Source organism: Cavia porcellus, unplaced genomic scaffold, assembly GCF_034190915.1.
Source record: "Cavia porcellus strain 051 isolate PalLab524CR breed Dunkin Hartley unplaced genomic scaffold, mCavPor4.1 scaffold_13, whole genome shotgun sequence".
Classification (NCBI taxonomy): Eukaryota; Metazoa; Chordata; class Mammalia; order Rodentia; family Caviidae; genus Cavia; species Cavia porcellus.
This window is the reverse complement of record NW_026947496.1, coordinates 5505610-5636951: the sequence shown is the minus strand read 5'-3', so window position 1 is coordinate 5636951 and position 131342 is coordinate 5505610. Positions and strand designations below refer to the sequence as shown.

The following is a 131342-nucleotide window of genomic DNA, read 5'->3' as shown; positions in this document are numbered from 1 at the left end:
AAGTATTTATAAATATTCATCTTTAGAGAGGAATTTGAAAGAATTTATGTAAGAATGGCACATTACAAATATGCAATGACCTATAAGAACTAATTTTAATCCAATGGAAGAATAATACAAAAGTAAAAATTTTGAAAGAGCAGTGGAAACTAATTTGGTGTTGTATACATAAATATTTAGAAAACCGAAAGAGAAACCAGAAATTTTGAGAGAAACTGGTAAATTAATGCCTAGTAGGTAAAATTTAACAGAATACATTTTGGGTTGGGGGGGGTTAGGTTTTTTTTTTAATTTAAAGACAAAGAACAAAAAGATACATGGAGAAAAAAAGGGTAGAAATAATACAGAATTACAGAAAAATGAACGGTAAGAAATCACCAGTTGATAAGTTACGTATTTTCATCTTAGAAATAGCTGTTCAGGTTACAAAATTAGAGTATGTAAAGTGACATTCAGTGACACTGCCAACAGTTCTGCTCAATGATCTAACAAAAACTTAGTGATATGGTTATCACTCCTACACACTTGTTTTTTATCTTAAAGAGGGTAAGATTAAGCATATCAAAACAGAACAAAACATTTCAAAAAGAAACAATTTAAAGAAATACAGATTTCAAAGCAAGTCCACTGAAAATCTTCACTGTTTATCTAATTGTGTCTAGTTTCTTCCAAATAGTTGTCCCCATCTTCACACACATTAAACACTTACTACATATTATAGAACTAATCAAATCATTACAGGATGATGAAGGCTTTTTAGGTCTTTAAGATCTGACATTTGGGAAGACAATAATAACTACCATAGTGTCTCTCATTCTCTTCGTAGTAGCTGTCCTTATCTTTACGTATGCTGAAACCGAACTTAAGAGACTGGACTAATGTGACTCTGAACAGTGAATAATATTATTGCTAGATTTTATGTCATAATGCTACAGAATTAGCATTGGGTTTTTAGTGTCTCTTCTTCAGAGTATCTTGTTCATTACACCTTACATTATATAATCTGTTCCCGTAAATGGTTTAAAAAATCTTCCAATGTGTGAATTTCTACATGTATATCTATCCTCTCTGTATTATAGGGAAAAACAAGTCATAACAAGACAGCAAAACAAATTCCTAGAAAAACATGCAATGAAATAGACACATAAGACCACAATATTAGTTGATCTACTGTAGTTACTATGCTTTCTCTTGTTATTATCAATAGACTTGTCCACATCATCAGGATTATGGTATGGATATCTTTTACATCTTGTCATCTTCAGAGTAGTTGCCTCTACTTTTAGGGTTGATTCTATCAAGCATACCAAATTCAAATAAAATCAGCCAAGGCAAAACCGCAGTCTAATGAATCAGATCCAAATAAAATCAGTCATAGTAAAACAATATAAGTAGTACAGGGTTTCACTTTAAGTTCATAGGAAATTAAGGATAGTTACCATGGTATAACCTGCCATTTTTGGGTCAGATGTCTGTGCCCCCAAATCTGATATGAGTGGAAAGACCGGAAAAAAATAAATTCAGACTAAACAGAGTGATAAGACTACTGTGACTTTTAAATCCTGATACACTATTAACAATGACCGCTGCTTTTTTTTAACAGTGTATCGAAGTTACCTATACTAAAGATTATAGCTTACTATCTCTTCCTAATGTCTGGTACTCCACTTTACTGCTATAATTTGTCCACCTTCTATAATTTGTCCACCTCATTCCACTGTCTGCCCCGTTCATTGAGGCCTCTCTGCCACTGTTGCCAGAATCCTCGTATCTGCCTACCTCAGATATCAGCAAATTGGGGAGGGTAGCAAAATCTCAAGTCAGCATGCTTCGGAAAGGCCCTAAGCAATAGGAGAGGGCCAGAGACCCCCAGGACACTCCAGTCTGAAAGAAACCAGAAAAATTACAAGAGCTAGAAATAAAAAAAAAATTCTCCAGCTGCTGAACATGAGAAAATAAGCCCAGGAGAAGTAAACACAGAAGAGAACCAGAACAGTAACCATCCAATACTTGATACAGCATCAGCCGAAATAAAGAAATACCTTCATGACCTCATAGACGAATTTAAAACTGTACTTCTGAACCAAGTGAGGCAAGATATAAAGAGATTAATTAAAGAAATGATTATCCCTGCCCAAGAGAACACAGAGGGAAGAACGGAGGAAATCAAAAAAGAAACAGAGACGTCTGATGAAGAATTTAAACATAACCTAGAATACATGAAACGATGTAGGGACAGTGCAGGCTAGCCTCCAGGCTCTGTGCCAGTCAATCCACAAGTTAGGCTGGACTTTGTGGATGTCCCAGAGTTGTGATTATTTTGTATCTGCTTATTGGGTCTCAACCAGAGGTGTGGTTCAGCCCCAGCAGATCCTGCCAGTTGTCTCTGTACCAGAAGTTGCTGACTAATGTCACCATGGTGCAGGGCTCTGCCCAAATCCCAGCTGTCCTCTACCAGACCTCTCTGCATCACTGACGCCATCACGGCACTGGGCTCTGCCCAACTCCAAGATGTCCTCCACCAGTCCTCTCTGTGTCACTGATGCCACCATGATGGTGGGCTCTGCCCAGTTCCAAGCTGTCCACCAGCCAGTAACAGCAGCCATGGGACCCAGTCCCTAGGACTCACCAGGACTCAATGCAGATCTTCCTCTTGGGTTCACTGCATGCTGCGCTGCTTGTCTTCACTGCATTCCCAGCACAGCATGGATCAGTCAGAAAACTGCACGGTGTCCGTCTTCGGAGCTCTGGAGCTTCTCGCAGTCTCCTCAGGTGCAGCCAGGTGGCTTTGGCTGCTTCACGGCGTCCCAGGTCCCAATTTCCAGCAGTCGCTAAGAGCCAATACAGCTTTTCCTCTTGGATCCAGTGCTCACCATGCCGCTTTAAGGGTGCAGGATTTGCAGACTCCGGTTATTGGCAGGCAGCCGCAGTCTCAGCACGACCTTAAATCTGCTGGGCCCACCTAGTACAGCATGGAACAGGGCTCAGTGAGTACATCGGGCTTCAGCTCTCCATCCGCGCTTTTCCTTCCTTTTCCTAGTTTTATTTTTCCCTTTGGTTACCACTTTGGTTAATAAGAATTGTTATCCATTCATCTGGCCCTCTCCATGTTGTCATATTCTAGCATCTAATCTGATTTCTCCACAGAGACTCTCCACCCACCACCCTAGCAAGCCGCCATTTCTGAAAATCTCTGAACAGAATACATTTTGCATTTCTCTGTTTTTAAACATATGAGCTCTGTGCTTTGCACAATTAAAAACTGAATAAAACTTCACACAATTTGTGGCTCATTTGTCAAAGTGATATATATCTATTTCACCTCAAGGAGTTGCAAAGAAGCAGATTCTATGTACACTGAGTGAAAAATTTAGTTTTTAAAAGCTTAGGCAGCCTACATGAATGTGTTAATAAGATACCCAATGAGTATTTGAAAATGCTTAAGTGTATTTCACATAGAGGCTGAACACAGAATGTCAGACCTGACAGATAGGCCAGCACCCCACACTGTAAATATTCTTCCACCTCCTTACGGTTGTGGCAGACTTTTAGGTTCACCACTGCTTCACTTCACCAAGGCGCATGACTACTTTTTGGGCAGTGCATGTACCATTTACAGTTTCCAAGTTGGTTTCCTGTGTTATGATACACTTCTGTGACTTGTTAGCGACTGTCTCCCTAATATAACAGAGGCTTGCATGACTGCAGGTGCTGTACTGCTTATCTTGAAGCCACAGGAGTGTTCCATGTGTGGAAGCCCTTTCCTCATCTCCGGCACAAGAACAAAACGCAGACAGCAATTGCTGCCCCAATCACTACAGTTAGACTGAACCAGGAAGAAACAGGAACCTGGCAGGGCAGCACAGGCCATGTTCCTCCCTTTCCTGACATGGAGGGGCCCGAGGTCACTGCACAGAATCATCCATAAAACAGAAAAGGACAACACCAAAATGTGGTGTGCAGCTCCACTAATGAAGACCCAACACATTCACTTAAACCCCAACAAGAACTGTAGAATTTGAGTGCTCAGAGGCAACTAGTGCTCACTAGAGAAATTTTACAAGAAAGAGACCCACAGGGAAAGATATCATGCATGAACATCTCACTGAGCTGCAGGAACTGACTCGGCACCAGCAGCACCCACAGGGGTAAACAGCCTACTCCTTCTCCATAGAGAGCCAAGGACCCAGGTTCCAAAGACCACACATCAAGGGCACTTGTGATTGTGTCACTTGAGAACCATTTTTATCAAAAGAGCATATATTTTGAAAATATACAAAGAGTCTTCTTGGTGAAGCAGATGAGGCTAGAATGTAGATGGAGATGGAGCAGAAGAAGACTTTCTCCTCCATGAGCTTCAAAATCATCTGACTCTACATTAAATGAAGAAGTTAGTTCTTAATTTCTAAACCAAAAGTCACAAAGAAGAGATTACTAAATACTAAGAAGCCAGGTATGGTGATGCACACTGTTAATCTTAGCACTTGGGAGACTGAGGCAGCAGGAGCCCCACAAATTCCAGGCCAGCCTGGGTTACACAGTGAGCTCCAGGCCAGTCTGAACTACATAGTGAGACCTTGCCTGACAAAATAAAAGATTAAAAAAAAGTATTTTCAAGATTCATTACGATCATCTCATGGCCTTGTTGACTCATCTCAGGAGAGTATGAATGGATTCTTATTATCCCGGCCTCTGTACTAGTGAAATACTGGGAGATTTTTGAGCAAGTCTGGCAGCAAGGCTGGCTGTGGACATTTTGGATGCTGAGCTGGGAGGGGATCTGGCTTCACTGTAGTTGGTCTAGTGCTTCAGTCAGATTTCTGTTCACCAGGTCTGCGAGATTTTCTCTGTATAAATCAAAGAAGATATTGCTCAACTGTTACTTATACAGATGCTAAACATTGTGATTAAAAACAATCAGTGCCAAAATCTCCATGATTCAGGCCATGTTGATTATTGACAGTTTTGAAATTCACTTTATTATGGAGATAAAAATCCCAATACTTTTTCATGTCATATTGGAATCCAATAATCATGTGCGTGTAAAGATAACATTCAATAGGGAAGAGACTTTCTAGGATTGTGGGACCACCCTCATGAGGGTATCTGTCACATACAATATGCAAACTGGGTCTGGATGAGCAGATTTTACACGAGCTATCAAATGAAGAATTTAGTACTCCAGCACTCTGGGTAATTTCCTTCAGGGTACACAACTGCATTCGGTACAGGCTAATTTGGTTCGATCTACTCAACAAATATGTGGCTATTTCTGTACCACAGAGGTACAATAGTGAAACCATCTATGTTCAGTGTTCTCATATCAATCATTGTGGCCTGAGTGAACTTCTTGTTCCTTTCACAGATGTCTGATCCACTCCCACCCACGTGTCTCCAGCTATAATCACAGGAAGTCTAGCCCCAGTGTGGGAGAGCACTGATTCCCCCTGTCTCTTCTCAGTCTGTGTTCTTCCCTCCCTGTGTGGGGATATTTTTATACTTCTTATTTCTAGTGCTCTTTGTCCTTTCGAGATGTGATGCTCTTGCCTTCTTTATGATTGCTGCATTCATTCTCAGGTCTGCCATTCCTAAGCAGAAATCTAAGACCCTACATTTACATTGAGGTGGGGAAACAGACAGGAGGACACCATGACACTGACCGCTTGGTCTTTCACACGTGCTGGGCATTTCCACAAGCTCTGCATCCCTCAGCCCTCTGAGTTCTCAGGATCTCCCTGCACAGCACAGCATCCCTAGTCTGGAGAGGAGGACATCTAGAATCCGGGGCCTCGGGCATGCTCAGTATCAGACAGGCAGGAATGGCGGAGGCCATGGATTCAAATCCAAAGTGACTGTTTTTAACTTGCTAAGATGAATAATAATCACTAAATTTTTCTGAAAGATGTAAACTTGGCCAGTACTTCCCACAGAAACCCATTAGTTGAATAGATTCACAGAGAGTACTTTTTAAAATATTTTTACATACCAAGGTCAAGGAAACAGTGAAGCCTTGTTCTTATTAAAACACACAATAATAGTCTCTCTCCAACAGCCCCCACAGTAACTGTCAGTGTGTAGATTTCTCAGCAAAGGTGTGACATCCTCAGGAAAGCAACAACATTTTCTTTTCCGTGATCTCTCATTGTTTTCTGAGAGAACAGAGAGCAATCACAGAAAAAAAGAATGATATAATAAGCACACCAGTAAGCAATGTGCTTTGAAAAGTAACCACAATTTATATCTCTTAAAGCACAGAACTGGTGGAAGAGTGGAAAGAAGCGGGGTTCACCCAACTGTCACATTCCTAAGGAGACAGATCTCCCCAGGGTCTCTCACGCTGCCTTCTGGTCTCGTCTCCCTGACCCTTCCACAGCATTACAACCCAAAATCCCATAGATCCATCTCCTCATGAACTGACATGCAGCATTTAAAGCAGGCTGTGGAGGGTGGCGTGGACACCAGATGGAGAGATGCATCACGAAGGTGTTCTCACTGTGCAGTAGAGGGAGGGACAGAATGCAGGCAGCAGGGTGGTGCACTTAGGGAAAGAGGGAGGGAAAACCCTGGAAGGATCTGTGAGTGAAGGACACAGCTAGCCACGCATGGTGGAGGTAGGCGAAAGGCCAACTGGGAAGCTTTTCTGGCAGAGTAAGTGTCCCTGCTACCCCACATGGAGGAGGTGAAAGTAACTCAGATGTCAGCTTGGTGCAGAGGATCCAAAGCGGTGCCTGACAAAACTAAGATTGAAATGTTCACTCTATGATTTTAAAGAAGGAGCACATTCTCACGTAATACAGAAGGAGATAAGACAGGAAAGAGGTGACATTCATAAAGCAATTGTAGGGATCACAACATGAGACCTCAGGGAGGCCTGACCTACAGGGCGGGCACTGGGATTGAGAAAGCCACTGGATTTCACCAAGTCCAGAAGACACAGAGAGGAAGACGTCTCTGATGTCCACAGAACCAGAACCAAAGGAGAAAGCTGTGTCTCTGTCTTAGGGTGGAATTGATGTCAGCAGAAATGCAGAAGGAGAGCTGTGTGATCTCAGGACCCCATGTGCAAGTTCAGGAACAGTTTTAGCCTAGACGTAGTTCCACTCTGAGGCAGGGTTAGAGATTTCTCCCCCTCTACCTGCCAGTCTTCTGTGTCACATGTGGGCCCTGATCCCCATTCAAGGAAGGGGAGAGGGGTCAGCTACCTGCCCTCTGCCCTGGCCAAGCACAGTTTTTTGAAGAAGCTGGCTTCATTGTCAGCTCAGCGCTGTGAGGGATGAGCATGTTGCAGTAGTAAAGAGGATCTGGGGCCAGTACAGAGAAACCCACAAAAGGAGGTGAAGCCCCCCACATGTGGAGCTGAACCAGAGGGAGGCCTGGAAGTGAGCTGATATCAAGGTGCTTTGCACTGTGGCTTCACTCTGGCCTCCCTGGTGTGATTGGCAGGTTCTGACCAAGTGTGCACTGCTTGACACCCTGATGGGTCTGTCTGTGTGGCTGTGGAAGGGGTCTGCTGGTGGATCTGTAGGTGTGGTGTAGGTGGCAGTATCTGAGGTGGGTCCCGAGATCCCCCTCCAGCCTGACCGCACTGAGGGACCAGAAGGCAGGGGAAGGTGCTCAGCACCATCTGCTCAGCACTGAAGGCAGAAGGTGAGAAAAGGCAAAGAGTGAGATCAGGCTCCTGCTGAAATCTCCTGAGCTTCACTGTCCTCAGAAACGGTTTCTCTTTAATGTCTCAAAACAAAGCCCAGACCTGAAGTACACTATCTTTGCTTCTTTGTGCTTTTCCAAAGGTTTTTCTATGGTTTTTCTATGGATCTATGCAGTTGGAAGATGACTAACCTCATCCAGGGAACAATTTCTTTTCTTATTGGACCTGGTGTTGATACGCTCATATTTGAGTGTACGCAAAACTTGTCATGGGCCCTGAGGGAAAACCCACAGATGTGAGCTCACGCACCTGGATTTTCAATGCAAACACTGTTCCCAGCACAGGGCTCTGAGGTACAGTCATGGTCTTCTCTTTACTAATTTGTATCTGGGCATGGAATGCATGTGGGCACTGCTGTGTGCCACAGTGAAAGGCTTCTCTGAGTTCTCTCACTCTGGTGAGCTGTTGCTGTTTCATTCTTTCACTTCCTCCTTTAAAGTAGTTTCCCTCTTGACCCCTAATGCCACAGTGCTGAGTATGAGCCCGCTTTCTCCCCTGGGCGGTCCATCTGAGGTGCTGCCTCTGGTCAGCAGAATCGTCCACCCAGCGCTGTGAAGCTGGGAAATTGGCCCCCAAGATTAACTCCTCCACAAGTCAAGGTTTACCATTTTTTATATGTTTACTCAGGAAAAATATAGTCCAGCACCACCAGCAGGGTCCCTTAAGAATGCACTCCGGGTAAGAGACCTTGAGAAGCAAAACCAAGACCCTGTGGGGTGCTTTAAGGTGAGCAGCTGTGAGGACAAAGGAGCTTGAGAGGGCCTCGCAGCCCCATTCAGTGACCCCAATGAGGGACAGAGAGGGCAGCAGGTACACACAGGACACAGTGCAGTGTGAGCCGAGTTACACCCGGGGGGCCTGGAGCTCAGGGCGGCCTGGACAGGAGCTTTCTCCATCATGTCACCAGTTCCTATGCTCCATGAGCTTCAAGGTAATCTACTTCTACATTAATGAAAAATTTGGTTATTAATTTCTAAACCTAAAGTCATGAAGAAGAGATTACTAAACACTAAGAATGGAGGGAGGCCAGGTGTGGTGGTGCACCCTGTTAATCTCAGCACTTGGGAGACTGAGGCAGCACGAACCCCACAAATTCCAGGCCAGCCTGCGTTACACAGTGAGCTCCAGGCCAGTCTGAATTACATAGTGAGGCCTTGCCTGACAAAATAAAAAATAAAAATGAAAATAAAACAAGTATTTTCAGGATTCATTAGAGTCATCTCATGGTCTTGTTGACTCATCTCAGAAAAATGTGAATGGATTTTTATTCTCTATGCATCTGTGCTAGTGAGGGTATTTTTGTGCAAGTCTGGCAGCAAGGCTGGCTGTGGAGATTTTGGATGCTGACCTGGGAGGGGATCTGGTTTCACTGTGGTTGAAGGTCTAGTGCTTCAGTCAGATTTCTATTCACCAGGTCTGGGGGGTTTTCTCTGTATAAATCAAAGAAGATATTGCTCAACTGTCAGTTCTACAGCGGCCAAACATTGTGATTTAAAACAATCAGTGCAAAATCTCCATGATTCAGGCCATGTTGATTATTGGCAATTTTGAAATATACCTTGTTTATGGAGATAAAATCTCATTGCTTTTCCATGTCGCCCCGGAATCCAATAATCACATGCATGTAAAGATGACATTCCATAGGAAAGAGTCTTTCTAGGATTGTGACACTATCCTCATGAGGGCTTCTGTCACATCCAATGTGCAATCTGGGTCTGGATGAGCAGATTTTATGAGCTATCAGCTGAAAAATTCAGTACCCCAGCACTCTGGTTAATTTCCTTCAGGGAACACAACTGCATTCAGTACGGCCTAATTTGGGTCAAACTACTCAACAAATATGTGGCTATTTCTGCACCACAGAGGTACAATACTGAAATCACCTGTGTTCAGCGTTCCCACATCAAGCACTGTCACCTGAGTGAACTTCTTCCTTTCACAGATGTCTGATTCACACCAACTGACGGGTCTCCAGCTGGAATCACAGGAAGTCTGGAACTTTTTCTGAACCATTATCTGCAGTGAACAAGATCTATTTCTAGAGTCTATCTTGCTCAAAAACCAATTCCAGGATTTCCATGTGTGAATAGAAGCTCATAGGATTCCGTAGTCCTCAGTTTCCAACCGTTCCTCTGCACACACATCAGCCACCATCAGGGATGCTTCCTGCTTGTAGCCAGCTCAGGTCCAGGAAGCAGAAGGCAGCCCAACCCCAGCTCACACAATGGCCACCACAGGATACCTGTAGCCAGCACTGGCCAGGGGAAGCAAACAGGCACACTTCAGAGAAGTTGTAGCCAACACGGGAAGTCCCTAGGATCCCACTACCCACTGGTCTGGAGAAACCCAGGAAAGTGTCAAGACAAAGAAGCAAAAGACAGTCTCTAGCCTCCAACCCATGCAGAGCAAGTCCAGGAGATATAAATACGGACGAGATTAGGAGCTGCACCCCTCAAGTTTCTGAAGTGATAGCAACTGAAGTAAAGAAACAATTTCATGTGGGGCTATAAAAGAAATGAGAACAGAAATACTATCTCAGGTAAAAGGGAAAAACAAAAAACATAATAAAAGAGTTGCTAAACATCTCTAAAGAAGACACTGAAAAGAAAGAGAGGAGCATAGGAAAGTGAGGTTAACGTTGAATGAACAATGTAAGGAAGATTATAAGGAATGAAACAGATTCAAAGAGTTATCCAGGAAATCAAAAGTTCTATTTAAAGCTGATAGGATCACTTCAAAAAACTGAAGGTAGACCTTCGGGCCTTAAAGACAGGTTTGCAACAAGCAGTTGCAAAAAGAAAGATCTCTTAAACATACCAAAGGACCAGGAAATAACAATTCAATGGTTGCAAAATGACGCAAAGAAAAATAATTTATGAATAATAGCTGTAAGCAAAAAAGCAGGGGTCAACACAAATGACATAAAAAGTCTATTTATGAAAGTAATCACAGTAAACATCCCAAGCATGGGAAAAGAATATGACATGCACACAAGTGAGGCAGACAGACCTCCAGCCAGCCATAACCAAAATAAATAAACACACGGACATATAATAATGAAGATCCCAAAATTTCAGCAAAAGAGCAGAATATTAAAAACTTAGAGAATAGAAACAGATTACCTATAAAGGAAATCCCATCAGAATCATGACAAACTTCTCAACACAAACCATCAACTCAAGAACATGTTGGAGTGAAGTATCTCAAGTCCTGAAAGAAAATAATTTCCAAACCCAGATTGATGTACCCTAAAAAACTATCTTTCAAAATTAATGGAGAAAACAAAATATTTCCATGACAAAGAACAATTGAAGGAATTCATCACCAGTGAACAAACCCTACAAAGAATACTGGAGAACATTCTAAAGAAAGATAAAAATGACCACAGTTCCAGGAGCACAGGCAGAGGGGGATCACCAAGCAGGGAAGACACCTGAATGGAGGGGAAAGTGGGCAGCGAATGGTAGGAAATTACCATGGCAGAGACGAGCCAGTGCATGTTGGGCAGAACCGTGAATGTAGATGGCCTCACTTCACCAATGAAAAGAAACACAGGGAGAGTGGATCAGGAGACAGGACCCATCAGTATGTCCTACACAAGAAGCACATACATCTTGAAAGGAAATTCAAGCCTGAAAGTCAAGGGAGAGAAAACAATGCTCTATTTGACAGGGAACCAGAAAGATACAGAATTTTACACAAAGGAAAGCTACACAACTATAAAGGAAGATAACCACGAGGCTCTTGTAGGTGAGTGGGTACAAACTGAGATCATGCTCATGGGAAAAATTGTTCATAATCACAGGGGTGAACATCCTGTTGTCTCTCTAGAGTAAAAAACTAAAAGGGTTGGTGGGATCCAAAATGCACACTACATATTTTGAAAGGAAAAAGGGAGCAAATGTGAAAACAGGGAAGGCAGTGGCCATTGTTAATCTATTATTGTGCTTTGAATCCCTGTATTTTTTACTGTTCTGTTTAATTTGCTTTTATTCTATTTTGTTTTGTTGATTTTATTATGTCTGATGGTATAGGCAACTAGTTTGAAGGTAACAAAAGGCATTACAGTAGCCATTGTTGTTTTCCTATTACCTTGCTCTGAAGTCCTGTATTGCTTTCATTGTTTTGTTTGGTTGGTTTTGTTCTGTTCTACATTGTTTAATTTTATTATGTCTGATGGCATGGGCAGTTATTTTGAAGATAACAAGGAGGCATTATGGTAGCCGTTATTGATTTCCTTTTATCTTGTTTTAAAGTCCTGTATCACATGCATTATTTTGTTTTAATTGAATCTATTCTGTTTTATTTCACTTGGTTTTATTCTCTTCAAAATAAAAAAAATAAATGCCATAGACCTTCTAGTTACTGTTGGATGAGCCATTCATACTTTGTCTTGGTTACTTTTCTCTCATTGCTAGAACAGAACACCCTACACCCAAAATAAAGGGAGGAAAAGTTTATTTCCCTCACTGTGGGTGGAGATTTGAGTCTATAATCTGATGGCTCAAAGGCATGGTGTCCTGGCACAGGGGCAACACTTCAAGACAGCAGCCAGAGCAAAACAGGGGAGAACAAGCCCCTTCCACTCTCTTGTGTTGTACACAGGTAACCAGACCCCTCAAGGGTGGGCGTAGCTCTCACAAAATCTCTGTTCCTTCCTCTTGCACACGATGAGGATATTTACAAAGTAAAGATCCTGGCTGCTGCTAGTCTCTCAGTTAAACTTCTAAGCTTCTCAAGTTGGCACAGTGAATCAACCACAACAAACTTCTTAGTAGAAAATTTGGACCTGGTCAAAATCAAACTGTCCTAATTAAGCTTATCTATCCTATAAAACTGTGGACTTATAAGAAATACAAAGGAAAGCAACATGTTTAGTGACCATATGACCACAGACAAAATTTAGGCATAAAAATTACCACAAATGTCCTCATTTCTTCAAGAAATAAATGGAATAGAATTTTAAAAACTGAATAAAAATTTTAAAAATGTAGAGAAAACTAAGATACACTAGCAAAAACAATAATGTGTGGCTTTATTGAAGTCTTGTTGCTAATAAGTTATAGGCAAATAAGATAATCATAGAAATTTGGACAGATGTTACTGAAAAATTGCTGTGAATTGGACACCATTAAAGAGTCATTCTCACTGTAGGCTGTGGTGTTTGCTCAGTTTTCATGCTTTATGGTTTCCATTAGTCATACTTAATAAAGGAAGGAAGTGACATATTAGGTTTAGTTTAGTTCCAACTACTCTGCTGCATGGGGGTAAAGGAGAGAAGATACCTGACAGTCTCCCATCAGCTCAGAGATGGAGGCTGACTGTGGATCGGCTCGTTGGGATCACTTTCTTCATGTCACATGTTCCATAATGATCATAGAAGGCTTAAGAACTGTGTCCTGGAACCTGAGGCTGAAACAGACTCTACAGCCCCCCAGCACCAATCCCCCTGCAAGAAGTAGCTGCTGAATTCACTTGAGGATCTGTAGGTAAACCAAGTTGTACCATAGGGATAAGTACGTAATACTTGATAGAGAAGCAGAAATCCTGACTTAACTGCAGCTGCTTTGCTCGGAAAGCTGAGGCCTTGTGTTCTCTGCCTCTGAACTCAGCTGAATCACAGAATTTGTCACTGAACTGAAACTTTTGTGAATGTGCTTAAATGACTTTCCTACATACAGCTGTGCTCACCACAGGTACCCACTATACCTGGCCTTCAGCTAAAGCTTATCTCCTTCTGGTAATTTCTGTTCACCAATCTGGAAGATGACAAACCCGTTGTAAACCTCATCTCAGACTTTGGAGATCAGTCCTTTGTGTTCTACTCATGTCAGAAAAATTCCTTTCTTCTCCTGAGCTCCTGCTACTGTTGACTCAGTTTCCCCACAACCATACAGTGCTTGGTCTTGCTTCCTGACTAGCACAAGACTGCAGAGAAATGGGTAGAACAAGGTTCATTTGTGGAAATGATGCTAGTGGAACATGGAATGTGATGGGAGGACACAAGGCCTCGGACCGGGTGTCTTTGGGCCCAGAGCACACTGCTCACATCACCACAGGACAATGCAGCCTTGTGTCATCGCCATGAAAAATGATTCTATAAGAGGGGCTGTCACTGTCTCTGAGGAAAACCCTGGCTTCCCATGAACACGTTTTGTTTTACTGAAGACAACTCTCACACAGGGTCCCATGCTCAGATTTCCTTTCTCCTTCATGCAAAATTCTGTCTCTTCGTGGTAAAAGCCAAAGAATACACACAAAGATGCACACCACACACACACACACACACACACACACACAAAGGAAACCACTGTAAAGTAGATGAAGTTTTTTTATAAGTTGGCCCAACTTTATTGTAATCTGTTACAAAAGACAATTTAAATAAGAACCAGTTTCATTCATTTTAAGGTCATTAGAAATCTGAGTTAAATCTTACTACAGAAGAATAAAAATTACGTTAGATAAAACTGCAGAATGGAAACAAACAGTTCCTGTTAATCAATTGGGTTTTTATGACTACTTCTGAGTCTGTTGCAGTCAGAGGTGACTTGCCCACAGAGCTGGTAGCTGGCACACAGAAAATATAAATCTCCATGCCAGCAGTCACAGCAGAGACCTAGTCTGCGACACTCCTATGGCAAGACAAGGCCACAGCTGAGGACATTTGACTCTCTCTCCAATTCCAGGGCAGTAACTGCCAGCCCCAGAGATAAGAACTTCTGTTAATCATTAAGATTTACTGTCTAGAATGTCTTTGTTCTCACTTCTCAAGGCCTTTCTCAGTTTTGCACCTTCTAGGCTTAGCTCCTCTCTAGGCTTCTCTGCTCATTCCCCTCTCCCAGTAAACACTCACGATTCAGAGAACTCTTTGTCTTACCTCCAAGAGAGTTCTGACCATCCTAAATCTCCAAATCCATATAAGTTTTCTGTTCTTTTTCACCCTTCATCCATGCATTTGTTTTAGGAAATTTGAAGCCTGATCGGTTCCCGACATATCTAAATACAGTGAGCCTGAGAGGTTTGCAAGAGGGAGCTATGCTGGGAGAATGCAGGTAGTAGTGATATGTTTCAGTTTCCTAACCATGAAGTAGGCTCCCTAAAAGGTAACTTGGAAAAATGGACAGGGAGAAGGCTCATGAGAACGCAGCCAGTGGATGGGATTGTTAACCCTCTCCAGTAAACTCTGGAAAAATTTTAACATCATCTCGATTCATTTGTAGGAAAATGTGCATTGAAAGCTTAATACAAAATGAGTTAAAGCAGCAACATGCGTTCATATATAGCATAATTTTTCTTCCCAAGACGTAAATAAGTTAAAAAGCAAATAAAAGAGGGCACTGAGAAAGCTCTTTTGCAAATGGAAAGGAAGCCATGAGGTGGAGAGGGAGGGAGGGAACACAGGGGAAGAATTAAATTGTGTTTTGTACAAAATCCCACTCCCAGCGATGGAAGGAATCATGATGTATGGAAAACAAGTACTAGTAAAAATAATAGTTTCAAAATAGAAAAAGAGGGCCGGAGACAGCTCAGCAGCACAGCACCCTTTCAAAAGCGAGGTCGTGGGTTTGATTTCCAGAACCAAAAAAGAAAGAAAGAAGCACAGTAACAAAGAAGAGAGGACAGGAGACTAGGAGACAGAGGAGGCCTTCTGTTCCAGAAATTATACTAGGAGGAGGGTGAGAGACAAGGTAGCCAGGATGAAAACATGCACCCAGCCCGCACCCTACCTGGAGTTCCCAGTGCGCGCTATGTGAAGCAACCCAGAGATCACAGTGTGGCTGCGGGTGCAGCTCCGTGGCCGGTGCCTGTACAGCACGCGGGAGCCCTGAGTTCCATCCCCAGCAGCACCCACTCACAGCCCACCCCTGACACCGCTGCCCTGTGGCGACGTCGTGCAAAGACGCAGGACGTGAGGGTGACGATGTGGGGAAAGACACCTTCATAAGGGCTGAGGGAGTACGAAGTAACAGCCCGCATGGGAAACTGCAAGGAGAGCCAAAAAGCGCACAGAGCAGCCACGTGAGCCAGCAACGCCCCTAGCGGTGCAGACCAAAGGACCTGGAGCAGGAGTCCTGCAGGATGCCTCCATGCCCATGACCACTGACACACTAAGCACAGCGGCCCAGTGTGCACAAGCCTGAGTGTCAGCTGGCGACTGAGCAAAGCCTCGCACAGTGAGTGCGGTCTGTCCCTGGAAAGGGACCCTGACCACAGAGCAGAGGACAAAGCTGGACGGTGGAGACCAAAGACTGGAGAATGCCCTTCATGCATCTCGGGTTGCGGATCACAGAGAAGCAGCCAGCACAGCCCCACAGCGGACCCCGGGCAGCAGGAGGTGTGGGAGGCGCAGACTGCTGTGAGGACTCTAGAGCCGAGAGCCAGAGCGCAGCGCCGGCCAAAACCACACAGCGCTGGGAGCCAGGAGCCTGGAGCCAGGAGCTGCGAGCTTGTAGCTGTAAGCTGGGAGGGATCAGAGCCCTCGCCACCTCCTTCCCTGCCTCTGGGCGGGAGGCTGTGTCAGCCAGCGCACAGGAGCTCCCTGCCACGCCTGCGAGGGTCACTGCCCTTGGCACGAGCGCCTGTGTAACCAGCTTGCACGCGGAGAAGCTTCAGTGCACATCGTTTTTATTCGCGAAAATGCGAATGAATCCTCCAAGAGCAAAGACAAACTGCTCCCGCCCCGCGCAGCCGCTTCAGGCGCCCCAGAGCCGCCCCGCCCTGAGCTTGCACCAAATGCGCGGTTTACCCCGGCTCTGAGACGCCAGGCTGCCCAGGGGCTCTGGGACTGTGCGGCCGGGGACCCGGAGGACTCATTAGAGCAGCCCTGTCCTCCGTACCTCGGCACCGCTGTGTAGATGGTTGGGCGCAGAGCATGGCTCGGCTTCCACAAAGCGCCCACCGGACTCTTTCCACAACTTCCTCACCGCCTAGCTGCGGCTCCGCGCTGCAGATCCGGCCCTGCCTCTAAGCCAGGTTCTCTGTGCCTGCTGCAAAGTGAGCTGGCAGCCAGGAGCGCTGAGATGCCTGCTGTGACAAGCCACCATTCCCTCGCTGGCGCCTACTCTGGAGGCGTCCACGTGTGTTCCAACAAGCTGGGTGGAGGGCGTCTTCAGACTGGGTCCCTATGGGTCCATCATGGACCCAGGCAGCCGTCGCCCGGAGCCCTGGGAATGCAGCCCTGCATCCAGGACGCCATGATCCCTGAGCCACTGTCACCAGAGCACAGCGATCCCTATGATAAAAGGGGATCCGTGTGGTAAGTGTCAGCTGCAGGGCAGCCAGGGGCGTGAGCTTGGTACTTAACAGGGCAGTGTCGGTGCCAGGGCGGCCAGTCTGGAGCGTCTTTGGTAGAGCAAACCAGGTACCCTCAACCGCAGCAAAACCTCCTCCCTGGCTCTTCTTGTGGGTTGACCCTACTTCACCAGCTCAGGTGTTAGGTAGGAGTTCTCTAGGGACACAGCTGAGCCGGTTGCAGAGGAGTCGCTTTTGCGTGGTGTTTCCACTCCGTCCTGTGAGCCTTGGCACGCTCTTTCTCAGGCCGCCCTTCCCCGCATTTTTGCCAGGGAGCCACCCCAGCGCCCACCTCGCAGACTTAGGCCGGTGCCTTCTCTGCCTTGGTGTAAACAGAGCCCGGTGGAGGGGGCGCAAAGCTTGGAGACTGTCCTGAGCTGCCCAAGGATTAAACCTGTGGCTTGGGGAAAAAATAAAAAGAACCCTGATACAACAGCACGGCCTCCAGGGCTTTGCCCTGAGCAAGAAGACAAAAGCAAGAAGATGGGGCTGGCAGAATGGGAGGCTCCTGGGAATGTGTCTCTGACCTTCCTAGGACATCAGGACCACCCTCAGTCTGCCAAGTATTAGGCTTTAAAAAAAGAAAGAAAGAAAAGAAATATACCTGAGTGAGACTTGGTTTCCTAATGTTCTGACGCATTGGGGCAAAGCAGTTCCTAGTGTGTATTACACCTTCAGCTCCAGAGCAGGAGGCTTAGAGGTGGCTTCCCACACTTCTCAGTGAGCATTCTGGGCCTTCGCCCCACACCCATCCCTGCTCCTCAGCACAAAGGGACTGAGGACCGCATAACCAAGTTCTAGAAAGAATTTAACATAGAGGAGTGCAACTCCATGGGCCACCATGAACCCTAGGTAGAAGGAGAACATGAAATCTGTCCAAAAAAAGAAAAGGAAACAGGTCATGAGGACAAGAATATTTACAGTAGCTCTGATTTCTGGACTGGAACTCACCACCAACCTGGAGCTGTGCAGATAAAGCACACGCTTGTGATGCTCATACAGGCGGAAAGCCATGTGCCCGCTGCTCCAGCCCATGACACCCTGGAAGAGGACATCCCGCAGAGCCATGAGACAGAGGAAAAGCCACCGGACTGTGTGTCTGGATGCCAGCAAAAAACAGTGCCCACCATATGCTCGGCTTGTAGATCTGTTCACCCCACCAAGTGCTGTGACATAGAACAGCAAGTTGGAGCTTATGGGAAGATTAATGACCCAGCAGAGGAGAAGATAGGGAAGAACTTGCCATGCAGTCCATGGCTTGAGCTTTCCCCACAGGGTGGTGCTGGGACTGATGGTCATGGCCTGGACCACGCTGAGGAGACAGGTGCTGCAGATGGACAGGCCCCGGGCCACCCTCCCCAGGTAAACCACAGTTTTACAGCCAGCACTACCTAGGAAGTTTCTGAAACGGAAAACTGGGGCTATATCTCTAATCCCTGTGCTACAAATAATGATTGCATTTGAAAAAACCAGGTGAATGATGATAAAATCTATGGGTTTTTTCTCAGGACTCATTACAAAAGTATATACATATCTCACAAATAGAAAAGTGTTCCCCCAAATCCCAAGTCCAGTAAGAGAAAAGAAGATTATTCTCTGCAAGAGGTCAATGCAAAGCATTACTCCCTTCACCAAAAGGGATCAGAAAAACCATTTGAAGAAGCAGATAAGTAAAAGTGACATCTTTCACATGTGTAAGTTTTCTCTATTTAGTTAGGAGAACAATTCTGAGATGTTTAAATGTGTGTGGTTCTTCCGAGCAGGCGACAGGTCTCCTTCCTTGTTTTATCTTCCTTTATGGTGATAGCTGGAACTTAAACATAGATCCCATGCTAATTCATCTGCCGGCCTTTCCAAAAGGCTTTCTCGGTATTCCTCATCTCAAAAACTTACACAGTTCTTTTATTTCAAGAAGATCTAAGGAAAGAGAAAATCACATAATTTCTAAGCCATGACCTGAGTAACAGCTTGCATATCTTGTTTTTCCCTCTTCTCCCACAATCATCAGTCATCACACGGCTGAAGGACACATTCCCACAGAAGGTGACAGGAGACTGCAGCGGGTGAGTGCTCCCCTACATCCATCCAGAAACGCCACTGAGGCCCAGGACTCCTCTTCCTCCCTCTCCACTAACTAAGGAGCTCTGAGCACAGTGCATCAGATGCAGGGTTCTAGGGCGCTCCCCGGTACACAGTGAGAAAGAGGGCTCGAGGTGACACCTGCCAAAGGATGAGTCCTCTTCTCCCTGTGTCCTGCCTCTTCCACAGCAGCCAGGGCTCTCAGCCTGGTCTCTCCAGCTCCTGTCCCTGCCCAGCCCTGCCTCCAGCAGCTCCCCTTCCTCAGCTAAGGCAGCTGCATGCCTCAGAGTCAGGAACGCTCATCTGTGCAGTCTGTGCTGCAGGCTCAGGGTGAAGTCTGCAGAGCAGTGAGGCCAGGCCCTGGTTTTCCCTCTTGAGTCCCAGGGCTCCTGGCCCACTCTCTGTGCTGTCAAGATGTCAGCGTCCCAAGCCTGTGCTTCACCAGAGGAAAGGGCTCATTCTCCTCCATCTCCATCCCTGGGGCTCTGCCTGCTCCCTGTTGCCTCTGAGTTGTTGAGCCCAGAAACTTTTTGATGTTAATTATAATAAATTTACAGTAGTGTGTGGGAGGCACCATAATAGTGCAGAGTTGACTGAGGTCTCCAAACACCATGGAACTTGGTAGCCTCATTCCTTTCCATCCAGGCATCATCAAACCGAGGAACCATTTAGGAGGAAACATTTGGAGTCATAGTTTAATTCCTGAACATTTTCCAAATATGTTCTACATAGACCATAAAACATCCAGTTCTGCCATCATGGCTGCCTGTGGGGTGCAGGTCTGGAGCACGGCAGCTGGGGACTCCCTGGGAGCTGGGGTAGTGTGTCCACACCTGGCTGCTGGCTGTGAACGTTGTTCAGTGCATGCACCTCAAAAGGGTTCACATGGGGTTTCTGTACTTCCTCACCCTCATCTTCAGTCCACTGTTCAGCACTATAAGACGTGGGGCTAACAAAGAGCACTACAAATAATAACTGGACCAATTCTTTGATAATGTCAATTTCTAGCAGTTCTTATGTCGAGCTGTCCATATTGTCTTCTTACTATTGGCTGCCTATAATTTACTGAAAACAAGAACTCAACAAAATCCAAAAAGTGCTCTTTTCTAATGCATCTCTGTTCTCCTAAAAATCACAAGCCTTTTTTTAAAAACCTCATTCCTTAATTTGTAACTATTAAGCTCCTTCTTCAATTTGATCTTTAAATTCTAAATTTTATTCATTCCCATGTGGCCACTAAATATGCTGTTATTTCTCATATTTCAAAACAAAATACATAGGATTTTTAAGCTTGATTGAATTAGGTGTGACACTTCCCTCTGGATGTATTGTAATACAAACATTTTAATATCATAATCCAAATATTGTAATCCCTTTTCTGCATGCCTCATAATCTCAAAAGTTATATTTGTAGCCCCATAGAAAGATTATTGGAGTCTCAGATCATTAATTCTAATCTGCCATCTGCAGTGCAACCCATGGTGAAAGACACCAAGATATATTCACACTTATGGGCAGGCAAGGGGTACTAAGTCCAATCCAAGTGGGGATATACCGACAAAAGCCTTGACCCAAGATCACTCCCTGAATTTACTATCTCGTGAAGAAGGGAGTGGTTTGAGGATGAGTGACAGTGAGGATGGTGGGAATTGTGTGAGCAAGGGGAGCTGAGCTGGACAGACAGAGAGCAAGCACCTCTGTGATCTGCAGGGAGAAGGATATGCAGAGAGACCTGCGTGCATGACTCCATTGGGATAGCACATAATGAATTTAGGAGGCTGTTGCTTTAGTTTATGATGTGTAAATTTTTGTACCCTCAGAGGTCATGGCCCTTTATTTTGAGGCTCTTCCCAGTTGACATTCCTGGAGCTGACTGGCTCTGCCATCCTACTTTGTCCAAGATGATGTGATGAAGCAGGAAACTGTCAGGTGGCCTTAAAGATTACTTATAGTACCTCAGCCTTATTTGCATTGCTTAGAGCCCATTGAAGGGAAAGGAAACAGCACAGCCACCCCTGCACACATCAGTACATGGAGACGGTGTAAATAATGCAGAAGCAGCAGTTCTGCATTCAAAGAGAGCTGTCTACTTGGTCTTCTAAACGGATGCACTTGAAATTTTCCACTAGTGGCATATGAAGCAGGTCATCCAGTTATCAAGACTCTGGGACATTCTGTACATTCTATGGAGATGAGAAAATCCTGGAATCAATTTTAGAGAAAGGTAAGATTTAGAGATAATTCAGAGAGAGTTCCTAGATTGCTTGTGAATCTAAATAAATACGTAAGTAAATGTTATTGAAATCTCAGATAATTAATATGATGCAATGGGTTAGGATGCAAAATGAACAAACAGGTTAACATGGAAACATTAACCTGAGATTATGATTTCAAACCTTCATTTGAAGGGCTGAAAATTTCCAAGTTCCACCAGCTGGTCCTACAGCAGAAAATTCTCCCCCATCCCCATCTCCAGCCAGTATTACTTCAGTGTGTGTTAATTGTCCAGGTAGCCTCCAGTTTACTTCTGTTCCTGTTAAAGTTCCTCTTGCTTCTGGTCACTGTGATGCACAGCTGGTCACTGTGACACTCATTGTAAGAGCCAGTCAATAACCACCCAATATCCTGCTTCTGTATGTTCTGCTTGCCTGCCCCCTAGAAGCCTCAGACCACCAAGGATCAGGGCCTGCCAATTTTTTCTTGAACGAGACCCCAACATTACATAAACCTACCTGAAATCCTAGGTGAGGGGTCAGAGTTTCCATTTGCAGTTTCATCCTGACCCAAATTGGCCTGTACTTAAGTAAACTGAAGTGTCTGGCCTCCACAGTGAGGCTACAGGAAATTATTCAAACCCTGAAAAACCAGGGAATGAAGGAGACAGTTTCCCATGTGAAACCTGATCCTTCTTATCAGCACAAGGAGCAGCTGCCTTTCACCTGAGCTGGGGAAACCCCCACCCCCAGAGAGGTTTTGCACCTGGAAGGGCTGTCTTTCAGAGCTTCCCTACAGCAACTGGAACCCTAAATGTGTGGCAGAACTTGGCTAGAGGTAACCCAGAACAAGCTGCAGGATTCAAACCCCACAGACACGCTGCTATGGACCAGGTCACAGCCCGCCAGGAGCAAGGCCCGGCCCGTAGAAACCTCCCATCTTCACCTGGGGACCACCTAGTCTGGTGTCTGTGGAACTGAAACAGAGGAGTGCTGTGGAAGCCCCGCCATCCTCCTGCATAAGGAGAAGAGTGCAGATCCAAGGAACAGAAGTCTGACCGAAGCACCTGAACTGATCCTCTCTCAGGACCCTGGTCCGAGCCAATGCACCGTCCCCTAACCAGTCCTGCAGGGAGCCAAGATACCCTGTGGGTGCAGCCACCCAGGCCGCAGATGCTGGAGATGTGCAGCCACACACTAGGCCATGTGCAAGGACGTGGGGACCAGCTCTGAGCACAAGTGCTGCAGGGCTGCGAGATCCCTGTGCTCCCTGTCAGCAGAGGGGTGCTCGGTGGATCTGGGGAGCCTCCTTGGGGCTCACTGGAAACTCAACCTTATTTCAGACCTTTGTTCCCTTAGTGATCCGTCCCACGGATCAGTCCGTGGGCCTTTGCCTGGAGAGGGGAACGGTGATGAAGGGCAGGGCAAGAGAAAAGAGAGACGGAGGCTTGGTGGGATTCCATTCAAGCCTCGTTTATTTTAAAATGGCTACAACTTATATAGGGTGCAGGCAGGCCAATGGGGCAGGAAGAGGGCCCAGAGTGTTATCTGATAGGTCATCGTCACATCTGGATATATGACGTAAGCAGGAGAGGATTATGGGTAATTGACTTAGTTACTTTTTACTCATTGCTGAGACAAAATATCTGAAGCCCAAAGTTGGGAAAGGAAAGGTTTATTTCTTACAGTTTTTGGAGGTTTTAGTCCACACGCAGTTGGCTCCAAGACAGGCGGGCATGGCTGGACTGCCGTTCATGGCAGCTGCAAATGGCAAGCTAAAACCAGCAAAGAGAAAGACACACCTTCGTCCTTTCATTACATCACATCCTGGCTCCACCCCTATGTGGGTGGAGCACTGACACAATCAACCCAAGCACTAGACAATGAACGAATAACAAATGCACAATTCAAACTCTTGAGGGCTGGGGGACACAGACATAAACCATGGCATTCCACCTCTGGCCCCCAGGACTCATGTACATCCTTTATACAAAAGACATTCAGTCCACCTCCAAGAATTGCCAAAGTCCTAACAGCTTTAGCATTTCCCAACAGTCCAAGTCCCAAGTCTCCTCCAAGGTCTATGGCAAACTCTTAACTGTAGCCCCTTTACAAATGAAACAAGGTTAAACATTTCTGAAATGCAAATGCACAAGATAAACATTACCATTCCAAAAGTTATGAACAGGGAAATATAAAGCATTGGAAACAAGGCAAGTCCAACATCCAGCAGGACAAACATTAAGTCCTAGAGTTCCATCCTCAGCATCTGAAGCAATCTGGTTGCAAGCTCCAAAAGGCTTGGGTGATTCCAACCCCATGGCATTTCTGGTGATTTCAACTCCCGCAGCTTTCCTCTTAAATCTTCTCTGCTTGCTTTTTGCAGATTCCCTTTGATAATCCACATTCCTGGCTTTTCCAAACTTCTGGGGTCTCCACTGCACCTTCAGCTTCACACTCATATCTTCACAAATTGCCCTCTCAGGGGCACACTGCTTGGCCTCCCAGGCCCTTTGCAATTGAGGTGGAATCCTTCTTACCCTGAGAATTTGTGCATTTTTCTTGCACCTAAAATCAGCACCTTGTGGATGCTGCCAAGGCTTGCTGCTAGCTGAAGCAGTGGCCAGGCTTTTCTCTCTCTTGGCTGTAGGGGTCAGTTGCCTGGATTGCAGGGCTCTGTTTACCTGATTGTGATGAAAAGCTTCTCTGTGTTGCCGCCATTCTGGAACCTCACGTGGCCTCTGCCCCCATTCAGGAGCATGGCACTCTGCAGCTTTTTCCTCTGAGCAAAATTTTTCATCTTTGCTATGAGGCTGCACAGGGTGGGGACCTGCTTCCTGGGATGCCCCAGGGCCATCTTTCTTATCTCTCTCTTTCTCCTCAGGAATCGAAATCTCAACTCTGTCTTTATAATCCACACCCTTCCTGGAATCTTCCTTTGGACCAAACTCACAGTATTGGAAATTATCCTGCTGGGCTCTTTGCTCCTGATTTGAAACATAAAGCTGGCTAAAAGCCCCCAACAATAGCCATGTCACAGCCTCAACATTCAATTGCTTTTTAATTTCTTTTTCAAGATTAATCAGTTCATTGCCCTTTGTCTCAGTCTCAGGCAAAGTCTCTGGGCAGGAGCAAAATGCAGACAAACTTTCTGCCAAGCCATAACACACATCATGTGGAGTCCAACAATCAATGCAGTCCTTTCCAGCAGAAATCTCCCAAGCCTTGTCTTTACCATGAGGCTTTCTATCATCAGCCTTCTGGTCTCCTGAGCTCTGACCAGAATCTCCTCTACAGAACAGCCTAAGCTGCTCCAGCTGTATGCATCCAGGCAACATGTCCAAACCATTTCAAACTCGGCCCAAAAGCCATTTCCAAAGCCTCTCAAAAAACATGGTCAGGTATAGTCACAGCAAACAACCCCACTCCTCGGTACCAAATTCTGTCTTAGTTACATTTTACTCATTGCTGAGACAAAATACCTGAAGCCCAAAGTTGGGAAAGGAAAGGTTTATTTCTTACAGTTTTGGGGGGTTTCAGTCCACACTCAGTTGGCTCCAAGACAGGCAGGCATGGCTGGACCACCATAAGTGGCAGCTGCAAATGGCAAGCTCGAACAAGCAAAGAGAAAGACACACCTTCTTCCTGCCATTACATCACATCCTGGCTCCACCCCTATGTAGGTGGAGCACTGACACAATCAACCCAAGCACCAAACAATGAACAAATAACAAATGCACAATTCAAACTCTTGAGGGCTGGGGGACACAGACGTAAACCATGACAGTAATGTAGGCAGACATGAGGATCATGGGAAATGTAGGCTGAAGCAGGAAGTTGCTTATGTCATGCACATTGTAGGCAAGGGGAGGATCATGGGAAATGTAGGCTGACACACAAAGTCCCTCAGGTGGGAGGGACAGGGAAGCAGCAGCCATTCTGAGCCACTCCCTACACCTTAGTGGATCAGTTGTGTTTTGTGCGACACTTACAAGATGTTTTCTTTGGTTTTAACTTTGGTATCTGTTTGGGACACCTCTGCATTGGACAGTGTGTGTGTGTGTGTGTGTGTGTGTGTGTGTGTGTGTGTGTTTTCACTTCTTGAGGCTATGTGCCCCTCTTTACCTGGAAGCTTCCATCACAAAATGTGAAGCCAGCTGTGTTTCCTCCAATCTCAGTAAGGTTTCCCTGTTACAGAAGGGTACCTTCCTGCTCCTGTTTTACCGGTTTGAGAAAAATTGGGGATTTGAGGTACAAGAGAGGCAAAGACAGGTGAAGGTCACCCCAGCAGCTTCCCAAGGACTGAAGTCCCTTGTCTCTGGTGTGTTGACCTCCCACCCAAATGTGTGGCCTAGAAGTACTATAATTATAGATTCCTTTATTGTGAATTATTTCCCGATGATGCTTTTAGCTTCATTTTAAATTCTCTCAACTGGATCCTGGTTTGTTTTGTTTTTCTTTAAAGAAGCCCACAGGAGCTCTTTAGATAACTCACATTTCAGAATATCTTTAGTTGCTTTTTGCCAAAAATCATAAATTTTCTATCTATTCCTGATGCTCAGCAAACACTATGTTTTCATCATTTTTCTTTCAGTACTGGGACTAACCCAATACCTTTGGGCTAAGCTGCATTTCTAGCCCTTTTTGTAAAAGTCTAAACGTGTCTCAGTCACCAAATTGTGCATGGTGACCTCACACTTGCTATCTCCTGTCTTAGTCTCCCACAGTGCTGGGAATACAGCAAGCACCCTACACCTGCCTCATGATTACATTTCACACACCATCCCTGATTCCATTTCCAGGAGCTTTCATGTCCTCTGTCAGGGTCTGGGCTAGAACTCCAGTCTCCCAAACGAATGTATGGAGAAGGCTTAAATAAATAGAGACAAGTGGTATGATTTTAGGGCTCAAGGAGGATAAAAATCCTCTGCAGAGTTCTTGACTCTTTAGCTAAGATGAGGACTAACATAAAGGGCCTCTCTGGACTGCCCATATTTATTAGGTATTCAAACAAAGAGAGAGGATACTGCAGAAAGTTCGGGAAATGAGCATGACTTGGGAGTCTCCTCAAAAACTTCTCCAAATAGTAAATCATGCCAATCTAGGAGAATAGTCTTAGCTCCATGATGACAACATAAGGTTGATAGGGAAAAATGAAAAAGAAGGGGACAACATAAAGGATGTCAAGAGGATATTTAGAAAAGTAATAGCTGAAAATTTCCTAAACATGAGATAAGAAACTGATATCAAGATAAATGAAGCATACAGAACTCCAAATAGCCATAACCAAAATAAATCTACACCCAGACATATAATAATGAACATCCCAGAAATTGAACAAAAAAATAGAATTTTAAAAGCTGTCAGAGAGAAAGACAGATCACCTATAAAGGAAAACCTATCAGAATCACAGCAGACTTCTCAGCACAAACAATAAAGTCAAGAAGAGCATGGAGAGGAGTATTCCAGATCCTAAAGCAAAATGATTTCCAACCTAGACTGATGTACCTTGCAAAACTGTCCTTCAAAATCGATGGAGAAATTAGATACTTCCATGACAAAGAACAGCTGAAAAACTTCATGATCACCAAGCCAACCCTGCAAAGAATACTGAAAGACAGCCTAGATACACTTAGGAAAAAAACCACTAAACAAAGCAGACAATTAAACAGCGGAAAGATAAAGTTCCAAAAGCAAAAAGATAACATGTCAACAACAAACCAATATATAACAGTTATAACCGTTAATGTAAATGGTCTCAATGCACCAAATAAAAGAAACAGACTGGCAGAATGGATCAAGAAACAGAACCCAACCATATGCTCTCTACAAGAAACTCATCTAACCCAAAAGGATACTCACAGACTCAAAGTCAAAGGATGGAAAACAATACTTCATGCAACAGGAACTCAAAAAAAAAAAGCGGGGGTAGCTATTCTGTTTGCAGATAACCTGAATTTCAAACCAATAATGATCAGAAAGGATAAAGAAGGACACTACATACGGGTTAGGGGAAAACTTCAAGAGGAAGAGATAACTATCTTAAATATATATGCACCAAACTCCAGAGCACCATGTTATATAAAACAAGTACTAACAGAAATGAGAAACCAAATTAGCAGTAACACAATTCTAACAAGAGATCTTAACACACCATTGACACCAATGGACAGATCAACCAGACAGAAAATCAACAAAGAAATAAAAGAACTGACTCGCACCTGTGAACAAATGGACACATACAGAGTATATCACCCAACAACAACAGAATACACATTCTTCTCAGGAGTACATGGGTCCTTCTCTAAAATAGACAATATATTAATTCACAGAACATATTTAAATAAATACAAAAGGGTCAAAATTATCCCTTGCATGCTATCAGACCATAGTGCTGTGAAATTAGAAATTAATGATAAAAGATACGGCAAAAATCCCAAAAACACATGGAAACTGAATAACACACTCTCGAATAATCAGTGGTCACCAAGAAAATTAAAGAAGAAATTTAAAAATACCTACAAACAAATGAAAACACAAATACAACTTACCGGAATCTGTGGGATGCAATGAAAGCTGTCCTCAGACGAAAATTTATTGCACTGAGTTCCCACATCAGGAAAACAGAGCAAATACAAATAAATAACCCTGATGCTACACTTCAAACATCTACAAAAAGAAGATCAAGTCAAGCCCAAAGCCAAAAGAAAAGAAGAAATTATAAAAATCAGAGCAGAAATCAATGCAATAGAGACCAAAAAAACAAAAAATGAACGAATCAAAGAGCTGATTCTTTGAAAGAATAAATAAAATCAACAAGCCCCTAGCCAACCTTATTTAAAAAAGAGAAGAAAAAGCTCATATTGATGCAATAAGGAGTGAAAGAGATGACATTACTACAGACCCTATAAAAATACAGAAGTTCATCAACACTTATTTGGAAACCTCTACTCTCAAAGGTTTGATAACACAGAGGAAATGGACAGATTCATAGAAGCATACGAAGTATCAAAGCTAGGTCATGAAGATGTAAAACTATTGAATAACCCAATTTCTATTAATGAAATTGAAAACGTAATTAAATCTTTACCTACAAAGAAGAGCCCAGGCCCAGACAGATACACTGCAGAATTTTACAAGAAATACAAAGATGACCTAATGCCAACACTCCTCAAACTCTTCAATGAAATTGAAAGGGAAGCAATCCTTCCTAAATCATTCCTAGAAGCAATATTACTCTAGTACCAAAACCAGAGAAGCACCCAACTGAAAAAGAGAACTGCAGACCAATCTCCCTAATGAACACAGATGAAAAAATCCTCAATAAAATATTAGTAAACAGGATGCAGCAAATCATCAAGAAGATCATACACCAGACCAAGTGGGATTCATCCCAGGCATGCAGGGATGGTTCAACATACATAAATCAATAAATGTAATCCACCATATCAATAAAACCAAAAGTAAGAGTCACATGATCATTTCTATAGATGCAGAAAAAGCCTTTGATAAGGTCCAACATTCATTAATGATTAGAACCTTACAGCAAATTGGAATAGATAGTCTTTACCTCAATATAATTAAGGCCATCTATGACAAACCAACAGCCAATATCATACTAAATGGCCAAAATCTGAAGGCCTTTACTTTAAAATCAGGCACAAGACAAGGATGTCCCTTATCACCACTCCTATTTAATATAATACTGGAAATACTGGCCAGAGCCAATTAGACAAGAGAGATAAATAAAAGGCATAAAGATAGGAAAAGAAGAAGTTAAATTATCATTATTTGCAGATGACATTATACTTTATATAGAAGATCCCCAAAATTCCATTGAAAGACTCCTAGATATAATAAATAAATTCAGCAATGTAGCTGGATACAGAATCAATACTCAAAAATCAATAGCATTCCTATACACTAACAACTAAGTCTCAGAGACAGAAATAAGAGAGGCAACACCCTTCACACTAGCAACCAAAAAAATGAAATATTTAGGAATTACTCTCACAAAAGAAGTGAAAGACCTATATAGGGAAAATTACAATACACTGAAAAATGAAATTGAAGATGATCTCAGAAAATGGAAAAACATCCCTTGCTCATGAATAGGAAGAATAAATATTGTGAAAATGGCCATTCTCCCAAAACTTTTATACAGATTCAATGCAATCCCAATAAAAATACCATCAACATACCTCATAGAACTCGAGAAATCACTCCTAAAATTCATCTGGAACTAGAAGAGACCTAGAATAGCAAAGACAGTTCTAAGCCACAAAGGCAAGGCAGGAGGCATCACAATCCCTGACTTGAAGTTATACTACAAAGCAACTGTAGTAAAATCAACATGGTACTGGAATAAAAACAGAGCCGAAGATCAGTGGAATAGATTAGAAGATACAACTACAACTACAAACACACTCAACCACCTTATCTTTGATAAAGAGGCCAAACATGTTCACTGGAAGAACGACAGTCTCTTTAATAAATGGTGTTGGAAAAACTGGCTCTCCATATGCCAAAATCTAAAACTAGACCCATGCCTATCATCGTGTACTAAAATAAAATCTAAATGGATCAAAGATCTGAATATTAAAACAGAAATCTATGGGAAGAAATCTATTGGAAGACAAATTGGGTAAAAACCTTGAAGACATAGGGGTAGGTAGAGAATTCCCGAACAGGAATCAGATCTCACGGGAAATCAGTAACCGGGATCACCTCTTATTAAAAAGTTTCTGCATGTCAAAAGAGATCTCCAGCATAGTGAAAAGAAAACCCACAAACTGGGGAAAAATCTTAGTGAACTGTTCCTCAGACAAACGACTTCTGTCTAAAACATACAAAAATTAAAAAATCAGACCCCCAAAATTCAAAGATCCAATCCAAATATGGGCATCTGAGATGAATACACACTTCTCAAATGAATAAATACAAATATCAAATAAATACATGAAAAAATGTTCATCATCATTACTCATTAGAGAAATGCAAATTAAAATCACACTGAGATTCCATCTCAGTCCTGAAAGAATGGCCTGGATCAAGAAAAACACCAACAACAAATGCTGGAGAGGCTGTGGGGGAAAAGGAACCCTCCTGCACAATTGGTGGGAGTGTAGACTGGTGCAACCATTGTGGAGGTCAGTCTGGAGATTTGTCAAAAAGCTGGCATTGGAAGTCCCATTTGTTCCAGCTATTCCACTTCTAGGCATATTCCCAGAACTGAAAGCATCGGACCACAGTGATATATGTGTATCCATGTTTATAGAAGCACAATTTGAAATCGCCAGATCTTGGAAACAACCCAAGTGTCCATCAACTGAGGAATGGATAAAAAAGATGTGGTATTTTTATACAATGGAGCAGTACTCAGCAATAAAGAAGGATCACATTGAGATGTTTATAAAGAAATGGACGCAGCTTGAGACCATCCTCACAAGCGAAATAAGTCAAACTCACATATATATATAAACACCGAATAGTTTCCCGAGTGTAAGAAATGGTAAAAATACATAAAAGTATGTGGTGATCATGATTCCCCATTATATTACTTTGAAGCCTTATAATTTTTTCATTCATTAGTTGGAATGGTTTTATTCTGGATTGTTTGATTTTATTGTCCGTGATGTCAAAACAGCTATTCTGAAGAAAACAAGACACTATAATAGCTAATGCTGATTAAATATCATCTCGTTTTGAAGTCCCACCAAGCTTTCGTTCTTCTGTCTCCATCTGTTTTATCATGTTGTATCTTATTGGATTTTATCATATATATATGATAGTATAAACAAATGTTTTATGGACAAGGAGATAATATAATAACCATTGTTCATTTTCTGTTAGTTGGTTCTGAATACCCTGTAACACTTTCCATTCTCTTAAATGGTTTTACATTGTCTTGTTACATTTGATGCTGTAGTATATGAAGGTATACTCAAGTATTTCAAGGAAAGAGACACTATGGTAACTACCGTTACATCTGGTTGTCTTGTGGTAAAACACTATGTTGCTTAAATCGTTCTGTTCTGACTCGTGTTGTTATGTCCTCTTTTATCTTAATCTTTTTTAAATAAAAAATTTTTAAAAAGCAAAGATGTCACTATAAAAAAAGGATAAGGAAATTAACAGTGTTGTAGGCAGTTTCAGTGCTCTAACAAATGATGTGTACAAACAGGCCAAAATTTTTTCAGATATAATTTATTTATACATCATCAATGGCATAACATTCCATTTATAAAGCTCAGTAAAATTGGAGAGTCACAAAACAGTACTTACTATATGATACAATCATTTGACCAGAACTTATACTTTGACTTCACTCCTCTGGTCATTTCATATTAACATGAAGTGTAATGTGCTTATGGCATTTTGAATCTATTACTCATTCACAGGCCTACTCCGCCTGAAAGTGACAACTGATATGTCTCTCTTTATGATTTCAAAAAGCTCTTTTGCCACTATTGTGCTTATGAACTAATGAACAGTGAAGAATGTCCCATACTTTTCTGAATATAAAGAATAAGCATCTCTATAAAACTGACCTACAAGTGGAAATCCTGGGCAAAAATGTGGATGCACTAATGTTTTGGATAAAATTTACCAAACTGTGGTCTTGATCCCCACAAGAACTTTGGCAGTGAAACACCAGGCTCATGCTCACACATTTGATGCCATTTGGGGAGGGGCACAGCAGAAGGACAGAGTTCTGTGTCATTCAAGTCTTCGGTGCATTGTGTCAGCTAAGGGTTGCAGTCAGCAGGCTGATAGTCTGACCACAAATCCCTATGCACCTCAGCTACTTTGACTCTATTCTGCTTTATACATGGGATTGCAGAACTAAGATTCATTTCAAATTTAGTTACAGAAAAAATCAGTAAAACAGTTCCTGTGGGTTTTGCTGTCCTCTTGACTGTGACAACATGTACCCAGCTGTTCATCTCTGTGAATCAGCACGAATGGGCTCAGCATGGCATAACCAAGACTTACATATTCTTGAATATTTAACACCACAGAATCAATATTGAGAGAGGAGCTAAACAACATGGAAAAAGCACAATCTGCCCAATAAAAGACAAGAAAACAGAGCATCAGAAAGAGAACGCTTTGAGCAGCTCTGATCTCAGGGGGAGTTTTGTAGAGGAACTTGGAGCTCTGCAGGTGGAGAACACGCTGGTGATGCCTGCAGAGAAGAAACACCAGGTAGCCACTGGACCCACCCATGATGCCCAGAAACACAGCATCCCGTAGAACCATCAGAAGGAGAAATGTCCATCTTATTATCCATCCTTCAGGTAGAAAATAGCAATACTTGTCACCTTTAGTAATTTGTGATATGTTCACACTGTTGATACTTATGATAGAAAGTGGTAAGTTCATGCTTATTAAGGAATTGAGAATCCAAAACAAGATGAATATGGAAAGCATGTGCCTTGGTGACTTCAGCTTGAGCCTCCTCCACACGGAGTCTGTGGGACTCATGGTGCCGGCTTGTGTCACTGTGAGGAGGCTGCTGGTGCAGATGGAGAGGCCCCGGGCCACCCGCTCCACATAAACAACAATCTTGCAGCCTGTGTCATGGAGGAAGAGTCCCTGCCCAAAAGCTGATACTGTCTTAGGAATCCCTTTTGCAAAAAGTATGATGATATTTGTAAAAGCCAAGTGAATGAGAATAAGTTGTACAGATTTCATCTCGGTGCCTCCAAGGAGGAGAACATAATTCACAAACACAGTAACATTCCCCAGAATGCCAAGCACAGTTGGAGAGAGGAAGATGATTCCCTTGACAAGGTTTAAAGCCATTTCTTACTCATATACAGGACAGCCTGGGGCCAATAAAGCATCAGTAATGCTTATCTATATCTGCAAAAACTGCTTCTTTCTCTAGCAGTTTTCTGAAGTACAAAGGACAGTCACAATGTCTGTAATGATACACATCTTTGGGACATGATTTCCTTTTATATGGCATTCTCTGTGGTTGATTCTATGTACTCTCAAATTCATCTTAAGGATCAGTATTCAAATGTCTAAATTTCAATGGAGACATTATTTTTTAGTTACCAGCAAAACCAATGTACTTGTGAAAAGCACTATATATCTCACCAGTGTTAAATATCAGCATGTATGCCACCCCTCCCTCACCCGAAATTCCTGTAGCGGGTGGGCAGTACCATACAGGAGCCCTTGAACTATCATCCAAGAAAGAGTGAGGAGAGTTCTGAGTTCCCCGTGAGTGACCTCAAGGACCTCTGTGTGAAGCCCAGATCCATTCTGGATGTGTTGATGTTTACTAAGGTAGACTAGAAGATGGGGAATAATCGGGCATCACCCGTGCCATGCGACGAGAGCAGCTTATGAATTAGGCTCCTCAATAATGGCTGAATGCAGCACAATATTTTGGGGAGTCGTAGCTCTGGAAACAATACTCAAAGACAGAGTTGCAATAGAATTTCCCAGCTACTGCAAGACCTTGGGAGAAACAATGATTTGCAGGAGGCATGAACTGGGTGCTTTTTCCCACCAGATAACAATGTGCTGCATTAGTCTTTATCATTCAAAAGTTTTCACGCCTTAGGCTTGGGTGGCATTGGAGTCTTTTACATATAAATGTTCCAATCTCATTTCTCACAGAAGCAGTTTGTGTCAAACTAGGGAAAGCTTCTCTAAAATGAAAGAACCCAGAATCTCTGATCTAATTCCTGGGTTTCTTTGTGGGCTACATAACGAATCTGGAATACATTCAGGCAAGCAGCCCTCTCTGGTTTTCTACCGAGTATTAAGGAATTCCCTTTGAATTCACTGTCCTGCAGGTCCATGTCAGCATGAACTGTGTAAACACAGTTTGTACTAAGGTTTGGCAACAAAGAGCATTGTGACTCTGTGGGTACTGGTTATGTGCTTTCAAGCATCCTTTTCCTAATACACAATTGCCTGCATCAGTGTATTAAGGAAAGATACACAACCCTGAATGTCTAGCACAATGAGCTGTGCTACAAGTTTTCTTAACAAGCAGAGGAGTATTAATTAATGAGCGTCAAATACAAACTGATTGAATATTTAGTTAGAGACTCGAGCCTGCTAAAATGATTATATTCAAAATGCCTCAAAGCCATGATATACTCACCAGTTCTCTTCTGGGCTCATCAAATAATTTCCTTGGTCTTTTTTTTTCCTTAGTCCAAGGAATTTCCACTTATTTCCAGTCCTGTCTTTGCCTTTCCAAATTACAAAACTCTGAATCAAATTTGGGATCTATCCCTGAGACACCTCAGCACTCACTTATTGTGTTCCTGAGAAAACAAATTGAAAAATGTCAGAGGAGCCTCTCTCTAGGTGACTTGTGAACCAGTACCACAAAGGATGATAATAACAGACTTTCCATTCAGGTTGATGCTCAGTACCCTGTCTGGATTGAAAGCCCAGAGCGTAGGCAGGGAAGGGCACCCACTCTGAGCTCAGATTTCTCAACACAAACAATGAGACTATTGCTATGACTGCCAAACACTGCAGAAAATTAAAATGAGTTACCCTAGTTTGTACTGAGTCACAACCTACTAAATTCATAGGAATTCTCAAGGAATAACTATAATTTTTACCTTTAATAAAGGTTAAAACCTTTAATAAAACCACATCAAACAGTCACATAATAAGTGTTAGTATACATAAATTTTAAGAAAATGTGTCCAAAAAAACCTTCATATTAAACACAAATGTTTGTAAAGAGTTATCAGTGTAATAAAAAAGAGAAAGCCTGTCTACTTTAGAATTACACCAATGCATCTAAAATGAGGGAAACAAATTTTATGACAGCTAGTGATACTGACAAGTTAGAATACTCTTAAAATCGAAGGCTGAAGAAAACAGAGGCTTCCTCAGCAATATAAAAAGTCCCTCACTGATCCTAACTTCTGGAAGAATGCGAGGTGAGGGCCACCCCAAGGCCACCCAGACACTCTGGTGAGCCTTGCTGCTCCAGCTTTTCTTGAGTCACAGCTCCCTGAACCCAGCGCCTAAAACTTTTGGCCTACTAAAAATCAAAAAAAGAGTTAATGTCCTGACTCTGAGACCTTTCACCAGCTCCCTTGCTTCATGAAAAAGAGGTTAAGATTTCATCTTCCGAGGGGAATGTACCTGGCACAGGTGAGTAAAGGAGGAGGGCTCAGGCCTACTCTCCTGGCAGCTGGGGTCACCTGAGCTCTGAGCTGGTCCACCTGGCAAGGTGCAGCTCCCCAAGTCATATTTGTACCTTTAGGATTGCAGAGCTCTGGGCTGCCAGCAACTGACAAATGTCAGAGTTGTGCTCTGTCGGGGAGAAGGAAACCCTCTGCTGAACCTCATTTCCCTGAGGTACAACTTTCCCTCTCCTTCCACAATTACTGCATTTGTTTGGCTCAGAAGTTGTCTTGGGCTTAACTGCTTTAATAGAAGAAAACAAGAATGAGCAATCAGCAAAGTTTCCCTGTTTAGAGTTTACAACTTCTGGAGACATCTCTGCACAGTTCCAAGCTGTCAGTCAGAGCAGGGACAACTCCTGAGGCACAGAATTACTCCCTGCACTTTGGAAGCAATCACTAAGCAAACTTTAGTGCTATCAGACAAAGTGCTGTAACAGCAAAGGACACTGACTCATCAGGCCACCATGCAAGCAAGTGTAATCCTGAGGGGCAGAGGAAGGAAAATCACAGAGAAGTATCGGGAACCACCTCGCAGTACAGGCTCAGCTGATCAAAGAGTTCCCAGAGTTGTTCAGCCATCAAAGGAGTCCGGTGACCTCTGTGAAAGCTTACTTCCCTGATGCATTTAATAACCAGCTGGGCGAGTTTGTGGGAAGCTGGGCTTCAGCAGGAATACAGCAGGGTGGTTCAGAGTATAGGACGTTCTATAGTAATCCACGGGTATAAAGGTGTACGGCTGTCAAAAGTGAGTTACTCAGATTTCACTTTTCTTTTTGTTTTTATAAAAATACGCCTACTATAGGACAGCCTTAATCTGCATCATGAGCTCCTGGAAGATTTGCAAAACACTCATCTTCAAGGTTTCCTTTCTCCCACTGCTGTCATGTGTCATTTATCTTCCCGTTTGTGCAACTACCGATCTGTGTCCATTCTGACTAGAGAGAAAAACCAGCAGGAGGAAGAAACACATGCCAGAAAAGCAAATCTGTGTCAGGACTTTCAGATTAATATTTGCACACTTTTTTATTGGTACAGTGATCCATTATTGTCACTTGTACTTGACAGGTGGGACTTGACAGATGTTTCCTGCCTCAACACAATCTGGCTTCTCTAAATTAGAAAAACAAAGTAGACAGTAGTTAGTCAGCAAGCTGTGGGGGGCTGGGCTCCTCTCTGGGGGGGACCTGGGTGTCGGGGCCTGGAGAGGCAGGGCCTGCAGAAGGAAGACTTCAAGTCATAGTGAAGGAGACACTGACACATTTTACCACCTCTAAGTACGGGTGTTTGTGTCCAAACTCTTTATATTTGAGAAATATTCAATAGACCTGATTTGAAGTGGTCCTTTAGTGAAATCCTGGATAAAATTCCATGTTTGACAGCGTACCATGGATCAAGCTGAGGGACCAAGGGCTTGGGCATGTGGTGAAGGCCTGGCCCCTAGTTCATTATGTGATTAACAATCAGGCAATAAAGTTAGTCACACACATACACTGTGGTGCTTTGTTTTGTTTCATTTCATTTTGTTTTGTTTTTTAGAAACCAATCCTAAAAAGTAATAAGAACTGTGGGAGTAATAAAACCCAAAATGTGTAAATGTTATTGTAAAAAAGAGAGGAAAAGAAAGTGCTCTAAAGGACACAACTGCAAGTGTGTTTAGGTGTGCAAGATAGATGACCATATTACTAAGTTTTTGATGGATCATTGAACACAACTGTTTGGAGTCTCACTGTTTGAATGTCCACTTTGCAGGCTTTAAGTTTGTAACTTGAACAACTATTTCTAAGATGACAATATGTAATCTATTAACTAGTGATTTCTTACTGCTTATTTATTTATTTTTTTTTTTTTTAAATTCTGTATTACTTGTACCCTTTTACTATTTTGGGTTTTTTTTCTTTAAATAAAAATTTTTTAAAGATATTTATAGTTCTTTTTATTTTAAGCCTTTATTTTATTTTTATTTTTATTTATTTATTTATCAGTACCGAGGATCGAACTCACGACCATCTGCTCGCAAAGCAGGTGCTTATGCCACTGAGCTAAATCCCCAGCCCCCATAAAATTAAAAAAAAAAAAAAAAAAAGAAATCAATCCTATTGTTGCAGTCACATCTACAGAGAAAAGTGCTTACCATTCAAAATGTGCATCTCCATCTTGCCTGTGATTTCAGTGACCACATACAAGGGAGATGCCTACTGCACTGAAACCTGGGTGAATGAGCTGGGCTGCATCCAGCATGACGGGCTGCACAGCTTGCAGAAGGGTGAGATGTGCTTAATGAGCCTGTGCTTGTTTTCCCTAAGCAGCAAATGCAGACACAGGAACACGTCTGCATATACAGTTTGGATGAAGGAAAAATGAATGACATTTCTAAAAGAGAAAACACGCAGGTGGTATTGTATGACCTGAATTGCAAATAGCAAAAGTAGGGAACACATTTTTTTACTGAATAGATTTTCAGATTAAAAAAAAATTTTAAAGAATAACTGAGGGAAACTAAAGAATTTTAAATTAAAAGTGTAGAGTACATCAGCAAATCACAATTAGATCTTCCAATAAGCTGCACAAGCAGGCCATGTGGGACCCAGGAAGAGAGAAGCCAGAAGGTGCCCCTGCACAGCTACCAGGGCGGGCTGGAAACAAAACCAGCTCCCCACCGTGCAGGCAGCTGGCTCTCTCAGAGGGCAGGCTGAGCTGACAGTGACTGAGGCATAAAGCAAGTGAATGCTTGTACTGTTCGGTTGACTTTGCAGGCCTGGGGATGGCGGTCTGAGCATCTTTGGGGAGAATAACAGTATGCAATACAGCAAATATGGGGGATTTCCTTTGATCCTGTTCTTGAAATCCAATATGGTTCTTGCTGTTTTGTTTTGTTCTGATTTATTGTTTTGTTTATACAATGTTCTGTTTTGATTGGTTTGATTCTGTTTTGTTTTACTGGACTTTATTACCCTTAAAATAAAACAAAATTTTAAAAAATGCTTGTAACATCCCAGTACTGAAAGGGAATACAGGTACACCTTTTTCAGAATAAATTTCAAAGTATAGATTAAATGGATTAATTAGATGAAAAACTCCTGACCCTCAGGTGTAATGATCTCACCAGCAAGCATTTCTATGTGGATGGTGGGGATACAGACAGCCCGTATCACAGACTCCATCTTGTTGTATTCTAAGAAAAATAACTTTGTTATATTTGTTTTATAGCAAATTACCTGTAACATGGTCATACCTTATATATGTTTTCCTTCCCCCTCTGTGACCTAATTGATACGTTAATCGATGCTCTCCTCTGTAAAGAATTGCAAAATCTTACCTAATTGATATGTTAACCATTGTTGCCCTCTACAAATAACAGATGTGGTGCCAAAATAAGATAACAAGGGTTGTTAATTACTGTTTGACTTCTCTATTCTCTGCTGAGGAAACCAGGATGTTTTCCTAATTTAAACTTGTTTGAAGGGTAACTTGCTTGTATGCAGGAAGACCTGCTTGTTAGCACAACCCTTACCTGATCTTGTTCTTCCCTCCCCCCAAAAAAAGTAATCTCACCGTATTTCTGTTCTGTAATGCGCCTCCTCTTGTTCTGTATGCGCAGAAAGGGTTAAGTTCCAAATCCTTGTAAAAACTTAAGTTTCAGCTTCTTGTAACTTTCGACCCCTTCTCACATGTTAGTGCTAACAAGCTGTCCCAAAATAATTAACTTTCTACTTTCTTCTCCGAATGTTGTTGCAGATGTGCTATTCCGAGATAATGCTTATCTGCAGGATGGGAGTAACTTGAAAGGCAACAAAGGCTCCCGATGTTATCAGAACTAAGTGGATAGCTTTAGTTTCCAGACTTGAGACAACAGCTTAACAGCTCTGAGGGTTTTTTGTTTGTTTGTTTGTTTGTTTTCTCCCTCTCCTGCTTTTAAAATCCCTTTCTTCAGTCTCTGGGGCGTGCAGCCTCCAAATTGGCTCCCGGGAATTGTGTCACCAGGCCTGGCCTAAAATAAAGCCTTTGCTCCCCAAATTTTAATGCCTTGCTTCCTTGGGTTTTATTCCAGGATCCAGGCTATCACACATCTCACAGGGACTTCATCTTCCAGAGTCACTTTTTAACTTGTAACTTAGTCCCGATCTCCTAAAAATGAAATACTCTTTCACATAACTGTGAAGCACCTACTAAAATCAGGAAATTAATATTAATCAATGCTGTAGGTCAGTAGAACGTAGTTAGACCTCATCAACTGTTTTAATGATGTTAATTATGGCAAAGGACCAGCCAAGCTGGCTTCCTGTTTGACATATCCCCAGCCTACTCACTCCGAGCTTGTTCTTTTGGACCCAAAAAGTTGGCCTAGACTCACCTTGCACAGTCCGAGGACCAATCCCAGAAAGAAAGTTGTTCTCTAAGGAGGCGCAGTCCATGTGACGGAGAAAGGTAGTGAACTGTCTGGGCTCTCTGTGAATTCTCAGCAAACAACACCTTTTCCTTGATTTATCATCAGATACAGCTCCCTAACCATCAGGACACAAAACCACCTCAGCAGTTTCACAGCAGGAGATTCAACCAGCTTCCCGTCTGCTCAGGTACTCGTACTGATAATGGACCATCGTGCTTCATCCAAGGAAGAGACGACTGCTTCTGTGGACACGACGGAGTCGGGAAGAGCCACTGGACTCATGGACTCAGTCACTAAGGAGTAAAGCTGGATGGAGGCCAGTGAAGAGGAGGTCGCAGAGCTGCACTCCCCTGAACTCACCCACCAGCTGAGCCTGCAAGTGGAGAAGAGCAGCTGTGTGGGCCTGACCAGCTCTTGGGGAATTCAGAGGGCCCTACCGGCCCTTCCTGCCCAAGAGCCCTGCCTAGGGGAGAGGGAGAGAAAAGGGCTTTCTGCAACCTTCACTATCATTCTCAAATTATCTGTCAAATTACCAGCAAAATGCCTGTTGTTTAATACTGATTGTTGCTTGTTTTAAACTTGCAACAAGGAAACAAGAAATAGTGTGGTTCTCGGCGCAGGCTTAACTGTACATCCTTCTCAGAGAGAAGGGCTCTGGCATGGACAGTGGACCTGAGTCAGAAGATGGCCCGTTTCACAGAGCATCTGTGAGGCACTCTCAGGTTAGTCAGCGTGACAGAGAATCCCACACAGCTATGAGGGCAAGGACCTGAGCCTGGGAGTGGTCAGAAGCACCGACTCCTACAGTGCCAGTGCCAAGAAACGCCTGCAGTCATCTGCACAAGCCACTGTGGCCTGTTTTTCCTTATGGTTACAGAAGATATTTTTACCTCCCCTAAGGACACTACCTAGCATTTCTTGACAATCAACCTCATTCCCTCATTAAAACTCTAAGAAAAGTCTATAGCAAATGGCTCACAACCATTGCGACCCAACCAAGAAACACAGTTGTGCAATGCAGAAGGCCCACAGTTGTGCAATGTGGAAATTACAGCCCATAGAAGTGTGCAAATCACATCCCTAGGGATGCAGCGAGAGGCAATGAGAGGACACAGAGGCTGTAGAGATGTGAGTCAAACAGGGACTGAGGAAATCACTGCTCCAAAAAAGCAAAGCAGTCTGAGAGCTGTACCCACAGGACACCTGGATAAACCACAGGCCAAAGAAGACTCGGCAGCTCATCTCAAGGGTCGATCCTCTGCGTTCTGTTCTCCATTCAGCTAATGCCTGTGTGGAAGAAAGATAATTAAAAACAGTATTGTATGCCCACCTATAGAATCTCTCCGGAGAAGTAAAGGAGAAAAAAGCAATATTCTTACTGAAAAACATTAAACCAGAATATCTGTGACAAAAGACATTCATTAAAGATACTGCAAGAAGGGGCTGGTAGCTCAGCAGCATAAGCGCATGCCTTGCAACCACGTGGTCATGAGTTCGATCCCCAGTACCAATAAATAAAAAAAAAGATACTGCAAGAAAAAAAATCAACCTTTATATCCTAAGAAATACAAGCTGGCATATACAGTTTCCCGAGACTAACTCTAACTCAATTCAAGTAAGAGAATCCAACCATGAGTTCAAACATAGTTCACCCAAACTTACCTGGAGCACAGGCTGTCCGCTTGTGTTCACTTACCAGTGAATTATCTTAATGACAAGGCATGGGATTGCATTCAGAGCAAGGTGCCCAGGAAACCGAGACTTCGTGCCCATGGAAACCGGAGGACATGGGGTGATGTAGATTCAGAAGGACTCTAGGGCCTTCAGAGAAACAATTCCGGGGCATAAATTTGCAAGAGCATCATTCAACTTTCAGAAAGCTTTCCATATCTCTCAAAAGATCAAGGAAAAAAATTTAAGTTACTGGACTTCTAAAGAAATACCCCAAGAAAAGAGAGACAAATTCCCCACTTTGCACCACAGGAAATCAGGCATCTGCTTCTTCATTTGCTTGCACCCTTCTAAGGGGCACAGGGTACCTTACTCATACGCTGTGCCTGGATTTCCTCCTTCAAAATTGTGAATGAAAATAGTAATTACATTCAAAGGCTATTCTTTCATTCATACCTCCCTTTTTAGTCCAACTGTTGTTTTGAAGTCCACTTCCAGGTGGTGAGAAGAGAAAATGCCTGAAGGCCAGTCTGTTAGCTGCCCAGCTAACAGTTCCTGTCACAGTTCCTGTTACTTCTGTCTCCTAGAAACCGCTGGTCACTGTGATGCATATTGTGAGAATCAGTCAAAGAGCGAACTGCTCTGCTCTGTGCTTCCCCTTTCACCTCCTCCCTGGGCCTGCAAGGCCGATATTTTGGAATGATTATGATCAGCACCCACTGACATAAAATAAATCTGCCTCCAAATGCTGGGTGTTCTTTTGGTGTTTCTGCTGCTGTTGCAATAGGACAGAATTAGTGTTTTAAACAGGAAGTCCAGATGCACGGACCCCTGCCAGACTGAAACAGCCAGACCCTAGCCTCTCCCGTGAATCAGCACCATTTCCAGACGAGGCTACCAAAAACAAAGGACACATCGGCGAGCAAACCCAGTCTGGGAGCCAGCACCATGTGTGGACCCCCACTGGACTGGGATGGCCAGATCCCAGCCCTTTCCAGTGTGTGGGCCGGCAAACAAGGAACAGCCACCCCACCCCTGGCAGCCATAAGCAACTGTTTTATCCGGAAAACCACAGGCTGTGATGATAGCTATGGAGGTGAAAGGCAGCTGGATGCCTGTGGTGCTTTGGAGTTTCACTACCATTACAGGTCTAAGGCCAGTGGTCTGATCATATGCTCAGCAGAGATACCCAGTGTGGCATCCAGTTGGGATCTCCTCCTGAGGGTTGTGGCCATTGTTGGTTCCCTATGGTCTTGTTTTGGAAATCCTATACCATTTCCATTGTTTTGTTGGGTTGGGTTTTATTCTCTTTTGTTTTGTTTGATTATGTCAAATCACATGGTAGGAGAAGTTATTTCAAAGATAGCAAGATATATTATGGTAGCAATTTTGGATTTACTGTTGGCTTATTGTGAAGTCCTTTATTGCACTGTCTTATTTTTATTGCTTCTATTCTGATCTGTTTGATTTTTACTATGTCTGTTCTGTTCTGTTTCATTTTTACTATGTCTGCAGCTATTTTGAAGACATCAAGAGGCATTACAGTAACTTTCATTGATTTCAACGTTTTTAGGCCTGTATCTCTTACACTGGTTTGTTTTGACTGGTTTTATTGTTTTATCTACTTTAAAATAAATAAAAATATTTAAAATAAAATAACGTGAAAGAGAAGTCCAGCTTGTTTTGCATGCCATTTGCTGCTTCATAGGCCTAGAATAAACCAGACACTGATGGTGAACTTCTGAACTGCTAGTGCACAAAGCTGGAGCAGGGCGACTTCCCCGGCCAGGCCCACGTTAGGACCTGCTCAGAAGCCGGGTCGCCAGGGTGGCTCATCACATCTCACCCCATGTTTCAAGGCTGCCTTAAAAAAAGAAGGACGCTCAGTTACTCTGTCTTGGAGGCTGGACGCCACTCTGACTCCCAGCTTGGGATGTCAGGAAAGGGAAGGCAGATCTGGAGGATGGGAAACTCTAGGTTCAGAAAATTGCCTAATTATTCACTTCCTGGCTGAACATCCACCTGCAATACACAATTCCGTGTTAGGAGCTTTTTTAGTGCTTGAAACACTTCACTCTTGCCTTTACAGTTTTGCCAGTCTTCTGGAATCCTAATGGTTTTACTTTAATAAGTGATTTTTTGCTTTTCTCTGACAGCTTTTAAGCTTCTGTCTTCCTATTGGACATCTGGGATTCTGAATATGAGATGTCCTGGGGAACTGCTCTCAGCATTGTACTTATTTGGAAAACCTAAAAACTTAAAGTGTAATAACCAAGCAATATTAATAATGAAGTGAAAATCAGAAGAAAAAAACGGAAAAAAGAAAAGCAGCCAAAGTGACCCAATTCCAACAAAGAAGCAGTAACACATAAATATATCCAAAATAAAACTACAACCAAGAATAAAAACCTCCACTCAAACCGGGCGAGGTGGTACACGCCTGTAATCCCAGCACTCGGGAGGAGGCTGAGACAGGAGGACTTGCAAGTTCGAGGTCAGCCTGGGCTACAAAGGGAGCTCAAGGCGCCTGAACTGCGTAGCAAGACCCTGTCTCAAGAAAGACCAAAAAACTCCCGAAACTCCCACTCCTTGTCAGAGCTTCAACCCTGAGCTACCCCGCAGCTCCGCCCGCATCAGCATCATGGTCTGGCTGTGAACGCAGAGCAGGGTCCACCGTGGGCCGGACAGCTGCCTGCCTGAATGGGGGTGTGGGGCCTGCTCCCACTAAATGCATGGGCTGCGGGCTGGCGCGGCCTCCTCAGGCCTCTGAGGCTCTGAGGGCTGGAGCCCACTTAGAGGTGTGGATATTACGATGTCCCCTACCGCCTCCTTGCCTAATAGATGCCAAAAAGCCACTGACCCCAGCACGGCTGTCTTTGCCCCAGCTGTTCACCTGGCCAGCCCGGCCTGCAGACCCAGCACCACCCAGGCCCCCTGAGGCCCCTGCCCAGTGCACAGCTGCGGGCTGGCCTCACGGTGTCCCAGCCTGCCCAACATGCGGGAAGGAGCAGGCCCGCATCCACTGCCTTCCAGCTCTGCCAAGTTGCTCTCTGCTTTCCCAGACGTCCCCGGCTGTTTGTCCCTCCACACTGTGTCTGTCGTAGAATCAGTGCTCTTAGTGGGAAAATACCCCTAATTTCCATAGGTAATCTAAGAGGACGATGATTGTTACACTGTGTATCATCATCAAAGTAGTTACAAGACACAAACCAAGAAGATTACTACAAAAAAAGATACCAACATAAACTTCCTCTTCAATGAGCTAAAAGTAAAGATGACTGCAAGTGGAACAAATTAACGCAGGTATTGAAACGTACCTAAAACACTGCAGGATGGGACTGCAGAAGGGGCTGACCGCCTCCCTGCTCCCTATTACCGCTCCTGTTCTGCGCTGCGCAGCTCTCCCGTCCTCTGCAGCCCACCAAGCAGGGGCCAGGGGTCCCCCGGGATGGCACCGGTGGGGTGCCGAGTGTCTGGTGTGCAGCTCTCCTGTGGTGCATGGGAGAAGTGACTTTTTATTTCTTCTGTGTCCTCCCTCAGCCCGACCCTCTCCCCGCTGGAGGGGGGCAGGTCTGGGGTGGAGGAGCGTACTGTGACCCCAGTGGTCTGCTTCCCTTCACACTCCCCAAACACCAGGCTTTAGTCCAGCTGGGTTTTCATTTATCCTCCCATATCTGACTCTCTCACCCAGGGTATCTGCTTAGCTCCAGCACCAATTCAGAAGCACTCACCTCCTAGGTGGTCATTCTCACTTCTCAAATTCTTTTTTTACAGTACCCTTGGTGACAACAAAAAATAATAATAAAATGAAGATGTCCTGTTAAAGGTCAAAGCAGGACTGAGAGAACAGTAACAGGTAATGGCTCTTTACCCCAAGGCTTCCACCAGTGAGCAGTGCAATTTGGAAAAATTACTACAGCACTCACAGTTGTCAGGAATCCCACTGTGAGGACCTGACCCTTCTGATATACATGCTTAAGAACTACAACAGCACAGGAGTATGCCTTATTATAGGGACACAATCCAACTGTCTCGCAGAAAGTGTGTTTTGTTATCGGTATGAAAATCCCGAAGGGCTGGCGGGCACCCGGGGGGAAGAGCACTTGCCTACCTGGCATAGTATGCCCACCACCAAAGAGGAAAAAAAACAACCATCGGTACCCATCCATGTAATCACTATTTGGAATTTTAGTATTTATGAAAGAACGTGTAAGTTCAAAATGTACCGATGTGAAATAAAAATCCAGGGTGTTTGGATGAACAAGTGAGAATTAATGTGAATAGAATTCAAAGTAGAAAGTAGTTATTTGTAGATTTTTACCTTCATCAACTTCGGCAAGAATAAAAAAGAAATTATAAAAGTTGTTACCTATTTTGAGAGGATACTAACAAATGGAGGCTTTCAGTATTTCCTGGTTTTTGGAAAGATGTGAATGCATTTTTTACAAAGTCTAAGTTAATTGGGAAAACAATTTATAACTTGTTTCTAGATACTCCCCATAACATTATCAACTATTTTTTCTATTAGTTATAAAAATAATTTGATTATGCATTATTTGAAGAATATCTTTCTTAACTGAACAGAACCAAAGTTCGTATTTGACTAAAATATATGTATAGTTCTCACAATAAGATAAATTGACCAAGCCATTTTAATAACTTTTATTATTTTGAAGGTAGTAAAATACAACAGAATAAGATGGAACAAAGCCAACTGAGACAGTCTAGTGAAACTGGTAGAGAACTTCACAGCAGGTTACCGGGATAACAGCAACAGGTACCACAGTATATCTCATTATCTTCATAATAGTTGTTCTTTCAATCAGATATAGCAAAATCAAACAAAATACAGAACATTACAGAACTTATCAAAACAGAATATTGAGTAGAGCAATACCATTAATCAGAACAAAGCAAAAGAGTGATAAAAATATTTGCCTTCAAAGAGATGTTAGAAGGAAATCCCCCTTATTTGCTATATTGCATATGGTCAACCTCCCAAGAGATGCTGAGATCTCTGGCTCTCACTTGCTAAGCAGGAGGGGGTGGTTTGAGTCAGCCCGCACACAGGTAGGCTCAGAGCCGCTTACCAGGGAGGTGAGCGGGCTACTTGGTTTCCCACCACCCTAAGTTCCAACATGGCGTGGATCTCAAGAGAAGCTGGTGGTTCTCACCCTCGGGCAGCCACAGCCTGCCACACCACAGCCACTTACCAGAGGGGCAAGCTGATTGGTCATCAAGCCATTTTAACAATACTGCATGCAAATCTTCACATGAGATTGTCAATTGTCTGCCTTGGGAACCACCGAGGGGATTGGTAAACTACATTTCTGGGTACGTCAGGTGGGGCGTGGAGGTCTGACCTTGGGTACCACGGGTTGTCCCCAGCTCCTTCCTCTCTAGAACTTCCCGTTCTGCTTTCAGGCTGACAGAACCAATATCTTTCCTCCAACATGATGTGTCTACCTTAGAGTAGCCAATCATAGACTGAATCTCCTGAAACCTCTTACCCTTTAATCTGTGGGTATGTGTTAATGTCTGTGCCTAGACCCCCAACTCCCCAAATGGATACACAGTGAAGGCTCAAAGGAATGAATGAGACACACATCATGGTCTTTAGGGCTGCAGTCCTTGACAGAGCTCGTAACTCTGCTAGCCGGCCGCCTGACACTGGCAGCCCATAAGGATTTGAATGGATAGTGGAGGAAACCTGAGCAGGATCTTGGGCTGGGTTCAAGGGCCCCTCAGAGCAACAGACAATGCTAATTAAGGGAAACCACCCAGAAAGTCTCCAGGTGGCCTCAGCTGTGGCCTGTCTTACCCCAAGGTGTCTCCTCGTTCTCAGTCCAGCCATGTCCCAGCCACGCCACAGCCTGCAGGTGTGCTCGGCTTCAACACTCACCAATAGGTATGGGGATGTATCTCTGTGACAGGACAGCTTACTAATACAACTCACTCACAGTAAAAACTCTTAGAGCAGTGACAGACAGACCTCTACCTCTTCCTTAAGCATCTGCTACCACATCTCTGTTACGGTTTCTGTAAATATTTGGGCTTTTGTTCTTCTGCTAAACAATAATTAAGCACTCATTTCCACTTGGATTGTACTGTTCACACAGCTTCTTTTCTTGGTGGGGGTGGGGGTGAGACTGAATCTCACTCTGCAGTCCAGGCTGGCTGCAGACTCCCTGGGGTCCTCTTGTCTTCCACAGACTTTGAAGTTATCTGTGTATCACGATGTGTGTTGGAGCTTCTCTTTCTCTATAACTGTGGCTTACATGAAGGTGAACGGTGTATTGTGTCTTAGGGTCACATCATCCCTGTGACCACCTTTTCCAGTACCGAGCATAAAGAGCAAGACTAGGTGGACATTCCTGGCGGGGGTTTCAGGAACTGACTCCTAAGAATGGACGTAACGGTCTCCCATAAAGTAAAGGACAACACTTGACCCTGAACCACAAAGAAGACACCACTGAGCTTAAGAACAGGCAGTGTCTCGGTGAGTCAGGATATGTTCAGTGATTAGTGGCACAGAACTGTTAAGAGTGCTCTGGAGTTTGGGTTTCTAAGAAAGGGGCTCTTGTCTACGGCCATACCACCCTGAACGCGCCCGATCTCGTCTGATCTCGGAAGCTAAGCAGGGTCGGGCCTGATTAGTACTTGGATGGGAGACTACCTGGGAACACCGGGTGCTGTAGGCTTTAAAAAAAAAAAAAAAAGAAAGGGGCTCTTCTGAGCTTCCCAGTGAAGAGTCAGAATCAAGTTGAGAAAATGTAAATTCAATCCAGAATCTTAAGCAGAAAATAACTGTAAAGAAGTATGTGATTAAAACTGCTCCAGACCTGAAAGGAGAGACAGACAGGGAGGAGAAAGTGTACACATTTCATTCTACAAAACACTGAGGTGGGTAAGTAATAACAACTGTCTTTCATTTCTGATGTATGGATACGTCTGTAACCAATAAAATCAAAATAGTAAGATGTATTCTGCATCATTTCTTCTCTCAACTTTTACTTAATATTTGAAGACATAATGGCTGGTTTCCCAAATATGATGAAAAACACAAACCTAAGAGCATAAATTCTACATGCCTTTATGACAGAAAAAATGAAAACTGAGGTAATGCATACATGTATCAGTCTGATGTAGCCATACATGCATGTAAATATGTACATATTTGTCAGTATTAAATAAATATAATAAAAAGAAAATGAAAAGGCAACTTGAGAATTAAAAGAACAGCACTTTTAAACCATACATCTTCTAAAGGGTTAAAAACCAAACTGTATAAGAAATTCAACAGCATAGAAATAAAATAACCTGATTAAAAATTAGGTAAAACATCTGAATGAAGGTTTTTCAAAAGAAGACATAAAATGATCAACAGATACATGGAAAACATTGAACATCACTAATCAAACACAAAATGAAAAAGCCACAGTGAGACATGGCACACCCCTGAGAATGGCTAGGCTAGCATCAGAAAGATGAAGAGCACCTGAGTTGGTGGGGGTGTGAACAGAACCCTTGGCCATGGGCAGCAGGGACATGAGTACAGCCATTAGGAAACACAGTAGCAAAGTTACTCAAAGGTTTTCAAATAGAACTACTACATGACCCAGAAATTGCCCTGCCGGACACAAATCCATGGGCAATGAAATCCACAGGTGGAGGCATCAATGCTCCCCTGATTATAGTAGCAATGGTCACAACCGTAAGACACAGAGAACAGAGACATCCACTTACAGGTAAAAAGCTGTAGCTATGTAAGATGATTAAGTCACAGACCCAATGTGAAGCACAAAATATAGTAACTGTAATATTGTGCTGTTTGCTGAAAATTTGCAAAGAGTAGATTTTAGTTGCTTTTAACACACGTTTAAAACACAGTAACCATATGAGACGATCAATGTTAAACTGCCTGACTGCAGTAACCACTCCTAAGACATTAAAACATCATGCTGTGGACCTGAGACATACACAATAAAAACATCCAATTAAGAAATACTAGGTACCTTGCCAAAAGTGTGGAAGTCATCACATTATGGTAACACCTGCAGACCCATGTTTACAGCAGCACAAGTGCTCACAGCCACACCTTGGAAGCAGCCTAAACGTTCATGAACAGATAAATGGATGAAGCAAGTATTTACCTATATTGGATGGAGTACACCTGAGTGATTCTTTAGAAATGGATGCACCTTGAGACCGTCCTGTTAAGTGAGATAAATCACACACAAACAAACATTACAGAGTTTCTATTTATGAAAAACCCAAATTATAAATAAAAAGAAAAATAAAAGACAGATAATAGGACGTAGGGAGACTGATCTTTCCCAAGCAGGAAGGAGATGGATAGATGGGAGGGAGAAGGAGGGGCAGAGGGTGTAAAAATGAACTACGATGTGTCATGGACTGCAAATACGTACTAATACATAAGAAATATTAGGTACCCTAAGTAAGAGGATTGCACCCCAAAATTAGATTACTACCATATCTGCTTCACAACGGAAATCCTTATATTTTGCTAAAACTCAACACAGAATCCTTTGATCCTCTGACAGTTAAAACAGACTCTAGAAGTCGATCCAGTATCAGCAGCAGTCTCTCAATTCCTTACAGATGATCATTCCTTGTAGCTGATAATCCTTACAAGGTTTCTCTTATGAATATGAAGGTAACACAGGATTAAGGAAATGGGACTGGGGAAGAGCGCAACCTCAAAACCACTAAGTTCAGTCCCCAAATTAGGAAACCAGTTGATTTCCGGAAGAGCAGAAATGCTCCAGGTTGTGTATCAAGGGCCTGACCCTTTGCCAGGCCTTGGGGTTCAGGCTGAGTACTTCTTAGCCACGCCAACCTAGTTTGGCAAAGAGAACAGATTTTCATGAGAGAGGAAAGCTGAGGCGGGACCACAGGCATCACCGAGTTTGAGGGCAGTGAGGAATTATTTCCACTCCTACTCACCCCACCCCAACCCCCATTTAAGAGGAACCGATCGAGATTTCTCAAAGTTTCAATGTACACAGTGGGCCGTTCGCTTCCAACAGAAAGATTTATGATTCTAGCAAGTGGGCAGAAGCAGACATATTCAGGAAAGCCCAGTAACTTTATAATCATGTGAAACCCAGGCAGTAAATTCATGTCAAAATTCAAATCAACACTGCTTTAAATCTAGTCTGCTTTTCACAAAGGACTGAGTTTCCTTCTCTCTTGTTCAAGAAAAATTACTATTTTTACTGTAGCTACAAAAAGATCCATTTCTGGTAACAGACACCCTATAAATAGTCACTGATAAACTAGAAGATTAAACTGAATAAGGGACACTTTTCAAAAAAAACTGCATCAAATTCCGTACACCAAAATGAAACTGAAAATACGCGTTAGCTCAATCTACACATTTTACCAAGGGCTTAAACTGGTTTAGATGTGTTCCCAAGGACACATCTTTTCAGCTTAGGCAGCGCTTTCAGTAACCTCCCGAGATCTGCGATACTGCTAGCTTTGTGCCCCTGAAAAGATAACGTTACGAAATCCTCACCCTGGCCCTTAGCTGAGATGGGGCGATTCCTCCAGAAGAACTTCGGGTATCCCCAGATACCCCTGGTTAGCGCAAAGGCGCAGAGGACTCGCGCAGTAACAGCACCCACTTTCCCCAGGAAGAGACGAGGCGGGAGGAACACGGCGGAACCGTAACCGCTTGCGTGGAATGGCACGATGATCGGTCCAATTCCTTCTGGCCTGCAGAAGATGAATGGGACCTACCCACGGGTGAGTCGTCTCGCAGGGCGACCCAGCCCGCAGACGGGTGCGGGTGCGACCGCGAGCTCGCCAGCGCGCAGCGCGCCAGCCCCACCCCCATTCCGGCGCGTTCCTCCGCCCACGGGGCGCGGGCCGGCAGGCCCGGCGGGCGGCTCGTTCATCTAGGGGTATGATTCTCTCCTCGGGTGCGAGAGGTCCCGGATTCAAGCCTCGAACGAGCCCGCCGCGTTTTCTCTCGAAAGTTTAAGGACTACAAAGCGTCTTCCGGGTTACCCACACCGGGAGACGGAACAAGTCTCCAGGACAGCCCCAGCGCGTGCGAACGTGCATGCGTGCGTGCTGACGTAGGCCGTACGTGTGCGCGGCGGCGTGCCGGCGGAAGACCTGAACTGCAGAGCCACCGACAGAGGCGTAATTCCCTCCTTTTACGCCGGGGGGCGCCCGGGCTTTATTTAGCACTCCCGAGGCACTCTGTCCCTGCGTTTCACCAATGCCTTGGCTGGTTTTCATTCGATAGAATCATTAGTGAATACTGAGTGCACCTCAGTGCAGGATGTGACGAAAGCAATGATGGAATAAAATTTAACATTCTACCCCATGGCACTTTTTTAACGTATGCTTACAATACATAATAGTCCGTTTGCGGGAACTGGAGCATACAATACATGTTGATAATCTCGGATCCCTGTACCACCACCGCCCCAACCTCCCAGCCCTTCCCCTTTTGCGCACCTAGCTAGTTAAGAAGCCCCCTGAGAATCGCCTAGTGTCTGCTTTTGTCGCTTAGTTAGTTGCTACAAATTTTAGTTAATGTGTCAACACCATTTTACCAGTTGTAGCTAATGTACTGCCATAATATAACCTGTAAGTAGTAGAAGGGAAAACGGGAACATTATTTTTTTCAGTAAACTGAAAATAAAATAAGCTATTAATTGAATAATAAAATATTGATGAATTAAAATAATTCTTTAAAATATAAAACATTGAAAATTGTAGAAAGCAGAGAAAACATTCTGGAAGTTTAAACTCCAAGTAAAAGAAATTCCAGAGATAGAAAAGAAAGAACAGGAAAAAAAAAGAAGAAAATCAATAACAAAAATATCAAGCTAATTTCCCAAAATAAAATCAATGATTTAGTGTAGTAAAAAAGGTTCTCAACGTAATAAATGAAAATAGAAATATATTAAAGTTTATGTTTCAGACATTTGAAAGCATCAAAGCTAAGAAGTCATGCTGAGCAAGACTGCAAACGCTAACGGCAAAAATATCAGGAATTTGACAACAATACGGAAAGCTAGAAGGGCACGGAGAGCTCCCCCTCGATCCCGAAATACATTTCCAAACCCTGCAAGAAAATATTCCCAGTCTAGCTTTCCATACACAGTCATTCTGGGAGAGTCGGAGAAGTGTCAGAGACGTTTTCTAACACAAGAATATTTAAAGTTTCTTCTCCCATAAACACTTTTCATTGTGCTCCACCACGGCGAATTGTATTCTGTCAGCGAAATCTTTGGGACGCGGCATCTGACGCAAAGGCAGGCGCAGGACTGCACGGTGGGCTGGGAGCAAGCCAGGGGCTGTGTGTGACTGCTGAGGTTTGTTTATTTATTTATTTATTGCAAAATTTTAATAGTGATTTATGGGTGGTGAATATTTTAAAAGAAGTATCCATGGTCAGAAAACTGCTGTACCCTAGCAAAAAGAGCTTCCTTATGTTTATATGACCAAAATACCTGTACCGTGGCATACTGTTCTGTATGCGTTTTTCTTCCCCCTCTGGGTGACCTAATTGATATGTGAATCAATGCTCCCCTCTGTAAAAAACTGTAAGTCCCTAAAAAACGTAGCCTAACTGATATGTTAACCATTGTTGCCCTCTACAAATAACAGATGTGGTGCTAGAATCAGCTGACAAAGGATTGTTAATTACTGCTAGACTACTCTACCCTCTGCTAAGGAAAACACAGGTCTTCCTCATTAGCAGATTTCCTGATCCACGCCCATAACCCCTTACTCTGTAAACTGTGATATGCACACAAAGGCTGCAAGTATAGAGGAACAACACACAGCTTTTGCAATCTCCAGCTGCACTGTGTCGCTGGGCCCAGAATAAATCAGCACTGCTTTTTTAAAAATATGTTTTTGCCTCATTTTTTGAACTCGAGTTTGGGGACTCGTTTGTGGATTACAAGAAAAAGAAAACATGAAAGATGTGTGAATATGTGTCCATGGTAATTAGAAGTAGTGAATTCTAATTCAATAAAAACGATGCTATATTTTGAGGACCAAAAAAAATGATTGGAAGTTCTGTATGTGGAGCTGCTCAAGGTGAGGAAAGAGGTGACTGGGAAATCTGCAGAAAACACTAAGTTTAAAAGAAATCAAAAGCAATAAAAATACATGTGTCAGAATACAATTTTGTCTTTGTGACAGAGACTCAAAGAGAACAGCAGCGTGCAGGAATCTCCGGTCTCCCGAGTGCCCAGTGACGTCCACGGGTGTCAGTGGGGCCCAGGAGGTCCGCTGCAGGGCACCTGTTGAAGTCTCCTCCCCCGGCTCCTCATCCCTGTAGCTCCTGAGCCAGTCTGCCCTTCTCTCCTCTGGTGTCGCCCTTCCCTGCAGTACAGGCAGCGGGAAGAGGAAAATGCAGGGTCATTATTTCCTCTAAAGAGCATTAGCAGGAGGCTTTCCACACCCTTTCTCTCTCATGTCTTCATGGAATTGTCACATGGCCCCTCTTACTATGCGTTGCAATTTCTCTCCGTGGGTGATGAGCTCAAGTGACTTCTGTTTCTTGGTAGCAACAGCATCAATGGACAGTGTCTTGGTTACCTTTCTATCACTTCTGGGACAAAATACCTGACAACCAAAATGAAGGAAGGAAAGGTTTATTAGCTCACTGTGGAAGTTTCAGTTCATAATCAGCTGACTCCAAGGCAGGGTGGCATGGCACGCAACATTTCAAGACGGCAGAAGACAGCAAAAGCAGCCGGAGCAAAAACGGGGAGAGCAAGCCTCTTTCCTTCCTTTACACTGTACACAGACCACCTGCCACACACCCACTCCAGGGCGGGTGCAGCCTCACAAGATCTCCAGGCCCTCCTCTTGCACGCGATAAGGGTGTTTACAAAGTTAAGATCCTGGCTCCCTGCTGAGTCTCTTAGTTAAACTTATAAACTGCTCAAGTTGACACAGTGTATCAACCATGACAGGCAGCTCCGGTGTCCACAGTGGCAATTGGAGAAGAGCGGGTACATCTTCCAGCTATGCATCCTCTGTCCAGGGAACAGCTGGCGAATGCCTGCCATTCTGCAGGCTGTGGCTTCACTTTCTACATTGCTTCCTATCCGCACAGAAGCTTCTTAGTTTGATGCGCCTGCTTGCGGATCCTTTATACTATTGCTTGTGCAGCTGGGTTTTGCTCAAAAAGCTCCCGCTCGTGCCTGTCTCCCGTTCATCTGCTTAATCTCCAGCAAGTTCCGTGCTTCTGTTCTAACGTTCACGTCTTTTCTCCATTACGCACATGGTCCAACTCCCCACGAGGTGCGTCATTGTTATGTGGACCAATAAAAACAATTCAATATTTAATTAAAAATAAGAGGTAAACTCTGAGCCAAGTATGGAAAAAAGACTCCGCCAGGTGAAAGGAAGCTGGCGCTGCCCCTGCCCCCGCCCTCTCCCCGCCCCTCCCCCGCCCCCTCCTCCGCCCCGCCCCCAGCTCTGCGCGCGGCGCCCTCCCCAGCCGCCGGCGGAGTCCCAAGCGCGCTCCGAGACGCACGTGTCCTCAGGCAAGAAGCACGAGCGCCCTCCAACGTGCTGACGAGGTGGCCGAGTGGTTAAGGCGATGGATTGCTAATCCATTGTGCTCTGCACGCGTGGGTTCGAATCCCACCCTCGTCGGTAGTGACCTTTTGATGAGCTTTCTCGCCAGTAGCACCTAACATAACTCAAGTCATTTGGCTTTGCGAAACGAAAAAGACAAAAAAAAAAAAAAGAGAGAACCTGAAGTTTTCCTGTTCCGTGGCTGTCGGTGTAATTTGCTTGGACTTTCACCTTGGCTGATTGGAAGTCAGGGTCGGTACGCAGGGAGGAACAGGTGTCCTTCCCGCAAGACGCCGAGGGGACCCACTTCTCATGAAGTTCAAAAACTTGGGTTGAGTCGTTTTTAAGTAACGACCACAAAGACCAAAAAATGTACTCTTACAAAAGTTAGGGCCTCTCTGCAGCCGGCCCGGACCACACGCCCTCGAGCACCTGCCGCACAAGCAACTGTCACTTAGATGCGGTGTCTTTGTCATTATCCCAACAACCGCAGCCGTCAGAACAGGACATGCTATGACCTGCTGCACCCTACCTCTGTTTTGGAAATGAGTTCTCTTTAGGAGATGGAATGGGTCCAGATGAATAATGATTATTTATAACATTTACATTCCTATAAATTACATTATGATATGTATTCTGGTGCATTTTGAGTCTATTTAGTAAGTACAGCAATCAGAATTTTCTCAAATTCCATTCTCTGCATATGCTTTTATTTACGATAAACTTATCAATTCTTAGGATAACTTACTGCAGATTTATTTTGCTCTTTTTAAACAAGGTATTCAGTTATTTAGTTATAAAACATTTAAAATAGGGCTGGAGAAATAGCTCAGTGGCAGAAACAACTGCCTGGCAAGTGCAAGGTCGTGAGTTCAATTATTGGTACCAAAAAAAAATTTGAAAATACACCGCTTTATTAGTGACAAGGATCAGGGTGTGTAATCGCTTCCCCCAATCACTGTCCATTCTCCTCCTCAAAAGTAACCACTAAATTGGCTTTCCCTTTCATTGCTGCTTCACATTTTATTTTGTTAATTTTTTATTCTTAAATGCTCACTTGAATCTGAACTTCATGTAAATACATTTTCCATTCTGCATTAACAGTACTCAGCAAGCGTCACTGTTGCTGTGCACGTAATTTGTCCACTCCCGCTTCCCATAGCTCCTCACCGTGACGCAGGAGGCGGAGCGAGGACAAGGGGGATCTGGCTCCGCCCACTGGTGCGAGGGGGAGTTTTACACCACGAGGCTTTTTAGAGGCAGCGTCTTGGCATCTAAGGCCACAGGGCAGGGGTCAGAACCACAGGGCAGCCAAGGCTGGACGCAGACCAGGATCAGATACTTTTGGGTTCGCACACGGCTGGGGTCCTGGGCGGCGACGTGGCCTCCACTGGCTTTATAACTTGGACATAGTCGCCTCGGCTCTGGGCCCTCCCCGGCTCCAGATCCTCCCACAGCCCCGGGCCCCAGGATCCAGCGCTGCCCCGCTTGGGCCCCCCTGCGGAGGGTGCCTCTGCTTCTTCCTTACTCCTTTTGAAAAGTAAACCTGGCTCCTCTTACTGCTTGTGAGCCTCCTGCTCAGTTCTCATTCAGGAGGCAAGAACCAGGAGGCAACTCCCTCCGGGCTCCCACACAACAGTAGCGCGAAGGGCTACAATTTACTTATGCCTTTGTGTTCATTGTGGTTGTGCAGCAAATCCCTAAAGCTTCCCTGCTTAAAACGTTTCTCTTTCGACTTCTGAGTGTCAGGGACCTGGAATAGGAGTAGCTTCCTAAACTGGCGTGATGACCCTCACAAAGCCACCACCAAGGCTTGCAGGGGCTTCCATAGCCTGGCTGCCCTGGTCCCTGGCACAGGGCTGTAGACAGGATGCTAGACTGAGCTCTGCTCGCTGCCACCTGCTGTCTGGAGCTCACTCTCTGCTCCCTTCATGTGACCCCCTCCACAGGACGGCTGGTTTCACCAAAGCAGCAGCAAGAGCCAGACATCCAGGGAGAGCTCGAGATCCATCACAACCTCATTTCAGAAGTGACCTCCGTTGGCTCGCAGCGTATTCTGTTCTAGTGGAAGTGATCTGGAGGGTCTGGCCACACTTGAGATCGTGCAGAACATAATTAACAGGAACTGGGGCTCTGCGGGGTCACAGGCCTGATTCCATGGTGATGAACCTGTCTCCCTTTTAGCTATTTCAAATTCTATTACTTAAGAACGTTCTTGTGCATTTCTTCTGGTTTATATTTTTATATGCACAATTTCTGAGTCATATATTATAGAGATTTTGATTTGGGCAAAAAAAAAAAAAAAAAGTACCGCTTTTTTCTCAAGTGCTCTGCTTGGCCTACACCCCAGCCCAGCAGCCCAGGTCCACTCCTGTTGGCCCACGTTTGGTAGAAAGAATGGTCCTGCACACCAGCCACCCAGCTTCAGAAGGCTCGCTGAGTTCATAGTACTCCTAAAACTGTGTGTCATGTGCTTCTAATAAACAAGGGTATTATGGGCGGTTACTTTTAACATTATTAGCAATGCTTCAGGTATCACCTTTTAATCAGATTAGCTCAAATTCCCCAAAATGCATTGACACCAAATGCTACTGAGGATGTGGAGCAGCAGGAACTTGGTATCTGCTGGAGGAAAGGTAGAGAAGTCCCGCCACTCTGGGAAACTTGTAGAAATAGCTTGACAGTGTTCGGGCCTGGGTGAGGCCAGGACCATGGTCGCCTGTCTCACAAAGTCTGTGTGTCCTGTTGGGTTGGGGACGGGCAAAACCGCCAAGGTGGCTGCAGTGATGTGGGGCTGAGCCCTACAAGGGGCTGCCAGCTGGGAGGAGCCTAAAGGGAAGAGTAGTGAGCTCACTCCAGCCTTCTTGTTCCTCACCCTTTTCATGTTCAAAGTATTTCACACATCAGATTTTTAAAACAGTAAGCCTGTAGGCATACCATTAATTGCTATTATTTAGTATGTAGCTCTCCAACTCGGAAATAAGACACACAATTGCAGAAGAGGGCCCGAGGGCAGCGCCAGCACTAGTGGGCTTCAAAACCAAACAGCCTGGGGCCAGTACCTGCTTGGCAGGTGTGAGGTCATGTGTTGGATCCCTGGTCCCCACCACCACCACCATCAAAACAAAGAAAACCAGCAGCCTTGGTACAGGTTTTGAAAATTTACATCCACAAAAGTATATCCCTGGGACAAGCGGTGAAAATGGCAAGGGAAAATGCTTTGGGAACAGCGCTGCAAGTCCTGCCAGCCCCTGGGTTTGGCTGCTAAGGCTAGCAGCAGGGTGGAGAAGGGAGACACTACCCAGGCATCTGCACCTCTGACCCAGCCACAGTTAGGAAGGGTCTGGAAAACAAAGGCCAATCCGTCATTAGAGACTTCTCTGCGGGAGTGTTGTGAAGAACCAAAGGAGGCCGTGAGGAGGTAAACAGTGGGGTCCCAACCTCGACAGGTCAGGAAAAACAGCTCAGGGCAGACCCGGCCAAAGCGGTGGCCTGCAGGCTACAGTCAGCCACCGGAGCAGAGTGCTCAGCAGCTCCTCTCCCACATCTGCTGATAGGCTAAGTCCCTACGCTGGAGCAGTCTTTTATTGGGGCTTCCAAATTTTTGAATGAAGTATTTTGGCAGTAATATAGGAGCTAGAAAGAAAAAGACCCACAAATTTTTATGTCTACATAGCATTGACATAGTTGGAAGAGATCTGTAATAAAATATTAACATTGACTTCTTTAGTTTTACATAGTGAGAATATTTCCCCGTTGTCAGTTGCTGCTCCTTGTTTGCTGGTATGTTTAAACACTTTAAGATTTTTTTAGTGCATGTATTTTTTAACGCTCCGAATGAAACTCAGAAACACACCAAAAGAAATCATTTTCTGTATTTTTCACTCCGCAGATGTTGACCAACCGCGGCCCTTCCTCTTGCCCTCGCTTCCCAGGGCAGTGTTTCCGTCTGTGTCCTCACAGACAGGGGAGAAGCAACAGGAGGAGGGACAGCGACACTGGCCGTTCGCAATCAAGGGAACAAGTGGCTGCCTGTTTCTTTTTCCTTATACAAACACATGCCAGACAGGCACACAGCAAGCTGCTAGTGTTGCGGCTTCTTCCAGCACCATGTCAAGGATGAACCAGCCAGTTCAGGCTCCGAGCAGTGATCTGTTTAGCAGTGGCAGATGTAACAGAGCAGTCTGAGTGGTGAGGGGGGACGTGGGGGGAGGCAAGGGTCTGGGGGCGAAACGCCACAAAAGCTAAAGTGGAAGGGGGTGTGGGCCCGTGGATCCCACCTGCCCTTAGGAGCTGGGGTCCCGTCTTTCCGCAGAGCTGGGTGACGGAAGCAGAGTGCAAATCCTTGGCGGCCTCAGCAGACTTCCTTAGGCAGGCACTCGAGAATGGAGGCTGTCAGAAATGATGCATTCGTTCAGGCTGGGGACCAGCGAGAGGGCTCAGAAGAGCTGGACTGGAGTGGGTCATGGAGAGAATCTGTCAAGTAAACTGAGAAGGTGGGTGCGGCCGGCATGGGTGGAACCACACATATTCAAATATTAAACCCAAGCAATGAAATCCAAGTCCTAATGGAAAACCAGACTAACCCACCTCAGCTGCACTACCCGCAATGGCCACGAGATGGCGATAACACCTCCCGACTGGCTATCGCGGGGGCAAGGGCCTGCAGCGCCGCCTGGTGTCACCGGAAGAACCGAGCAGCCCCGCTGGCTCCCTGCGTTCAAAAGCCTGAATTTCCCTTTAGAGGTGCCCGATTCCTTAGTGTGAGCCCTCGCTGACCAAAAGGAAAACATTCCACTAACTGCGCCTTTTTAAACCGTTTTTTTCCAAGGAAGAGGTCTGAAGCGAGGTATAGGCCGAGGCACAGGGACCACTGCACCCAGGACCCCAGCGTGGGCTGGGCTGTCACCCACAGGGGTGTCCCTCAGTCCGCACCACAGCAGGCAAGGGTGGGGCCACCATCATCTCCCTCAGGAAAGCATCCAAGGGCGCCCTAACAGTCACGGATGTGGAGATGCACGATAAAACTCCAAATCTAAGGGGGAAATTTAATGGTCCGCTACTTGCCTCACTCTTAAGACATCAATAATTAACTAGAATCTTTTTCTTACAACAATTTGGTCTGAGTACGAATCTCCTCAGTTCCATACATGGCATTTAGTTGCTATTCCTCTTAAATAGATTTTGATTCTGATCCATACCATTTACCAAAGCTCACCATGAGCTTGAGGCCAGCCTGGATTACATAAGCAACTTCAAGGCCAATCAGCACTACACAGTGAGACCCTGTCTCAAAATAAAATTTAAAACTTCAACTCTGCTTCCATGTACAGAATACAAATAACACCTTCATGCAGTGAGTGCAGACTCTACACATCCAAACTCAGAGAGAGGATGAGGGAAAGTGACACTCCAAAATTAAAATCAGTCATTCAAATCAATGAACAGTTTGCCAATATATTACTGTTTTATATATGTTTGATATCAAAAATTGAAAATAAAGCTCGAGGACACTGCACACTATGAAGCTAACTTACCCAAGACAATGGTTTGACTGAATAGACGGCGGCAAGGTATCACGATCCAGGACTCTTACTTTTCAGTGCTGTGACTACACCTCTATCCACCCAGGGTGGACAGTTGGCGGGTGTCTTGATTACAATAATAATTGCACATTTTTTTTTTTAGTATGTGTGTAGTAGAAAAACAAAGTATCATTTGATAGAGTCAGGGGAGAAAGAGTCCCTTAAAAGCAGCTGCTTGTATTTCATTCAAGGCGCGCGCTATATAGGCCTTTGGCTTGTAATCACTGGGGAGGATCTGCCATTTCCCAGAACTGTGAATGAAAAATAAAATACCTGTTTATTTTGTGATATCTACCTCCCTACCTCTCTATATAAAATATATCACAGTGTTCATTCTTTTAAAGATGTACTGTGATAGTTTAGCTTTGAATGAATTCTTTCAGAGCTAGTTAGCTCTGGGTTGAATTGACATTTAGTTTCCAAGCAAAGAATTAAAGTCTTCCGTGTGTGTGAGCTCATATGTGTGCATGCATGTGCATGTTCGTGTGTGTTCGAGATTGAAGTCTAATGCTGTACCACTGAGCTGTTCCCCAAGCTCGAACACTCTCATCCTTGAGGGGACTCTACTTGAATACAAACAACCCGAAAAGAGAATGTCTGATTTACTTACCACTTAGGTAGTTCAGTCTGCTAAGTTTTCAAAAATCGACTCTTTATAAATTGTCACCTGTGGCTGACTGGATTGCATGTCTATGAGTCTTCTGCCTGAATCCCTCTTCTCCCCCAAAGTCTGCTTTTTACTCCAATATCTTAATCCTGTAAGATAAAGAAACATCCAACCAAGCATTTAGCTCGCAAATGATCATCTGATCATCTGATCATCTGGAATAGTACCAGAGGCTCAAATGACATAACAAGTACGTGATTATATTTATGTTTATTCAATGGTCTTAATTATATCGTTAGGATATAGCTAAGGATGTCAAGTGTAGTAAGAAAAAACCTTTTGCCGTTTCCTTTTCCTCGTTTTTTCATGTCTTTATTAAGGAAAATACATACAACGTGGGCAGAGCTGGATGTACTTAAGAAATATGCAGCTGAACAGAGGGAGGGCGCTTCCAAAAGCTGAACGGGTTGTTAGAAATTCAAAATACATTTCAGCGCAGTAAGAGATTAATGGCTCTGAACAGCTGGCAAGATGTAGGTTAACAAGGGGGGAAGCACACTCCACAAAAAATTGAAGCAAATACACACTATCTAGATATTCTTCCTGTACTAACACTCATTTAGATAAAATAAGACATCAACTTAAAATTGCGGAAATATCCCTTTTAAACCAAACCCATCATGGAAGCTTCCAAACGTCTCTTAAACACAATTTTGAAGTTGTGGTCTAGAAAGAACTTGGGAGACTGGTTCTCATTTAAAACCTTCCGAAGGACGCAGAAAGTCATTTTCCCTCGGATTCCAAACAACTTAAAATGCCAACCAAAGCACTAACTTTAAAGTGGGAGCCGATTTAGTCTCTGGAGCCCGGATTTCCGCAACGCGAGCCGCGCTCCTCGTGCTCCAGCCACAAATAAAACACTGATATTTTCCACTTCTCGCCTCTGTAACAATAGGTGCGGGAGGTAACCAATCACATGCTAAAAAAGATAAAATGCGGAATGGAAAAAGGAAAGACATTCTTCACCCACAACGCTTTCCTTTACCGACTTCGCCCGCCGACCTGGGTGGGCGCGCCCTGCGTCTCCCACTTTCTAGTTAGGTGACCAATCAAGACACGGGAAGGAGAAAGGAGCGCCCAGAAAAACCCGCCGCCAATCACAAGCAGAGAAGCTGCCCGGGAAATTCAAACTAGCCACGAAAACCCGGCGGCCAGGGGATAATCCCTCAGTACCCTGTAGGTGGCCGACCACCTAGGTAACACCTACACTTACCTACATTAACTCTTACATATTTACAAGTTGTAATGAGAGCAACACAGCAACACCAAATGTCAGCACAGGAAAAAAAGCACAGCTCTCTCTTTGATAGGATGGTGGCTCTGAAAAGAGCCTTTGGGTGTAGATGTGACGCTTTTGCCAGTTTTACTTGGCGCTGGTGTACTTGGTGACAGCCTTGGTGCCTTCCGACACCGCGTGCTTGGCCAGCTCCCCGGGCAGCAGCAGACGCACGGCCGTCTGGATCTCCCGAGATGTGATGGTCGAACGCTTGTTGTAGTGCGCCAGGCGCGACGCCTCACCCGCGATGCGCTCGAAAATGTCGTTCACGAACGAGTTCATGATACCCATAGCCTTGGACGAGATGCCCGTGTCCGGGTGCACTTGCTTCAGCACCTTGTACACGTACACCGAGTAGCTCTCCTTGCGGCTGCGCTTGCGCTTCTTGCCGTCCTTCTTCTGCGCCTTGGTAACCGCCTTCTTCGACCCCTTCTTCGGGGCTGGCGCTGACTTCGCAGGTTCCGGCATCTTGCAACCACAGTGGAGGAGTACACACACTACGTGGAGACCGGCCAGGCGCTGCCTTATCTAGCCCACGGTATGCAAATGAGGCGCACAAAAATTCTTCGTCGATTGGTGAGTTCGTTCTTGTGACGTCACCCAGCAGTCCCGCCCAGCGGGGGGGAGGAAAAGTAGGCGGTTCTCATAGCCGCGTTCCATTGGTGTAAACAAAAATGAAAAGTGGCCAATCGCACGGCTTCCTTTTCGCGCCCAGAAGACGCTATAAAAGGACACTTTCTGTACTGGCAAGTCTACAGACCAGTAGGTTCACTGTGTTTCTTGTTAGGATGTCTGGACGCGGTAAGCAGGGGGGCAAGGCTCGCGCCAAGGCCAAGACGCGGTCATCCCGCGCCGGCCTGCAGTTCCCGGTGGGGCGCGTGCACCGCCTGCTGCGCAAGGGCAACTATGCCGAGCGCGTGGGCGCCGGCGCCCCTGTTTACCTGGCGGCCGTGCTAGAGTACTTGACGGCCGAGATTCTGGAGCTGGCGGGCAACGCGGCGCGCGACAACAAGAAGACCCGCATCATCCCGCGCCACCTGCAGCTGGCCATCCGCAACGACGAGGAGCTCAACAAGCTGCTGGGCAAGGTCACCATCGCTCAGGGTGGCGTGCTGCCCAACATCCAGGCCGTGCTGCTGCCCAAGAAGACCGAGAGCCACCACAAGGCCAAGGGCAAGTGAGGCTCCAAACACCGCTACGAAACCAAAGGCTCTTTTCAGAGCCACACGTTTTCAAAAAAAGAACTTGACATTTATTGGTCGCTAACCGTGGCTCAACTTAGTCACAGACATTTGAGAAACACTCGCACCTTTTCACTGTTTTTATGTGATAAAACTCCAATCCTAGTATAAATGACTATTTCGGAATGAAGACGCCATAGCAACAGTAGAGGCATTGGTACTGCCCCTCACCCCACCCCCACCCCGGTAAGCTACTAGGAACACTGACTCACTCGGTAGGGTTTTTAGAAGCTGCAACGCAGATTTTGCTCTTTAGTTCTGTCCTTGAATGTCTCCCAACTTAGTAATGTATAGTGGCTAGATGCGGGTATATTTTGCAAATATAGGTAGATTTGTTGCATAGTGCGAAAGTAATAATACAGAAAAATCGTTTTGTTAAACACCAAGCCTCTGGGAAGCTGAGGCAAGAGAGAAGCTCCCGAGTTCAAGCCCAGTGTAGCCAATTTGGCAAGACCCCACTATTAATAATGTAAGAAGCCCACCTGGAGGTGTAGCTCATTGTGAAGTCTCTGGGTTCAATTCCCAGTACCAGAAAAAAAAAAAGTCCAAATACCGTCACATTTTTAAGTCATATACTCTGTATATTTATACAAAATTAAACATTCCAGCTATTTGATGACCAAAACTAGAGTCTGACAAATTTCAGATATTCACTGTAGCAAAGAAAATTCTACCTGTATCCTCAGGGGTTTTTGTGAGTGGGCCTCAGAATTCAACTGACATAACAGATTAACAAGAGAAAACCACCGAAATGTATTTAAATTTTATGGGACACATACTCCCTAATAAATTGAAGACCTAAAGAAGTCAAAAACAGTCAATGCCATTTTAATGCGGTCAACAAAAATAGACTTGGACAAGCAACAATAACATATGGGTAGTTTAAGGGACACTAAGAATTTTGTTAGTAACAAGGTCGGTTTGTACAGAATTCTTTCCTGTTTAGTTTCTGTCCTGAGTTTTCTGTTAAGATATTGTTCTTCCAAGCCAAGGATGAAGCTCAGCAGCACAGCTCCTGCCTGGCAAGCATAAGGCCCTGAGTTTGATTCCCAATACTATATATATTCCTTTCCCTTTGGTCAAAGAGGGACTGGTGTACTGGTTTACTGACATTATCTTCTTTCCAGGAAAAATACAGAGATACCTGAGTCCATTTCTAGCACCTGCTGTCTGTGTAGTTTTTTGCTGTTGTTGTTGTTGTTTTGGTTTGGTTTGGTTTGGGGTTTTTTTTGGTACTGGGGATCAAGCTTTCGACTGCACTTGCAAGGCAGGTGCTTATGCCTCTGAACTAAATCCCCAGCCCGTGTGTGTGTGTGTGTGTGTGTGTGTGTCTGTGTGTGTGTGTGTGTCTCTGTGTGTGTGTGTGTGTGTGTGTGTGTGTGTGTGTGTGTTTTAATTGACTTCATCTCAAAATAATCTGTATATAAAACCAGTATGTTTTGGACTGGTATATTATACCAATTCATTACCACTTATTGCTACCCTTATCTTCATGAACTGCTACACAAAAACTCATGAATTCAAATGAAGGGCCTTCTGTTGGGAATTCTACCCATTTTTTAAAAAGTGGAAATGTAGGGGCCGGGGATTTAGCTCAGTGGCATAAGCACCTGCCTGGGAAACAGGAGATTGTGAGTTTGATCCCTGATACCAAAAACAAAAAGTTAAAGGTAGAAATGTGTTTCAAATGTTCTCCATTTAACACTGATGTTGTGAAAATATAATTTAAAACAAAATCTCTAAATTGAGTAAGTGTTAAACCAGAGTATGAAACATCACAGGAAATCTTTAAAGATATGAAAAGCTGCGAAATCCTGCCCCTCCAGGCGGCTACCCCCAGAGGTTTCCAACCGTCAGGCCTCTCTCCTCTTCGGCACAGGGACACGGGCCGCCTTCTGTGGTCAGTGCATTTGAGACACGGGCAGGCGGTTTCCCTGAGTTGAGAGATTGGGAAAGGCTTAGTAAGCCTTTAAAAGGATTTACATATATTTGAAAAAGCTAGGGATAGAAATTCTGATGGAGAGACAGGAAAGAGCACTGAAGGCTCTCCTATTCGCACCAGAGAATTAGTATTTTGTCTTGATTTTATCTGATTAGCCCTTGCACCTGCTCATTCCATGAACCTCTGCTACCCACTCCCTCCATGATACTGATTGGCTGCTGCTGATCGAACCTATTTAGTTTTGTTTTTCAAACAGTGTCTGGGAAGTTTTTTATTGCCATGTAACTATGGAAAAATCTTTTAAATATTTTCCCAAAAAGCCTATCTTCATTTTATTAAATCTAAATGGAGTGCTGTCTTCGGCAGCACATACATTAAATTTAAATGGAATACCTTGGAAATACTATAATTGTTACAAAAAAATTGCAGTAACACAGTCATCAAATAACAGATTGCATGTTAGGAAAAGTTATCAAAATTCTCTGAATTTAAGAAAAATAACTTTTTTAAAATCAAGCATATGCAACAAAAAACGAGGTATATAGTAATTATTTTAATAAAAGCTTTCCTAGAAAGGTAAAATATACTCTTTACTTTGCATTTCAATTTTCTACTTATTAATGAAAATTAGTTTTCTTGTAATAAATCTGTAAATTTTGCCGGGCGTGGTGGCTCACGCCTCTAATCCCAGCACTCAGAGGCTGAGGTGGGAGGATCCTTGGGAGTTCCAGACCAGCCTGGGCGACAAAGTGAGCTCAAGGCCAGCCTGAACTGCATAGCGAGACCTTCTCAAAAAAAAACCTGTGAAGTTTTAATATCCTAAAAGTTTTTTTGTAGTAACTGCTTGAGTAGCAATTTCAGTAATAAATGGTAACAAAACTTTTGAATATTTAATAGGTGTAAATTATTCTGTCAAGCACTGTCTTCAGTACCACCAATAATTATAGCATTTCAGCACTACTCATAGACTGATCAGAGAAATAACAGAAATTTTAAAAGTAATCCTAAGTGAAATTTTCGACGTGGTAAGTAAATTGATCACATCTGTGTGGATAGCAATATACTGCATTGGTTAACTTTTTTTCTTTCTTTTTCTGAGAAAAGGTCTCAGGATGTAGCTCACGCTGGCCTTGAGCTCACTATGTAGCCTATGTAGCCCAGGATCCTTTCAAGCAGTGACCCTTCTGCCTCAGCCTCTCCAGTGCTGGGATTACAGGCATCTGCCCCCCCCCCCCGCCTAGTTTTTATAAAAAAATTATTTCTCAACTGGGCGTGGTGGCTCACACCTGTAATCCAGCACTTTGGAGGCTGAGGCTTGAGGCCAGCCTGGGCTACAGAGTGAGCTCAAGGCCAGCCTGACCTATATTTAATGGGACTGTCCCAAAGAAAAAAAAAATTTTTTTAATTAACTCTATGCAAAAAATCAGATGTAAATTATTAGGTTTTTTTAAACGGTTGTACCCTGCATTAGTAAAGCTGAAGGTCTGAAAGGAAGTGCTACTGGAAGAAAAAGACTTATCATTCGTGTAAGAGAATTTAGCAGTATACCTCACAGATCTTCAAAATTCGCATTTATATATCCACCTTGTTTCTAGAAAGTCAGCATATTTCCGCCGTATACTAAGGAGAAAGCAGGAACCAGAAGCATAGACCTATTCCAATACCACTAAAAAAAACACGAGCACATATGCAGAAGTAAAAAGAGAATATTTTACTTCTTGGATTTTATGTATGTTCAATAATGTGAAATCTTCGCTGTTTAATGAACACAGGGTGGAACCCATTAATGAAAGGAAAACTGCAGATGATTAAAAGTGAACAGGAACACGCAAGCGCGCTCGCTGCCCTCCCCGGACGGGGGCGGGCTTCCCGCCTCGCGCCGCAGTCCTCATGCAGGTCCGCACGGGTTTGAAAGGGGCGGGGCTCCGCCGAGCGGGTCGGGCGGCCTGGCTTCCTCTGCGGAGCTCGCTTCTACATGCGGAGCTGTGGGCTCTGTGGAGCGCACCGCTGATGCCGTGGCGCGGCGCGGTCGTGACCAGGGAGCCGACGATTCTCTCCCGTTGCCGCGCTGTTACGCCCGCAGACGTGCGTACCCTGACTTCATCTCGCGTCCGCTCTTAGGCATCTTACAAAAATGAGTATTTCGAGACATTCTGAGCTTGCTTTAGAGGTGACCGGTGTTGGAATATGTCCTTACTGTGAAGGTTTGCAGTGTGTACATACACATCTGTCTCTGTTGGAGGCTTAAACTGGTCTGGCCTCCAACACACCCCTTTCCTGGAGCACCGCGCTGAGCGGCGCCCGCGACTCTGCTTTGGCCACTCAGCAGAGAAGTTGCTCGGTAAGGCCAGCCTGTGACGCCAGCACCCTGGAAGGCGCAGGCAGGAGGCTCACAGGTTCCAGCGGAGCTTGAGTGATTGATTGGGACCTTTCTCCAAATAAAAAGGATGGGGTGCAGCTCAGCGCAGGGCCCCTAGGCTCAATCCAGGCAGTTTCTACTTCCTTTCCAGGGCAGTTACTTTAGTCTGCTCCCTGTCCCCCCTCTTTTCCGGTGCTGCATTGTTTCATCCCACTTATTCCAGACCAGGAGTCTCGCCGGTCTACAGGTTTGTTCAACATTTTGCTGTGTATTTAAATTGTATTTCCCTAGTTTGTAACAAAAAGCTTAAATTTTATGATACTTTTGGCAGTTTGAAGGTTGCCCCTCTTCTAGCAGCAACCTGTTTTTGGTCTGCTTAGTGGGCCCAAGGCAGATTATCAAGGTGAGGTCCCAGGGTTAATGCAGGAGTGCAAGACTTTAAAGACAAAAGCAGGCAGCGTGGAGCAGAGCAGAGCACCAGGGTGCAGGAGCCAAAGCTGCTGCCTTTATTGAATAATTCTTATACAGGTTGTTATCTCATATTTACCTTCTTCCACAGTGTGGAACCTAGCTCATGCTGGTTACATAACTGCTCCTGCGCTAGACAAGCAGGGTCACATCCTCAGGTGTCCTTAGACACCCTGAGCGGTTCCCCACCCCTTTCATGCCCCCACCCCGAGTATATGTGTTAGCATACTTGTATTTCCTAGGTTTTAACCTTTTGTCATTGTGTGGTGAATACATGTTGCCACCTTGTGTGGGTTGTTCTTAAATAGTAGAATCTGCAGTTAAGTGTTACCCTTAGGTGTGCAGGAATTAATTTCAGGCCTGGGATTTATTCTTTACAGTCCCAGTGCTGCCTCTTTGTAAAGGTGTCCCCACCTATCTGTCCCTTTGATCCACAAATCTGAGGCATTGATTCGTGGAAATACTCGTCTGAATGACTCCAGCAGCCAGACTGACCTGAAAAGGCTGGAAGAGTCATTGAGCTGTGAAGACTTGGTAACAATGATCTTAGTTATTAATAAACTGCTGGATCCCTAAAGGGTTAAGTTACAAGAGACAAAACAGACAGAAATAATGCCTAAGATGTATTGAAATACATTTTGTTCAAATGCGTGTAAAATGTTCAACATGAATTATCTCATGTTCTTGTGGTTTATTATTCTCATTTTAAAATGACGAAATAGAATACACAGCCAAGTGAAATAAGTCAAAAACATGTTATATTCCATAATGCAGACCTGTAATGTTCTCAGTCACTCCAAGTAAACTAGAAAAAAAGAAAAAACCATCACAAGGAACGGCCAGTTCTTTGTGCCAGTTTTCCAAACACTAGGGTCTCAAGGACAGGTACAAGAACTGTCTATGGACACCCTGACAAGTGGGTTGCTTTGTCTTGGGGGGATTGTCATTGTGTTTGAGACAAGATCTCACTGTGTAATTCAAACTGGCCTTGAACTCACTACATAGCCCAGGCTGAGCTCAAACTCCAGTTAATCCTGCTGCCTCAACTTCCTGAGTTCTGGGATTTTAGGCCCTTGGCACCACACCCAGTTAAGAATTACTTTAATCTCAGCCTGTGGGCCCACTGCCTAACAAGGTCATTGCATTTAAAGAAATCTGTAGAGATGTTACATGTCCCTCCAAATCTGTCACTTTTCATATTCCAGTCCCACAGGACTGAATACCCCCTTAGGAAAAGCTGGTAACTGGTGACTTCCGAAGGGGCCAGCATCCTCCAAGTACTGCCCCAGCCATCAGTTCTGTTCCTTAAATGTGGTACTCACAGCAGTAGCCACCAGCTTGCTTGTGTGTTTAACTGTAGCTTAATTATACTTCTAAATGAGTGTTTATTATAAATACAAAACCCTACAAGAATTTAGCTTAAAATGAGGAAGACCTGTAGTTAAAGGCCAGCCTGGGCTGCAGAGTGAGTTCAAGGCCAATATAGGTCATACCGCATGATCCTGCCCAAAAAAAAAAAAAAAAATCCCAAGGAAAATGAGACAATTTAGAATTTTGATGTACTGTAAAAGTATAAAATGCACACCAGATTTTGAAGACTTGAGATGAAAACAAAACACCCAAGATACTTGTTTAATGCATTTTATGTGGTTTACACAGCAAGGTCACATTTTTGATATATTGGGTCAGATTGAACATATTAAAGTGAGTTTGCTCTGTTCTTAACCTTTTTAAAAATGAGGTTATGAATGGGGAGACTGCACACGCCTGCCCAGGACCCTAGTACTGGGGGAACTAATGCAGGAGAATCAGGACTTAGTCCGGCCAGGAAAACTTGGTGACTTAACGAGGGTCTTTCTGAAAATAAACTGAGAAAGGGTGAAGGCCCTGGGTTCAGTCTCAGCACCAAAACAGAAAATGACCAGGTGCTGTGGAAGGCACCTGAGTCCTGCCATGTTCATGCTGGGCAGTGTGACTTTGACAAACTGGTGTCAGGCGTCCGGGGCCACATATCCTCCTTCAGGGAGGAGTGAGGAACCCGAAGAACTACAGTAAATGAGGATCTTCCTTTTCCTCATTTGTATTTCTGGAAGCAAAGATGATGTCTCCAGTCTGCACCGCGCAAAGGCTTTATGGAAGGTGCCGTGCACACCGTGCGTTGTGCCTCTGTGGGCTCAGAGGTGTGAGGAGCAAGGCTTCCCCACCTACCCGAGAGAGAAGCCAGGCCACCTTCTTAGGCTTTTGGCCTCTGCAGCTTCTGGACTAGACACGTATGACAGGAACCAAGTGCGAGGGATTTAGCTGAGTGGCACAACCTCTGCCTGCCAAGTGTGAGGTCCTGACTTCTATTTCAGGTACCCAAAAAACAAAACAAAAACACCAACCATGGTGCAGTGAGCTCCGCCTCACCTGGAAAGCAGGCTGCTCCTCCAGGTGGAGTCTGCAGCCTCGGTGCAGGTGTTGCCCAGGTGGCGGCTTTTGTCAGCTGCCAAACTGAATTGCTGTGGTTCCAACAACTCGTGACAAAATGAGTTATTCTGGCACAACTTTGAATAATGTAAAAGGTTATAAATTGCAAAGAAAAAGATTTTGTTCAAAATTAAATCAAGTTACTATATATGGCTAAAAGAGAAAGAAATGAGACATATGTTGTAATAGACATAGGTATGCCAGAGTCAGAGACTTCCTTAGGGATAGAGACTCCTGGGTCCTTAATTTGCTACTCATTCAATGCACAATTTGTGTTTTCTTCTGAGACAGCTGGAAACTTAAACGCTGTTTTTCAAACAAACATTACTCTGGGGCCTAGCGATGCCCAACACGGAACTGAAGCATATATGAGCTAATCATTACCGGGGGTAAAACACGGAGAAACGAGGTCCTGTAGCCTTTAATTCGCGTAGTCTCTTCTTTCAGAGGGACAAGCTGCCAGCGTAAGGAACACTCAGCTGTGCTCCGAGTTCCCCCGCCACTGCCCTGAACCTGACTCTAGCAAGAGCAAAGCCCCCGGGAGGGAAACCGCGGCAGAGCGTCTCGGGATGCAACCGGGCCTCGAGCCGCAAGACTCCGGAACTGGGACGCCAGGCTGCGATCCGCCCCAGCGCCCGGTGCAGCGCTGGCCGGCCTAGACGCCGGCTCCCACTTCTGCTCACCCAGCTGGGGTCCTTTCCTGTTCTCTCCTTCATTCTTTGCCTGCTCCACTTACCATTGTCTTACTTTCCAGTTAAAGCGTTTTCTTGGAACTTCGTGCTTTGGTTTTATTTTCTGCTGTCATTGACAGCAAGCAGGCAACTAGACTCTTGCTCTGCTTCTAATAATTTGAGCAAATTAAGCTCTGTGTATCAGTCTTGCTCTTTGTAAAAGAACACTGATCTTAACTGTGATTCCTTCCAGCTGTCAAATTCTGTGCTAGCCAGAACAAAATGGGAACCAGGAGCAAGGAATGAGAAAAGTATGACTCACATTCACCCAGGTTTTTGTCTTTTTTTGGTTATTTTATTAAAACACTACCAGAATTTTCTAACAGAGGCAAAAAGATGTGAAAGCAGCATGTTTTTAAAAATCAAAACGATTTGCATAATCTGCAAAGATGATTGGTTAGCGCTTGAATTAATGACAGCAACGTACTGTTAATAGTTGCAGGACATAAATCTTAATCTTAGAGAGACATAGAGTACCTAAATGGGGAATTCATCACTGCCAGAAGGTGTATTGTAGGCTCCATAGCTGGAGCCTAGAATGTTATTGTACAAAAACATGCCAATAAGTGATGTAAGTTTCCCACCATTTTCCATGAAATCTGAACCGGAAGTGACAGTACTGGTACACCTTTCTCCCATCAGCTCTTTGAATTATACCAATTTTGCTATCTATAAATTGTCCTGGGCTGACTGATGAGTGACAGATGCCTTGTTTGGGAAATCACTCTAGAAAGCTCAATTATGCCTGCTCCTCTCTTCCTATTATTCCCTCTCCCCGTGCTTTTTCCCTCACTTTCTCCTTTCAAAAATAACGCAAGACATTTCTTCCACCCACTTATAGGTCACTTTCCACATTTGAAAAATGTGCCTAATAGTATTTACCTCCTAATCCACATAAATGACTTAATACATCACAAGGAACATAGGTACACTGACAAACGTTCATTAACTAACTCAATGTTTCTTAAGCTACCAGTGTAATTGACCAACTGTTGGTAGAATAAGACTGGGAACAATGAAGACAGCTACAGCTGATCCCCCCACACTACCCAGGGGGCAATCAATTCATTACATAAGGTGCACTGCCTCTGTTCCCAAAGACTAGAACAAAAAATGGGGGTAAAAACACATATAAACACGTATGTGCTTTTTTGAACACACAAGAAACGTTGCATTAATCATTTTTCTTGTGAAACTGGTCTTTACTTCTATCAACAGGCCAAGGTCATAGCATAGATTAAGACTCTTTAGCCTTATTTACCCCTAAAGTTCAGTTCGCTTGCAACATCTCTAGCCCCTGCAGTTTCCAGCCAAAAGCAAAACTCTAAAAAAATAAAATTTAAAATAATTCCCCATGGTGACTGCTAGGACCCTGCCCCAGGCAGTGCCATCTCCAAACTTCCCCCTCAGTGTAGTTCCAGTCCTGTTTCGTCATCTCTATAGACCCCAAGTTTCCTCAAAGCCAGGCGTGGTGGTGCACGCTTGTAATCCCAGCCCTCGAGAGGCTGACCCAGGAGGATCACTAGGAGCTCAAGGTCAACCTAGGCTACAGTGAATTGAAGGCAAGACAAAAAAACCAAGTTGCTCAAGTTTCTCTAAGCTTTGTTGCTGGCCCATTGAGGAAACTGACAAGACTAGGTGATCTCGAAGAATGGTTGTCTTAGACTGGCCACTTAAGGCTCAATCCCTCTTCCCTTTCTCTGCTCACCAGAAAGGCCTGGTTTTCCAGCATCTTCCCAGCCCAAATGGAAACGGGAAGCTAAGTCCCAGGTTTAGCCAATTTAACGGCCTCTCGCCTACTGGAACTTTATCCCAGCCGGCTGCCTAGAGCTCCAGGAATGAACCTCGGGAAAAGCACTACACTACACTACATGTACACCTGAGCACCTGGGAAGAAAGGCACACGGAATACATTGAAGCAGAGTTTAAGCAACAAGACAACCAGTAGCATTCGACTTGCTGTGACAGCCAGGAGACATTTACGATTCCCTGCACCCTCCTTAGAAACACCAGCATTCGCACCCAGACTCTGTACCGCAGAGGTGGGCTGGAGCTTACGAGGGGTTGGCATGTGGAGCAGCTCTAATGTTCACAGCCTTAGGTGGCTGTTAAAAGAGACTTTGGGGGTAGATGTGGCGCTTTTGCCGGGTTTACTTGGCGCTGGTGTACTTGGTGACCGCCTTGGTGCCCTCCAACACAGTGTGCTTGGCCAGCTCCCCGGGCAGCAGCAGAGGCATGGCCGTCTGGAACTCCGGAGACATGGCGGTCCCTGGGTGCACCTGCTTCAGCACCTTGTACACGTACCCCGAGCTCTCCTTGCGGCTGAGCCTTGGTCACCACCTTTTCGACCCCTTCTTCGGGGCTGGGCTGACTTCGCTGGCTCACGCATAACGGTAAAAGATACTCAGCACTACAACCAGCGAAGAGTGGGGCAATGCGAGGTGTCCTCCTTATGTAAAACGTAGTGTGCAAATTAAGTGGTGTTCAATTCACCGTGTCTCATTGGTGGTTACTCGGAGTAACGTCAGAGACTTTTACCCAATAAGAATGCATAAGTCCCAAAGTCACATTTCTATTGGTTAAAATGAAGTTACAATTTTAACCAATGATCCGTCTTTCTTTTACGCGCCGCGGTATGGCTATAAAAAGTGCCCCCAGGCGCATCCGTTTACATAGCAGCTTGGGGGTGTAACTGCTGTTTCCGGTCATGTCGGGACGCGGTAAGCAGGGTGGCAAGGCTCGCGCCAAGGCCAAGACGCGGTCTTCCCGTGCTGGGCTGCAGTTCCCGGTGGGACGCGTGCACCGCCTGCTCCGCAAGGGCAACTATGCCGAGCGCGTGGGCGCCGGCGCCCCTGTTTACCTGGCGGCCGTGCTGGAGTACCTGACGGCCGAGATTCTGGAGCTGGCGGGCAACGCGGCGCGCGACAACAAGAAGACCCGCATCATCCCACGCCACCTGCAGCTGGCCATCCGCAACGACGAGGAGCTCAACAAGCTGCTGGGCAAGGTCACCATCGCTCAGGGCGGCGTGCTGCCCAACATCCAGGCCGTGCTGCTGCCCAAGAAGACCGAGAGCCACCACAAGGCCAAATAAGGAGTGATGTTGGGAATAAAAAGGCTCTTTTCAGAGCCACTTACACTGTCGTGGGAGAGAGCTGGTGCACGGGGGTTCGTAGAAGGTGTGGAAGGACTACTTGCGTTTTATTTCTAAAAATGGCCTGATCTCAAAAGGTGGTTAATATGCCTGGAAGAGGCTTACGCAGCAGGAGTACCTGCTAAGCCCAAAACTTTTTCTGAAGTCCTTGTTAAAGCGTTAAACGGTTTGAGCTAGTCAAGCCAACTTTCAAGGGACTACCCAATGATGTGGCCTACTGAGTAACCTCCTAGAGTTACTCTTGGCTTTCACTGTCCTAGAATTGATGCAGTGAGAGTTTACAGAGCCGACGTCTCAGGATGTGTTGTTCTTTAGGCACGCGTGGGCCTGTTTAACCTACGCAGAGCATTGCAACAAGCCTGGAAATTTTCCATGCAAATCACATTTTCAACTGGCGATATGCCAGGTAATACATGGCCAGGGAGGAAAAAGCATATAATGGGTACCACTGCCTTAGTAAACCAAGATAACTGGAGACATATTTGAAGAAACAAAAACTTATAAAGTTTTTTTTTTTTTTTAAGAAAAACTGTAACTTCCCAAAAGTTTAAAGACCACTATGACCATCTTCAGCTGGCAATTTCTTTAAAACCATTACAGATCAAATACAGATCCTCTAAACTGACAAAAACATAACCACTGCTTTTCATGCAACAGAGAAAAGGACGCCAGGATCAACGATCACTACTAGCTGCCCTGATGTCGATTCCGCACTCAGAGCAAACAAGTTGCCCGACGTGTGCCACTCAGTACGGAAGCCCTTTTTTGAAGGGAGAGGTATTTAACATGGAATTGAATTCACGGATATCTAGACCAATGAGGCTAGGAAGGAAAGCAAGCCGGGGAGGGAAGAAGTACATCCAAGCCGTTTGGGATTTTGGTTTTTTAATTTTGTTTTGTGTTTGCGGTGCTGGAGATTGAACGCAGAGCCTTGAACCTAGCAAGTGCTGCACTAAGCTGTGTCCCCGGCTCTGTATTTTGCATTTCGAGCCAGAATCCCCCTAAAATTGTTGGCCTCCACCTCAGTGCGGGGATTCCAGGTTTGTGCCTGACGCCTTGCTTCGCATCGCTTCTTGACTCTTGCCAAGGAATTCAAGGCAAGTGTCTTTAGAGAAATGAAAAGCCCGAAAGATGCTCTGAAAACCTTAATTAGCCTGAGATACTGGAGAATTCTTGATGCCACTTAAGCTGCACGTGAAGGTCATTGAAATTGGGTGGGGGCGGGGACTTGCTGACTTCCAGATCCCCCAAATCTCCTCACCTGTCCCACACTGAGAACTAACCCAGCTTGGCCCTGCATCGTGGGAACTTCAGAATGAATATTTGAGACTTGAGGGAGAAGAAAGCACCTTTAAATCACAGAAAAGATATCTAGTACCAGTCAGTTGTGAGTGACTTGTGTTCCATGAATGCGTTTATTCTCACAACCTTTCAGGTGAATATTGATCCAATTCTAATTTAGAAAGGCAAGTATGGTGGTACCAACCAATAACATTTTCGCTTATGGAAAACAAACCCAACATACATTAAAAGCTACACACACAACTTTCTCGTAAAAGTCTGACTCCATATTAGAAACACTGGAAGGTTTAGGCAGAGAACCTCATAGTACATAAATAAATACCACTGACAAAGAATAAAACTAGATTTTATTCAAGTAGTTTTTGCATCATCTTAAATAACCAAAGATTCCTGAAACTAGGGATCACACCTAAGACACATACTTTTTAAAAATACATTTTATGACTCATGCAATGTTTTGATCAAGATTTTCTCTTTTATCCCAAATTTGATGTATTAGTCAGCTTTTCATTGCTATACCAATTATCTTAGAAGAGGAAACCTGGCTGGCTCCATGGTTTGGGGCCTGAGGTGAGGCAGAATATCACGGCAGAAGGTGTGGGAGAACAAAACTCACTTTGCAGCAGTCAGGAAGCAGAGCCGGGAAAGAACCAGAAAGGAAGGGACTGGGGACCTGTTTTCCCCCCCAAGATCACAGCCCAGGGTCGGGACCTTCAGCCAGGCCCCACCTACCGAGTTCGCATCCTGTTACGGTTGATATCTAGATGGTTGATATCTACATGTCCGGTCCTAAGTATCACACTCACAAGCCGGGCTTTGGAAAGGGGAATAGGTGATACAGTTAAATGCGATGGAGCAGGAGCCTGGCGAGAGAGGCCTCCCCGCGTTTTTTACATATACACACACATCCCTGCAGGTCTGCGCTGCACCTGCTGGTCTTCAGACCTTCACACGACTAGATACAGGCATCAGCATGCATTCGGTGTAGAAAACAAATGCAAAGCCACATCTCATCTGTGAAGCTTTAGTCCTCAAATATCCAATCTGACTGCTGACGTGTACTCCTTAAGGGCCCTAGAGTCCAAGGGCACAAGTCTCACTGCAGGGAAGAGTTCTGATTCTCTACAAGGCCGACCCACCGGATATCTAAGCCCCAAAATGGTCATTGGTAAATGGACTTGAGACCCGCAACAGCCCTTGCAATATCAAAGAGGGGGAAACTACAAAAATTTTAAAGGTAAATTGCTGGTAGCAAAAAGCAAACCTTATAATACTAACAGCAAAATCGTTAAACTACATTTTTAAAATCAGAACATTTTATCTTGTGCTTGAAAAATATTTTAAGTCATAACGTTAGCAGGGTAGAATTAGGAAGACTGCTCTGGGCTGATTGGACCTGGCACCCCAGAGCCTTTGCATTTGCTGTATCCTGGGCCGAGGGCGTAGCCCAGGAGCCCCTCCCTTACGCCCAGGCTCAGTCCCGCGCATGCGCAGAAAAGCGCGTCCGGGGCCGTGCAGGGCGGAGAAAGCGCAGGGCCCAGCCCAGGAGTGGTTGGTTCATCCTGGAACGGAGGGAGCACCGGTGCGCAGGGCAAAGCAAAGCCTATGGTTCTTAGAGCTGTAGAGATTTTTTAAAGACGCAACGTGTCACCACTGATGCAATTGTAGAATAAAATACATGCCCACAATACGAAAGCGTCGACTTGGCACGAATACCAGTGATCAGGATAGCGCTCAATCACCAAGCCAGAAGAGGTTGTTTGGGGAAGGAGCGAGAGGGCAGCGGGACAGGAAGGTGTGAGGACAAGCAGGTCATGAGCGAGCCAGACATTTAGGCCCGATTCCCGGGGTCAAGGACAGAGCTCCAAGGCATCCCTCTGGGCCCTGCGGACCCAGCCCACTGCCTGCGCCGAGCTCCTCGCCTCCGGGTCCCGCTGGGCTGCGCTGCGCTGCGCTGCCCCCCAGGCCGGGGCTGTGGGTCGCACCCTGGGCGCCTGCGTCGCTGCCCCGCAGACAGAGGTGGGCCAAGCGGAGACCCCGCTTCGCCTGGCGCAGGACTCCAGACGCCGACCCGAGCCGACCCGAGCCGACCCGAGCCGACCCGAGCCGACCCGGGCCGACCCGAGCCGACCCGAGCCGACTCGAGCCGACCCGAGCCGACCCGGGCCGACCCGAGCCGACCCGAGCCGGAGCGGCCCCGCAGCCTTTCTCCCCCCACCTAGAGTCTCCTACATCACCTCAGGGCTGTTGCTGCTCTGCTTACCGCTCCGCCTCCAGCCCTGGAAAAACGCCGGGAACGGCGCGCGGCGGCCAAAGCCGGAACTGCAGCCCGGGGGCGGGGGCCCGGGCAGGGCGGGGCCGGGCGGCCTCGCGGGGAGACCCCTCCCCTCTCCAACCAGTCTCAAGCCCGCCTCGAAGACGCTTCCGTTCTCAGCGGAGTTTCTGCTTTGGCGCGAATCTGAAAACGTGAATGTGGGTTCTTTCGAACAGAATAAAATAAATCTCTGGCAGAGCTCCGCGCTTCATATAAAAGCGATATGTATGACAGAAGGGAAGCAGCGGCCAGGAGGGGCCCTGTGGCTTAGCCGGTCAAAGCGCCTGTCTAGTAAACAGGAGATCCTGGGTTCGAATCCCAGCGGGGCCTTCACCTTAGGCTTGGATTTTCTATTTTCACTATGAAGATGCTCTGGGAAACTGACAGGAGACGGTTCTCTAGGCAGAAGCTTCCAGCGTGCAGTGTGGGGGACCACTAATCTCAATTCTAGTATCTGTCCTTGGGTCTCCCAGTCCTGCCAGCCTGGCAGGCTGATTTGGGAGGCCAAAATCACCTGTCTCTGGGCCCATGACCTGAGCACCAGGTATGGGGATGGGGCTGGGATGGACTTTGCTTTGCTTCCTTTATGACGCTAAACTTTCACCTTCTACTACTGGGACTGCCCTGATCCAGGAAAGGTACTGCCCCCCCACGAGCATGGCTGATAAACGGTGCCGAGGGAGCCTTTGTTCCCCGGAGAGCACCCTTATCCCTCCTGGCGCTCCTCTACTTTGTCTCCGGTTCTTTTTTCTTTCCTTTCCCACTGTGGGCCATAACCCAGGCAGGAGACTGGAGGGGATCCCTGATAACTGGCACCCTGGAAAGGGCCGCTAATAAGGAAGGACTGGGATAAAGGGGAAAAGGAGTAAGGCTCCCGCGGTTGGTAAAGAGCCCCGGCTTCTGGTGAGACTGAGGTAAACGAGTTGAGCCAAATGACCCTGCAGCGTTGGACCCAGTAACATTCCAGATTCTGTCTTAACAGCTTGGTCTCCTGCCCCAGCCCGTGAGCACCACCGTTTTAACCCAACTGCCAGATTTTAATCAAGGTTGTGGGAGCAGTTAATAAGCCATTTGCTTTGGTACCAGATTCCTTTTTATTTTTCAGAACAAGGGCAGGGCAATGGTGGGCTCCAAGTCTCAGCCATTCCAGTTTTCCACGACCTGCAGAACTGTCACACCCTGGCACTGCAAGCCTGAGGGGTGGGGGTGGGATTTAAGGACTCACTGGAAGTGACTGGCCTTGTCCGTCAGGGCCGGAGCGGGCTCCAGGGTGGGCCTGGCCTAAAGTCAGATGCTGAATGCCACCACCGGCCACGCTGTTCACTCCAGATCTATCCTCTCTGCCAAAGGCCTGGTCTCTGCCCGTGGCTTCCCAGGTCCTCACAGCGCTTCCTCTCTGCCTGTGGCCACAGGAACAGGAACAGTGACCGCACCTCCTGCAGTGCAAAGCAGCCTGCCCTGCGGGCTGGGTAGGAGGACCGCAGCTGGGGTGCTGAAGGGCTTCTCTGCTCTGTACCTGCTCCAGCTTCAGGGTGACACGCCTGTCCTCACCTCAGGTGGCCCCAAAGAGGCCCTGCCCAGAATACTACATGCAAAGCAAACCATGAGCCAGGCTCCACTGGTGCCTAAGGGTGCTTGGCTGTCCCTGGAGCTGCGGAGAAGGCGGCCAGGACGGCCCGCAGCGCCCCCGGCCTGGCACACACAGGGCCTTGGCTCTGACTTGCTCCTTACTTCGGACCCGGCCTCTTCTAGACGACGGTTTGCACTGGGGTCACCGCAGGCCTGCGGAGCTGTACTAGCCAATACTTGAAAGTGCGACCTCCCTCCCAGTCTGCACCCCGCACGTGCCGGCGGGTGCACACTGCGCCTGCATGGTGTCCTCCTCCGCCTCTTGCTGCACTGATGCGGGAAGCTGCTCTCCCTCACTTTTGTGAGACAGGGTCTCACTATGCAGTTTGGGGTGTGCTTGAACTCATTTGCGACCTCGAACTCGCAGCAATCCTCCTGCCTCAGCCTCCTCAGTGCTGGGATTACAGGTGTGCGACCCCACGCCCGGCCCGCCTGTTTCCCTTATACCGCAGGGCAAGTAGACTGAGAAGCGCACGTGGCCTTGGTAGCCCGCCCTGCCAGTTTGCACTCCGCGTGGAGACCTCGTCCTCCCTGCACGCAGACCCAGGATCTCAGGTGGCAAGGGCCCCACTCCTCCCCCCTGAGCAAGGCAACCGCACGCTGGCCTCAGCCGCTGCCCCCAGGAGGGAACGCTGATCCTTTCTCCAGGAAACACTCAGGAAGGAAAAAGCGAGCTTTTCACCGCCTGCTTCTCACGCGGAAACCAAGTCTCGCTGGCTCCAAGGGACCTGGCCTGAGGTGCGGTGTCAGCAGGGCCCAGCCCTGCCCGGGGTTGGGGGATGCGCACCGCGGGACGCTGGCCCCTCTCGGTCACCAGCAGTAGACAATCTGTACGCCAGGTCCACAGGCAGAGGCGAAGGAAAGGCCCACACCCATGCGAGTCGGGGTACCACAGGTCCCCGGCCCCCACCCGCGCTTGCTGCTTCCTACCGTGGTCCCCAGGCAGCGCCCAAGAACCATACAGCGCGTGTGCTCGGGGTGCTCGCAGGCTCTGCCCGCTCCATCAGGATTAAACTAAAAAGCATGGAAAGGACTGCCAAAGACAGTCGGGCGGATGGGTCAGTTCGTGGGGATGGGCGTGGACTGGAACCGGAACTCGTGGGATACTGAGTGCTAACCTTCGGGAGTGGCATTTTTATAAGGAACAGGTTATAGGATTATGCGAATTACTGGGCCCCTTGATAGAGATTTGACCAAACTCCCGGCAGCCATCAGGAACGTTTTTAAAACTGCCACAAAGAAGAAAGTGGCAAATAAGAATGAGAAATGGAAACATTAAAAACAAATACTAAAGAAACAGGTGCTAATTCAGTTCCCTGAGGTGCTGGAGAAAGACTCTCGAGACCAGGCCCTGCAGGGTTGGAAAAGGAGGAGTCTGAGGCCTCCCCGCCTAAAGCACTGGTCAACGCTGACCAAGACGCCAAAGAAAAACAGCTGGCCCGAGGTGAGTCCCTGGGAATCCACTCCTCGACCAGCCCAAGGCCTAGGGCTCCGATGACCTCGGGGGCTGAGCTTTTGCGAGGCCACTGGTCAGCAGGAAAACGGGTGCAGGTTATAGTCGCAGACAGGCCACCCCCAAACTGCAAATGAAAGTAGAGAATAGACCAGATAAAAATTACAACCTTTTCGGAACAGCTATGACCCACAGTGATGGTGATTGAAGAGGACAGAGCTGACACCCCCTGCTGGCTGGAGCCTGACTATGCCGGATTTCCTCCAGGCAGGCAGAGGAGCTGACCCCTGGCGAACTTCACAGACTTGCCCTGCACAAACTCAGTGATGGGGTTTCCATAAGGTCCCTTTCTCAGGTCCCAGCAGTGATGGGAGTTCCCCCGGGTGACACAGTGCAGAACAAAGCATCTACGACCTTAAGAAATCACACTGAATTTCATCTCCGGTGCACAATGGCACCCCACACCCTGCTGACATACAGCATGGACAGGGCCTCGAGAAAGCTTTGCCAGGGTGCCCTCATCTTCTAAAATAGATTATATTCCACCCGAGGGTCCCGATAGGACCTTTATTGGTGCAGCTACACAATTACAATTCCATAATCAACCGCTAGGCACAAAAAGGATATTTCTTTCAGTAACACCCCAAAAACCCCTTTGAAAAAAAGGGCATAGATTAAATGTAATTCACCACCACTAAAAGCCAGCCACTAAACCACCCTACTAAAACAGCAGCCCATGCATGCTCCACACGTGTGGCCGCTGAGCACATCCATAACATCTTCCATGGTCTGGGAAATGACCCTAAGGGATTCTCTCGCACCCAGCGGCATCTACTGAGACAGGCTGGGTAGAAACGTACCACTTCTGGGAACAAGTGTCAACAGAAAGCATGCCCACCGCCTAGGCCCTGTTCCTCAGCACCGCCCACGCAGGTGAGTTTGAACCAGTGCCAGCTGACCATCAGCAGCTACTCTCACAGCAGGGACCCCAACCACTGAAACCAAGTTCCTTGGTCAGTGAATCCCTTAGGCTAAGAAACAGCCATCCGGGGGCCATGCTGAGGACCCCCAGAAAACCCTGGAGAACAGAAAAACCTACAAGAAAGGAATGCAAAACAGAGATGCAAATAATACATAACATAGCTGACAATAGGCCCATGTATGTACTTAAGAATCCTTACCCCACAATCTGATAGTCCTCTATATCAAGGAGACTTCTTAATAGATACAGGAAATCAAATCTCTATCATTCACACAGACCCCATGACACTAAACCCCTTATTAACGGAAGGACTAGGAGGAGCAACACCTCTATTTTATCCCGATGGAGTTGTCCTGTGTGACAGAACACACCTAATGGGCTGTGGGTGATTGCTCAGGGGCTGAAATGTACTAGGCAGTGACTTTCCAGAACTGTTATGGTTGATACATTGTGTCAAGTAATGGTTGATACATTGTGTCAAGTTTACAGAGACAAAAGTCAGGGCCTTGGAGAATCAGCCAAGTGGGACTGGGAGGATCCAACAAGAAGCCAACCTGCCAGCCTTTCTGGTAAGCGTGCAAACTGTGCAGCTTCCAGGAAGAGGAAGGTCAGTGCCGCCCCTGAGCCCACCAGTGCAAGGGCTGAGAATCAAACACACATCCTTGCCCCTCACCTCCCCCATAAGCAACCTGCTGTTCCAGAGCACAGGCTGAGTTGATAGCAACTAAGGTACACAAAGCAACTAAATGCTTTTGTATTGTCTGGTTGATTTTGCAGGCCTGGCCCAGCACTCTGAGCATCTCTTGGGAGGATGACAGTATGCAGTATCGCAAATACGGAGGATTTCGTTCTGTCTTGTCTTTGAAATCCAGTATTGTTCTCACTGTTTTGCTTTATTCTGACTGTTTTGCTTTATTTGATATTGTTTCCATTGGTTTTATTCTGTTTTGTTTGGATTTGACTTTGCTATACCTGATGGAATGGACAACTATGGTGAAGATAACAAGGTATACTATGGTAGCTACTGTTTTCCTAGTATCCAGCTTTGAAGTTCTGTCCCAATTTTGTTGCTTTGATTGGCTTTGTTCTGTTCTGTTTTGTTGGATTTTACTATCTTTAAAATAAAAAAAGAGACAAGTTAGAAATTTAACCAAGAATCTCAGCAAGGAGCCAGGACCCTTACTCTGTAAATACTCTTACCCTGTGCTAAGAGGAGGGCACAGAGGCCGTGTGAGCGCTACATCTGCCCCCGGAGGGGCTGGCAGCCTACTTACAATACAAGGGAGGAGAGAAGGCTTGTTCTCCGCCTCTCTGCTCTGCCCGCTTCTGCTGCCTTCTGCCAGCCTGAAGTGCTACACCACCTTGTCTTGCAGCCAGCTGATTATGGGCTGAAACCTCCACAAACTGTGAGCTAAATTAAACTTCCTACAATTTGGATGTCAGTATTTTGTCCCAGCAATGAAAGAAAAGTAACCAAGACAAGAACTAATTCTACATAAAATGAGAGAAACTGCTCAAGTTAATCTACAACAAAAATTAAACCAAATTCCTTGCCTAAACCAAACAAACCCTCATTATAATGTCCTCTAAAGTGAGGACATAAAAAAATTACTAAAAATTAAAAAGAATTAGTAAAACAAGACTCTATTAGCCGGGCGTGGTGGCTCACGCCTGTAATCCCAGCACTTGGACGGCTGAGGTGGGAGGATCCTTGGGAGTTCGAGACCAGCCTGGGCTACAAAGTGAGCTCAAAGCCAGCCTGAACTGCATAGTGAGACCCCATCTCAAAAAAGACAAAAAAAAAAAAAAAAAAAGACTCTATGGAAATTGTCCATAGCCTTACACATAACAGCCCAAGCTGGGAAATCAGGAAAAAGTTGACTTTTAGAAACTAACAACAGATTTGAGAGCATTAAGTCGGAATACTGAACACACGCTCCCAGAAGCAGGCAGGGTAAAAGATATGACCTCGGACTGCAACCCTAAGTGGTGCCTGCCATTTGAGCTTCCCAATCCATCCTTTGCCATACCTGCTGACAAGGATTCAGAGAGCACACAGCCTGCTCTCAGGAAGACACACAGTACCAGTTTAAATACCTCTCACAAGGCCACCTGAACTCACCACTCACAGTTCGTTCTCTCTGAAGGCTGATGATTTTACCACTGATCATTTCACATATCAATGGTGGCACACTGAAGTTTGACCACAAAAGTTTTTTTGTTGTTGTTTTTTCATTTTTAAAAATCTTTTTCAGACAGAGTCTCACTATGCAACTCAGGCTGGCCTTGGGCTCACTTTGTAGCCCAGGCTGCTCTTAAACTTGCAACAATTCTCCTGCCTCAGTCTCCAGAGTGCTGGGGTTACACGAATATGCCACCACACCTGCCACAAGACTGTTCTTAAACATGAAATGACTAAACTCACTGAACATATAAGAAACGGGATTGGACAATTAAGCAAAATGATATACAGAGTCCATGTAGTCGAAAAGTTCCTAGTGATAATATGGTCCAATAAGGCAAAAGCATACCTGGAAAGAGTCCCTCATAGGGCCTCCAAAAACCAGAAGGGAAGAACAGAAGTTAACTGGTTTGCTTGGCTTTTGGAGGCGGTACATACCATAATTAAACTTAATATTGCAACCAATTTCTACATTTACAAAGGAAACTTTCTGAACAGAATGCAGAGCAAGAAATGCTTTCAAAAAAACACTTGGGAGTATATAACCCGATTCCATACGTACACCTACCAAAACGTGATCAACCTGTCGTAACAAACGCTTCGCTTTCTAATACCTACGTACTCGGGCAGATTGGATCAAACTATCCTAAATCGATGCCTTTGGGCCTCGGGGGTTAAGAATTTCCACGCTCAGCAGCTAAGCGTTCTTTGTTTGAAAGCTGTGTGGACGCTCTGTTCAGCAGCCCTGTGGATTCCCTCCACCGTTCTGTACTGGGAACCGCGATGCGATGCCCATTCCTCCTCCATCGGGAAACGCCAGGCCCTGGCTGCCATCGGGAAACGCCAGGCCCTTTACTCCCCGGAACAGCCGGTGACCCGGTCCCCGCTCCACCTCTACTGCCTCTCTTGCGCTCTCCCGCCGTGCGCCCCACGGATCCGGGCGCCCCGCAGACCGCAGGCCGCTCGTGCACCAGACCCGCCGTCGGGGCCGCAGTCCCGGCTGCGGTGCCGACAGGGTCGCCAGCGCGGGGATTTGCCGGAGAGACACAGCTGTCGCCACGAGCTGGGACCATCGTGGTTCCCGGAGATCCAGATGCCAGCAGCAGTCGCCGTGCATTGTCTGAGATCCTCGGACGCAAGAGAGGACGGCGGACCCGAAGAGGCAGCACTAGCTCCGCAAAAAGGAATTATCAGAGGAAATTGCAATTTTCCAGCAGAGAACAAGCGCCACGATTTGTGATTTAATTTCTCATAAATGTGAGCTGCTCAAACGCTTAAAAAAAAAGTACTACTGTTCCCGCCCGGTTTCGAACCGGGGACCTTTCGCGTGTGAGGCGAACGTGATAACCACTACACTACGGGAACCGTTGTGCAGGACTTGCCTGGGCCATATGAAGGTGTTGCTGCGGCTGAGCCAGGCCCGCGGGCTAAGCAGAGGCCATCGGCAGGGAGCGCCCTTGCCCCGCCGCCAGCCGGGGGCAGTCCCAATACGGAAAGGCTGACAAATGAGGCTCCCAGACTCACTACACTAGAGGACACCTTTGTTGTTTTTGTTTTTGTCTTTTTGAGACAGGGCGTCGGGGCTGGCCTTGAGTTCACTTTGCAGCCTAAGCTGGTCTGGAGCTCTCAGTGATCCTCCTGCCTCAGCCCCCCCACACAGGCGGACGCTACCACGCCCAGCTAGGCGTTACCTTTTTATCCAAGTGTGCTTCTTCACAATTACCTATCTCTTCCCAGCCTAGCGTGAAAACCACACGGGTTTCCCTGTGCTTGGGTCTCTATGTCGTGAAAAGGCTTCCGTGTGGCTTACACCTCCTATTAACTGTGTGTGCTTCTCTCATTGGGCGGCCTCTCGTTTCCGAGCCCCGCCAGGAACCCAGACATGCCTAGGAGAGCGCTCTTTCCCCACACAGGGTGCAGGTAGGACTGGGACAGAGGCTGGAGTCCACAAGGAGGTCCTGTGGAACATTAGTACCGCCGGCCTTAGTGTTGTTTTTCTGGAATAAAATAAGATTGGAGAGTGGCAGCTATCAGTCTTCTCAGCTTCATTACAGAAATCACGAATCCGAGTGCTGCTTGGTAGAAGCGGGGCCTCAACCCAAACCTCGGACAGTCAGCGCGTCCAGTCTGAATAACTGCGGTGCCCCTCTGGGTCAGGGGGCTCTGCAGCTGTTACCAGGACCTAACATCTCCTGCTTTTGAGATCCCACGCAGTCCAATACGAAGTGTGAGGCACACCAACAGAATCCTAGGACTTTGTCAATTATCAAGGCGAATGTCTAGGTTACTTTTCTCATTGCTGGGTCAAAATACCCGACACCCAAAATGAAGGAAGAAAAGGTTTACTCAGCTCACTGTGGAGCTTTCAGTCCGTAGTCAGCTGGCTCAAGCAGGGTGGCTGGCCCAGGGGCAACACTTCAAGGCAGCAGCCACCAAAAGCAGCCAGACCCAAGGGCGGCCGGGCAAGCTCTCCTCCCTTATGCTGTAAGCAGGCCACACACTAGCGGTGGGGGCGGCACTCAGAATATGTCCTTTCTCTCTGGCTGGCTCCTGAGTCTCTGTCAAACTCCTAACCTTCTCGAGTTGACACAATGTATCAGCCTTAATCTAGACAGAAGAGAAGGAATGAAAAGTTGCCTCTGACCGATTTCATTGGACCTGAGCTTGCAGAGCTGACTGCCTGATTCCGCCTTATAGCTGTGGGGTCAGGGCCACTCTGGGTTCCTGTTGGTTGATCACTGTACAGACCCACGTCAGGATCACCGGGAAGAAACAGAGACCTCGGCACTTTCTCAGTGTCCCGCGGGGCAAAGGCGGAGGAGAGCTGGCGGCAGAACAGATCTACCGGATGCGCCGCGTGTGACCGACCGCGCGGGCTTCAGGGAGGACCGCTGCTGAGCAGAGCCCCAGCAACCCAGCGAGGCCCCGAGCGGCTCTTCCCTGTAGGGTACAAAGGACCCTGGGACCTACAACCGCAGAGCTGGAATTCCTATCTCAAGGGAGAGGACTGCCGCCCCACGCGCCCCGTGGCCTCCAGAAGGCGAGAAAATAATGTTCTCAGGGCGCCCGCTCTGGGGTTGTCGTCAGGCCACAGGGAAATTTAATAAGCCATCGGTGACAGAGCCCTCAGGCTCAGGGCCCGCGGCTAGCACTTGGCGGGGCCGCGGCCGTCTGGTCCCTTCTCTGGTCTCCAGAAAACGGTTTTCCGACGGCACTTGCCAAAGTAGGGTGGACGCGTGGTAACCCGGAGAGCGGCAGCGAAACGGACCCCGAGAGCGCCCCGGAGGGGCTCCTCCCGCACCGCGCGCAGCCGCTGCCCCAGCCCGAAGGTCTCCAAAGCCGGGCAGAGGCCTCCTGCTGACCGTCCCCAGCTAGCTGACCACGTAACCTGGGGAGGTGCTGTGTACACCGACACACTCTCGCGCTGCATTCTGACCCCCCTGGCTCTGAACTTTGCTTGTGCATGCGTGCACGCGTGTGTCATGCACACACGCATAATGCTTTTCCTTTTGTTTGTTTGTTTGTTTGTTTGTTTTTAGACAAGGTCTCACTATGCTGGCCTTGGGCTCACTGTAGCTCAGATTGGTCTTGAACTCTCAACAGTCCTCTTGCCTCAGCCTCCCGAGTGCTGGCGTTTCACTTGCTTGAACTGCCCATCCGCAGTACTGCGCTGTGTAGCTGTGCCCTGATTTATCTAATTAAATACTTCTGAGTTATTGAATAAGCCTGTGAGTAAAGAACTACTTTTAAGAAACCAGTTTTTTAGGTGGTCCCCAGTCCTGCCGTTACCAGCAATGCGCGGGGGCCACCGGATTGTCCTCCAGCAGAACCGGGCCCAGGCACCCCCGACGCCCCGGACGCCGGCTTCACGCGCGCGCCCGCGCTGAAGGAAACCAGGAGACCCGCGGGGGAAAGGCAGGGGGCCCTCGTCCGCCCGCGGAGCGCATCCTGCTCCGCCTGGCCCCGAGTGGGCGGGGAGAGGCTGCACGGCCCCGCGTGGAGCTCAGGGACGCGAGGACCACGGTCTTCCCGGAGCATGGGTTACCCAACGTCCGCAGGCTGTGATGGCCGAGTGGTTAAGGCGTTGGACTCGAAATCCAATGGGGTCTCCCCGCGCAGGTTCAAATCCTGCTCACAGCGGTTTGCTGTTTTCCTCTGGTTGTTACATGTTTTTTATTTCCCTTACTCACGTGCAACGGCCAGGATGAGCGGTCGGCGTCCTTCCTTTCTTCCCGCCCCTCCGGCCGCTCCCATCCTAGCAGCCGGTCCATTAGCCTGCAGGACGCCCTCCCGTCTGTCTCAACGTTTGCCAAACCTGGGACCCCGGGCAGGTCCCTGTGGCTACGAGCAGCGGGGGAGACCTTGCTTTCAGAGTCAGAAAACTGCCCGGAAGGATCTTTGGCCCGCGGTGAGCAGAGGCCCGGGTCGCGCCGGGCGTGCAGGTCGGAGGCGGGGGTGGAGGCCGCGGGCGGGCGCGGGGAGCGGGATCCCAGAAGCGCGGGGCGGGGCGGGGCGGGATGCCCGCTGCTGCCCACCCGCCACTGAGAAGATAAATGCTGCGAGGGGCGGGGCCGCCTGCAGACTGAAGACGTCCTCAGGTCTGGCCTCAGCGCAGCTTGGGCTGTGGGCAGTGTCCTACTGAAACCAAGCAGCCAAGGAGCCAAAAAATCAGAGGTGGTCGCGAAAGATGCGTCTTGCGGTGCAGCACGAGGTTCTGGGTTCGAGTCCTGACTCGCTCAATCTGCCAAGTTTTGGCTCTTGTTTGATATTCAGAAACTTTCCTTTGTCTTGTTTTAAATGACCTCGAGATAACAATAGTAAAGTGTAATAAATCAGACACAAGCTTAAGTAGATAATGATTCTCTTATAAGGAAAACCCAAAGTTTAAAGAGCAACGTAAGAGGTCAGTGCTGCGAGGTCTTTTTCAAAAGCTGAGGGTACCAAGAGATGTGGGCGTGGGCAGGGTGCGCTTTTATGTGCGTGCACCACTGCCCACGTGGAATGTGCTCCGCAAACAGGCACCACTGATGATTTAAAAGCAAAATAATTACATTGTGATGCAGTCTGACCATGCAACACTGAACAGTAGCAAAAATGAAACATAACTTCATAGAAAAAACGGTAAGAGAAATTCTTAAGGTCCACTGAAAGAGAATTCAGATATTGAGAGAAGGGGTCTGCGGAAGGCGAGGCGGGAAGGCAACCAGTCAGACACAGGACGCCGGTGGACGGCAGACGGGAAGGAGCAGCGGAGCTCTGCGGTGCGCGGCGGAACGTCAGGCCGAGCAGCCAGACAGAAAAGCTACGAGCTGCGATTCTGTGCCCGTGAACTGTGCAGAAGGACCAGCTCAGGAGCCAGACAGTGTCGGAGGTCTCGGGGCAGTCGCAGAGCTCGTGTTGGAGGTGAGGAAATATTCTGAGATCAGAGCATGTTGGAGAGGATGCACAGGGCTCCGCCAGGCTTCTGTCCCCAGCACGGGACTTCAAACAGTTACAGAACTACAGGACATCGGTCCTTATCAGAAGCCATCTAAGTGTCCTTCGCTGTAACATTGGCAAGTTCTGTTGTCAGCTCCACTCTCACTCACCTACAGGGGTGTACTGTAATCCAAATAATTGTAATTCCTTTTCCCATCCTCCTCGAGGTCAGGAAAGATCATCATCGTAATCCCTTTGAAACATTACTGGAATCCCGGCAAGCTGATTCCACTCTATCACCTCTAATGCAACCCGCATCAAGAATAAAGACACTGAGACATATTTACAGTTAGGGGCAGCCAAGGGATCCTGAGTCTGGTCCAGGTGAGGATTCACAGAACCAAGGCCTCGACCCAAAGCATCACTCAAGGGTTATGAACGCATGAAGAAGGGAGTGGCTGGAGGATGAGTGGGGGTGAGAAGGGTGGGAATTAATTGCACGAGTCTGTGAGATGGGCTTAGCTAGGCCAGAAAGCGCCTCTGCAGTGTGCAGAGAGAAGGGCCTGCATTTAACTGCAGTCGCATTTAAATGTTTAGGAGTTCATTGCTTCAGTTTCTGATGTGTAAACTTTGTGCCCTGGGAAGTCATAGCCTCTCATCTTGAGGCTCGAACCCAGTTATTCCTGGAGCTGCGTGGCTCTGCCATCCCACTGTCTCAACCATTTATGGGAGACACAGGGTGAGGAAACGGGAGACCGTCAGCTGGCTTCAAAGGTTACACATCAGTACCTCAGCTCGCCCTATTTACATTGCTTAGAGCCAATTGAAGGGGAAGGAAATAGCTTAGCCAGCTCTGCACATATCCGTACGCGGGGACGTGGCCTGGTTTAGCTGATGCAGAGAAGACCTTCTGCCTTCAAGGAGAGCCATCCAAACGGTCTTCTGCATGTGTACGCAGCTGCATCACCAGTTCCACACATTTGGGGAACCGTTTTCAGAAGGCAAATTACAGTCTTACTCAGATCCTCCCAACTCTACTTTACAGCAAAGCTTTCCTTGCACACCACACTAATTCTTCTGTTTAACTTTTAAAATGTTGCTGCTACTCCATATCTTCCCATTTTTGTCCTTTTGTGTTTATGATCACCTTCCTCCTTCCCTCTCTCCCTTTCTTTTTCTCCTCCTCCTCTCTTCTTCCTTTGTTCTCTGTCTCTGTCTCTGTCTCTCTCTCTCTCTCTCTCTCTCTCTCTGTCTCTCTCTTCTCTTTCTTTCTTCCTTCTTAGTGGATTTTTTGGATAGGGAGACATGAGGTATACCTTTAATATACCACCTTGGCCTATCCTTGATACACTGTGATTTCCGTCGTGTTGGACACACAGAGGATAAGTAAGGTAGCCTGGTGGGCATGAGGAGGGTGCCAGTACCTGTGTCCCTAGGAAGCCCCTGGGACTCTAGCACCCACCTAGGGTGCAAAAAGCTGGAAAGAGTGTGGTTCCTCACCTAGCAGAGAAACAGCCAGGCATTGCAGACACAGATAGCTTTCCTTGACCCCATAAGAGAGCTGAGGTTGCAGGGTAACCAAACAGTCTAAAACTGAAGGAAAAACAGTTGCACCAAAGCAGAAGTGGGACATAGTAACATTCACATTGCGGGGGGGGGCGAAGATGGGTTCTCCCCTCAAGAGGCTGAGAAAACTTCAAGTAACACTCAGCATCTTGTGAGCTGCTCAAGTCTAAGTGTGGATCAGAAGGAAATTCTAGGATCAAGTACTCAAGCTGAGCTTATGCATTCTTGTAGAAAATATAGAAGAAAAATGGAATTAGCACTGTGCTCCCCTCTGCCAAAAAACTGAGAAATTAGGCCTTAAACAAATGAAAGACTTCTCTGCAGAGAAAATGAAAATATACATACAAGGGAAGATATACTCGCAAAGACATATCTGACCATCATATGTGTCCAAAATGTATGACGAACTCTCAAAACTCAGTAATAAGAAAAATTAAAGATGAGCACGTGTTAGAGCACACACCTTGAACAGTGCGTATGAGTGTTATGTAAACCCAGGAAAGCATGCTTTACTCTCAGAAAATGTGAATTAAACCTCAGCCAAACTCGGACATATCCAGCTGAACGGCTGAAATGTAAAAAGGAGTGGAAAACACCCTGCTCGGCGAGGATGCAGAGGACTCCACACTCCCGGCTGGCGAGAATTGAAGGCGGTTTGGCTGCAGGTTGTCGGGTGTAATGCGAGGTTGTCGGGTGTAATGCGGGACGGCGGTCGGTTGGCTCCTTCCAAAAAGAGGGTGCAGGGCCAGGGCGGAAGGGCCCCTTCCTGGGCCAAATTCGTGTCCCCTGGTTAGACTCAAGTAAGTGCACCCATAAAATAGCAGCCTACACACATGTACCGGGAGTGGGGCTCGAACCCACGCAGACTTGTGTCCATTGGATCTTAAGTCCAACGCCTTAACCACTCGGCCATCCCGGTGACAGCTGGTCTCCTCTCCTTCCTATTTACAATTTTCATCTTTGAAGGATTTTAAGTTAATGCTTGTGAAACCTAAAGCTTAAAAGAAAGCACCTTTAACAAGGGTCGTTTACCCCTAATTTGCGCCACACTCATGCTCCTGTTAGGGGAAGAATCACCCCGACCCCAGCGGCAGCATTAAAATAAAGATTATGACTTTAAGAACAAGAAAGCCGAGGATACAGCGGGGAGGGTCACTCCGCCGGACTCTACTCCGAAAAAAAGCAAATGGGAAGCGGGGTGCGGCCGCCTGGGCCACTCCCAGACCCCAGGAACCGGTTCTGCCGGCTGAATCCAACCCCACCGGAAGGACACTGTTGCCTGCCCGGCCCATGCCCGGCCCAAGGGTGGCCTGTCACCTAGAGGGGCCCCGGAGTCAGCGTGGGGAGCCCTGCACCCGCCCTGGAGGCTGAATCCACGCGGACTTCGATGGCGGCGCTCAGGCCCTCGGTCCGGCCCTGCGGAGGGGGCGGCCCCACGCGGGACCTGCGCAACGGCTTTGTTGATGTTCCTTACTGAGATTCCTTACTGTTATCATAAAATATACTTTTCTAGAGTTTAAACGACGATATGTGACAGCCAAACGGGTCATGGAAAAATGTGTGGAAAATACCTTTATGACCCAAAGCACAGAAAGTAACTTTAAAAAAAAAAAAAAAAGAATCTTTAAAAGCCAAATAGTTTAGCAAAATGCTGATATATTTTGCTCCATCTAAGTCAAAGACATGTTCAAGGAAGGCCACCGTGGAAAAGTAAATAGGAATGACAAAAGTGGAAGACATTGGAAATATTCTTAAGTGACAAGATCTCAATACATAAATAATAAAACATGAAAAGTATCGAGATCATTGGGAAACATGGAAAGACTAGGAACAGGATATTCCTCAAAAAGTCCAGGAAATATTAAACGTATTTTAAATATGTAATATTATTAGCAATTTATAAAATGCAACACAAAGCGAGCTGTTACCCGCCCCCTTGGGACCGGCAGAATCGGAAGGCTGGGCGTGCGCAGGGGTGCAGGCGCGCTGGGTCCTGATGGCTCCGGGATTTACACTCGGGCCAGCACCGTGGGGAAGGGCAGCAGTTTACTGGAGTGAGATCGCCCACGCCCGGTTATGCGGACCTTCGGGCGCCGGTCGTGCAGCACCCCACGCACACCCAGGACCGCGAGGTGCAGACTGTGTGGATGTTAAGGGCAGCCGTGTCTTTGGCCTTTGCAGTAAATAAGGAGGGACGCGCGCGCTCCTGGGCACCTCGTGCAGCCTTGGGGAGGAACGAGACGCGCGCGCCTCAGGACACCGCCTCAAACAGAAACTTGCAAAACATCCTCCTCTGTTCACACTGTCTATTTCTGGCCACTCAGCCCTGCGCAGACGCTGCCTCTGCCTTTGGTCTGTCTCCTTTGGGATCCGCTGGGCGAGGGGCGAACCGCCGCCAGGGTCCCGACCGGCCCAGCTCGGGCAGGTGGGAGGGTGTGTGCGATCCGGTCGCGAATACACAAACAGGTAAGCGGAGGGCTACGGTTAAGGTTGGCTTTTAACTGTTATACAGAAGTAAAGGAGCAGGTAGGCGGCTGTTTCCGTAGTGTAGTGGTTATCACGTTCGCCTAACACGCGAAAGGTCCCCGGTTCGAAACCGGGCGGAAACAGAAGTTGAGCTCTCTTTTGTGACTTTAGTGTGAATCCCTTCTGCATTTCAGCCTTCTCTCACAGCAGCTTTCCTTGGCAACCCGAACAACCTGGAGGAGGGGATGGAGACCTAGCTTGTCCCCAGCGGGCCACGGAAAACAGAAACAGACCAGGCACCATTATTAAGCCTGGGCCTCTTACTCTGAGAAAATGTGGGGAGCTGGGCTTGGGGCAGTGCAGGTGTTGGGGCGCAATCAGCGCAGGAACACATTTCTAAAATAGCAAACTTACAGACATTTCATGATAAATTAGAAGTCTCTGACCAAGTTCCTGTTCTTTCTGCTGAATTGAATTGACCTTGCTGGCCTCTGCAGCCCAGCTGAGCGCTGAGTCAGAGTAATTCTCTGCACCTTAAGGCGCCCTGGACTAATACCAGGGCCCCCTCCCTTATGCTAATGCCCTTAACTCTGCTCACTGTGTCCCTCCCCTTGTTCCCAGCGTGTTTCTGTATTATGATAAACAATCCCTTGGTTTCAAGACCAGCCTGCCTGTCACTATAGGACTCAATGTGTGTAACCAATTATGTAACGTTTAGTCACTTGCTTTGTACCTCCCACTTGTAAATTCTATATGAACTAAACTCTTCCTAAATTCAGAGTCGTCCCCTTTGGGGAATTCTGTGACAGTCGACAGTCCACTGGCATGAAGTCTGCTGGAGTAAAGATTAAAGGCTGCCTTCTTACCTCCTTGGTGTGAACAGTCTTCCTTTGGGTTTGGTTTGGCTTGGCAATTTTCCCACAATAAAGGTACTGCACTCGGTCTTCCCAAAGGCCTGTGCAGCGCTGGGAAGAGGGCTCCGCACGGAGAGCTCAGGGGTGGATGCCAGGAGAGAGGCTCAGTCCCTGAGGCACAGAACCTGAGCTCCGTCCAGACCGCCAGATGCCAGACGTAGCCCAGTCAGCGGGGTTTTCCAGATAGAGCCAAGAGGATGGTGGAGAGAACAGAGGTGAGAAGAGAAGGAAAGAGAGAAAGAAAGAGAGAAAGAAAGGAAAGAAAGAAAGAAAGAAAGAAAGAAAGAAAGAAAGAAAAGAGAAAGAAAAGAGAGAAAGAAAGAAAGAAAGAAAGAAAGAAAGAAAGAAAGAAAGAAAGAAAAAATTTTTCCCAGAAAAATTGTAGGAGTGAAGCTGCCAATAACCGAATCAAGGAGGAGCTGAGGTGGTGAGGTTATGGGGCCCCGCTCAGCTGTAGCAGGAGGAAGGGAGGGGGTGCACGGGTGAACCTGGAGTCTGGCAGCGCAGTTGACTGCACACACAAATTGTGAATGGCAGTCATGCAAATAAATGAGGTCATCAGGGACGGATCATAGGGAGAAGGTCCCCGGACCACACTCTGAGACAGCCCATCCTAGAGGTGGCCAGTGCAAAGACCTAGATGTGCATGACTGTCACCGAGGTCCTGAGAAGCCGGTGAGGTGAGGGACAGTCAGGACTGCAGTGCTTGAGAGTCAGCGGAAGAAGACGTGGAAAGAGGGACAAGGTGTCTACCACCTGGGGGAGACAGGGAAGGATGGTCGAGGTGTTGAGGTCCTCATTTTGTGTTTGTTCTTTGCCTGTGACAGCTTGCCGAGTGCTCTGCCACCAGCCATACCCCAGAGCTCACTGGCGACCTGGACCAGACGACTCCATGCCATGGTGATGACAAAATGCTGGAGGTTTTGAAGGACAGGAGAGCCCACGGCTAGGAAACCTGGTAACTCTTTAGAGATTGTTAAATGCAGTCATCGGAGAAATGGGGCATTAGCTAGAGGAAGCTGCGACATCAAGAGCAGCTTTTTAAAGACAGGGTCGCGTGGCACACTTGTGTGTTCGTGGCAGCTGGCACACATCTGCCAAAGGCAAACTGTTCTTCAGTCAAGTGCAATTCCTCACACTCCCTTGAGGAGGAGGATTGTTTTTGAGAACTCTGTGATAGCAACTTTTCACCTGTATGTTTTAATTCCATGTTCCTCTTACATTTTACCTTTTCAGGACAAAGAGATGCAAAGGCTGGTCCTGGAACAGCTATGCTTGAATGTCACACAGAGCCAGGGCTCAGTGACCTGCTCACTGCCCTCCCCCAGCACCACCTCACAGACACTGTCCCCCTCCTGCTGCCTGTCACAGTAATGGTGGCTCCGGGAAAGTGGCGCTGTTTCCTGGCAGGGAACACTGACCTTCCACCTCGAGTCGCAGGAAACAGGACCAGAGTGCTCGAAGGCAGTCCACACAATGGAGGTCACGCGAGAGGAGAGCTGCAAACCAGTCCTCAGTAAACACCTGTGCCTCTGAAACTCAAGTATTGAGATACAGTGTACTTGTGGACTTTCAGGGGGAAGTGGAACCCTAAAAGCAGAGACAAGTTGGGAGGGGGAGGAGGGTTCTTCCGGTGTCGTGGTCCTACCTCTAACCTGAGCACACGGCGGAGAACTGCACCACCTTAACCACCTTGCTGACCGCTGGGCTCCTCACTTTTACCCACTCTGTGCTTCACGGGAAGGACCTGGGCAGGCTCAAGACCCACCATGGAGGAAGTGGCCCTTCAGGATGTGCCTGGGAACTTTACTTGGAGGAGAGGGCTTTGCTGGGTCCATTCCCAAAAAAGCTCAAGAGACATCATGTCAGAAACACTGAAGAACCTGGACCGACCAGCAAACTGAGCATGGGAGCTAATGCCGGAGAAGAAAGCTTAAGAAGTGACAATGTAGAGAAACAGACAAATACAAATTATGGAACCAAGGTAGAGAAATAGTCCTTTGGACAGCAGCCCCTAGAGCTGGCATGAAAATGCTTGGCACCAGCCAGCTGAAAGCTTTCACGTGCAAATCCCCGACTGGTCATTTTCAGTATATGTGTCCCGTCAGCTCTGATGGTGCGCTTGAATGATGCATCAGGCATCTGAGGTGAAGTTGTCAGCCTGTAATGAACATGGGATGATTTCCAACCTGCAGTGATTTCCAGTCCTTCCCAGAGCAGGCAATAAGCAGCCCCGGAAGGAAACCCTATGAATATAAGCAAGGTGGGAAATTCTACTCCAACTGCAGAGAAGGAACTCACATTGGAGAGAAGCCCTTTGTGTCTAGGAAGATGCTGAAGCCTATGCAGGGAAGCAGTGTGGGAAAGCTTTCAGCATGCACAGTCATTGTAAAATACATGATAGAGACCATCTCTGAGTGTTTAAGGAGTGTGAGAAAGCTTTCGTCCATGACAGCAATTATAAAACACACGAAAAAATTCACACTGGGGAGAAACTCTATGTGGGTCAGCACTGTGGGAAAGCCTTCAGCAGAACGATGTTGGGAACCATGAATTCACAGTGGCTAATGTTGCATCCTTCCCTAAGGGATAGATGGAGGCTTGGGACTGTGCTGTCACTCGTTTGAGACTTCCCCACTAACGCTTGAGATGGCCACCCTCTCCCACCCACTGAGACTAAACTAACACTACTAAGATGAACAAGAACATTCCAGAGCAAGGTCCTTCTTAGCATAAGATCACGTCCACTTGAATCCTCCCAGGACTGTCTGTGTCACTGACCTCTGAATCTTCTGCCAACCTGGAATCTTCTGCCAGCCTTCCTAGCACTGTAGACACCAAGGCATTGCACACACACAATAAACAGTACTTTGGAGTCTCTGGATCTTTGCCCATCCTGAGGCATTGGCCTCCTGGCTCCTCATCATGCATTACTAAATTTGTCTCTGTTTCTTATTTTATCCTCATACAGGCAGCTGGGGATCTTGGCCAAGTCCCTACTGTAAACCCAAAAATCGAGTTCAGTCGTCTGAGTATTGTAATCTTCTACTTTTCCTCTCAATCCAAAAAGTTATATTTGAAATCCCATTGAGACGTTATTGGAATTCCAGGCAGTCAATTCCAATCTACCATCAGCAACGCAACCCACAGCGAGAGTAAAAACTCCAAGACATATTCCAAGTTAAGGGCAGCCAGGGGGACCCAAGTCCATTTCCCAGGACATGTGGACAAAGGCCTCGATCCTAGGCCTCTCCCAGCATTTATTCTCTTGTGAAGAAAGGGGGAGGGTGTCTCTCAGGGATGAGTGATAGTGAGGATGCCAGGGATTGTTGAGTAACGAGCTGGCAGGCCAGGTGCAAGGATGGCATCTCTGTAATTTGCAGAGATAAAGACATGCAGAAGATCAATTTACTTAACCTGATTAAGGTAGCAGGGGAATTGTTTTGGGGGACTGTTGCTTCGGTTTTTGATATGCAAACTCTTGTACCCAGGGGAGTCATCTTGAGGCTCCTTTCCCAGTTGACATTCCTGAAGCTATCTGCTATGCATCTCACCAGCTCAATCCTGTAAGTGGAGAGCACCATGCAAGGATGTCTAATGGCTATAGATTTTGCACATTAGCACCTCAGCTAGCCTTATTTGCAATGCTTAGAGCCAGCTGAAGAGAGAAGGAAATACCCTAGCCAGCCTCTCACATATCAGTATAGGGAAATGAGTCCCCAAGTAATCAAATTCACAGTAATTGTTTTTTTTTTTTTTTTTTTTTTTTTTTTTTTTTTTTTTTTTGGTCTTTTTTCTTTTTATCGGTACCAGGGATCGTGCTTTCAAGGCAGGTGCTTATGCAGCTGAGCTAAATCCCCAGCCCCACAGTAATTGTTTTGAATCCAAAGGGAGACACTGGAGTTGTCTCCCACAGGTCTCCATAGAATGAATCACTGTTAGAGACATAACAGTACTCACCCTAGAGCAAAACCATATGTATGTAAGCAGTGTGGCAAAGCGTTCACACACAAGGCTGTTGTGAAAAATGTGAAAGAACTCACACTAGAGAGAAATGCTATGTATACAAGCAATGTGGGAAAGCCTCAGAATTCACCTCTACTGTCAAACCCATGAAAACTATCACACTGCAGAGAAACCCTATGTGTGTAAGCACTGTGGGAAATTTTAACTGCAAACAGCACTTATAAAATACATGAAAGAAAGCTGGGCATGGTGGTGCACACCTATAACCTCAGCACTCAGGAGGCTGAGCCAGGAGGATCATTGCAAGTTCAACACCAGCCTGGCCTACAGAGTGAGCTCAAGGCCAGCCTGGACTGCATAGTGAAACCTTGTCTCAAAAATACAAAAAAGAAATAAAAAACAAATACACAAAAAGAACTCACATTGGGGAGAAGCTCTGTTCAGAAGCAGTGTGGAAAAGCATTTACCACTCAAAGCTGTTATCAAACCCATGAAAAAACTCATTGGCAAGAATCTTATGTTTGCAAACAACTGGGTGTTGGAGAACACTACAAAGTGGCTTTGAGCAGGATTTAAAATGAACTTATTGGCTTTCTGTGTTTATCTATGAGTCTGTCCTCAGCTTGGCCCCTTGCCTGGTGACAGGAGCTGATTCATAGTAAAGAACCTCTATGAATCACTGGTCCTGGCTGAGGCCTGTGATGCCAGAGATGCCTCCAAAGGCGAGGTAAGGCCACCGCTGAGGACAGCTGGCTCCAACTCCAGTTAAGTAGATAGAGACTGCCCCTGCAGGCATCTCACTCCTGCAGTCTCATTCGGCCCATAAATGTCATTATGGAGCTAAGACAGTTCTCCTACATTGGGATAATGTATTACTTGAGGAAGTCCCAAGGTCCTTCTCAGTCCCCACGCCTTCCTCAGTCTCCACACTCTTTGTTTGGACCTAATAAATGGAAGTGGTCCAGGAAGCTCTTTGTCTTAGTCCTCTTGATAGCCAAGAGTAAACAGTTCTGCAAGAGGCTTTCCATCCTCCTGAGCCCTGAAATCATATGACTTGTCTCATTTAGTTAAGCCTTCACCATACACTTGTTTGGGAGATTGGGGATCTCGGTCAGACCCCGGTAATTGGGAAGGCTTTCACTTGTTGCAAGTCACTTTGTATTCATGACCAAATTCATACTGGAGAGAAACCCTATGTATGTAAGCAATGTGGGAAAGCATGTCCTTGTCACAATTCATTTTATAAACACCATTGAATACACACTTTGTAGAAATTCTATGGCTGTAAAAGCTTTCACCAGTCACAGTGACTTTCAAAAACATAAAAGAATTTGAGACTAGGGGGTTAGCTCAGTGGCACAAGTGCCTGCCTGGCAAGCACTAGGTTTGGAGTTTGATCCTTGGTACTAAAAGAAAAGAAAAGAATTCACAGCAGGGCATGGTGGTGCACTCTAGTAATCCCAGTACTCAGGAGGCTGAGGCAGGAGGATTGCCTCAAGTTTGAGGCTAGCCTGGTCTACACAGTAAGTTCAGGGCCAGCCTGAATTGCATAGTGAAACCCTGTCTCAAAAAGCCTAAATAAATAAATAAAAAGATTTCACTGTGGAAAGAAACCCTATGTATATTAGAAATGTAGGAAAGCATTCAGCATACACAGGTATTGTCAAATACATGAAAGAAATCATGCTGATGAACAACCTCATGTATGTAAGTAATATGGAAAAACCTTCAATCATTCCAATTATCATGACAGGTATTAAAAAGTCACAGGTAAATTAACCATAAATATGAATGAAACACTGAGAGGAAAGGACACACAGAGGCAAAAAAAAAAAAAGCCCTTTATCAGGAGTAAGGAAAATCTTCAGCAGACACAGCTATTAACACATACATGGAAGAATTCACAGTGGAGAAAATCTGAACATATCGAGGCATCTGAAAAGGTTATGTTTTTCCAATGCATTCAAATACATCAACGAATTCACCTGGCAGAGAAGCGATGTGCATGCAGTCATAGAAGAAGACCCTCCAGTTCTTCCAGTTTCCTTGAAATACGTGAAGGAACTCACACTGGAGAGAAGCACCATGCAGAAAGCATGAGAAAGCTTTTGGGCTTCCCATGACCTCAGAAGACATGAGCGAACTCACACGCAGGTGAGCGTAAGTGGTGGAGAAATCTTCATTCACGTGTGACTCTTAAGCAGACACTGCATTGTGGAAAAAACTATGCCAGTGTGTATCGTGGGGACACCTCCAGCCTTAACCATTTACTCCATTAGTATGTGTATTTTGTGGGGACACCTCCAAGCATTTGGGTTTATTCATATTGCAAAGGAACACTGTATAGTGAGAACCAGCTCTGTACAGGCTGTGCACAGTAATAAAGCAGACTGGATCAAAGCCCAGGGAGTTTGCTCAGGCACAAGGCCTACCATCGAAACATTTTGAACATTTCCACGTAGCACAAACTCATACAGGTAATATGAAAATGTGATGTCAATTATTTCTGTGTAGAATTCTGCAGAAAGCATACAACTGAAGGATAAATGTCATGTGTTCATCTGTAACTCGCTTTTAAAGAAGGTGGCAGAAGAATGTACTTGCAAGTTATATATATATCAGGGATCAAATTCATGACCTCCTTCCTACCACGCAGGGCTTAGCCTCTGAGCTAAATCCCCGGCCAGTGGTGCTGATATTAAAGTGGGAGGGCAAGCAAGGTAATTGCAAAGGAGGCAGCAATGTTCAGAGATGCGACCCCAGGACATTTACTGATCCCCAACAATCCCTACTTGCTAAAACAGAGATCTGTGAACTCCCGTCCTCAAGCGGGGTCCCGACACCCCAAAGGCATGTGAAATGGGGACACTTTTCCAGGGCCAGGGATGCGGCTCACGGGCACAGGACCTGCAGGGCCCGCGCGAGGCCCCGAGTTCGATTTTCAAAGACCCCCTTCCCGCTGGGGTCACTTTCTCCGTGCCCCAGTCCGAGTAACTCCGGCTCCCCGGGCCCCCAGGCCCCGGGAGGAGCGGAGCCTTGCGGCCCTCCTGCTCACAAAGCGGGGCTGCCCCTCGCGGCCTGTGCGCCGCGCACCCTGAGGGCCCCCGGAACGCGGCTCCCCTGCCCCGCTCTGGGCGAGCGCGCGGTGCCCGGGGAAGTCGAGAATCGCGGGTTCGCGCACCGGGCGGGCTCGGAGCGGAGGAGCTGTCGGGTGCGGGATCGGACTGCGGAGGTTCGGTGCCCGCGGTCTCTGGGGCGCCCACACCCGCTGTGGGCAGCAGGCGGAGCTGCTCGGGGGGCCCAAGGGACCGGACGGCAGTGCGCATCCGCGGCACCCCGCCCCCGGGTCACCCCGCTGCTTCTCCACCCAGGGCCGGACCGCCGGGAGAGCACTCTGCGCCGCTGGGCCCCGGGGGCACGCGGGTCCCGGGGGTTCCAGGCCGCCCCTCGGCTGGGCTCCAGGTCCGCGGACACACGCGCCGCAGGGGCGCCCACCTCGTCCCTCTCTCGCCCTTACTGCACGAGGGCGTAGACATAACCCGCGCGCCCAGCTGCGCCCTCGCAGGACTCCGGACTGACTGCTTCTTCAGGGCCCACCAGGACTGCGCTGATTTCCAGCCCAAGGCGGTGGGTGCGGGCTCCCCCCCCCCCCGCCCGTGCCTTGTCCTTCCGGAGCCGGGGCCCAGCTCCTGCAGCCTTGTCCGGGGGTGGGGCTTCTATGCCCTCTGGCCTTCCTGAGGGGTCAGTCACACCCAGCGCTTTTCACACTCGAGGGTCCCAGGAGCAGGTCTAGGGTAGGGAGCTGGGGTTTCTGTTCTGGGCAGAGGCCTGTCTGTGCCTTCACTTGGTGGGGGGCATGAATAAGAGCTGGTTCTGGCTGGGTGAGGCGGCACACGCCTGCAATCCCAACACTGGGGAGGCTAGGCAGGAGGGTCACTTTGAGCTTCAGGCCAGCCTGAGTGGCAAAGTTAAAAGGCCAGCCTGCACTGTATAGCGAGACCTGTCTTTAAAAAAAAAAAAATAGTTGATCACTTTGATTCATTCCGTGAACCCTTATAAACGTGTTCTGTGTGTCCGGTGCTTACTAAACACTGGGATTATATTTGAGAACAAAACAGAAAAAAATGTCACTTCTCTTTCTAGAGGGAAGATTAGAGAATTTGTTTAAATACAGCATTTATAAGATATTAGATCATGTGATAACAAATGCTAAGAGAAGTATTGTCAGGGATGGACGTCAGGGTCGTTTGATCTCCTGTCTCTAAAGAAAGAATACTAGTGAGTGAACAAAACTCTGAAGGAAAAGAATCAGTCCAGGGGAGCCCTTCAGACGGAAGAAACAGTGCCCCAATATGGAGTGTGAATGTGGAGTGTCCCCAAGTGCTAGAACAACCGCGGATAAGGTTACTCCACTGCAGTAAAAGGAATGGAGACCTTGGCAGGACGAAAGACTCTGGAACACATAACCTGTCCCAGCGAGAGCCCCGTCATTCATTTTGTTCAGTAAGTAAAAGCTGTGCTAGAAACCATTTCCTGTATGGCCCGTACGGGGATCGAACCCGCGACCTTGGCGTTATTAGCACCACGCTCTAACCAACTGAGCTAACCGGCCACACGGTAAACTATCTCTATTCTAATGTAAAAAAAGTCGATCACACTCTCGTGTTGGTCTACAATAAGTTGTTTCTAAAGGATTCATGAGTCGCTTTCACCCTCACTTCCCCGCCCTCCTGTTCCCACGCGGCGTGGAAGGCGCGCCCGCCCGGAGCCCGAGGGATCAAGTCCTCGCGTGGAGCGGCTTCCTGCGTCCACAGGAGCCGGACGGGAGGAGTAGATGGCGTCCTACTCCCACCGACTGACAGATGGGCTTCGGGCCGCACCAGCATCCGGAAGCCGAGAGTAACCACCAAGAGGACCCGAGCCCAGGCACCTGGGAGTCAGCAGGGAAACAAGTTCGCATGTGAGCCTGTGGAGGGCGCAGGATAAACAGGAGAAATGCAATCTCAACGATGCAGGAGTATATCGATTATCTGCATGGACAGGGCTTAGTAAGCGCAGTGGGTGAAGTGCACAGCTGGTGGAGAAAGAGGGCCCAGCCCTGCCACCGAGTAGTTTTCACACAAGCACTCGGAGCTCTCCCTTCTGGCTCACTCTGTTTTGGGTACAGGCCAGGGAAGGGAGGTCAGTTTAGGAGTGGCGCAGTGGAATACATACACAGAACACTAACAATGCGACAGATATTGTATATTTTCCATGCATGCATGCATACTTCATGTACATGCATGTGCAGAACAAAGCTGCAGGAAACTCCTGTGAGCCCTCAGCCAGCGGGGCACACTCTGGACCCAGCACCTCACAACCCCGACACACACCCCACCTGCACCTGCTTCCCCTCCAGGCCTTCCCGTCAAGGGCCAGGCTGTTGGCCTCTTGGAGTGGGTCCCAAGGCCTCCTGTGTGAGTCCTGATTCCTTTCTTTTCAGGTCACTGGCTTGCACTAAAAAGGTGCAAATTAGATAAGGAACAGAGGGCCATGGGTCTTGACATTTTCAACACTCTGACCATGGGAGAGTTTCTGAACAGACAATCAGAGATGCCACTGAGGCAGAGGAGCCTGGGGGACACTAGGTTACTGGAGAAACAGCCGCTACAAGGTGAAGGGCACAAGGTGAGTGGGCGCTGAGCATCTGGAAGGGGCTGGACAGGAGTGGAGCTGAGGGACTAGGAGGGCCAGTGGAGCTGCTAGGCAGGGTTGCAGCCCAGGACAGACATGGGGTGCTGATGCCAGTGTCTTGTCTCGCTGTCACGATTCCTATAGACGCCTGACCTTCCAAGCGTGGGAAGAAACTTGAGCCTCTGATGCCGCCCAGGCTGAGCTGCAGCCGGGATGGATCGGGCTGGGATAAAAGTACCAGAGCCGCAGGGAACTGTACACAGCAGCGGCATGGCCCCAGTCTTTGGGCTGCACATCCTGCTCCTGGCCTGGCTCTGCAGGCTCCCAGCTCAGGTGGTGCTGGGGCTATGGCCCACAGGGTCCTGGCCTGGCCTGACCAGCTCTGCCCCTGCCCACCCTTCGACCCTGCTTCTCCGGCGCCTGGGTGAACGCGTGCAAAGGCTTCGGGGCAGCGCAGGGCCGGACCCAGGCCCCAGGGCTGGGTGGCTGCAGCAGCCACTGGACCCCTTCAACTCCTCGGATGACCGCACCTTCCTGCAGGTGAGGCCTCTGACTCCCTCGCCCTCCCTGCACCTGGTGTCTGCCTGTCTGGAGTCCCCGTCCCCTCCACTGCTTGGCCCGCCCTCACTCTCCTCGATGTCCTGTGTCCCCCCCTGGTCCCTGGCTCTCCCAGGCCTCCTTGCCCTTCCTCGCCTGCCCTTCCAATCACCTGAGCCTGCCACCAGGCTGCACACTAAAGCAGTGAGAATGCAGGCACTGAAGGAAGTCAGAAGTCTCCCCTGGATAAAAGAGCTTACTACCTTTTGTGCCCACTGTGGACACCCGAGTCTTCCCACCGCACCTGGCCCTAAAATTCCCCAGCTGTCAACCACCTCCCTCAACCTGGAACTGCAGAATGAAGACACAGATCCAGAAGACCTACCTTTGGGGGAGAGCCTCAAAGGAGAGGAACACACACACACTTACACAAGCCACCCAACTGGGCGAGCCTGGGCACAGGGGACAGGGAGTGACCTCTACTGACCAGCCTCCTCCCCTCCATCTGCAGCGGTACTGGGTGAATGACCGCCACTGGGCAGGCGGGGACGCCCCTGTCTTCCTGCACCTGGGGGGTGAGGGCAGTCTGGGCCCTGGTTCTGTGATGACAGGTAAGGGTTAGGGAGAGGGGCCAACTGCGTGTGCACTCTGGGACCTGAAGGGGCCTGTACCCAGCTCACCCCGTGCCCTCCACAGGGCACCCCGAAGCTCTGGCCCCGGCCTTGGGTGCCCTGGTGATTAGCCTGGAACACCGGTTCTATGGCCTCAGCGTACCTGCTGGGGGCCTGGGCCTGGCCCAGCTCCGCTACCTGTCCAGCCGCCACGCGTGAGTGTACAGCCAGCTCTGTGCTTGTGCCTCTCACCACTGCCCACGCGTTCTCTTCACCCTCTTCTGTGTCTGGCCACACCTGTGTCCCCACCAGCTGGGCCGGCTGCTAGCTAGTTCACGGGCTGGCTCTCAGTGCGGCCATCCCGAAGTCAAAAGGCCGGCTGGCCTGGGGCGGGGGGGGGGGGCTCTCTGAGCCTCTGTCCTACGCCGGGGGTCTCCACTCCCAGGCCTCCGGCTCCCCACCTGCGACGCCCCCTCCTGTCCCTTCCTCCTCTCCCCCTTGCCCTCCTTCTCCTGTTGACCTCCAACTCCCTGTATTTGTGAAGTTTTCACCACTGTTCTTTCCGGAGGGAGGAAGGGAGGCCGGTCTTCGTGAGCTTCCGAGGTGCGGCTGAGGCTGCGCGGGGACCCGCACGTCCTTCGCGCCTCGATGACCATCCCGTCCCGCTGGCCCAGGCTGGCGGACGCGGCTTCAGCCCGCCTGGCGCTATCGCGCCTCCTCAACGTGAGCTCCGCCAGCGCTTGGGTCTGCTTCGGGGGCTCCTACGCCGGCGCTTTGGCCTCCTGGGCCCGGCTGAAGGTGCGGGGCGCCCCGGACGGGCGGGCGGGAGTGGGTTCGGGCGGTATCCCCGCCCAGGAGACGTCACCCGCCCGCCGCCTCCAGCTCCCGCACCTCTTCGCCGCCGCCGTGGCCTCCTCCGCCCCGGTGCGGGCCGTGCTGGACTTCGCCGAGTACAACGCGGTAGGCGCGGGCCGGGCCAGGCGGGGTGGGGAAGGGCAGGACAGGGCCCCTGCACCCCTGACCTTCCCCTAACCCAGGTGGTGTCGCGGGGCCTGGCGAGCGCGGCAGTCGGCGGGTCGCCCGAGGTAGGTAGTGGCGCTCACCAGGGGACGAGGGAGCCGGGCGCAGAGGACGAGCAGACGAAAACCTCGGCTTTAGGACTACTGATGCGCAGATCGGATTGCAGAGACGCTTCTTATATAGCGCGAGCTGACGGGCGGGGAAGGGGCGGGGACTTGGGCTGGGGGAGGAGCCTGGCGAGGTGGGCCTGGGGCAGATGCGCGGACCACGCGGGTCCAGAGTGGGGCCTCGGGCTCCGGGAGGAGCCTTGATGGGCGGGGCCTAGGACAGAAGCGTAGACGGGGCGGGGCCCGGGCCAGGTCCTGGGGCAGAGGCAAGACTAGGCGGAGGGGGGAATGGGCGGGACCTCCGGCTAGGGGAGGAGCCAGGTGGGGCGGGGCAGAGACGGGGACGGGGCGGGGCCTCGCCACCTGGAGGCGGGGGCACGTGGGCGGGGCCGGAGACAGCACAGTGCAGGCGGGGAGGGGCGAGCGGGGCGGGGCGGGGCGGAGGCAGAGCCCTGAGTTTTGGAGGAGGGTGGGGTACCGGGTGCGCACAACCCCCTGACACCCGCGCCGGCAGTGTCGGGCTGCGGTGTCCTCGGCCTTCGCGCAGGTGGAGTGGCGGCTGCGCATGGGCGGGGCGGCGCGATCGACACTGCGCACGGAGCTGGGCGCCTGCGGGTCCCTGTCCCGCGCCGAGGACCGGGCAGAGCTCCTGGAGGCGCTGCAGGCCTTGGTCGGGGGCGCAGTGCAATACGACGGTCAGACGGGGGCGCCGCTCAGCGTGCGCCAGCTCTGCGGACTTCTGCTGGAGGGCGCGCGCAACGGCAGCCACCCAGAGGCCTACTTCGGGCTGCGACTCGCAGTGCAGGTGAGCACCCTGCACCCGCGCACGCACACACACGCTCCACAAGCACCCGCATGCACGACCAGGGCTCCTGCTCCACTTCCTCCCCTGAGTGAGTTTAGGTGAGCACTAGCCCTTCTGAGTCTGTTTTGCCATCTGTAAAATGGACACAACGCCCTCAGGGGTGAGGTTCTTGTCAAAACTATGCCAAACTTAGACCTTCAGATTGTTACCTAGGCTGCCTTTCCTGTCTGTCCTCTCTTCTGAGCTGACAGCACTGCCCACGCACAGCAAAAACTCCCTTGGTAGTTAAAGAATAAATGAAAAAAATGCAGCCCAGGAACAGCGTTTACTCAGGGGCCAGTGCAGCCTTTGAGCACGTGGCCACAATTCAGCTGCCACTTTCCGGCCCGACCTAGACTATGGATGGTTAGAGACCCTGCCCCTGTTACTTCACTTGATTCCCAAGAGATAGAGGCCAACAGTGCCCCAAAACCGAAGAGCAAATGGATCATCCCCAGCCCCTGGGCTCACAGGTGACAAGGTTCCCCCCCTGCCTGCCCACTGACTGCACCTCCAGCGGATGGGGACAGGGCCTGGGGCCCATCTCCCTGGGTTTGAGGAGTGAGTGCGCTGCTTCTCGTTCCCAGATTGTCCTGCACAGCCTGGGACAGCGGTGTCTCAGTGCCTCCCGAGCACAGACTGTGGCACAGTTGAAAGACACGGAGCCCCAAGCGTCCGGCTTGGGTGACCGGCAGTGGTTGTACCAGACGTGTACCGAGTTTGGTTTCTGTGAGTGACCAGCCTTGCCCCCTCCCCCCCAGGGAGGACACTTGACAGGTGGCCTAGATGCCTTTTCATTGCTCGGGACAACGACCCTGACTCCCTGTCCTGTGTAACCCACACATGCTGGGATGGCAAGTGTGGGCAGCCTTGAGTGTGCTCCCATGAGTGTGCTTGCACGAAGGCCTCCTGTGGTCCTCCAGGCACTTCTGCACTGGCTCCCCTCATCCTCGTGGTCTGTCCCCCAGAGTCCTGACCCTTGGTCGGGGACAACCTCCCGTCCACCCCACCCCTTCCGTTCCTTTCCTCTGCCTCCTCCTTAATCTCAGGGTCACCTCTCCCACAAGATTGCCCTTCCGCACAGCACCCACAGATCACCTTGCACTTTCTCTGCTCAGAACACTCTCTCACCTTCTCAAGGACCCGGGGTAGGGCAACCAGATAAATGCGGATGCACAGTTCAATTTGAATTTCAAAACACCGATAATGTTAGTATAAAGCTGTCCCCAATGCTGTGCGTGTTCAGCGTGGCCTGTCTGTCTGGATGTAGTCTCCCATTTGTCTGCTAACTGTGGCCATCCCACCCAAAGTTAAGCTCACAGTCCTTTCCGTTTCTCTGGGTGCTGTGAGGAGGGGGAGAATGTGTTCCCATTCTGGCTCCGTTTCCTACCCACATGGTCTGAGCAACCTTGGAGTGAGACCCCCTCAGCCCGGTGCCTGGGTTTCCGCACCTGAAAATGGAAACAGAACAGGAACACCACCACCACCACCACCACCCCCGCCGGGCCATCTAGGGATTAGAGGCGGGAACAGATGCAGCCTGTTAGGAGTGACTTGGGGCACACATTAAGCGCTGCCTGAGTTCAAGGGACGCTGCCCACATGGGCACTGTGCTCCAGTGAGTCACCTTCCACTGTCATGCCACAGTCTGCTCCTCTTCGCCACAGATCCCCAGGCCCCAAACCTCCCATCATCCTGCAGGTCCCAGGTGGTGGCAGTGGGCTTTGCTCTCACACACCACCAGGCCTATTGACTCCCTTTCCAATTTCACTTGGCATGTGGCCGCGGAGCCTGTGACTTCTGGCAGCCACTTTGTACCAGGCCTGTGCACACCATCAGGGCTCTGTCCTGGTGAAGGAGTTGTGAGGGTGGGGCCAGGTTCCCACCGACAGCACTTCTCACTCCAGATGCTGCCCTCCTGCCCCTGCACCTTTGCACATCCTGTTCCTCTGTCTGTGATATGCTGTCTTCCCACTGCTAGCTTGGATCTCATAATTCTGCCCTTGAGCCCATCTCATTCTCTTGGGGCCCCCCACACCCTGGCCTGCATTTATCATAGCCTGTGCCCCAGGCAGGCTCTCTCAGAAAGTCAGGGTCTCTTTGACAACACTGTGAGATCATTAAGCATATCACCAGGGAGGACAGCAGGGGACTGAGTCCTGCGTCCTTACTCAGGCATGTCCCTCCACAGATGTCACCTGTGAGAATGCTGAGTGTCCTTTCCCCCAGTTCCCAGCACTGCCATCGCACCTAGAGCTGTGCGAGCAGGTGTTTGGGCTCTCGGCTTCATCTGTAGCCCGGGCTGTGACCCAGACGAACTCCTATTATGGAGGCCAGGCCCCAGGAGCCACTCGAGTGCTGTTTGTCAATGGTGAGCGCTGCCCCAAGAGAACAGGCTGCAGGCTTTTCCCCATCCCGACCCGGTCCAACTCACATCCCGCCTGCAGGAGACATTGACCCCTGGCACATGCTGAGCGTCACACAGGCCTCGGGCGGGTCAAAGGCAGCCCTTCTCATCCCCGGGGCCTCCCACTGCGCAGACATGGCCCCCGAGAGGCCCTCGGACCCCACCAGCCTGCGCTCGGGGCGCCAGGTGAGTGAGGAGAGGCCCTGGTGCCACCCGCTTTCTGGTCTTCACTCCCCACTCGGGGCTCACTCGGCACTGTCCTCGCTCCACAGAGCATCTTGCACCAGCTGCAAACCTGGCTCGGGCAGGTGAAGGAGGAAGGCCAGCTGGGGCGTCCAGCCTGAGCCTTCCCCGGACCCCTTCTTCATGTGAAGGATGAAGGAAGCCCCTTGTTGAAGGAGAACCCCAGGGCCCGGGGCTCAGCCCCTAACCTGCACATACCCTGCTTGTGTGCAGCCCCCTGGCTCCAAGTAAAGCTGCCTTGTGGAAAAGACAGCATGGACACTCGTGGCCACTGAGTATGGGACACTGGGGCTTTCCATGCTGAGTGTCCAGGGCACGTGACTGCTGGCACTGGCACCCTCGCCAGTGACTGCCTCCCGGACTCCATGCTCAGCTGTCGGCTGGGCACCTCTGGGTGATGCTTCGGCCTCAGGCCTGGCCTGGCCCGGCCCACTCCTCACTGTCTGCAGCCTCTTCCTTTTGGCTTTAGTTTTTCTCTTGACCAGCTGCCCTGTCATTATTTGTCTTTCCTGGCCTGTTGTTTCTCTGTGCATGGTCCTTTATGTCTCTGCCTGAGTGCACATCTCTGCAAAGCTAGTCTCCTCCCCTCCCCCTCTCCACGCTCTTCCAGCCCCCCCCCCTTTCCCAGCTTGCTCTGCCCCAGGGTCCCCACTACCCGCGGTTTCTTTTTTTTTTTTTCTTTTTTTCTTTTTTTACGTTGTTTCCTGCATGGTTTATCTCCTCAGTCACTGCCCAAAGGACTCTGACAAGTTGTAGGAATATGCAGGTGCAGACATAAGGTCCAGCTTCTTCTCCACGTTGTAGAAAGGGACTGTACATCATGAGGCAGAGCCCTATGCCTGGGGTTTCTGACTCCTACTTTTTTCTCCTGGCAACCCTCACTCCCTCTTTCCCTCCGTCTGTTTCCCTCCCTTGGTACCTCCTGGCCTTTCTGCTGTCTTCTCATTCTTTTTGCTCATTCTGTCATTTCCGAGTGGCTGTAGCCGGGCACCACAGCTGGCAGACTTCGGCACAGATGTTCCTGGCCATGCTGCAGTGCCAGGGTGTCTGAAAATGAGGGTCTGTGCCTGGCAGGGACCACACGGTGGCCAGGGCTGGGGAGTAGGTGGACTCCCGTTGAGAGTGGAGCCTGGAGGGCCACCCCATCAGAACTCGCCCTGGAGGCCATTGTGATGCAGAACTTTGGGGACACAGCACCACCCTGAGGTTCTGAGGTCCTGTCTGTTTTCCTGTCCCTCAGTCTTCTGGCTTCCTCCCAGTGTCACCCACCACCCTTTCCCACAACCAGAGGTCAGCGTCCCGCCAAAGCCTCAGGTAGGGACTCAGCCCAAGGCTTCCTTGGTGGCTCATGGTGGCTGTGCTGCCTCCACAGGCCAGTCCCTGGAGGAGGAAGAGCAGGTCAGGCCAGAATCCAGGAAAAGTAAAGGACAGGGGCTGCAGGGGAAAATGTGACCCTGTTCTTGCTTTTCCCACATTCCAAACCTAAAAGCTTTGTTTGTTTATTTTGTTTTGATGGGTACAAGGAATCAAATTCAGGACCGCACGCTTGCCAGGCAGGCGCTGAGCCACTGAGCTGCATCCTGATTTTCTCTGAGGACAAACAGAGTCCCGCTCACCAGGGCTGGCCTGGACCCCGTCCTTTGACAACAGAGCAGACGGCAGTCAGACTGAGTGGGGACCCTGGCCCCACTTTTCTATTTAGCACCAGCAGCGAGGGCACCCCATGCTGAGAAATGATGAGAAATGAAATGAGTTTGCCCACCCCCACCCCCGCAGGCTTCGCCCGCTTCTCTCCTGCTTTGCCAGGCTCCTCTCTTGCCCTCTGTTGCACAGGTCTTTTCAGCTTCGTTCTGACTGGGCTGGAGTTTGGTGCTAGGCCTGGCATTCTCAGTGTCCCCCCCTGGGCACGGCGGTGCCAGGCGAGGGATGGATCATCCCTGCGTTGGGACCCACTGTGAGGTGGGTTTGGGCCTGAAGTTTGCAGGCAGCTTAGCAACCTCAACTTTTCACCCAGGGCCCGGCTACAGACAGCTCTGCTAGGATGGGAAGCGTCCCTGTGCTTCGCTCTGGCGCTCCTGCTCTTTGCTTGGTCCCGCCCATCCGCTCTGTCCTTGGCAGCCACTGTGGCTCTTCCCAGGAGTCAGAAAGGCTGTGCTGTGCTCAGACCCGCTGCACGGAACTCGAGTGACTCCCACGCATCCCCCAGGGCTATGCGCCCTAAACACTGTGGCTTCCAGCACTCCTCTGAGCTTGCGTCCTGTCCCCTCCCTCTGTCGCCTGCACTCTGCCAGCTTCCCTCATGGCCTTGTTTGGTAGCGAGGTGAAATCTACAGCTGCCTCCCACCTTGCCTTAGCTGTCCCCTCTCCTGAGAGGGCTGTCCCCTCTATAACCTTCTAGTGGCCGCTTTCTCCAGACCACTTAGCCCGACTCAAATGTCACTCTTTCAGAAGCCTGCCAGGACTGCCACCTGCCCTGTCATGTTAGCTATTTTATTTTTTACAAGCACTGTCTGAAATTACCTCTGGCATGTCTCACTCCAGTTTAGCCCCCGCTGCTAGCATGAGAGGGGAGAGGGCAGGGCCCTGGGCAGACTCCCCACGGGACCCTTGCTTCACACTAGCCGGCGCACATCGAAACTTCTCCACGCATTTGTCAGCTTGCTGGGCTGAAGACCTGAAAAAACTAGCAGGACCAGAGAAGCTGGTAAACTGTGGTTTACCTGTTTATGATTTTCATTTACGGGTGATGTCAACAACAGAGAAAATATTTGAGTTAATGAATATAAATGGAGGTAGAAGTGTTTTGTCTGGATGATGCCTGATGTGTCTCATGCAGTTCCCCCTTTTACTGAGTGGAGCTTCTGGCCTGCAAGCCTGGAGGACAGAGTCCAGACACAGGCTTCCCCAGCAGCACGCAGCCGAGGCCAGGGCCTGGCACTAGCCCCCTCAGTGCTCCCTTGGGGCCCAGGCTCACAGAGATGAGCATCAGGGGTCTCTCCAGGTGGCTCTGTGGAGGGCAGCGCTGATGGCGATTTCCCGTGTGGTTGGTTGTCAGCCCCTAGACAGCTGAACCACCGAGGCAGGCCGGCCAGCCCTGAGTACACAGAGAGTCCAAGGTGAGCCCCAAAACCAACTGTTCCAGCTCTGGAAAGGCAAGGGGCCCAGGCCAGCCAGCCAATCAAGTTGCTAGGCATCGGGGCCTAAAATTGCCATCCTGCTCCTGAGTGTATAAATAAAGTGGCTGCAGTGGTACAGGGGTTCCTTCTCTCCCATGGGGAGAGAGGGAGGGCTCCCCCTCGCTTCAGCTTTCATCTATTTTCTTTATTTTCCCAAGCTCTCACTGTCCTTCCCCCCACCAGCACCTAGAGCTGCACTGGCACACAGCAGCACAGGATCTATGTTAACTTCCTAGCAAGCCCCCATCCCTGCTCCCAGTCAGTAAGGAACGCAAGTGTTTTGAATGGATGCAGGAGATGACACCAGGAGCAGTTAGATCAAACCAGGGGAGAGCACTGGCCACACCCACCTCACCACACACAGCTCTCCAGGTCTGCCACCACCAAGAGGAATCAGGGAAAACGGGAAACATCTTCACGGGCTTGGACCAGGCCAGTATTTTTTGGAGAAGACAACATAAAATAAAATACTTAAAAAGGGATGAGTTAGGTATTATTGAAGTTAAAATCAATTCCTTGAAACATATTAAGAAATCAAAAAACTGTAGCAAACTAAGGGGAAACAGGCACAGCACACACACATGACAAAGGACTTCTTGGAATGGGTAGTAAAGAGAGAAGCTGGTAGCCAGTGGGCAAAGTGCCTGGGTAACCATTTCAATTTAAAACACAAATGACCAATAACACATGAAAACAGAGAGATGTGAATAAAATGACATGAAATACTACTTTATACCCAAAAGAATTACAAGCAAGTAAACAAGACCTCTGACAGGTTCCGATGCTGGGGAGGAAGAACCTGCCACCGATGCGGAAAAGAAAAACAGAGTCTTCGGGCCTCGGGAGGGGCACTGGGCTCGGCCATCAGCGGCAGATGGGGAGGCTGTGGGCTTTTCTGGGACAGGCAGGGGTGGAAGGTGCCCCTCCCTGGTCTGTGTGCAGCAATGCTGACCTCAGTACCCCCGGGGACAGAGCAACAGCTTGGGGGCGAAAGAAAGGCAGTTACTGTCTGGGTGACAAGTGGCTGTGTTCCTTCTCCATCACTTACATTTTCTTGAAGCCTGGATCAGTGATTGCTGCCTCGTCTTGTTTTTACTAGTAAAGACGGGACTTTCTAGACTCCTGGGGCTCTTGTCCACTTGAGGTGGGAGTCACCTAGTCCCGCTTGCTTGGAAATGTGTCTTTTTTATTCCTCTTCATCCCTCCTAGGTCAGTTTGTAGGTTCGTATCTGCACCTGTGACCGCCATGCTTTGTCCTAAACGATCTTCCAAGAAAATAAAATCATGCGTCTATGATAAGATGGTGTAAGAAGTTTATTACAGCTAAAAACAGGAAACAATGCAAAGGTACATGAGCAGATAAACAGAAAAGGAGGTGTGGTATAGTCATAAAATAGCAGTAACAAAGTGAATCATGGGTAAGTGCAGTCGGCTGAATCTCCAGATTATGTTGAGCAAAGGAAGCCAGGCACAGACGCAGCCTGCACCATTTACACAGCATCAAGTAGAGGCAGAACTGACAGCTCCTTGGTACCTGCCCTGGCTGACGGCAGGAGGAGTCCAACAAATCCATTTTCAAAACACAACGGTGATACTGGGTAAAGCCCTGAGACCACCACTTCAGGCATGGGAAGACATACAGGGGACTTCGAAGCAGAGAACTAGCAAATGAGACTCCACCAACCCTAAGGTCGCTGCCCAGCCCAGGAGGCTGCGTAGTGGAGAGACAGCCTGTGGGCTGGGAAAGCATTGTAAACCATAGGTCCAGTAAAGAGCTCATTTGGGAAACTCAAGGATCTCACACAATTCAATATCGAAAAAAAACTTTATAGCCCAGTTTAAAGGGAAACAAGAACCTGAATGGACATTTGTCCAAAGGAGACATATAAGTGACCAGAGAAATGCCCTTCAGACTCATTCTGTTGAGATGACTCGGACCCAAAATGCAAGATTTAGCAAGGGCTGGTGTGGGTGCAGAGAAACCGGAAAACACCATTGGCGAGTGTGTGGGTGGGCACTGCCATCTGAGGAAGCAGTGGGGAAGGCCTCCAGAAGCACAAACCCAGCCACCCTGGGGCCCCAACCCTGGGGCAGAGACCCGACACAGAGAAGTGAAACCAGGGCTTCACAGAGAATCTGCACTCCCGTCCATACGCAGTGTTAGTCACCAGAGCCAAGGTGTGGAAACAGCCTGAATGTTCAACAAATAAATAAAGAAATAGCAGTTTGATGAGCCAGGCGTGATCGCACACACCTGTAATCCCAGCAATCGGGAGGCTGAGGCAGAAGGATTGTTGCAAGTTCAAGAACATTGTGGGCTACAAAGTGAGCCCAAGGCCAGGCTGAACTGCGTAGCGAGACCCTGTCTCAAAAAAATAAAAAATTGCGATGTGGCATTTACAAAGGAGATGCCACCATTTGAAGCAACAGGGAAAAAACAAAAGCCCTAATGAATATTATGCTATATGAAACACAGTAGCTGGAGGAAATTACTTTATGATCTCACATATATGTGTAACCTAAAAATAAATTTTGAATAAATACAAGCAGAGTATCAAGAAAGTAAACAGAAGTAGTTTAAAGAGTACGAATTTATGTTTGGGTAGAATTAAGAAGATGAAATACAGTTAATACTGTTGTGTTGTGCCTTGAAAATTTGCCTAACCTGGAGGGAGTTTCTTTTGTTTTTTTTTGTGTGTGTGCGTTTTTCGCACTGGGAATCACCTCAGGACCTTGAGTTTTCCAGGAAGATGCTGTGAGATTTTTTTTTAAACGGCAAATCAAACTCACGAATGGAATTCATGACCTCGTGCTTGCCAGGGAGGCGGCTGTGCCGCTGAGCTATATCCCCGGCCTACTAGAGAAGATTTTTAAATGCTCTGACCACCAGATAGAGGTTAGCTGTGGGACGAGATAAAAAGGATCCCGGTTGCGAGGCATAGTGGTACTTTTCTGCAATCCAGCACCTTGGAGGCTGAGGCAGAGGATCACGGCAAATTCGAGATTAGTCTGAGCTACGCTGTGAGTTCAAGGCCAGCCTGAACTACACAGGGAAATCCTACCTTTAAAATTTTTTTAAAGAAGAAGCTGGGCAGGGGACAGGAAGGGAGAAGGGGAGAGGGAGGACGTGGGTGACTGTTCTAGCCCGCGATTCTGAATAAAGAACCCCGCGGGGACGTAGCGGGAGTCCTGGAGGCCAGGTCCCCGCAGCGGCCCCGCTGACCGAGGCTGTGCGCAGCCGCACGGAGCTGGGCGGGGCCGAGCCAGCTGCGCGCCCAGCCGAGGGAGGGGCGAAGGGGCAGGCGCGCCTTGCGGTCTCCTAGCAACCACAAAGCAAGCCGCTCAGCGCTGAGAGTTTTGTCCTGCCCTCTCCCCGGTGCCTGCCCTCCCGCTCCCTGTTAGTTCTCTGGTTTTGCTGTGGTTTAACCTTTGCACCTTGTATGAAACTAAAAACACAATGTAGCTGGTGGCAGGTTAGCTCAGTTGGTTAGGGCGTGGTGCTAATAACGCCAAGGTCGCGGGTTCGATCCCCGTACGGGCCAGTGAGGTTTTTACTATGAAAATTTATTGCTGTATTTACAAAATGTTGATCGTTGTCTCTGAACCCTTTGAAATATCTGGTTGATGTAACACCTTGTCTTATATTAAACAAGTGCTGTAGCTTGTAAGAGACTGAAGAGATCTTCAAAGGGAACGGAAGTAAGGGAGCAGCAGGTTCTTAGCACAGGAAAAATAGCAATAGTTAAACAATCTACTGTTTTGTCTTGAAAAACAATATTTGACATATGTCAATCCTCAAAAAAACAATAAACACCACGAGCCGTGGCTGATCGCCCTATCGTTAGAGCACAGGGTCGGCGGCGGCCAGCTCAGCTAGGCCGCAGTGTTCTGGTCCTACACGCAGGAGAGCCACTGGGGTCTGGGTCCCCCTTGGTTCTGCACGTCACTGGCCTTGATCGAAACGTCCCTTTCAGAGCAAGGCACAGCCTCACCCAGCCAGAGACATGGTGGGCGTGGGGCACTGCCGGGGGAAACTGAGTCATGTGGAAAATGTTGGCCTATGTTTATTACCTCCACCTCAGGAGAAATCACAAATCGTCTGCGCTGCCTGCTGCTAGCACATCCGGGTATTTACCAACTCGGGGAAGATAAAACGTAAGTTTTACGCGGTAATGCAAGCAATTTTCCTTAACATCAGTACCATAAGAAAGAAATGAAAAGCTTCATTTTAAACATCCCAAAGCCTGCGATCTGAAGACATGAAAAATAGATCTGCCTATTTCAATGTTTTTTAAAATTAAATTAAATTAATTAATTACTTAATTTTTTGGTCTTTTTGAGTCAGGGCCTCACTACGCAGTTTGGGCTGGCCTTGAGCTCACTTTGTAACCTAGGCTAATCTTGAACTCACAAAGATCCTCCTGCCTCGGTCTCTCAAATGCTGAGATTACAGGCGTGCATTAGCACGCCTGGCTTTTCCAGGTTAGAAAACATTACAAGTACATATCGTCTCTCCTTACACTTTACCCACCCAAAATGCATTTCCAGCTTCCACAGGCAAACCCTCTGCATAGCTATGATTTTCCTCATGCATGAAATTATCCACCCAACGTCTTGTTTTCTCTTCATTCAGAACAGAATTAGCTTACTTATACCTGGTGCTGCAATTCGTCTTCATCTCAATGATATAACTTGGAACGGATACTTTATCTGTACTCACCTGTAAAAGAGCGCTTTCATCATTATACAGTTGCCAAAAAGTGCCTTTTCAAAGGAGTTGGCCTGGTCAGCAGAAGTCAAACTTGAAGTGTTCTGAGGTTCTGCATCAGGCAGGAATGCAAAGGAGACCCAGGCTGTGAGAAAGCCGGGGCAGGAGTGAGGGTCACAGGCCTAGTGAGGGAGGACACTGCGGGGCAATTGGGCCTGACCTGTCAATCACGGAGATGCCAATCACGGTGGGGCGCATGCGTGGAGCAGCTTTGAAGCCCCGCAGGGCAGCCCAGATCTGCAGTCAGAAGGTGTAAAAGGTGGTGGCCACTGGGCCTTATGGTGCCTGTGCTCCTTTTTTGTGGTGACCCATTCTGAGATCAGGATGTATCTTTTCTTTTTCTTTTTTCTTTTCTTCTTTTCTCGCTTCTCCTTCAATAGACTTTTCTCTTCACAAACGTGAAGCTGTTCCGTCCTGTTGCCTTCAACTCTTTGAACATGAGCTTGGAACTCCTGGACCCCACACGTTGAGGCAACGATGTGTACTATTCTCTATAGAGAAAATGTACTATTTTTGCCTGGAAACATGAAATAGTATACTGAGTTGTATTAAGCTAGCAAGTATTAGTCAATCGCTCCATCCTTCAGAATGCAACCGTTTAATTGTTCCTCAGTGCCTGATAGATACCACATGTTGTTAGGTAAAAAAGAAGAATCCAAAACACTTTATGCAAGATTCAGTACATAGTTATGTCTTCTTTTAGAGCTAACCTCTGCGTATTTTAACACAGGGGGTAAGCCCATTCCTATGTAGCATACCAATGATATGACTGATACCTTGTTCTTAAACCCACCGAAAGCTCATCCTATGACTCATATTTGTTGTAGTTTTTTTAATGTAAAATGCTTCCTTTTCTCATTTAAAAAATTCTTTTGCTTTTAGGATAGCTTGGATTTAATCTAGTAGTGGCCTGAACACTGAGATGTCCCTCTTTTTTATTTACCTCTACATAATCAGGGCTTGTTTTTCTCCAGTTTTTGATAGCATCCATGACTCAGTTATTGTCCATAGTGCGGTCCCCAATCTGTTTTGTTTCCCCTTTACTTTCCTGTGTCTTCCCATTTTACATGCTTTGTTTTGTACCAGAACAGAAGCATTTTATATTATTATTTCACCTTTAGGCTGATATTTATTTTAGTCTTAGATCTACAAATACATGAAATGCCAAGAGGACTTTTGATGAGATTTCTTTATTTCTTGAAAGTTCATTTCTATTGTGTATTTCCCAAGAATGGTTTGTGAGGGTGGGGTAGTGCTGCCCACCCATAATGCCAGTACTTGGGAGACTGAGGCAGGAAAATTGCTGCAAGTTCCAAGCCAGCCCGGGCTGCATATCAAAGCCAACTTGGGTCGTATAGTGAGTGTAACACCAGCCTGAGCTATATAGTATGATCCTGTCTCAAAATAAAAGGAGAAGAGGGAGAGTTGGGCTTGTGAGTCCTGAATCTGCATATTTAAATTTTTTCCATAATCTCGATTTTTGAAGATTAGTTTGGCTATAATTTTTTATTCATACTTTTTCCTATTTTAATGCCGATCTGATTTTATATATCTCTTATTCTCATTGTCAATCACATATTTTAATCATTTTCCCTCGGCTCTCTTATTCTTTTATTTTTTGACGCGAGCTTTCTTTTTCCTAAATTGTTTTCTGAGCTCAGCAAACTTATACGTCCCTTCCTCCTACCTTTGTCCGTTCCTGTTTTTATTTTTAGATTTCTAATATAAAGTGTTGGTATTTTTGTCTGTTCGTATTCTCAAATGTTTGCTTGAGAATATTTCATTCAGCTTAGACAGTGACGTTGAATTTTCCTTTTTCTTTTTCATTTTCGGGAAAAATTTCGTCATCTGAACTGTTTTCTTTTGTGTTGCCTCAGTAGTCACTTTCCAGACAAACTCTAGAGAAAATCGCAGCACATTCGGTGAAGCCTGGCGGGCAGCACGCACGACTGGGGAGCGACGCCCCGAAACAGCAGGCGTGGCCGGCGGAGCTCCCGCAGGGCCGCGGACCCCTCCTGCCAGGCTCCTGCTTCCGGAGCGAATCCGCGCTCCGGCTCCCAGCGCAGGCGTCCGGCGGTCTGCCCGGGCCCGCTGCACCCCGACAGCAAAGCCCAGGAAGGTCCTCGCTTGCTGCCCGGGGAGGCCGAGCTTGGGCCCCTGGAGAGCGGGCTGGTGTTTGGGGTCTGGGAGAAAATGGCAGGACAGTGCTAGAACTTGGAAAGCACTGCCGTTGCCACCTGCCCTCACGGGTTGGCACAGGCAGCGACGAGCAGATTGCTTTGGAGCATCGGTGCTCTCCAGGCCGGGAACCCGCAGGCCTCGGCGTCGCTGCGGGCGGATCACCTGCGCGCCCAGCCGGGCGCCTGCTCCCCAGGCCTGCCCCCCGCATCGCCTGCGCCACCGCCCCGCCCCCCGCTCCTCTACCCTCCTCCGGAAGCGTTAGTTCCCGCCGCAACACCGCGCCAAGCCACGCGGGGTCGCCTCCGACAAGTCGAGGGGTCACGTCACCTCACACCCCACCTAGAGCACTTCGGAGATCACTCCAGTGTCCCGCAGAGCAATTTAAAGGCATACGTGATGCCTTGCGTGAGTCCAAAAGAGGAACGAGCCAGCCAGGAGTCGAACCTAGAATCTTCTGATCCGTAGTCAGACGCGTTATCCATTGCGCCACTGGCCCGCGGCGAGGGAGGTGCTCACATCGCTATCTAAAAAGAAACCTCAGAGGTAGCTGGTTCAGGACTGGGCGGAGCGAACATCACCAAACTTTCGTTCCATCAGTGTGCAGGATACACCCGAACAGATTTGACCTTTTAGAACGTGACGGCTGGTAGAGAAATTGTCATTTCCAGGTGTTCCATTGTGCACACGTGTTCCCTGGGGCTCCTTGGGTCCCTCACTGATTTGGGGGTCTGTTTACTGTCAGAGCCCCACTGTGGTCATATTTCCTTAATCCAGAACTGACGATGTGTGCACGGATTAGCAGAGGGACTCCTTATTAGCCAACATGAATGTGAAGGGTGCGAGGAAGTGTATTGTAAGAAACATTGTTCTTTTCCTACTGTAAATAAAATAATAATTTACTTAAGGCGCGAATCATGGCAAAATTGTGTGATACATCATAAATGGATAAAAGCATGTAAAAAATAGAAGCTTTAAAAAGAGGACAAAATTCAGTAAAGAATCACACTCTAGAAATTGTATCTGACATCCAATGTCAGTAACTAGGAACTGATTTATTAACCAAAGAAATTTAAATTAGTTATCAAGTGATGAAATAAACCTCGCCTCAATATATAGAAACTGCTTTAAAGGAGGAGAGAGGGAGAAGCAGAGACAGAGACAGAGGAGAGGGAGAAGGAGAGGGAGCCTTAAGAGCACGAATTTAGAGGCCGGGATGCCAGGTTCGTTACCTGACGTCGCCGCTTCTGCTTAAATGGGCAAAGCTGAAAGAGTCCTTTTTCCAGCGCTACAGCCTCACAGAGCTCGCCCCCGGGGAACCTGCAGAAACTTTCGTTTTCGACCTCGCAGACCCAGAGAAAGCAGAGAATTTATTCAGAAGCTGCAAATCTGCGTATTTCCGGACAAAGTGAACCTTTTTGTGTGGAAAGCTGCTGATCCTGCGGGCTTCGCCGAGGGCCTCCACCGGTGGGTTAGGAGCCCGCGCCAACTAGTACCCCGAGCTTCCCCTTCGGTTGCACCGACCCTGACCAGAGCCGAACGGCGCCTCCTTGGGCGCCTCTGAACCTAATAAATGTTAAAATGTTTTTCCTTTTAGGATTTTTTTCAACCATGACACGGTTCCGCGTCAGTTAAGATGAATAATGTGGAAACTGCAGGACTTACACGCAAACATAAGGAGAGTTCAAATTCCTCCCAAAACGCCAGGCAGAGTGCTCCCGGGCTCTCAAAGATCAGCAGCGAATCCAGCGCAGCGTACTGTGCGGACCTCGAGAACAGACCGGCAGGCCTTGCGGTACTTTCTGTAATTTGTTAACTTACAATTTCATAATAGAACGGCAACCATAAAAACCAAATTTTTCCCTTTGAACATGCAGTACAGTGTGCAAAGATCGCTCCTCCTTAGAACTGCGCGTCTGCGTGGGGGTGTTGTTTTATAAACTTTGAGAGTTGAAGTCTGCAGTCAGTTCGTCCCCTCGCACCGTATTTTCATCGGAATTTTGTTTCCTTTCCATGTACCGGAGGTGGGTGGTGTGAGGGGATCCTAATTAACATCCGCGTTAATTTCCACAAGGGAAATAACCTGAGTGCACGAAAGAAATCAACCTCACTCTGCCAAAAGGAGTAATTCGCCGTTAGGTAAACCGAGGCACAATGAGACTACAGAGACAGGCTAAGCTCAGGCCACTTCCAGGACTCCATCGCAGAGGAGCCGCCCAGCGGAACAGAGCCCGCACTGCGGCAGGGGCCGCCGCTTTCCGCGGCGTAGTGGTCAGCACGTTCGCCTTACACGCGAAAGGCCCTCGGTTCGAGACCGGGCCGCGACAGTCCGCGTTTCCTTTTCCGGGACCTCCTACGCGATCCCTAACGGCAGGAGCCCCTGCCCCGAGTTCCAAGGGCGGCCCCAAAGGACCCCAGCGGGAGAAGGTGCCGTCGCCGAGCTCCAGCGGGTCCTAACTGCTCCTTCTTTTGGTTCCCAGCGGCCTGCAGAAGAGGAGCGCGCGGCTGGCTGCGCGCATGCGCAGGGTCCTCGGGGGCGTGGGCGGAGTGGCCGGTCCACGCGGAGCTTCTGGGCTACGAGTGTCCTCGTGCGCGGCAGTGTTGGGCCCTGCGGGACCGCCTGGCCGCCTGCGAGGCGGGAGAGCTTAGAAGATCCTGGTCTTTTGCGGGGCGCCGATGTGGTTAAGGCTGGCTCAGAAACCTCCATCAGGAGGAGGAGGAGAGGGAGGGCGGGGAAACCGAGTCAGGGCGTCTGCAAGTGTGCGTTTCCTGTGGAGAGTGTGTCAGTGTGTGTACCAATGAAATGGGTGGATAACAGATAAAACGTGTTTAACAGAGATGAAAAGGAGCACCCGTACTGTAGGCCGGTTAGCTCAGTTGGTTAGAGCGTGGTGCTAATAACGCCAAGGTCGCGGGTTCGATCCCCGTACGGGCCACGCGTTTTCTTTGTCATTCCAGTGTGATTTGACCTTACTAGGTCAAGAGCGGATGTCAATTACTTAAACGGCACGGTGACCTCATTTTAAATTCTTTCCAAACAAGTCACAAAACCGACCCCACGGGCACCTTTCTCCAGTGCAGGCCGGGGAAGCCGTGGCTTCCACGCGGGCGTCGCTGCGCTGGCTCCGTCCACGCTGTCACGTCGGGGTCCGAAGGAGGCTCCAGCCTGTTCCACGCGCGGCCCGGCCCGGCTGGGTAGCGGGGTGGTGGGCGAGGCTCCCCTGGTGGACGCGGCGCTGCCCTCTGACCGGCCGTGCGCTCGGGAGCCCCGAGTTTCCCGGGTCCCGTGCGTCACCGTCTAACTTGCCCTGTTTTGGGGGAGGCGGGGCGGAACCCCGACCCCAGAGGCCGGAAACGGGTCCTGGTGCAGGCCAGGAGATGACGGCGGCGCGGGCGGAGGGAAGCCGGCAGGCGCGCCGGCGCGAGGACACAGCCCGGGAAGCTGTCCCACGCGCGACGCCCTCCCGCGGCAGGAGAGGGCGACAGAGCCCCGAAGGCCCGAAGGCGCAGAGCTGGGGCTCCCTGCGAGTTCCACGTGACTTCGTGGGCAGGAGGCGACGATTCCTGGCTGACTTCCGACCTCACCCGAGGGACCGTCCACGAACCCGTCGAAAAGTAGTGACATTTATTCCTTATTTGTCAAAGATAACGGAAAGCAGTGCGGTACGTTCCACGTGGCCCAGCATCTGCTCACTTCGGCTCAGTGCTATTCATTTGCTGGCTGCCTGCCGGCCTCTGCGGTCGCTCCCAGCAGCGACTCCCCTCGGACGCTGGCCTTCCACAGCCCAGGACGTGACGTTTTCATGGCTGGTAAATTGTTTCTCAACACGTCTACTAGTGTCTTTTATTGTGTGCTACCGTTACACGTAAACTCATCCCAGAAGAAAAACAAACTTAGGACACAGAGATTTATGGGCAGGGGAAGTAACTAAAAATCTAGGTTTGGATTTATACCAGGATTTCCTGTGGCCGTGGGGTCGAGCGCAGCAGACACAGACAGTGTGGATCCGAAGACTGGAGCGCACATTGGAGATGCAGACACGCGTGCAGAACTCTCTCACTAGCACTCAGCGTGGGAGAGAGCTCTTCAGGGCGACTGCAGGTTGAATGACAGCCCTGTAGCACCCAGGAATGGATGTGCAGGTTTTGCCAAAAGAGTGCTTCAAAAGATCCTTGGATCCAGGTAACGTGGGACGAGGTGGCCGAGTGGTTAAGGCGATGGACTGCTAATCCATTGTGCTCTGCACGCGTGGGTTCGAGTCCCACCCTCGTCGTGATCTCCTTCCTTGGCAGGCTGTGGCCATCCTGAACTGGTGGCCTGAATCCCATCCTCCTCAGGGTGTCTTGAGAGGATGGTCTGCCTTTTCTTCTCCACGGTCAGGCAATCAGTGCTTCCTGCCTTTCTCTCAGGGTAAATCTGAGCAGAGTGACTCTGATTCAGTAAATTTAAATTACAGCTTTACTATGTCCAGCTGCTTCCCAGCTCCAGGCAGAGGGCTCCTCTCCTGTGGTCCCTTTGTTCATTGTCATGACAAAATGCTTTGGAATCTCCTTTTTTGGTTTGCTTTAAAATATGTGGTATATGGGCTGAGGGTTTATCTTGGCAAGAGCAAGGTCGTGAGTTCAATCCCTGGTACAACAAAAAAAAAGCTTGGTGTGGAACAGTGACAGAGGGAACAGCACTGACAAAATATTGCTGCTTTGCCTACACTGGCTTGAGTGCTCATAGTATACTTCTCACTTTTCAGTTTTGCATTAAAAAGCTTCTAAACCTTTCATTTGAAAGTGAATTTCAAATTTATGAGAAATATGCAAGAATAATAAAACAAAGGTACCTGCGTAAGTGGAAAAAAGAAAAAAGGAATAAATAGGTGAATCCTGAGAGAAGTGTTTATATATGTATACCTAACCACTTAAGATTAAGTTGTATGTATAAAGGTCATTTGCTCTGAACTGTTTTCTAATAATAAAGATGTTGTTATTTAACAGTATAATTGCTGGTCTCACATATTTAATTAGATATGCTACTAAATAAATTCCTCACCTGTACTCCATTTCTTTTTTTTTTTTTTTTGTCTTTTTCATTTTTATTGGTACCAGGCATCGAACTCACGACTGCCTGCTTGCAAGGCAGGCATAAATCCCCAGCCCCCTCCATTTCTTTAAGAGTAGGAAAATTTATTGGCAAAGAGATGGGGTATAGGAATGGGGAACTGATAGCTCCTGAGAGCCACGAGGGGTCTAAAATGTGTTGCCCCCAATTTTCTTAACTGACCCGGTAATATCCTTTACAAAAAAAATTCTCCTCTTCAACTCAGGATCCAGTGTTCTCCGTAAGCCTTGGAATCGGCTCCACGAAGCACAGCAGCTGCCTCCCCCTGGAGTGGGCTGTACCTCAGAGGTGACCTCTGAGTGATCAGTGACGTCGGAGACCATGTCCAGGTCCCCATGTGCTTACTGCCCTCGGGTATCTTTGCTTCTAGTACTTCTGGCGAGAATATCTGGGAAACACACGTCTGCAAACACACGACAAATATGCACAAAGCCCCACATGCAGACACATGTGCACACACATGCACATTTTCATATTGGTGAGCTCACAATGAAATGCTCAGTTCTGAGCCCAGTGTGGTGGGCACTCCTGTAATCCCAGCACTTGGGAGGCTGAGGCTGGAGGATCATTGCAAGTTCCAGACCAGCCTGAGCTGCAAAGTGAGCGCATGACCAGCCTGAACTTCATAAGGAGAGCCTGTCTCGAAGGAAAGAAAGGAAGAAAGAAAGAGAAAAGTTCAGTTCTGATCCTTCCCGCTTGCCTTCCCCTCATCCCTATGGATGTGTCCCGGCCCCAGTGCAGAGCGTTGACTAAAGTGAGATTGGTATGTCTTCTCATGTGCTCAGTTATATGATTCCCTGAAGCCATTTCAAAATTGTTTTGTCCATATGACCAAAAAATTAGTTAAGAGTCCAGGCTTTGTTTTGCAGTTCTCACCTGCTCTAGACACTGTGTCAGTCCTTTTGTTCCTTCACTATGACGTAACAGATTTATGGGCATTTCTGTCACTTTACTTTCAGTGTTTTGTTTTCCCCGCCTGGTAGCAACAACAACAAGCCTTGCTTCGCTTCAGGTGTCTGATCCACCCTCCTCTCCCCACCCCTGCCCTGGCCTTTAGATAGTTGACTTTATTGCTTTCTGATTAATCTATGTATCTTATTTTTTTTTGTCTTTTTCCTTTTCTATGTATCTTATTATTTACCCTTTGTTATGGGCTAGCTCTAACAAATGCGTGTCTGTCCTGTTCTGTATGCGCCGTATTCGATAGGATTAAATTTCCATTTCCAGAAAAGACTTAAGTCTCAGCTTCTTGTAAATCCCCCCCAACTCCCCTTCCGTATGTTTCTGCAAGGTGTGCTGTTTCCGGGAAAATGCAGAGAGCAATGGAATGTACCAAGAATCCCAGAAGTTAATAGGTCAACAGCTTTGCAGGTTTTTAGCTGTAAAAACCCGCCCTTAGTCTGTTGCGTGCAGTCTTCCATATTGGCTACCGGAGGCTGCGTCCCCAGGCCTGGAAATAAAGCCTTTGCTCCAAATTTCTTAATTTCTCACTTCTTTGGATTTATTCCGGGGTCCGAGCTATCACACCTTCTTCCCTGCATCCATGAAAGTAGTATGGCGGTTTGCACTTTGCTCTTTCTTAATTTAACAGCTTCATCTGGAAACTGTTCCCATCACTTACGAGGCTCCTTCCTCCCTGCTCTGCTGCTGCACACCCGTACTCCGGCGAGGCTGTAGGTGTACAGATCTCCCAGCCCTGGACTCTGCATTTGGGAAAAGCACTTTTGGAGGCGAGTGTGGGAAATGGTTTCGCACTGATGGTCGAGGGGCCCTCGAAAAATGAACATCCTCAAAGCTACAAAGTAAAGGAAAGAGACATATTCCCTCACTTGCCTTCTTTCTTTCTTTCTTTTTTTTATTTGGGGCAGATTGTAAATTCTTATTGAAAGAATCTTGCCCTAGACGGGACACTGTAGCCGGTAAAGCCTTGGAGGCGGAACCAAGGGCTCTATCTTCCCCACCCCTAGGAATTTACCTGAGGCAGACCCCTTAGGCTCCACCCCAAACCTAAGCTACCTGTATGCCCCCACTCCACGTGTTCCACGGAGAGAATGCCAGCCCCTGGAGACAATGCCAGACCTCGGAGGGTCGGGGGATCTCTCCCCACATTCTTAAAATAAAGGTCATTTATATTTCATACTTCTTATCTTTTCAGTCACGCCACAATCCTATCACTTATTACTTAGGGATCTTATTGTTTAGAAGAATTTGTATTTTCTTGCTGTAGGTGAAGACTCACAACACAGTGATCCAATTAAAACATTATTCTCAAACAGTATTTTGCAAATATCTTACTAGGCCTTCCTCTTCCAGCCTCACTCAGATCTGTCCATGAAATCTCACTGCATAAACTTTACAATTTAATGCATTTCACTTCCTGCTCATATTTTAATTCATTTTATATTTAACTTTTCTGTTTCTTTTTTTTTCCATAAAGTCCTCATAAATCCAGTGTGTGTGTGTGTGTGTGTGTGTGTGTGTGGAGATAAAATTGTGCTTTCATAATTATTGCCCCGTTGCTGTAAAGCGGAGCTCATGAGCATTCTATCCACTTGATGCACACTAAGAATCATGCAGAGGACTGCACAGAAGAGTGGCAGTGGGCAGGAGACTCCTGCCAAGCACGTGTATAGCACAGCCCTTGGACAGAATTAAAGATTCTACTTGTCCTTCTAATGCAAAGAAAACATAAAGCCATAGCACACCAGAGATCTGTGTGCATTCCATTCACTAGAAAATATAATGCCGATCCATTGGAAATTAGTGGTAAATTTGGCAGCTCTTCCCAAGTAAGAAAGAGTGAGATTTGCCTTCCTTTTGAAATGCGCAGGGCAGGTATGGCAGGAGAAGACGGGGCAAAAACCATGCATAATACACTTGCAGAGAATCAGAGGTAGTGCATGTTTAGAGAGGCGTTGAGCATCTGTCAGTGATTTTCTTAGTGATACTTTTGTCTGCCATCCCAGAAAAACACGAAAATGCTATTTTTTGTCTGTCTGATTAGGGTGAGGCATACAACAAATCAAGTTTTTGAAGTTTAAATGTTGTAAGTTTCTTACAGTAAAGGGCATTGTTTTGGATTAAAAACTAGGGGTCCATTGAATACCAGCTGAATTAAATCAGTATGGTGCTGAGTGTAGATTGCCCCCTTGAGGACAGTTGCCAGTATAACAGAGACATGGAGAAGAAGATCGAGGCGCTGTGGGTTCTCCTACGCGTTGCTGTTTGAGCTGTTGGTTCTCCTGAAGGAGCTCGTCATGACTAGCTTCCCTAATATGAGTTCATCCATTATCATCAGAGGAGCTCGGGACCTTGTCGGTGAGAGTGGCTGTGGTTCACTTTGGGGGGGGCACTGGTCCTCACATGGAGCATGGCTTCCTGGCTCTGGAGGGGAAGACGTTTGCCACTTAATCTCCAGGATGAACTCATCATTCTGGCTTCCTGGCATGTAGTCAACTGTGCTTATCGTCAGAGAAGCTCAGGACCTCCATGTCGCTGAGGATGGCTGTGGTGCTTTTCAGGGCATCCCTGGTCTTATTTTGAGCATGACTTCTCAGCTCCAGCGTAGAATCCTCGACCCACCAGCACAGCTTCTTCACCTCACTGGCATAGACTTTCTGGCTTCCACCGCTGACCTTTTGGCCTTCCCCACACAGATCCATAAAGCAGACTGGTGTGAGTCCTTCTTGTGGGCTCGAGACCTCCAGTTGGCCTCATGGGAGGCGTTGTCATGGGCTCTAGGTTTTCATCTGGGCTCAGGCAGGACACTGCTGTGGGATCCAGGCCCTTGGCTGAATATTGTGGGTCTTCAGTGTTGTGGACAGATTTCCTGCACTTTCTTGTGTTTAACTCTGGGTGACATCATAAAACAATATTATAAGCTCTGCATCCTGATTGCAGTTGTTCTCCTCACACCCCCTGACTATGACAGGCATGTTGCCATCAGCCCCCCAGAACCTTCCCCGCACCTCAGTCACGTGTAACCCATCATGCTTGCCACTTGTGGAAGTCGTCCTGGAGTCCTCCTTTATGGGTCCCTGTAGTAGTACCATCCCCGCTGCCTCAGTATCCTGAATTAATTCACCTTTCTGTTCGTTTTGATTTGGGGGGGACAGAGCCAGAAGTGCCAGCTCTGGGGACTAAGGTGGCTGAGGACACAGGGTCATGTTTTTGTGATTTTTGTCTTTCTGTGAGATGGCACCCAGCCACAGCATTCCCTGTACCTTTCATAAAGACCCTCATGAAAAAGGACTTCCAGAACTGCCTCAGAAAGTGCCAAGAGTAATAGAATAAGTGTGCTCAAAGTGAGGAGAAATGGATCTTTTATTGTAAGAAATTTCTAAAATGTAAACATTCGCTGTGTGTTTTGATGGCGCCTTGCATGGAACAGCCAAGTAGACACGCTCACTGCCGCACAGGACAGAAACATGCCAGAAACCTCAGTCCCGTGACCTCTGGGCAGAAGACACTAGAAGAACCAGCCCGGGATGAAAGTCCAGGCAGCGACAAAGCTGTGTGGCAGAGAGCACCAGCAGGGGACCAAGCCGACTTAGGACCAGGACTTGAAAAACAGCCTCTGCTCAAGTTTGGACTTGAAAGTACAAAAGGGTCCCTGAGGAAGGGCAAGAAAGGACGGGGAGGAGCCAGTCCCCTCTGAGAAGAAGTTCAAAGGCTCCCGGGCGGGAGTGGACCGATAGAGACCTGGTGGACCGAGGAGCTCGCTGCTGACAGCGAGGCTGAGGCGGGCCGCTGGATCGCAGGCCTGGGGACGGTTAACGATGAAATGCAACAGGAGAAACGGGGTTAGGGAAATTCAGGGGAGCAGAATAGTGTCCCTGACGCGGACGGGGAAGGCCACCTGGAGCCCGGGACGCGCCCCTCGTGGCCGAGGCAGCGCGCACAGCGCAGGGTCCGCAGCCTCCGGCTGGCGCGCCCCGGAGACCCCGGGCTGCCCTGGTCACTCCGGCCACCCCCAGATGGAACTAGGAGGGGTGCGGTCCTTGGAGACGCCTGCTCGCGTGAGTCTGCACATCTGTGTTCGCGCGTGGCCGCCGAGCTCTGCCCGCTAAGTACGGATTCCCCACCGCGGTTTTACCCGGCGGCTCACGCACTGCTGCCTGAGGGGGCTCCGGGGCGGCTGGGCAGGCACTGGGGGTGAGGAATGGCCAGAGCCAGAGAGGCGGCGGGACGAGCAGACCGCGGCCTCCTGCTCCTTCCTCTGCTGGAGGTCTAGCTCGCAGCTCCAGCGGCGGCGTCCCAATCCTGTGCCCAGGCAGCAGCCCACGCCAGAGGAGATACAGGTGGCCCACCGAGCCTCCCTACGTCCCCGGGCCTTGTCCTCCCCCTTTGAGGCTTTCCTCACTTGACAGCCATGGCCATCGAACCCGCGCTGCTCAAATCCTCCGGCCTGCGGCTTGAGCAGTGGCCCCCATAGCTGTCTGGCCCCACAGTGTCCAAGGAACAGCACA

The 131342-nt window shown here is 47.7% G+C and overlaps 6 protein-coding genes, 1 long non-coding RNA gene, 12 other non-coding genes and 2 pseudogenes across 22 annotated transcripts; 11 read left to right on the top strand and 10 right to left on the bottom strand.

The window, feature by feature from the left end:
* Positions 1-17716: 17716 nt before the first annotated feature.
* On the bottom strand, positions 17717-18619 carry Cavporv1r649 (vomeronasal 1 receptor cavPorV1R649). The gene has a single exon (NM_001167427.1). It carries the CDS (start codon positions 18617-18619, stop codon positions 17717-17719), a length of 903 nt encoding a protein of 300 aa, NP_001160899.1.
* A 12868-nt stretch (positions 18620-31487) lies between these two features.
* On the bottom strand, positions 31488-51633 carry Cavporv1r655 (vomeronasal 1 receptor cavPorV1R655). 4 transcript variants are annotated; one of them, XM_063259673.1, is made up of 2 exons: positions 51071-51633; positions 31488-50389 (listed from the first exon to the last, which is right to left on the bottom strand). In XM_063259673.1, exon 2 carries the CDS (start codon positions 33097-33099, stop codon positions 32155-32157), a length of 945 nt encoding a protein of 314 aa, XP_063115743.1. In that variant the 5' UTR covers positions 33100-50389; positions 51071-51633; the 3' UTR covers positions 31488-32154.
* On the top strand, positions 48112-48230 carry LOC111754965 (5S ribosomal RNA). Its single transcript, XR_002789630.1, has one exon. It is a non-coding gene; the product is annotated as a 5S ribosomal RNA (ribosomal RNA).
* Positions 51634-55109: 3476 nt separating the features above from the next.
* On the top strand, positions 55110-55191 carry Trnas-gcu (transfer RNA serine (anticodon GCU)). The gene has a single exon. It is a non-coding gene; the product is annotated as a tRNA-Ser (tRNA).
* A 3076-nt stretch (positions 55192-58267) lies between these two features.
* LOC111754964 (uncharacterized) lies at positions 58268-61300 on the bottom strand. The gene is made up of 3 exons (XR_002789629.2): positions 60651-61300; positions 59394-59589; positions 58268-59265 (listed from the first exon to the last, which is right to left on the bottom strand). It is a non-coding gene; the product is annotated as an uncharacterized LOC111754964 (long non-coding RNA).
* A 1377-nt stretch (positions 61301-62677) lies between these two features.
* LOC100713990 (histone H2B type 1-K) lies at positions 62678-63153 on the bottom strand. The gene has a single exon (XM_003463218.4). It carries the CDS (start codon positions 63107-63109, stop codon positions 62729-62731), a length of 381 nt encoding a protein of 126 aa, XP_003463266.1. The 5' UTR covers positions 63110-63153; the 3' UTR covers positions 62678-62728.
* Positions 63154-63382: 229 nt separating this feature from the next.
* Positions 63383-63872, top strand: LOC100713713 (histone H2A type 1). The gene has a single exon (XM_003463217.2). The coding sequence runs from the start codon at positions 63430-63432 to the stop codon at positions 63820-63822; it is 393 nt and encodes a 130-aa protein (XP_003463265.1). The 5' UTR covers positions 63383-63429; the 3' UTR covers positions 63823-63872.
* A 9251-nt stretch (positions 63873-73123) lies between these two features.
* Positions 73124-74240, bottom strand: LOC111754963 (histone H2B type 1-K-like; annotated as a pseudogene).
* Positions 74241-74508: 268 nt separating this feature from the next.
* LOC100713158 (histone H2A type 1-H) lies at positions 74509-74988 on the top strand. The gene has a single exon (XM_003463216.3). The coding sequence runs from the start codon at positions 74559-74561 to the stop codon at positions 74943-74945; it is 387 nt and encodes a 128-aa protein (XP_003463264.1). The 5' UTR covers positions 74509-74558; the 3' UTR covers positions 74946-74988.
* A 3889-nt stretch (positions 74989-78877) lies between these two features.
* On the top strand, positions 78878-78951 carry Trnat-agu (transfer RNA threonine (anticodon AGU)). Its single transcript has one exon. It is a non-coding gene; the product is annotated as a tRNA-Thr (tRNA).
* Positions 78952-86159: 7208 nt separating this feature from the next.
* On the bottom strand, positions 86160-86232 carry Trnav-cac (transfer RNA valine (anticodon CAC)). Its single transcript has one exon. It is a non-coding gene; the product is annotated as a tRNA-Val (tRNA).
* Positions 86233-88925: 2693 nt separating this feature from the next.
* Positions 88926-89007, top strand: Trnas-cga (transfer RNA serine (anticodon CGA)). The gene has a single exon. It is a non-coding gene; the product is annotated as a tRNA-Ser (tRNA).
* A 3680-nt stretch (positions 89008-92687) lies between these two features.
* On the bottom strand, positions 92688-92770 carry Trnal-uaa (transfer RNA leucine (anticodon UAA)). Its single transcript has one exon. It is a non-coding gene; the product is annotated as a tRNA-Leu (tRNA).
* Positions 92771-94387: 1617 nt separating this feature from the next.
* Positions 94388-94460, top strand: Trnav-aac (transfer RNA valine (anticodon AAC)). The gene has a single exon. It is a non-coding gene; the product is annotated as a tRNA-Val (tRNA).
* A 9275-nt stretch (positions 94461-103735) lies between these two features.
* Positions 103736-103809, bottom strand: Trnai-aau (transfer RNA isoleucine (anticodon AAU)). The gene has a single exon. It is a non-coding gene; the product is annotated as a tRNA-Ile (tRNA).
* Positions 103810-105140: 1331 nt separating this feature from the next.
* Prss16 (serine protease 16) lies at positions 105141-115138 on the top strand. The gene is made up of 10 exons (XM_063259687.1): positions 105141-105410; positions 105919-106018; positions 106104-106233; positions 106693-106816; positions 106901-106978; positions 107056-107103; positions 107660-107950; positions 108577-108718; positions 110181-110360; positions 110437-115138. The coding sequence occupies exons 1-10, from the start codon at positions 105141-105143 to the stop codon at positions 110706-110708; spliced, it is 1635 nt and encodes a 544-aa protein (XP_063115757.1). The 3' UTR covers positions 110709-115138.
* Positions 111335-111511, bottom strand: LOC111754970 (small nucleolar RNA SNORA73 family; annotated as a pseudogene).
* Positions 115139-117283: 2145 nt separating the features above from the next.
* Positions 117284-117357, top strand: Trnai-aau (transfer RNA isoleucine (anticodon AAU)). The gene has a single exon. It is a non-coding gene; the product is annotated as a tRNA-Ile (tRNA).
* A 3830-nt stretch (positions 117358-121187) lies between these two features.
* Trnar-acg (transfer RNA arginine (anticodon ACG)) lies at positions 121188-121260 on the bottom strand. Its single transcript has one exon. It is a non-coding gene; the product is annotated as a tRNA-Arg (tRNA).
* Positions 121261-123623: 2363 nt separating this feature from the next.
* Trnai-aau (transfer RNA isoleucine (anticodon AAU)) lies at positions 123624-123697 on the top strand. The gene has a single exon. It is a non-coding gene; the product is annotated as a tRNA-Ile (tRNA).
* A 1256-nt stretch (positions 123698-124953) lies between these two features.
* Trnas-gcu (transfer RNA serine (anticodon GCU)) lies at positions 124954-125035 on the top strand. The gene has a single exon. It is a non-coding gene; the product is annotated as a tRNA-Ser (tRNA).
* Positions 125036-131342: the final 6307 nt, after the last annotated feature.

Excerpts from the sequence above, each read along its gene's own strand:
- Cavporv1r649 (NM_001167427.1), bottom strand. The coding sequence starts at position 18,619 with ATGCTTTGCATTGACCTCTTGCAGAGAATAATCTTCTTTTCTCTTACT.
- LOC100713158 (XM_003463216.3), top strand. The coding sequence starts at position 74,559 with ATGTCGGGACGCGGTAAGCAGGGTGGCAAGGCTCGCGCCAAGGCCAAG.
- LOC100713713 (XM_003463217.2), top strand. The coding sequence starts at position 63,430 with ATGTCTGGACGCGGTAAGCAGGGGGGCAAGGCTCGCGCCAAGGCCAAG.
- Cavporv1r655 (XM_063259673.1), bottom strand. The coding sequence starts at position 33,099 with ATGGCTTTAAACCTTGTCAAGGGAATCATCTTCCTCTCTCCAACTGTG.
- Prss16 (XM_063259687.1), top strand. The coding sequence starts at position 105,141 with ATGGCCCCAGTCTTTGGGCTGCACATCCTGCTCCTGGCCTGGCTCTGC. Across the intron at positions 106,234-106,692 it reads TACCTGTCCAGCCGCCACGC|GCTGGCGGACGCGGCTTCAG; the intron begins GTGAGTGTACAG and ends CCGCTGGCCCAG. Across the intron at positions 110,361-110,436 it reads TCGAGTGCTGTTTGTCAATG|GAGACATTGACCCCTGGCAC; the intron begins GTGAGCGCTGCC and ends TCCCGCCTGCAG.
- LOC100713990 (XM_003463218.4), bottom strand. The coding sequence starts at position 63,109 with ATGCCGGAACCTGCGAAGTCAGCGCCAGCCCCGAAGAAGGGGTCGAAG.